This window comes from Microtus pennsylvanicus, chromosome 8 (assembly GCF_037038515.1).
Source record: "Microtus pennsylvanicus isolate mMicPen1 chromosome 8, mMicPen1.hap1, whole genome shotgun sequence".
NCBI lineage: Eukaryota > Metazoa > Chordata > Mammalia > Rodentia > Cricetidae > Microtus > Microtus pennsylvanicus.
Window position 1 is genome coordinate 60,031,075 of NC_134586.1, and position 144,179 is coordinate 60,175,253.

The 144,179-nt window shown below is 48.7% G+C and overlaps 1 protein-coding gene across 2 annotated transcripts; it reads right to left on the minus strand.

Moving 5' to 3' along the window:
• Window positions 1–24,329: 24,329 nt before the first annotated feature.
• Tgfa (transforming growth factor alpha) lies at window positions 24,330–115,195 on the minus strand. 2 transcript variants are annotated; one of them, XM_075983616.1, is made up of 6 exons: window positions 115,009–115,195; window positions 79,674–79,727; window positions 39,941–40,058; window positions 30,388–30,537; window positions 29,005–29,114; window positions 24,330–28,560 (listed from the first exon to the last, which is right to left on the minus strand). In XM_075983616.1, the coding sequence occupies exons 1-6, from the start codon at window positions 115,046–115,048 to the stop codon at window positions 28,553–28,555; spliced, it is 480 nt and encodes a 159-aa protein (XP_075839731.1). In that variant the 5' UTR covers window positions 115,049–115,195; the 3' UTR covers window positions 24,330–28,552. The 2 variants fall into 2 exon arrangements, with proteins under 2 accessions (XP_075839731.1, XP_075839730.1); XM_075983615.1 differs by having other exon boundaries at window positions 39,941–40,061.
• Between the last annotated feature and the right edge of the window lie 28,984 nt (window positions 115,196–144,179).

Consider the following 144,179-nt stretch of genomic DNA (forward strand, 5'->3'; position numbering starts at 1 on the left):
ACCCAGAGCTCACCAAGTAGGTGAGATCGGCCCATTGTCAAGTCCCAGGGGCCCTCCTGGTGATGCCTCCTCAGTGCTCAAGTATAAGCCCTTACTATCGCATCCCACTTTTCCTTTCCTTTTTATTAGTTTTTAAATTTCAGGTGTGTTTAGATGAGTGTATACATGTGACTCCATGGGTGCAGGATCTGCAGGAAGTCAGAACATGTTAGACGCCCTGGAACTGGAGTTACAGATCACAGTAAGTCCTCTTAACCCCGAACCATCTCTCCAGTCCCAGCAGGCCAGGTTTTTGTTTGTTTGTTTGGTTTTACATCAGTTATGGGGATTAAAATCAGATCCTCTCTTCTGTATATATGCCCCAACTCTCCTTTTTCATAATTGTTAAAATCCAGGGCGGTGGAAAGAGCTTGGTAGCTGCTGAGTGGGAGGAGGGATGGGGAAGTGACTGTGGCTCACTTTTAGTCTTGGCAGGAAGGAGTCTCTGGTTCCACAGGGAAAGATCTGCATCAAAATCATCCCTGGTGAAGGGCACTAAGCCAGTGAGGGCCAGTTCGGGTGAGACTCGACTTCTCTCTGCCAAGAGTTGGGCTGAGATACAAGGAGTATTGTGGTGGCAGGGCCGTCCAGCCTGGGAAGCTTCGAGAACGTGTCTGCATGCAGGTGAGGTCATTTGGCTGAGCACCTGTGAAAATGGAAGGTGCGGTTAACCACGGCCTGCTCCTCCACGTCTTGCTCACTGCTGGTGGGCTGTTCTCAAAACACTAGCCCGAGGTTGGGTGATACGGTATTTGTTCCATTAATGCCCCAGAAGCCAGGCTTGACATTGGCACTATTTGTCTAGCTGGTCTGGGAGTCTGGGATGCCTGGACCACCCTGGGACTTTGATTTGGTCTGGGTGGCGATGAAGCATAGTGTGTGTCAAAGCTTCCCAGCTGATTATGATGTACAGTCAGGTCTGAGGACCACAGTTCCTAAAGCAGTATTCCTATTCTGTTCCACTGGGCTCCTCAGGGAGCACTGGGCACAGCCCACCAGTGTCTGGGCTGCTAGAGTTTGGACTTTTAATATCTGCCAAAGGACGAAGCATTAAAGTTTGGCTCTTACTCTACGGTGCTGTTGGGAGGCAATGGTGTTACTTTTCCTGGGGAAACATGAGCAAATGTATATTTGTCACAGATAGTCACTGATGACAGCCCAAAGAAATGATCTGTCCAAGTATAGCCTAGGGAACTGATGACTTTATTGGGGTCACTTATAGGTGCCTTAAGCTATTGTATCATCAAAAACACCCCAGCACGGTGAGGACTCAGAAAGTTACACACTGGAGTTCTCTGCATGACTAGAAGGCCACCTCATGGAAGAACCCCTTTCCCCCAGCAACTATTTACTACTTATAATTACGGAAAAAAGTGAATTCTTTGAGAATTTCATACTTTATATTTTGATTGTATTCACTCCTCTTTCATCTCCTCCGGGGTCCATCTCCACATAAAAATATAAATTCTTACTTATTATCACTGTGTGCGTGTGTGAGTATGTGTGTGTGTGTGTGTGTGTGTGTGTGAGAGAGAGAGAGAGAGAGAGAGAGAGAGAGAGAGAGAGAGAGAGAGAGAGAGAGATATTGAGAGAGAGACTCTCACATGCCACAGGGCATGAAGACTCCTTGTGGGAGTCAGTTCTCTTCCTACACCTCTCGGGTCCTTCGCCTGAGTGGCCAGCACCTTCACGCAGTGAACCTGAATCTGAAATCTCACTGAATCTGGAAGGTGCAGTTTTAATATTCCCCTATCTTCATTCCTCAGCGTGTAAGTATAAAATTTGCCTATCTTCAGATTTTATGTTAAAATGTTTGGATTTTGAAATTGCTGTCTGACAGGGCTGGAGAGATGGCTGGGGGTTCTTGCAGAGGACCTGAATTTGGTTCTCAGTGCTTATACATGGTAGCTCATGGCCTACTATACCTCCAGTTCCAGTGGCCCACACTACCTGTACCTCCAATTCGAGGGCATCCAGTGTCCTCTGTTGGCCTCTACAAGTGCCAGGCAAACATCTGGTGCACATACACAACATCTGGTGCACATACACAACATCTGGTGCACATATACAACATCTGGTGCACATATACAACATCTGGTGCACATACACAACATCTGGTGCACATACACAACATCTGGTGCACATACACAACATCTGGTGCACATATACAACATCTGGTGCACATACACAACATCTGGTGCACATACACAACATCTGGTGCACATATACAACATCTGGTGCACATATACAACATCTGGTGCACATACACATCTGGTGCACATACACAACATCTGGTGCACATACACAACATCTGGTGCACATACACAACATCTGGTGCAAATACACAACATCTGGTGCACATACACACAAGCAGAAAGGAAAGCCCTGCTCTAGCTCCAGGGACATTTGAGAATCCCGTCCTCAGGCATCTTCCCTAGAATGTGGGTCATGGGCGAAGGCCCTTCCTGGCCCTTCCTGCTGGGCCTGGGTTGTTTCAGGTGAGGTCTGTTTTCTCTGGTGGACCCTGCATTATATTATGGGTGCTGATGTCAGCTTAGACAGATGGAAGGAGAGGAAGTACAGGTAACTGAGAGAGTCCTCAGAAGGAAGGTGGAGGAAATGAACTATGTAGGAACAGCCTGGGTGTCAGGCTGTTGAGAAACTCTTAGCAGAATGGATGGAGGGTCACCTAAAACTTGTCCAAAGAGTCCTTTGTAAGGCAAATGATCCTGCTTTCAACCCCCTGCAGTGCCTATGGCTGATGAGAATAATTTGCTTAGCATGCAGCTTGCAAATGCTGCATGGATTCCCAGGCGGTGCAGATGGAGGTGGCTGTCCATGCAGCCTTGCAGCAGGGAGCACAGGAAGCAAGCAGCCTTTGTAGCTGTGTGACTGATCCATGTCACATGAGGGCAGATTGTCTCAGGAGGTTTGCTCTCCCGAAGGCACTTCTGCCTCTGAGAGTAGACTTTACATCCTAGTTCTAGATCCCAGGGGTGGCCCCTGGCATCCAGGCCCAGACGTTAGGTCTCTGTGTTAGTTACTTTTCCTGACACGCCGGCAAAACACCTGGCAAAAGTAATTTAAGGAAGAAGGTCCTGTTTGTTTTCCAGTTTGAGATGTGGTCTGTGATGCTAGAGAAGGCATTGCGGGCAGGTACTCAGTGCTCTCTCTCCCTCTGCTGGTGTGTGCGCATGTGTGTGTTTATGTATAGATGTGTGTATACATACATGTTCATGTAGAGGCCAGAAGTTGACACTGGTGTCTTCCTCAGCCACTCTCTTCCTTTTCTTTTGAGACAGGGTCTGTCATTGAGCCTGGAGCTCCCAGATTTGGCTAGACTGGCTTGTCTAGGGGACAGTCCTTTCTCTACTTTCCCAGGGACAGGATAGGTTGAACTCCCATCTGTTACTTTGTTTTGTTTTCATAGGGGCTCATTTTGTAGCCCTGTTGGCCTGGAGCTCACAGAGATCCGTATGCCAAGTGCTGGGGTTAAAAGAATGTGCCACCATGTTTAGCCTCCTCCTTGTTTTCTTCTCCTTCAATTTCTTTTAGGTCAAGAGCACAGACTGTTCTTCTAGAGGACCCAGGTCTGGGCCACAGTATCAGCACTGGTGAACAAACATGTGGGAAAAATGCCCATAACGTGTAAATTGAATAATAAATTAAAACATTTAAAAAAAGATTTATTTTAGGGGCTGGAGAGATGGCTCAGTGGTTAAGAGTACTGGCTGCTCTTTCAGAAGACTCCTGTTCAATTCTCAGCACCCACACGGTGGTTCACAACTGTTTGTAACTCCAGTCTTAGGTGATCTGTTTTAGATAGGCTGATTATTGCTGTGTTGAAACACCATGACCAAAATCAAGTAGGGTAGAAAAGGATTTATTTGTCTAATACTTCCATATCATTGTGCATCATTGAAGAAAATCAAGACAGGAACTCAGACAGGCAGGAACTGTATGGCAGGAGCGGATGTAGAGGCCATGGAGGGGTGCTGCTTACTGGCTTGCTCAGTCTGCTTGCTTACAGAACCCAGGACAACCAGCCCAGGGATGGTCCACCCACAATGGGCTGGACCTTCCTCCATCAATCACTAATTAAGAAAATGTCTGCCTATAGCCTGATCTTATTTTGAGGCATTCCTTCATCTGTGACTTCCTTCTCTCCAGTGACTGTAGTTTGTGTCCAGTTGACATGAAAGTATAAAAGTAGCCAGCACAGGATCTGATGTTCTCTTCTGGCCTCCATGGGCATGCAGACACAGCACTCCTATACATAAAATTTTAAAAAATGAAAAATTGTTTTATTTGTAAAATTATGTGTGTGTGTGTGTGTGTGTGTGTGTGTGTGTGTGTGTGTGAGAGAGAGAGAGAGAGAGAGAGAGAGAGAGAGAGAGAGAGAGAGAGAGAGAGAGCAAGAGCACTGAGTGCAAGTGTCTTAGAGGCCAGAGTTTTGATTCCACTGAGCTGGAGTGCCATGCATTTGTGAGCTGCTTAGTGTGGAGGCTGGGAATCAAACCGGGGTCGTCTGAACGGGCAGTACTTGCTCCAGCCAAACACCTGACTTTTTTTTTTTAATCTTTTTAAAAAGGGGTTCTGGAGCTTTAACTCAGATCTTTAAGCTTGTAAGGCAAGCTTTTACTGACTGAGTTATCGCTACAGCCCCAATATTAAATTTCAATGTTTTGAAGATCACTGGGTCTACGTGAAGCTAACCTATGAGCTTCAGGTTTATAACCTTGAACAAGTTAAATTACAGATTCCCCAGCTTTGGAGTCAGGGGGGCTCTGCTTCACACCTTGCTGGCATCTCTGTAGAAATGGATATGTTTAAAAAAAATCCATTGCAAGGGAATGAAACAGTTAAGTGCTCAGTATGTTTTTGTTGATTAATAGCTTGATTTTGGGTCAGTCAAAGCCATTGAACACTAAGCCATTGAAACAGCAGGAAAGCCTCATCTAAGAAGCTGGGAACTTCCCAGTCCTTGGCTTCCACCAGACTACAACATGAAAGCGGTTATTTAAGTTGTTTCTGAAGTGGGGCTGGAGGAGGAGGCTGAGGCTTTCCATCCGGGGACTGCTCCAGGCCAACCCACACTCCCTCTAGCTACCCCGTTACCTGTTAGAGATTTTTCCTAGTGTGGCTCTATCGAAGGCTGTGGTAGGCAGTGGGACACAGAGCTTTCCTGTGTGGGCACAGAACTCTCTGTCAGACTGCACACTGGAGAAACCATAGGGCTGATGCCCTCACCCCTGGGAGGAGGAGTAAGGAGGGGGGCAAACCATGGCAGGGAAGACCAATAAGGTACAGAAGCCAGGAGGGCGGCTTTCACTCCAGTGGGCCCTTTGTGTTCTGAGACAGGGTCTTACCTTGGAGTCTGGTCTGGCCTTTAACTTGCCATTCTTCTGCTTCAACATTCTGACGGCTGGGGTTACTAATGTGTGCTTTGTGCCTGACTTCCTCTGTATTTTTCAGCCCGCACACACTGGGGAGCTGCATTCCTGAATGAGGGGTACTGTGTGTTGCTGGGGCCTGCAGGGGGCTGCTTGGTGTCATGCCAGGAGGAGCAGGGTCTGCCAGAGTCCTCAACATTTCTTTCCTTTCATGTCTTCAGGAGTGTTCTGGGGTTCTGTGGGAATGCCTGTCAGATTGTCCCAGCTGATGGCCATGACCATAGTTTAGGACCAAGGGGTGTGTCACAGAGTCATGGCCATGGAAAACTAGGATGTATTTGTCAGAAAGGGAGCATTGGAAACACCAGTCTGTTTAGAAAGCATCTTTTAAGATTCAAAGTTGGGGCTGGACAGACAACTTAGTAGTTAAGAGTGCTTGGGGCCCTGGCAAAGGATCTGGTTGGGCTCCCAGTGCCCATATCAGGCCGTGTGCCACAGCTTTTTAACTCCTGTACCAAGGGGTTTGGCGCCCTCTTCTGGACTCCACAGAAAATCACACTCACTCATGCGTGCATACATACACACAGAGACACACATAAGGTTTAAAAAAGATTAGGAAATGAATCGGATCATCAGCACAGCGTGATCAGGGTGTTTTGTATAGTTAAAATTGTGGAAAGATGTGTCAACATGTTTCAGCTTATGGAGAATTTCTGAATTCTATTTCCTTTTTTTTTTTTTTTGGTAGTTTTGAGTCAGGGTTTTTCTGTGTAGCTTTGGTGCCTATCCTGGATCTCACTCTGTAGAGCTGGCCTTGAACTAACAGAGATCCTCCTGATTCTGCCTCCCAAGTGCAGGGATTAAAGGTGTGTGCCACCACTGCCTGGCTCTATTTCCTTTGCTTGAGATAGAGTTGCCACTCTGCAGCCCAGGCTGGCCTCTAACTTACACTGGTCCTCCTGCCTCGGGGTCCTGAGTCCTGGATTACTGGCATACACCACCACACAGTCTAAATTCTATTCCAATAAGGAGATGCAACAGGAGATCTCCCTCTTAGAAACAAGAAGCTTCACCAGCTCGTCATTTACAGTCTTTGTAATGAGAAGACGGCTGAAGACTGAAAACAGCACTGAGCATCTTTGAGTCCCTCAGAAGCTGCTCTCAGAGGAGCTAACTAACTTCCAGAGGATAAACAGTCCTTCTGAGGACAGTCAGGACGTGGATACAGTTTCATCAGGGCTGACGATGGACCCTGGAAGGATAACTTGGAATTCCTGGGAAGCTCAGTTCAAAGGTGAGACCACAGCCATTGCTCTGCTCTTGAGGTGGTGAGGTCCCAGGGAGCATGGCATATAGTGTGTGGTTCACCTGCTCCCCAGTTCTGCTCTCTCAAAAGACAAAGACGTGCTTTGTGAGGTGTGGGAAAGGTGGGTCTTCCATGCCCCGGTCTTAGGAGAGCACCAGGAGCAGATGTAAGAGTCAGGAGGGGAAGGGAACATGCTTGTTATATACGTGGGAGCACAAAGTGACAGTGGTACTCAGGATGGACTGGGACACACAAGTGTGTAAATCAGACCTTTGAGTGTGTGTCTGTGGGGATTGTCTTGATGATCATTTGGCCCAGCCCACTGTGGGTGTCACTATCCCAGGCAGGGGGTCCTGAGTTACACAAGAGTGAAGGGGCCTGTCTGAGAGCAAGTGGGCAGCTCGGGTGCATTTGTCTCTCTCTGCTCTTGACCATAGGCATGATGCTTTAAGCTCTCATCTTGGTTTCCTCTTAGTAATGGGTGGCAACTTGGAATCACGAGGCAAATAACCCTCCCTTTTCCTCTAAGTCACTTTTTGTCAGGATGTCTTTTTTTTTTTATTCCAGCAACAGAAACGAAACTAGAATACCTAGCTTACAGCCGGAGGAGTGGCCGGATGGGAGCTGAGGCTGCTAGTCACCGTGTGGCCGGTCAGAGAAGCACCCGGGAGAGCAGTCTGTGCAGAGGCCTAGGAGTAACCAGCATAGCTGTGCTGGGGCTCTGTACACACTTCCAGCCTTCCTAGCCCTTACTGTCCTCCAACTTGATCTGGGCAGAGATTATTGCTTCCATTTTGCAGCTGCTGAGGTCGAAGCTCAAGTGCCTGTCAGTTGCCTGGGGGCTTGTACTGGTACAGGGCAAAGCTTAGACAGGACCTTGTTGGTCTAACCTCTCCTCCCATTCTGAGGGGTGAGCAGCCATGGAGAAGGGCACAGGCACCTCTTCCAGGTGTAGCTTCACGTTTTAGCTTTCCCTAATTCTTGACCAGTCTGCTTCACCACCTCCCTCCTCACGGTGTCATGAGGTCAAGGGGCCTAAATCTCTGCCACAGCTTCATCAGACAGACACTTGTCCTCACATGCTGCCGAGAAGCGCGAGAACAGAAACAAGCCGTTTAGAGAGAGACCATCTTTATGCAACTTATATTACATTGTCCTGTAATCTATTCTATTATTGTTTGTTAATTTCTTTTTCAAACAACTTATTTTTAATTATGTCCGAATGTGTGGGAGGGGTACGTGCATACGAGCACAGTGCCCCCAGAAGCTAGAAGAGGGTGTCAGACTTCTGGAGGTAGAGACACGGGGCTTTTGAAGGACTCAGCGTGGGTGCTGGGAACGAACTCTGGTCCTTTGCTCGTAACTGCCGAGCCATCTCTCTAGAGTACTGTTTGCGCATCTCTTATGTAAATTATAAATCCAACTTTGTCATGGAATGCATTTGTTAAAGAATTATACATTTGGCACACACACACACACACACACACACACACACACACTTGTATTTGCCCTTTGGCACTATCCCTGGTTTTAGACAGGCAGCCTGCTGGAATGGTTTCAGATTGGCCTGGACTCCTTTAGAAGGTGTCTAGGAAAAGCAGAGGTAAGGCCTGGGTGGTATGTGATACTGGCTCTGTCTGGGAGGTTCAAGATTTCAAAGAAGGAGAAATACTTCAGATGTCTCTAGAACAGGTTCCTAAACCTAGATACTCATTGAACTTACTCGGAACGGCAAAACAAACAACTCTCAAAGGTCCACAAAGCCATAGAGTCATTCCTAGGCTCTTCTTCAACCCTGCGGAAGGTCTGGCAACAGGGAAGTTCAAATCTACCTGTATGGTTCCCAGTAGCCTTCAGGACTCCAGGTGGAGACTCTCGGAGGGCTTGTGGTCCGGGCCGGGGAGGAGACATAGCTCTACAGGTAGCTGTGAGGCCTTCTGAATGTAAGGCTGAGCGCCTGCCAGCCACTCCCAGCCTGCAACTGAATCCAGAGCCACAGTGCTGGGTTCTGAGCTTGTTTACTGTGTGCTTACAGCGATGACTTCTTTGTCAAAACACACTCCGGGGAGCTGCCGCCCCCGGTCTCTGTGTCATCTCTCTTTTATTGGAACAGAAAAAAAAGCCTGCATTATTGTTCTCTGGATTCTGGTTTGCTCAGGGATCAAGAAAGCAACAAGCACTTTGCGCTAACAGCAAAGCCGGCTTTGTTGTCTGAGGCCAGGGAGGTAAGGCTGCGAGGAGAAAGCCTTTCACAGACCATAAAGAAGACACTGCACACACAGCAGGCTGGAGGCGGAAGACTCGGGAAGGGCCTGAAAACCCTCCTTAGCGTCTCTGCCGGCTCAGTCAAGGTTCGGCGTGTTTCTGTGTGAAAGCCATCTTGTTACAAAGCTGGGCGTGGTATGTCTGCTTGTGACCCTAATCCTGGTGGGCAGCCAGCCTGGTGGGCTCAGTGCCGTCCAGGCCAATGAGAGGACGGCCCCAAAATAAGACGTGGATGATTTCCGAAGAGCAACATACATATGAACAGACAGGCAGGCAGACAGACAGATACACACGAAATATAATTTTTTTTGACAGGTCCCATTGTGTAGCCTTAAAATTACTCTGTAGACCAGGTTGGCCTGGAACTCACAGAGATCCTCTTTTGCCTCTGCCTCCTGAGTACTAAGAATAATGATACCTGGCTAATGTAATTTTTTTAAAGCAACATTTTCATTAATCCTTGAGTATTTCACACAAAGTCATTTTGGCAGACATGTGCCAGGGCCATTTCTAAGGGGCCAGTTGTGTGAGGTGATGTCTCCGAAGGGTGGAAGTGAGTTGGTCTCATTGTGGTGTGCCCTCAGGTGGGCATTAAGACAGAGCCTGCCTTCCTCATGGCTTCAGTGGGCACAGCAGCTGCTGTCACCTGGTGTAGGCAGGTGTGCAAGGCTCAGACAGGGAGTTCTCTCCTCAGTTTCCTCAAGTTCGTGTTCCTGGCTCAGTCCCATGACGGCAGGCATCGCTTGGCATGTAAGTCTCTGCCTGTGGAGACAGTCATGAAACTGAAGGTCTTATAAGCTGGATTTTTCTCCTCTACCCTCTTTTCCCCTTTCTCTTCCCTCCTTGCCCTTCTCTTCCTTCCCCCCTTTCCTTCCCTCATTTTCCTTTCCTTCTTCTCTTCTTCCTGCTTTCTTCTTTTCTTAACTCAGTTTTGCTCCATAGTCCAGTCTGGCCTGGTATTTGCTGTATGAGCCGAGTGGTCTTGAAATCGTGCCAATCTTTCTGCCTCAGTTTCCAGAGTCCTGACATCATAGGCATGTGCTGCCATGCCCTGTTGCATGTAGAATTTTATTCAGGTGAAGCACAAAAGTACTCCATATGTGTATCTATGTCTCCATATGTATAATTAAGTAGATATGAATTATTGCTATGTATGATGTATATGTTTGAGTATAGGTGCCTTTTCTCAGCTGAGCCACCTTTTCAGTCCTAGTCAATGCTCTCACTTTTTTGTTTGTTTTTTTTCGAGACATGGTTTCTCTGTGTAACAGTCCTAGCTGTCCTGGAACTAGCTCTTGTAGACCAGACTGCCCTCGAACTCACAGAGATCCTCCTGCCTCTGCCTCCTGCGTGCTGGGATTAAAGGTGTGCGCCACGTTCTTACTTTTGATAGACATGCTTTGAGAACTGTGTCACTTAAAGCGGCAGAGTGGGGTCCTGACTCACTAGGCCTGCGACAGAGACAGACGGCATTCTAATTAATTTCTAAATTTCTAAAAAGGTGAAGCTGTAGCTGTAGTGGGGACTCTCACTGTGAGAACCACAGTGTCTAGAGGACTGTGTGTGCTCAACCTCTCTCTCCACATATATATTTAAAATATCTGTTTATTATTGTTGTATGGTGTGTGTGCATGTGTATGTGTGTGTGTGCGCACGCACATGCATGCCATGGTGTGCACATGGAGGCAAAAGGAACTCTTCATGGAGTCAGTTTTCCCCATCCACCCATCCACCTTTATGTGCGTTTCAGGCCATCTTTCTCAGACATTGCTCAAAGGATGATCTTTACAGAAACGTTTAGAAATTAAGCAAAGTTTAAAAATTAAATGAAATATATGAGTGGGTTTACTTATTTACCTAACTCTCTCTCTTGCAAACAAAATTGCAGGGTGATTTTATGAGGTGCAGGGCTTAGATCTAAGGGTGAGAGAGGACGGCTCAGAGTGAAACTCAGCATCAGAAGAACTGTGGTTCTGAGTGAGCTTAGTTTAAATGTATGCTCAAGTGAGTGTGTGTGTGTGCATGCGAGTGTGTGTCTATATGTGTGTGTGCATGTGAGTGTGTGTCTATATGTGTGTGTGTGCATGTGAGTGTGTGTCTATGTGTGTGTGTGCATGTGAGTGTGTCTATATGTGTGTGTGTGCATGTGAGTGTGTCTATATGTGTGTGTGTGCATGTGAGTGTGTGTGTGTGTGCATGTGAGTGTGTCTATATGTGTGTGTGTGCATGTGAGTGTGTGTGTGTGCATGTGAGTGTGTCTATATGTGTGTGTGTGCATGTGTCTGCATATACATGTGTGATCTACTTACCTCCATTTCCCAGTGCTGCAATTACAACTATCATACCACACACATTATATATAATTATATATGTATGTATTTGGAGAGATGGCTCCATGGTTAAGCTTCCAGAGGACATAGACTCAGTTACCAGCAGCCACATATCATCCCACAACCATCTTCAGTTCCAAGGGATCGTTTGACCTCTGTGGGTATCAGACACACACATGTGGTGTGCAAACATAACCATGGGCAAAACATTCATACACATAAAATTAAAGTTAGACATACTCAGGAAAAATTGAAATAAAATGTTTCTTTACAAGATTATCTAATTTATTTCTGGAAAATTTAATGCGCATATAATATATTTTGCTCATAGACAACTGTCACTCCTCTCCTCCCATCCAGCTTCATCTCGGATCTCCCAAAATATTTACCTCCCGACTTCATGACCTTCTTTTAAAAAGCAACAAAACAAAAAAGCCAGTGAGCCCAGTGGGTGCTTCCCTATGTGCGTGGGTGTGAGACCACCACTGGGGCACAGACAACCTGCTACTGGTCCCAAAGGAAAACGGCTCTCCCTCCGTCTGCAGCCATTGGCTATCACCAGCTCCTCATCTGGGATGGGCCCCTGTGTATCTCCCCATCCGTGCTGGAATTTTGACGAGTTTGGTTCTGCCCAGGTAACTACAGACCCTGTGAGTTCATGTGTGCAATAGCCACGCCATGTTCAGAAGTCAGCGCCTCGCAGCCTTCCTCCCCATCCTCTAGCTCTCGCTCTTTCTGTCCCCTCTTTCCTTGCTGTTCCCTGAGCTGTGACTGGAGAAGGTTGATATAGATGTCCTGGCGATGGCTGAGCTCTGGCTCTCTCTGATTCTCATCACCTTGGCCAGTGTGAGTCCCTGCATTAACCACTGCCTACTGTCATGGGAAGCTCCTCTGACCAGGGCTGGGAGCAGAAGAATCAATGGCTGAAAACCATACGCCTTTAGAAAGCAGTTTGGCAATGTGATTGTTTAACAGAACAACGCCAGCAAGTTCCCCCAAGGCTTAGGATCCTTACAGCTGTGGGTTGTTGACCAGGTTTACAGTGCCATTCAGGAGTTCCCTTCTGTGGAGCAGGCCTCCAGTTCAATCAGAAGGCAGGTGGTTGCCCCAGTAATGGCCGTGATACCACTGCACCAGTGGGCATGGCTTGCCTGGTGGGTCAGTACTGCAGCGTGCGGGATCCAGTGCTGGCTAAGACCACTGATGTTCTAGTTTGCTTCCTGTTGCTGTGACAGACACTATGACCAAAGCCACTTGAGGGAGGAAAGGGCTATTCCCTCTCACAGCTGTGTCCATTAGAAAGGGACTCAGGGCAGGATCTGAAGGACCATGGGTGTGAGGAGAGGCTGCTAACTGGCTCACTCCCCATGGTTCATTCAACTTGCTAAAACCGCCTACCCCTGGATGGCATCGCCCACAGTCCCCTGGACTCTTCCTCGTCAATGGTTAAAGGAAATGTCATACAGGCTGGCCTACAGGCCAATCTTACTGGGGACTTTCCTCAATCGAGGTTCCTACTTCCTGGATGGTCCTAGTTTGTATCAAGCTGACGAAGCCTAGCTGGCACAGCTGACTGTCGGGAGAGAAGGCCATCTCTGCAGGCAATTCTGTTCTCGTCAGTGTGCTGAGGGGCTGACTCGGGCCAGGGTCTGGAGTGAGCTGCTTCCTTCTCTCACCACCAAACCAAAAAGGTGGATGGTTCCTGAGACAGACCTCTGGTTCCTCTCTCTCTCTCTCTCTCTCTCTCTCTCTCTCTCTCTCTCTCTCTCTCTCTCACACACACACACACACACAAGCATGTACACACACAAGCATGTACACACACAAGCATGTGCACACACATGCACACACGCATGCACATACACAGATACAGACAGACAGACAGACAGACAGACACACACACACACACACACACATTCAGGGCTTTCTCAAACTCACCTTGTACAGACCCTCTCTGCTTCCCTACTGGCTTGAGACCCAGTGCTTTGGGATGCTCATTTGTGGGGATTGACTCTGGGGAGAGCAATTGCAAACCCCTTTCTGTCCACGGGGCTCTTACAGGTAGGAATTTTCAGTGCACTTTGCACCCAGCTTTTACAACAATCTGACTCTAGCTTTGTTACTGGACTCTTTCCTACTTCACAGAGAGTATATTCTTGTACCCCAACATAGAGAGCCCTGTGGTCAGAGTAATGGGTGGCTGAGCCCAGTTCCAGAATCAGAGCTGCAGAGCAAACCATCAAGCTTCCTCAGTGTCCACACATCTGCAGGGGATGGGCTGAGCTAGTCTCTGCTGTCCATCCCTTGTCCTTCCTGCCGTCCCTGCCTCCCTTCCTCACTGCCCCCTACAGCTCACCCAGTTAACTGTCTTTGTTCATTTGTTCATTCTGCTCATTCTCCTGTTTTGGGACCATTTACTTTATCTTTGTGCCAAACCCAATGAAAAACCACCTAAGACAGCCAGACCTCTTGGCTCTGGGGGAAAACGGGCTCCGTAAGCACGGCGCTGACGAGCATGCTCGGGTGACGAGTACTCCGGTCTGTCCTGAAGCGCCCATGCTTCTTTCTTGCTGCTTTGCTACCACTTGTTCATGTGTTCACAGGTGAGTAGCCATGGCTGCCGGCTCTAAGTGCAAAGCAGGGCCATCCCCTGGTAGTGAGTGATTGGCTTAGGCTGCCGGGACCTGAAGGGAAGGGGTGCTGGATACTGGAGGAAGGTTCTGGAAAGGCTGTCCTTTCCCAGGGGAGACACATGGGGAAGAGAGCCTTTCTCATAGATGCTGCTTGCAAGCCGGTGACTTCTGAGATGCAGAAACGAGGGGAGATATTGAAACTCTAGGTGGGCAGGGCTGAAAGCTGGAAGACAGTTGGGTTTTTCAAGGTGTGGTTGGTCAAGCCTGTGAATAAAGTGCCACTGCACAGCACCTGCCTTCAAACTCTTAATGCATACGAATACCTTGATTTGCCTTTATTTTTTTCATGTAAAAAGGAAAATAGTAAGCTCTCAGCTCTCAGCCTCTGAATCAGGAAGATAAGGGGTGAAGTTGGAGGCAGACAGTGAACTGGCCCTGGCCCAGTCTATAGGAAACGGCTACAGATTGACTGACTGATTGCTGTGCAGAATGCTTGGAGCACTCTGCGGGTGACAGGTTTGGCCATCTTACCACAGAAGCCTGCAATCTGGTTAAAACAACTCTCATGGGTGGGATGGCACCTGCTTGTTATCTTAGCATCTGGGAGGTAGAGGCAGGAAGATCAGAAGTTCAAAGTCATTTTTGACTGCACAGTGAGTTTGAGGCCAAACCCGGGCTACTTAATACACAGTCTCAAAACAAACAAGCAAACAAACAATCCCCCAAACACCACAAACAAAACAAAACAAATAAAACAAACAAACAAACAAAGGAACCAGCCCTGGAGAGCTGGATTAGCAGGTTTAAAAGCAAGTGCTGCTCTTGCTGAGGACTGGGGTTTGTTTCCCAACACCCAGATGGAGGCTCCCAATCACCTGGAACTCCAGTTCCAGGGTTCTGACACCTTCTTCTGGATTCTAGCAGCATTGCACACATGTGATACACACACACACACACACACACACACACACACACACACACACACACACGCATACACACACACACACACATGAAAAGATGAAGCACATGGTATGGAAAATGCAAAGAAGAAAATTAAGCTCGTTCCTGATGGACTTCCTTTTCCCTCTCTATCTCATCCCCCTCCCCCACTCATCACAAGCTCCCTGAAAGCTTATATGAATGACAGGCCATATGCCCAGCACCAGGCCATGTCTCCTGCAGCCCAGAACATCCTTATTTTGTCAGAATGATATCTCCTCTGAGGTCTTGGGTGACGGCTCTGTTCTATGTGTCTTATGCAGAACTCTCGCTTGTCATTCTACAGTGTGGCCTCGCCTATACCCCTTGGGTCTAGAAATGTCACAAGGGACAGATCAGTCTGGAGGGAGTGAGGTTAAAACAGGCATCATAGATCTGGAAGTGGACCCTCACTCCAGGTGTGCCCCGAGAGGGAGTCCTTTCAGATGAGAGTAGCTCACTCAGTGTTGAGCCTTCCCAGAGGCAAGCCTTGTGTGTCCCTGGCTCCATGGAATGAGAGGAGCGTCTTTACCCTTGCTTCCCGATTCCTCTCGCCCAGGTGACCTGACTGGTGATGCGAGGGTTGTGTGTCGGGGGAGGGAGGAGCAGGGCGGTGCGGGGCTGGTGCTGAGCTCCTTGAGGACTCTCAGGATGCTAGCTGAGGGGTGGTTCCTGTCGTCAGCAGTCAGCCCCGCTAACTCTGGCTGTGGCTTCAGGGCAGGCACTACGGACTAGCTGGACAGGGTGTCATGAGCAATGCTACAGGAACATCTTGGGAAAAAGGTTGTCACACAGCCTTCTGAGCTCATCACTGTGTTTGTCACACCTCACTGCCCTCTGGCTCACACACTGGGCCTGCTTTGTGTGCACCCCTGTCTCTCTTAGGGCGTTCCTACCCCTTGTGCAATGACTACCAAGTGGCTTGGCACAGGCCTGAATGCACGTTCCAGGCAGGTGGCGTGATGACACCTGCCTGGCACCGCTCTCCTTATGTTCCTTGGCTACCCTTGTCCCCACTGCATTGCCTTCACAGACACGTGTGTCTAGTGGGAACTAGCCCGCGAGCTCATTCACAGTTCACCTGCGATGAGAGACTTCTTTCTTTGTGTGTGTATAACACAGCTTCCGGGGATCAATACAGCTGAAACCAACAAAACAGAGGTACGCTACACATGACGTCACTGAGAATACTCAGGGTAAGCAAGGTTTACTAAGCCTTTGCCTTGCTCCCGTCTTTGAGGTTTTATGTGATAATTCATTCAAGCCGATCAAAACCTCCTCAGTTAGATATGGCCAATATGCTCATTCCACTGTGAGGAGATGGAGGCCAGAGAAGTTAATTTACGTACTCAGGACGCACCGTGTGGAGGCAGGATTTACAGAAGCCCATACACAGGACCAAGATGGATTATATAGAGTGTGTTTTTCGTATCTGCCCCACTGTGGCTTGAGGAAAAGTTCCCTTAATCCCTGTGCTTTTATTTACATCAGTGCAAAAATCTAAACCTTTACCTAGGTCTTTAAATCATCATTTACAATGAGTTTGAGCCGTAGTCTCCTCTCTCTGCCACCTGTGACATCTGAATACTCATGCATGGGATTGATACTTTTTTTTTAAATGACAGTATTTCTTTCTATTTGTGTGTGTGTGTGCCTGTGTGTGTGTGAGTGCATCATGGGCCTGAGTGTGTGTTTGTGTGTGCATTTGTGCATGTGCACATATGTGCACGACTCAGTCAGGAAGCAGACCACAATGAAGAGTGCTCAGATCCCTTTCTCCTTTTAATTTGGTCTAGGACTTCAGCCCAGAGGATGCTGCCAGCCACGTTCAGGGTGAGTTTCCTTCTTCAGTTAAACCTCTCTGGAAACATCCTTACTGACACACCCTGGGTGTCTCAAGATGATTGTAAATGTGGCCAAGCTGACAGTGAAGGCTAACACTATGGTTTTTCCCGTGCTGTTTCTTTGAAGACTCTCATGGCGTAACCTGCAATGGTTTATCCGTTTATACCAACAGCCGTGTTTTAGTCCCCTCGTCATCCACATGGCTGTATCCATCTACGCTCTGACAGCTGGGTGGGGTCCCCTTGCTCTACACACCTGCCAGCATGCTTTCGTGTGTGTGTGTGTGTTCTTTTCCCTGTTAGCCCTTCAGACTGGGTAGGATGTTATGTACCTCACTGTGGCTTTGACTTACAGTTCCCTAACGGTGACGGTGGCTATTTTCTCATGCTCTTCTTGGCTTATGTGTCATCTGAGGAATCTTTTTCCAAATCATTTAGCCATCTTAAAGTTGAATTATTTAGTTTTTTATTGCTGGGTATTTTGAGTTCCTTATAAATTCTGGGCATTAATCCTTTGCCTGGTGGACAAGATGAACCCGGAAGAAGGCGAGGGCAGGAAAGGAGAGTGTCTAGGGAGCTAATGGGGACCTGCTGTCCACTAAAGGGGATTGTGAAAGACACGTGTCTCGGAATTTCCTTAGACACCTAGCCTCCCATTGATTTAAAGTTTCTGCTTGTTGTAGAGTAACTGTTGGTGACTTCTACTTTTAGTGGGGAATTTGCCATTTTGCGGGGATCTAGACATCATGAGCAGAGAAGCTGTGTCTCCTGGGTGACTCCAAATGTGTGCTATCATTTCTGTTCTGAATTTTGGGGATCTTCTTTTCTTTTCCTGTTTGGATTGGGTTTTTATTGTAAGTTTTTCATCTATTTATGTGGTTTTGTGTGTGTGTCCTTGCACAAACATGGTCAAAGGACAACCTGCAGAGTGGATTCTCTTCTTCCATTATATGGGGTCTTGGGGTCAAACACAGGTTGCCAGGCCTGGCAGGAAGAGCCTTCAGCCACCTATCCATCTGGTTGACTCTAGAATTGAAGTCTTTTTTTCTCAAAGAAAGAGTTTTTGAGATATCAGGTCAAATGTTTTTCCATTTTTCCTTACTTCTTTGTTTTGTCTTTATTATTTTTTTCTTTCTTTGGGCGGTTTGTCAGTTCGTTTTATAAATTATTGAGTTGAAAATTTATTTTGTTTTTTTCTTTAGTTAATTTAATTATAGAGAAGATTTTGCCTCTGAGCTTCAGCCAGATACAGTGCTCAAATTTTGATTGTTCCTCTGACTATAGATAGTGATTGTACTGACTGATTTTGTGTCAACCTGACACAGGCTGGAGTCATCAGAGGGGAAGGAGCCTCAGCTGAGGAAATGCCTCCATGAGACCCAGCTGTAAGGCATTTTCTCAAGTAGTGAGCAATGGGGGAGGGCCCAGTCCATGGAGGGTGGTGCCATCCTGAGCTGCCAGTCCTGGGTTCTATAAGAAAGCAGACTGAGCAAATCAAGGGAAGCAAACCATAGCAAGCAGCTTCCCTCTGCGGCCTCTGCATCAGCTCCTGCTCCAGGTCCCTGTCCTGTTTGAGCTCCTGTCCCGACTTCCTTCAGTGATGAACAGCGATGTTGCAAATGGAGACTGTGCTTGCGTTTCCCAGCTGCCCAGACCCAAATAACTAGGTAGCTCTTACATTTTAATTAACCCATTTCTATTATTTTATATATTACCACAAGGCTCGTGGTTTGTTACCTCACATCTTGCTTTCTTGGAGCTACATAGCTTCTGCCTGACTCCACCTTCTTTCTCCCTGCATTCAGTTTAGTTTTCCTACTTAGCTATATTCTGCCCTGCCACAGGCCAGATCAGATTTTTTTTATTAACCAATGGTAATAAAACATATTCATAACATGCGGAGGGGAATCCCACATTACAGTGTGGATGTGTAAGATAAATAAACCCTTTCCTCCCCAGCTTGCTTTATGGTCATGGTATTTTGTTGCAGCAATAGAAACTCTTGCTAAGACAGTGATTATGTATTTTTCCTTGCCTAATTTATTTAACTGTACTTTTTACTAAAATGCTAACTAGAAAAATATGAATGGCCTTCTGACATTGATCTTTTGCTTGACCAAAATTATTTATCTTAAGATTTATTTTTACTTATGTGTACTGTGTTTGTGTGCACATAATGTGCACATGGGTGCAAATGCCCTTGAATTACAGACAGCTGTGGGCCCTACATGGGTGCTGGGAACTAAACTGGCGTCCTTTGGAAGAGCAGCCATTGTTCTTACTCATTGAGTGCTCGTCTGTTTCCCGGTTGCCCAGACCTGAATGATCACACAGAAACTAAATTAATTACAACACTGTTTGGCAAATCATTCAGGCATATTTCTAGCTAGCCCTTACATTTTGAATTTACCCATTTCTATTAATCTGTGTATCACCATGAGTTTGTGGCCTAGCGGTAAGGTTCTGGAATCTGTGTCTTCTAGCAGCTACATGGCATCTTCTCGACTCCACACACTCTCTCTGTATATCTCTGTTTGGATTTCCCACCTGGCTTGACTCTGCTAAACCATTGGCCCAAACAGCTTTAGTCATTAGCCAATAAAGCAACACATATACAGAAGGACGTCCCACATCATTCTTCATCTTTTCTTTTCCTTTTTTCCATTCCACAAATATTTGTTAGGTGGTTTATCTGGTAGATGTTAATTTTACTCCTGGAGACACAGTAGTGAGTGAAGGCCCCAAAGTCTTTGTTCCTATGGGAGAAGCAGTCACAGATTGAATGGATGACTATATGACATACATAAAATAGTTACAGAGTTGATAAAGAACAAAGCAGATGAGAAGGATAGGCCCATGTGGTTAGAGTTAGGTCCAGTCATCCTCAGGTCAGAGTAGGCAGAACCCGAAGAAACTACAGCAGGTGTCTTAGTTTATATTCTAGACATAGTTGGAATAGTAACTAATTGCTAGAAACAACAGAGATCATGTCTTTTACATTATGGGCCAATATATAATTTTTCTGAAAGTATTTTGTATGTGTGTGTGTGCATGAGAAGTGAAGAGACATCAGAAGACAGCCTGTAGGGGTCAGTTTTCTCTTCCACCAAGGGGGTCCTAGGGGTCAAATCCAGGTTGTCACTATCCCATCTCATAGGACTCCTGAATATTCACCTTCTACTCGACTCCACTGAATTATAATTGTAGTCAGTTAAATTCATATGATTAACTTCTAGTTTCAGTTTATCTGTTTTAGAGATTAAATTATGCCAGGGAGAAATACTATCTTTAAAGTTTTTTTTTCACAGTAAATGGGCTAGGCATGGTGGCACACAACTTTAATCTCAGCACTCAGAAGAGAATAGAGGTAAGGAGATCTCTGTAAGCTGAAGGCTAGCCTGGTTGTCATAGTAAGTTCCAGGCCAACCACAACCTAGGGATACTGTCTCAAAAAAGAGTGATTTTTGAGATTTGCCTTTTTCCTACGTCAGAATTTTAAGTAGATGTTCAAGGAAACCTCTAGTTGTGGACCAAATGCTTTTGAGGTGGTTTGTGTCTTCTCAGGAGCCAACTAAAAGCCACAGCATTGAAATGGGAGCTTAACAGCCTCAACCAGAATCCAGTCTTTTCCACATTCCTTCCTAGGATGGAAATCTCCCAGGATGCACCTGAGTCTACACTCAAGTACTTGGGTGCAGCTGTGATGAAGCCCTGCAGTATTTGCTTGATCTTTAAAGCTATAGATCCTTAGAAGAAAATCACAGGATGCTGGGGCGTGTTTCTAATGTACGTGAAGACGCAATTTACCAGAGTAGAGGAAGGAGGCAAAACTAAAGACCCATGCTGGCCATGAGCTTCACACGCCAGGTTCCTGAGCTGCCTGCGTGTGTATGTGTGTGTTTGCATGTATGTATGTACACGTGTGTGTGTGTGTCTGTCTGTCTGTGTGCATGTGTATATCTGGTGTATTTGTGTCCATGTGTATATGTGTGCACATGTGTGTGTGTATGTGAGGTGAGTATGGTCATGCCACCTCGCCTGTGAGCTTCTAGAGTTTCTGCTGGTTCTACCTCCCATCTCATTTAGGAGTAGTGAGGTTATAGGTATAACCAGCTTTATGTAAGTTCTGAGGGTTTGAAATCATGCCTTCACTCCTGTGTGACAAGAGCTTTACCCACTGAGCCATCTCCTCAGCCCCTTAACCACTCTAACGTGTATTGTGGAATATTAGTTTAAGATGTGTTACATTTGTTTACGCTGTGAAACACTTGTATTAATGATGCAAAGGTATGTTGTATTCTTTTATGTTGCATTTGTTTAACTCTGTGAAGCCGTGTTGTTTTGCCTGTCTAAAATAACCCACTGGTCTAATAAAGAGCTGAATGGCCAATAGCTACGCAGGAGAAAGGATAGGTGGGGCTGGCAGGTAGAGAGAATAAGTAGGAGGAGAAATCTGGTAGGAGAAGAAGAACAAGGAGAGGAAGACATCAGGGGCCAGCCATCCAGCACACAGTCAACCATGGAGTAGGGGTGAAAGAAAAAGTATACAGATGTAGAGAAAGGTAAAAGCCCAAAAGATAGATGATGTGGGATTCCCCTCTGTTTGCTGTGAATTCCACTGGTGAATAAAGAAGCTGCTTTGAGCCTATAGCAGAGCAGGGCAGAACAGAAGTGGGCGGGGAAAACTAAACTGAATGCTGGAAGGAAGGAGGAGTAAGGGAGAAGCCATGGAGCTGCCGCCAGAGACAGACATGCTGAAACTTTGTCAGTAGACATTAAATAATGGAGATGGGTTAGTTCTAGATGTAAGAGCTAGCTAGCAATACACTTAAGTAATTGGCCAAGCAGTGATTTAAATAATACAGTTTCTGTGTGATTATTTCAGGGCTGAACTGCCAGGCAGCTGGGGAACAAACAAGCAGCGTCCTTACTACAGATAGATGGGATAATTTAAGATAAGAAAAGCTTGCTAGAAACAAGCCAAGCTAAGGCCAGACATTTATAAGAAATAATAACCTTCTATGTGTGATTTATTTTGGAGCTGGGTGACAAATCCCCCAAAAGAGCTAAGAAGCCAAAATAGTAAAAAGGGAAAACAACAAACACCTGACATGGTGATGCTATCATCTGCTTAGGTGGCCCCTAGGTCCTGGGCTCTATGGATGCTCCTGACACCGCCCCTCTGTGCTTTCTTTTACCTTGAAGGTCTTTGGAGGCTGGGAGCTTGAGTTGGGCCACATACTCAAGGCATTTAGGATCACATTTAGGTTTTTATTCTAAGAACCAGAATGTGCATGCAGGAGACTGCCCTAGCTCAGCTTCCTCAGATGAGTGAGCGGGAACTGAACATACAGTACCGGAGGCAGAAGGACCAGCAAAGCCCCAGAATGGCAAGGTGGGGAGGAACAGGATGCATGCCCAGAACTTGGCTTCTGGGTCCCCTTCCTGACAGGCACCCAGAAGTCTCACACCCTGGTTGGAGGCTGTGCACCCTGCAGGAGAAAGGCCACTCTTTTTTTCCTGTCCTGGTGGGACGTTTCAATGCTGCCATGTCCTCCGGGATGTTTCCATATCCTGCCCTGCCATGTTCCATATGCTGGTGGTGCAGGCTCCTCGGCAGTGCTCCAGCTCCCCTCTCTTCCAGGGGGATCCCTGCAGGACTTGAGGAGGACCTAGCAGCAGGAGCTCTCAGAGTTCCTGGGTGTCTGCATACCTCCGTGTGGAATGTTCAGCAGACCCAGCACTCCTGCAAAGAGGCTGTTTCCCGCCCCTCACATTTCCCTTTCAGCACAAAAACTCGATTTATTTTTATTGCCTAAGAATAAAATTCCTGTAACGCTGTGGTCCACTTTTGCATAACATTGAGCACAAACCAGTGGCCTTGCTTGCAGAAGTTTCCATCTTTCTTCAAGGTTGGTTGACCAAGGTGGACTTCGGGATCACACACATGGATCTTTATAGCTCTGTCTCTCACTGAAAAGCATCCATGCCATTTGGCAACTCTTTGACTCCTGCTCCCTGGCTGTGAGCTTCTAAGCTGTACATGCAAGGCCCATGCACTGGAGAGACACGGGGAGGGCTCACCAAAGACTTATAGGGACTGGGTGGACCGTTCTAGAGGCATTCCCCACTGTTAGAGACCAACAGTGGGTTTCATGATGGGGCCTAAGAGACAGGCAGGCCTGTGTGCACTTTCCTCTAGGCTGTGCAGAGAAGAGCCAAAGAGGTGCAGCCTCGGCATTTGGGTCGCTGTGCTTTGCAGGTCTCTGCTGGTTAGTTCTGCCAGCTTGACACAGCCTAGATTCTCTTGAAGCAAGTCCCAGTGAGGTGTTGTCTAAATCAGGTTGGCCTGTGGCATGTCCATAGGGAATCGTCTTGTTTGTTCCTTAAGATGAGATTTATTCACCCTGAACAATGTGGCACCAGAGAACTGAGAGAAACTGTGTAAGAGCGACAAAAAAAGTCAGCTGGGCAGAAGCACCCCGGGCAAGTGGCACCTGTGTTTCCCCTCTGCTCTTTTGTTTTGGGGTGTGGTGGTGGTGGTTTGAGACAGGGTTTCTCTTTGTTCTGGGACTTGCTCTGTAGATCAGGTTGGCCTTGAACTTACTGAGTTCTTCATGCCTCTGCTCCTGACCATGGATGTGATGTGAAGAGCTGCTCCAAGTTCCTGCTTTGGCATTTCTCACTACTGTGACCTGAAATCTGGGCAAGCCTTTCCTCTCCTACACGGCTTTGAGTCAGGGTGTTTTGGGACAGCAGAAAGGATGCTAGGACAAACCCCACAGGGTAAATGAGTTCCATTGTTCTGCGGGATTCTGCAAAACTTTCCCTAAAACAGCCTCACACAGAAACGGTTCCAGGGTCCTACAGCACAGGCTCTTAATCTGGGTTGTGGCATCAGAGTGACTCAGAAGCAGAGGAGCAGTGGTACCCCTAGAGTTTAGTATACTGCACCCCAAGCTCTACATTCCCGACAGTTCTCAGGAATATTAATCTAGACCACAGAGCCATCTGTATACTCTTCACCTTCAAATCTCATGGTTTCTATGAAGGCTGTCAGGAAATAACCCAGAGGCCTTTTCTGCTGCCATCCTGCCTCAGTTTCTCTCAGTGCAGGATGAAGGGTCACTGTTTTCCCTCCAGGTATTAGGAAGAACTTCATTTCTTTAGGCAGGCAGGGGTCAAGTACAATCAGGTTTAGGATTCCTACAAAGATCATCTAGAATTCAAGAAATGGCTTCACACTTAAGAGAGTTTACTGCTCTTTCAATAGACCTGTGTTGGCATGTCAGGCAGGAACATGTTAGGTGGCCCACAGCTCCTGTAACACTAGATCTAGGGGAATCCAGTGCCCTCTTCTGGCCATTGAGAGCAACTGCACTCATGTGCACATACCCCTGCATAGACACACATGAATAAATACACACAATTAAGAATAAAAGTAGACCTTAATAAAAAGATCACCTACTGTTTTTCCCCTTATTCACACTTGCAGATAAAAATTTTTTCAGCCACATTAAAGGAAAACGCCAGTCTTGATGTTTAGGAAAAAAAGTTCATTCCTTCATCCTTCCAAACAAGGTACAATACAACTGAGTAACAATACACACTTCTGAAAACCACAAGAGTATCTTATATTCCTCACTGCTCTTTAAGTATAATTCAGATATTAAGGAAAAAAGCTTCTAATCACATTAATACATTACAGAAACCAAAATTAACTTACCACATAAAATAAATTAAAACATTACATATCAACCTTCAGTGCATCATATACAGAAGTCAGAATGATGAGTTCTAAGACAGCATCAGGTTCCTTATAATAAAGTTACTACTCTACAGAGAGGAGTTGCTGTTCGGTTCTCTCTGTGTGTAATCATGTGCACGAGTGTGTGCAACACTATGTCTTTGAGACAGATAAATGGCTTCAGGGACTAAATCTTACACCAGAACATTAAAAACAAACGTAAGTCAGGCATGGTGGCATACACCTGTAACCCAGGAGGCTGAGGCAGGGTTTGAGGCTGGCCTGGGCTACAGAGTAAAACCCTGTGTCAAAAACCATATGTGTTGTTTAGTATGGCCTCTCCTTGGTCCTGGGAGGGACAAGCTTAGAACTCACCACAGGACTGGGCCTGTGGGCAGGGTTAGAATGCTGTTGGTTCACCCAGTAACTAACAGTCACTAGGAAAGCTGGCCTGGGGACCCCAGGTGACTTTCTGTACTTGGGAACAACCAACGACTCAAGCCTTAGAGCCACAGCCTCATCCTTCACCAGTGTGCGTGTTTAGGACCAATCTTGCCTCCTGCCCCCTTTTTGGGGGGAGTGGGAGAAAACGCACTTTGGGACTATTGGTCCCACCTTTTTCTAGGACACATGACAAACTGACTCCTGGCTTGGTTCTGTATTTGTCCATCTGGAATCTGTCTTTCAGGCTGGAGTTGCCACTGTATTTTTTCCATGGAGAAAATGTGTCCTATGGTGTGTTCAAGGTTACAACCAGAGGTGTGGCGGCCTTTCTAAAATGCAATTTTTATTTTTAAAAATTAGTGAGTGTGTGTGTGTGTGTTCTCTCTTTCCACCATGTGGGTCCCAGGGATTGAATTCGGGTCCTCAAGGTTGTTGGCAAATACTTTTACTCATGGTGCCATCTTGATGTCCCTGGAATTGATTCCAATTCATTCTGTGGGGCTGTTCATTGTCCCCGAGTCACTGAACAACTGTGCTGTCCTGTGTGGCTGCTGAGGATTACTCCTTGTTTATAGCTGTGTTGAACATCAAGAGAGGGCCAGGAAATACAGTGTGAACTGACAGGAAGGTGCTGTGGGGAGCATGGTGTGAACTGGCAGGAGGGTGCTGTGGGGAGCACAGTGTGAACTGACAGAAGGGCACTGTAGGGGGCATGGTGTGAATTGACAGGAGGGCACTGAGGGGAGCACAGTGTGAACTGACAGGAGGGCACTGTGGGGAGCACAGTGTGAATTGACAGGAGGGCACTGTGGGGAGCACAGTGTGAATTGACAGGAGGGTGCTGTGGGGAGCACAGTGTGAATTGACAGGAGGGTGCTGTGGGGAGCATGGTGTGAACTGGCAGGAGGGTGCTGTGGGGAGCATGGTGTGAACTGGCAGGAGGGTGCTGTGGGGAGCATGGTGTGAACTGTCAGAAGGGTGCTGTGGGGAGCATGGTGTGAACTGTCAGAAGGGTGCTGTGGGGAGAATGGTGTGAACTGGCAGGAGGGTGCTGTGGGGAGCATGGTGTGAACTGGCAGAAATGTGTTGTGAAGAGCATGGTGTGAACTGGCAGGAGAACGCTGGTACAGTTAATCAGCGCTATCTCTGTTGTGAGATGGCCCAGGAAGGAAAATAACATCGGTCTTCCAAAATCAGTCACCAAAAATCAGGGCTGTCATCTGTTGGGGCAGGGACAATGTCCAGCCAGACTCATCACAGCCTAGCCTTAGCTTCTGACTCTTCAGACCCGTTGTTTTACAAAAGACCTGGCTGGGAAGGCACTTCTAGGGGCATTTGAGCTGCTGCATTTGTGTATAGGCACCAGGAGGGCTACTGGCTGCTGTGATTGGCTGGGCCTGAGAACTGGGATGCTCAGACCCCCAAGCTGAGGTCCTCCCCGGGATCCTCCGCCTTCACCATCATATGTCCATCCTAATTTTCCCCACCTTTGCTGAGTCTTCGATGACAATTCCTGGTGACATCTTTAGGATGGACATTAGTGAAGAAGTTCCCATCAATACTTTGATGTCAGTTCAAAATCTTTAAAGAAGTCAGATGTCCAGGACCCTCCAGCAGACCAGGGAAGATCTGTCATCTGAAGGTAATGGTGTGCACTAAATGAAAACAAGCCCTGTGCCTCATTTGTGTAGGTCCCCACGAGTCAGGACTTCAGGCAGGGTCCTACTGAAAATGCTGGGGCCAATAGAGGTATAAAGTCCAGTGCAGTTGATCGGTCTCTGAGCAGCAGGCTACACCCGACCTTGACCCACATGGATGACCCAAGGAAAGCAAACTTAACCTATTTTCTTTAAAAACTGAAAAACTCTGCTGGGCATGGTGGTACACTCCTATAAGCCTAGAACGCAGGAGGCTGGAGCAGAAGCACCTTGAGTTCAAGGCCAACCTGGGCTATACAGCAAGAACTTGTCTCACAAAAAGAAACAACAAAACATCAAACCACAATAATAATAATAACAAAAGTGATGAATTCTGCCGGGAGCTGCGTCAGCTCTGTAGCTAGAGGACAGCTCCGGACAGACCCAGTTTCTTCTTTGGGGGCTTCAGTTGTTGTGAGCAGAGCAGGCCAGGGTTAAGACCTGGGGCAGATCAATGCCTAGATCCTAGGAGAAGAGAAACATCTACAGAAAAAGGTGGGATGGAAGAAGAATGAAGCAAACTTTCTGATAGAAACCAAATCGACTTGGTGTATCGAATGCCCTCCCCGAGGCAGAGTCAGAGGCTCTAGGGGGCTGATGGGGGCAGGCTTTACACTTCTGAGTTAGACAATGTCCTCCTCCCTAAGCAGCGTTATATACTAACTGTCATTCTGTCTCCAGACAGTACCGAGCAGCCCAGGGATGTGGGTGAGCCCAATGGGTCAGAGCACCCTTGGGTGCTCAGGTCTTCTCCAGAGGGGAGTGGAGAGGTTTGGTAGCAATTTTGTTAATAATGCCAACGTTCTGAAAGGGAAGAAAACAAAACAAACAAACAAAATCCAACAGTGGGATATTTATCCTAATGCTTGAAAATAAATAGGAAAGTTAAGTTTCTCCTTCTGAAAATAAAGCAAAAACCAAGGCAAAAGCATGGAAAATAAAGGGCTGGTCCCCTTCATGGATTTGGCCCATAACTTGCTGCTAATGCCGGAGCTCACGAGGAAGTTAATCCACTTAGCCAAGCACTGGCATGTGTGTCCTCCCTAGGTGTCCCCGCAGGCTCTTTTGTGCTCTTGCCCCCGTGGGAGAGGGCTCTGCCACTGGCCTTGCTAACTTTGCGACCATGTGTATCTGGGGGGACTTTTCTGCTTTGTATCTTAGAGGGCATGGCCTCCAAATAGCAGTTCTGTTCCCATCAGAGTCACTTTTGGCCTCTGTCCCTACAGCCCCTGGGAGGCACCCCTCCCTGCAGTCGGGCTTTATCAAAGTGGCTGGACGTTTCTGTTTGGTGTAACGTCACAGTCAGCTGCTCTTGTATCGTTAATGTGGATGCCTGACATTGACTTAAGAGATCAAAGATAAAACCATTATCCATCGAATAAATAAGACACACATCCTGGCAACAGCTTGAGGAGATGTCAAGGGTCCTAGGAGGCCACGCTGTCTTCATATAGTAATAGGCTTCTCCTTTGTCCATTTTGTACATCAACCATGGAGTCTCTGCTGGGACCAGATGGCCCATTGAGAAGAAACAGCCTGGTATCCATGACTGGCAGGAAACACCAACCCAAGTGCATGCCTGGTGTGGGTTAGCAAGAAGGCCAGGGAGCCCTTGGAGGTTCTCGTTCAGTTTGTCTTGAAACATTGTCTACTGGCCTCTTCTCTAGGGTGCACTGAGGAAGCCCGGCAGGCAGAGTTACCACACAGTTTTGAAGGCCTGTAGAGGACAGATGGCCGCACGGGCACTGTGCCCTGCACAGGGAAAGTCTGCCAGCAGGTCCCAGGAACGTGGGTACTGCCAGTGGCATTGTCCCAAGAAGCTTTTCTGGTGTTGGCCTTCCATAGGTCACCTGGCCAAATTCCTCCTCTGGGATCTTCAGACCACTGGCAGAGAAGGAAGACAGAGTGAGTGATGTGGATCCAAGCTGGGGAGACAAGCTGGGGACAGAGACTTTGGGGCAACATCATCCAATGTCACTGATGTCTCTCAGGAACCAGGCCCAGTTCTAGGCCAGCTTCAGGGGCATCAGTTTCTGAAACTATGCCTTCAGCGACAGATAGACTATGAGTTACAGTAGAGGGGATGGGGTTGTAATGGAGAAAGATGAGTTAGGGTAGCGAGGAGTTTGGGGGACATATTTCTGTCAGGAGGGCTGCAGTTCAGCCAAACCCATGACCGGTTTTCCTGTCAGGAGTGTCAGGGAGAAACAGCCCTTCACTTCCCTCCTGTTTGGTCTGAGCATCTCTGTGCCAACTTGGAAAAAGGTGGCCATTTTCTCCACCCAGCGGTACCTTCCCAGGAAGGAAAGGGGAGAAACTGTCTTGTACCTGTCTCAGAGTGGCAGCAAGCGGTCCTTCCCTTCAGAAGGGCGCTGGGCTTCTCGTGTCTGCAGACAAGGGCGCGGCACCACTCACAGTGCTTGCGGATGTGGCAGCAGCTGGTGACAGAAGGGACAGGTTGAGTTGCTCCTGCCTGGCAGGGGAGCCCAGCTGGGCAGCCCTGGGTTCTCACTCTTCAGCCACGCCAGACCCTGAGGACCCGGACAGTTACCCACCAGCCTCAAAGAACCTGTTGGCTGCTGCACAGACAGGGCCATCATTATTGCTGGAGCTCTGCCTAGAACTCCCTGGATCACCTGGCTCCAGACTCCCTAGTTGGCTGAGGGGACAGGCCAGCCACCTAGCTGCTTGCTGACTCCATATTGGGCCAGCTGAGAAGTTCTGCCAGTGTAGCAATGGCTTTATAGCAGACATGAGGACTAAGACCAGCAGACCCTGGGGTTGGAGGCCATCATGCTTCAGGGGTGGCCAAGTCATCCCTGGGCTTGTGTCCCAGATGCCCGATCATCAGCAACTCATCAGGGCAGTGTCTCTTATTGGCCTGTGTGCAACCTGGCCAGCCTTGGAGGACAAAAGTCTGGCCTTGCTTTTATATCCAGCCTCATCAAAATAGCCTTTGTGCTTTCTGCAGTCCCAGCCTTCAGCCAACCTGAACTGTGCTGACAGGCTGCCTTTAACTGAAGAGCGCCTTGGGCCAATTCAAACTAGGTAGGATCCTCTGAGCCCTCTGACTTAGAATAAACCATCCCAGGGATGAAGTCCGGCTTGGTGTCAGCTGCTGGGAATCCAACACTGTGTATCCAGGGCTCTGGTTGTACCAGCCAGGTCAGTGGGCAGCTATGGACAAGCTAATAGGATAAGACACTCCTGCAGTCTCCTTTGACCTCCCTGGAGGATACAGTTTAGAGGACGAGAGGGTGGTGGTGGAGAAAGAGGGAGGGGGCCAAGGGTGAGGACACCAGGGTGCAGCAATAGCACCGGGAGCCCCTGACGTAACTTCAGAATTTATCAAATGCTTTTTGCAGGGAGGAAGAGCTTTGCTGCAGACCAGGGGCGCTGAGCTGTTTCCAGCTCCCTCCAGAGCCCCTGCCCAGCTCACAGGTTTTCAGAAGGCTCTGGGTTCATAGGCAGGGGTAGGGCATGTCTTTGATTTGACATGACTTCTAGAAGAGCCCAGAACCACTGCTATTGCCCACCCGTGTTCCAGGTGTTTGCACGTATTGCCTGACACTGGGTGGAGGGACGTTAACCCTCTTAGCTGACGTCACTCTCACGTCACAACAATGTGGCTCTTCTGTGTGGCCATGTTCTAGTTGCTCCTGGCAAGGCAGGCCGTTGGGGGACATGAACACAGGGGTGGCAAATACTCACTGGATCAGCACACAGGTGACAATCAGGACAGCCAGGGCCACGATAGAGACCACCACCAAGGCAGTGATGGCCTGTTTCTTCTGACTGGCAGCCACCACGGCCAGGAGATCTGCATGCTCGCAGCGAACCCCCACGTACCCAGAGTGGCAGCTGTAGGAGAGAGGAATGTTAGCTTGCCTTTGACAGAGGGGCTTCTTCACCCAAGCAAAGCTGCATGGACCAGGGCTTGTTGGACAAATCCCAAAGGGCCTCCGTCTCCCTTGTGATTGGAGACCCAGGCGTGAGGCCTCTTTCTTGCCATGCTTCTGCCTGCTGAGGGGAGGGGAAACTGATCTCCTTCTTCACCAAGGGAGCATTTGGGATCTCTGCACTGTGTTAACTCTTGAGCACTGAGGACAAGAACTTCATTTTGGTAGGCAATGAAGCTCTGTGTGTGCATACTCATGCGTGTGTGCATGCTGGGGTAGGTATGTGCACATCTGTGGAGGCCAGAAGTCACTGTTTAGTATCTTTCTCCATGACCTTTTGTCTTATTTTGGAGACAAGAGTCGCTTACCCTATCTGGGTAAGTGGTTGTCTGGCCACTGAGTTCCAAAGATCCCCTTGCCTCTGTCTCCTCAGCTATGGGGTTAAATAAGTCGCTACACCATTTTTTCCCCATGGGAGTTAGCAATCTGGACTCAGGTCTTCATAGTCTTGTGGCAAGTATTTTACCAACTGAGCTGTTTCCTCAGCTCCAAATCCAGGTGTTTTTTTTTTTCTGTTTGTTTGTTTGCTTGAGACAGGGTCTCCCTATGTAGTCTTGGCTGTCCCAGAACTCACTATGTAGACCAGGTTGGCTTCAAACTCACAGAGATCTGCCTGCCTCTGCCACCCAAGTGCTGGGATTAAGGGCATGTGTTATCATGCATAGCCCAAATCCAGGTTATTTTAAAACCAAATTTGCTTATTTAGAATTTTGAATGAAAAAAAATACACTAGATGAGTAGTTGGTGCTTGCCTTTTCTGTCTTCTTCACCAAGTTTAATTATCCCCAAGTCTATTTCCTGGGTGGCTCAGTGCATCATCTGGTCCCTCCAGGAAGGGATGAGGGCCTGGCACTGTCACCTGGTCACATCAGGGCTGAGAAGCTTCTGGATTCCTGTGAGATCTTGTGTGTTGGCAGCCAGTGAAACATGCCTGACCTCCACACAGTGAGTGAAGACATTAATGATGTCAGGTGTGAACGTGCATGCTGGTGCGTGCATCGCCAGCCTATTCATTCCTGGTCTGGCTGCACCCGCAGCTTCTTGGGCTCTGTCATGCCAAAGGCAGCCTCCTGTCTGCACAGGGTTGCTTAGTGGACGGTTCTTTATGATGCGCTGGTGATGACGAGACATGGGTCACTTGCTTTCCTGGCATTCCTCCAAGCATGCGACTCTTTTTAACAGAAAAGTGACACCATGGTCCCTTTTTAAAAATCCTCAATGTCATTATTGAGTTCCAGCTCTCTCTGGCAGGAAGCTTCCTTGAGGAGCAACCCCACATCACACATCAAATTTACATTATATTATATACATTTTTAACTATGGCTAAGGTAGCTAACATTCTTAAGTCTATGCTTGAATTACCTTTAACTTGCAGTTGTCAGGTAAAAGGGCTTTAAAGAACACAGGAAGGACAAGGCCCTCCCTGGGGTACCCGGGGCTGTGCCAGGATGGCTCCGCAGCCATCCCAGGTGGGATCCCTGAGTTCAGTCTCCTCAGCCCCCAGGCCCAGCTCTCACGAAGGCTCATGGAGCCACAGGACAAACAGGGCATGTTTTCTCAGATCATGGCTTCTGTCCAGGGCTAAACATCAGCATCTGGATGCTGAAGGGTTGGGCATTGTAGGGGGTTTAAGGCTAACGGCAGCCTGAGATACGGGGTGCACACCCTTCGCTAAATCACCCAAAGGTGGCTATTAGTTGAAGCCCAGATAGTTGAGTTTATTATTGTTTTTGTAGCCTTGGCTAGCTCACACTCATGATCCTCCTGCCTCAGCTTCTGAATGCCTGGATGGCAGTCGTGCACCACCAGGCTTGGCTACTTGTTCTTTGGTTGGGGTTACTTTGTGTTTGGTGTGCTTTCTCGTTTAATCTTGTTATGGAAAAGCCGAGCCACACTTTCCCTGCACCTGTTCTCGGGACTTGACCGACATTTGTACCAAGTCCAAGACTGGGGGCTGGCTCCCTCTCCTTTGCCAGATGGTAGGCTTATGGTTTAGCGTCTTATCTTGAAAAGTAGAAAAGACTGGAGTTTAAGTTAAGCGTGCTGTAAAGAGCTTGTGCCCTTGGTAACTAAGAAAGTTAGGCAGTGCTAACAGGGAAATAGAAGAATGCCCTGAGGACCTAGATAGTCGGGCTGTCTACACGGACTCTCATGTAGATAGACGGGCTGTCTACACGGACTCTCATGGCTCAGTGCAGTGGGATGGAGACAAGATTTTGTCCCATTAAAAAAAAGAAAAGAAAAGAAAACCTGCAGGGAGGCAAAGAGGAGACAATTCACTGGGTAGCCACTGCCTTTCTGGGGGGAGGCAGAGAGGAGACAGCTTACTGAGTAGCCTCTGGCCTTTTCCCTGGTGGTAGATGGGGGAAACAACAGTGACCAGCACTCAGAACTGTTTGGTGATCAGCTGTTGGCTTGGGCCCACCCAATCTGAATTGTCCATGACTAGAGAACATTGGTCAGGTTCTCTCAGCCCAATCTCAAGTTCTAACTCTATTCCCGGATGTCCCTACTTTCCAGAGTCCCCGAGTTAGAGGGGACTTTCTGTGATGTTTGACATCTCCTCCATACAGGGTCTTAATCTCTCCCTCCTAGCATCCTGCGAGGTCAAGCAGCCCACACGGTCCCTCCTAGCCCAGGTGGTCACACACAGGTTCTCGGACACCTGGAATACATCCCTGACTCTCCCACACTGCCTTCCACAGACCACATTCTCCAGAAACCACACGCTTTCTGCACAGATTCATCCACTCGCCAGCCTGTCCATTTTCCCATGGCTCAGCAGCTCCTCCCAAACCCTGTCCGTCTTTGAACGCCTGCAGCCCCACCTGTGCCCACCCTCTTTCCCCAGCCCCTCGCCTTGTCCTACAAAATGCCCTGTGTCTCAGTAGTTCCTTGAGTGGGGAAAAAGACCAGACTTGACAGCTCATCTTCTCTTTAGTTTCTAGTCTTCTAATATTAGACTTCATTATGCTGATTATTTTAAGCACAAGCCACATAAGGAGGGCGGAGTGTCACCTCACCTGGCGACAGATGAGTCACAGCCTCACTCTGCTGCCTTACCTCTGGCAGGCACAGCAGAGTCCCCTGGGAGTTCTAGAAACTTCTGGGTCTAAGGCCATACCCTCACTCTGGCCACCTGGCCACCTGGGTGGCCCTAGCATGCATACAAGTCCGAGGAGCGCAGAGGTAGGACTGGCTTGGATCTGGAACCAAGTTCAAATGCACTGGCTCCTCCTCTAGCTTCCTTCCTTCCCTTTCCTCTTTCAGCACTGTCCCAGAGTGATAGCTGTAAGAAAAGCTCCGTGCCAGCACTGGACACGAGGGATAGAGGGGGCTGCACCTCCCTTTATGAAAAGATTCTGAATGACATAAGTGTGGTGACAATGGGGGGAAGACATGATAGTGGCGCCTTCCTCATGGGACCATGTACACATGCAGAGAGGGTCTGCTGGGCCTGAGATGGTTGCTTGTCAGACACACACGTCTGCAATGCTGTCTGTCTTCTGTAATTCAGTAATTCAGACCCTTCCCAGGCTGCTTCCCATGGCAAGAACAACAATCACAAAGGAAGAGAAGAGAGGGTGCCTGGCTGGGCTGTAGGACTACAGGGCTGCAGATAAGTGTTGAGGACCCCCATTCTCCTGTGCCTCTAGCAGGGGGTGGGGTGGGCCGGGCCTGCTGGTGGTTAAGGCTGCCAGTTACGTTGGAGCTTTTCCTAAGAGTTTTAACTGCAGGCCCCTCTGTTTTAACCATCTATGGCACCTCTCCTTCTCCTCTAAGGATAGCTTTTGGGTCACCCTAAGTTCCTACACCTCCTGGCTCACAGTGCTCTTTAAAAATATTATGAAATATGAAAACTGCAGCTGTCAAATGTTAAGGTTTTCCTTAAGGAAAAATTTCCCCAACTAGGAAAGGAATGATTTAAGCACATTGGGAAGTATAAAAAAAATGTAATAAACATAGAGAAGTTCATACCACACGGCCATGGTGCCGGTGTGTGTGTGTTTGTGTGTGTGTGTCTGTAAGCGACTATAATTCATATAAATGTATGAAACTGTAAAACTGTAGAAGAGAGAGAAAAACAAACAAACAAACAACAACAAAACCCAATAAGAAAAGAAACCTCAAACCCGAATCTCAAGTTCTACCAGACTGAGGATGTAGCTCAGAGCAAGAGTGCTTGCCTAGCATGCACAAAGACACTGGTTCAATTCCCAGCAACACAGGAAAGAAACCAAACCAAACCAAAACAGAAAACAAAATTCCTTTGCAAAGCCACTTTAGATGGAGCACAGTAATTCTCTGCTTTAGTTTCACCAAATTCTTTCCACACAGACAGTGCCAGGTGTGATAAGCAGAAGGCCGGGCATTATCTCTGTACTCAAAGATACTCTGTTTGTATTTCCGATTACATCCTCAGGACAGGAGCTCAAAGGTATACACAACCTGGCACAGGCTCTGTAGCCAAACTGGCCTGGATTCAAAGCCCTTTCTTCACTTCCTGTCTGGGTAACCTGGAGCCAGTAACAGCTCTTTACCACAGACTCCGCATCATGAAGATGAAGTGCCGGTAAGGCCCGCCCCCAGTTGAGAGCACTAAAGGAGCCTTGTCTTTGTGGAGAGCAGTGTGAAGCCCACAGGCTATGTCTCTGGGAAGGATGAAATTAAACAGCAGGGGTGGGGAGGTGGTTCTGTTGGAAAGGGCTTGCTGGCCTTGTAGTTTGAGGACCTGAAATCCATCCCAAGCCAATCAAGGTGCTGAGTGCTTGTAGTCCTAGCAGACAGGCAGATTCCTGGGCTCACTGTCCAGCTGAACTCCAGGTCAGTGAGAGACTCTGTCTCAAAAACTAATGTGGGGGTTGGAGAGTTGGCTTGGGTGGTAGTTTTTGCTAGGCAGTCAGGAGGATCTGTGTTTGGCCCCCCAGAACTCACATGAAGCTGGGCCTTGAGTATGCTTGGGATCCCAGAGCTAGGAAGTATAGACGGGTGTATTATTGGGCCGGCTCGCTGGCCAGCCGAAACAACTTGTTCATTATGAGGCCAGCGAGAGACCTGGTCTCACCAAACAAGGTGGGTCTGGGAAGATTGTTCGGTTGTGAAGATCACTTGCTGCTCTTGTAGAGGACCCAAGTTCATTTCCCAGAAACCACACTGTTCCTCACAATTGCCTGCAACTCTAGTTCTAGGGGATTCAACGTCACCCTCTTCTGGCCATTGAAGGCATACACACACACATCCCACACACAAAGATAATCTTGAAAACCAACAAAAATCCCAACCCAACAAGGTGGACAGAATTTAGGGAACAATGCTGAAATTGACCTCTGACCTCCACACACACATGCACACATGAACTTGATCCTGCCTATTCATGTGCACATGTGTGCACATGCACACACACACACACACACACACACACACACACACACACACTCATAAAGGAGACGTTGTTGGTCTCTGTATGCTGTCCTATGTTCTTTGGCAGGCGGCTGCGGGCCTGGTGACTTGCCCTCAGCACCTGTCTCAAGGCATGCATCGGAGCCTGAGGGTTGAGGGCCAGGGTGACACTGTCTCTGAACTTGTTCCTTATCAACTTGTGCTTAATATGCCGGGCTGGGCTGGGACTGGACTCCTTAGGACTGGTGGGATGAGTTCACCTTTTCTTGCTCTCTGGAGAAATGGATTCAGGGCTGGGTGTGGTTCAGAGGCAGAGCACTTGCTCGGCACACGTGTGTGTGTGTGTGTGTGTGTGTGTGTGTGTGTGTGTGTGTGTGTGTGTGGCGGGGGGGCTGGGTTCCATCCACAGCTCCGAGACAACAAAAAGGACTGGATTTACCTGCTCCTATTTTTTCTTCCATGGGGTTGGGAGGTCAGGGCTTCTTCTGCAGCTCAGAGTCAAGGGTCTCTTGGGACGCCTTCGCTGACCCTGAGCCATGGGAAGGTGACACCTGTGTGAGCCCCTCTGGCAAGCCTTGTAGGCTTATGCTGTGTGGGAGCAGGGCCTGGCAGTCTCCTGGAGGTTTTCAGTGATGACTACAGAATTTGCCTCCTGCCACCTCTAGGTGTTCAGAGCTTAAAAGGCAGTCGTGGGCCAGAAAACTAAGCCCTATTTAATTAAGTCAATGAATGTGAACAGTCGCAAGTGTCCAGAGGCACAGTGGCAATCACCACGGACGTCCTCACTATGCGTCTCTGAGTTACTGGTCCCTGAGGGGAATCTGAGGTTAAATGGGGCCAGGCCACTTAGTGTATGGGACACTTATCTGGATTTTAACTCAGGTCTATCTGACTCCCAGATCCAAAGAGACCCTTACTGTCTGCTTCGGGTGGAGGGGGGCAAGAACGAAATCAAGGCATAGTTTTCTTGTGTCCTGTCATGGGTGTGGTGTGATGTCATGCTACCCTCCCCCCACACGCTGGTGTTCAGATGCTAACAGAGCTGCCTGTGGGGGCTCCTGTGCCACCTCGATCTGGTCTCCTGTGGCTGCAAGGCTGCCTGTCTGTGCTGGAATGCCACTTGTGGTCCGCTCTCTCTAGGTGTCTGGCTATTTAGACCCACTGTCACTCTGGTGACAGAGTGGCCAGGGAAGGCAGAGTGATGGGGAATGTTTTCTTTGACTGACAGAGATGTTTCGCTCTGGGGTCTCTGTCAGGGTTTAGTCACCAGGACAGATGGGAAACTTCAGTCTCCTGTGGTTCCTCACACTATCACCTGTGTGGACTCTGCCGCCACCTGCCCAGGGCACCTTGGGAAAAGGGCGGGCCGCCCCTGACCTTACCTCACCATAGTTTTCTGCTTTTGCATATCGTCCTGCCAGTGAGATTTCCACAATGTTCAGAGGAACAATCTTGGACTCATCTGAAGCAAACACGTTTGAGGATGATTTTCGCAGTGTCTGACTAGTGGTATTTTTATTGTTTGGTTTTAGAGTATGAAATGTCACTTTGGGATTTCTGATGACTTTTTTCTTCTGGGAGAACATGCTAGGAAGCAGTGTCTGCCTCTGCACTACACTCTCAACTTGCTGGACTTCTTTACGAGGCCCTGACAGATGGGGCCCTACCTCAAGCTCTGTCAGTTTTATTGACCAGAATGTTGAGTGTGTCAACTCCTCAAAGGCGGAAGGTTCTTTAGAGCGGGGACAGAATGTTCTGACTTTCTCAGTAGAGACTCAGAGTTTCTGGTCTGGTGGGAATTAGGTAGCTAGAACATTCTTCTGGTTACTATAAATATTAAAAAGGAGCAAGGTGTGGTCCTGTCTCCTAGAGATGATGCACCAGAAGGGATAGAGAAGCAAACCTCACCAGGTCTCCAGGCCCTACAACTTGCCTTATCCAGACATGCTAGCTCTGTGCACCCGGAGTGCTGTGCTGAGGGCTGGGCACGGCCCTCATGCATCCCACAGTCTCTGTTGCTAAACGGACCTTCTGAGGATTAAAGGCCAATCATTCACAGCACTCAGGGGCCATGTGAATGTCTGGAGAGATCCAGTGGGTGACTGTAAGCAGATAGAGGTCGTGGCAGGCTATGGACATCAAAACTCAACACTCTGCTTTGGTGTCAGGCAACACTGGGGAAAGGTGGGAACCAGAGACCTGGAGAGGACAGCCATGGCTGGGTGAGGAAGTGTGACTGGGTGATGTGTGGGCAGCCGTGGCTGGGTGATGTGTGGGCAGCCGTGGCTGGGTGATGTGTGGGCAGCTGTGGCTGGGTGATGTGTGGGCAGCTGTGGCTGGGCGATACATGGGCAGCCGTGGCTGGGTGATGTGTGGGCAGCCGTGGCTGGGCGATACGTGGGCAGCCGTGGCTGGGTGATGTGTGGGCAGCCGTGGCTGGGTGATGTGTGGGCAGCCGTGGCTGGGTGATGCGTGGGCAGCCGTGGCTGGGTGATGTGTGGGCAGCCGTGGCTGGGTGATGTGTGGGCAGCCGTGGCTGGGTGATGTGTGTGTGGGTAGCCGTGGCTGGGTGATGTGTAGGCAGCCATGGCTGGGTGATACGTGGGCAGCCGTGGCTGGGTGATACGTGGGCAGCCGTGGCTGGGTGATGCGTGGGTAGCCGTGGCTGGGCTATGCATAGGCAGTTGTGATCTGTGGGAGGTCAGGCCAGCACTGTGTCTCCTGTTAAGGCAAGGAAAGCTGAGCACCAGCTGGAAAGTGTGAAGCCCAACTTCTAAAATGCACATAAAGACTTAGAGCCACCAGAGAAGAACACACAGTGTCACCTGTCATATTAACATGTCTGCCGACTGGATACTGCCCCTGGGCCACCAAGATCCAGTAGGGAAACTGAGAGAAGAGGGTGGTCACTGTTTTCCATGGCCTCAGCTTTCCAAGGTTGGCAGAGCATCCGAATCTCGGCCCTTGGCCCTGAAGAAGGCTTGTGAGAGTGGGTAGGACCAGCCCTGACCTTTCTCTGGAGTAGGGCTCACCTGCCAGAGGAAAATGCTCGGTCCTTTCTTGGAAATAGGAGAGCTTGATGACTTGAGGTGAGTTCTGTGACAGACCCACCTATGACCATCTTGTCACAGTTGCCACAGACAGATGAACACCTGCAAATATCCCTTTCTGAACCTAACAAGGCTCCCGCTGCCCAGAGGGTAAGGGATTTCTCCCAACAGGCCCTGGCCTCCAACTGCATCTGCTGCCTCCCTGCTGTGCACTCTGATCTGCAGTAGCCCCTGGAACCCTGGGTCTGGACACCTTGCTGCTTGTCCTGGTCAGCCCCACATCTGCTAAGTGGCTTTCCTCCACGGCCTTTCTCTCTGATTCCACTGTCCATGGCAGTTACCAGTGGCTGTGTGTGTGTGTCCTTGTGAGACATGCACCCTACTGCATCTGGCTTTTATGTGGGTTCTGGGGATCTGAACTCATCAGCATAAGTGACAAGCGCCTTGCCCTCTGAACCATCTCTCCAGTCCTCATTGTGTGTTGAGAAGGCTCAGCACTTGGCCATACTTTGTGAGGCTCCAGGGAAACGGGAGCCACCCAGGTGTGCATGCGGACTGACCCTTTGCATCCCTTCCAGCTATTTCCCAGGCTGAATACAAAGTGTCGGCTGAATGGGAACTTCATTACAGAGGTGCAGGTACCCAGGTCAGTGCCTTCCCTCAGGAACTCCAGTCAGAGATTCTGTTAAAAACAGACCCCAGCTCTGGCCTCTGGGGCTCCTCCTCTACCCTGGGCTGGCAGCTCTCACCCTCAGCTTCCGTCCTCTGGGTCTCAGATTCCTGGCCAGCTTCATAGAAGTAAACGCTCTATTCATCGGGTACCTGACCGCCCTCTGGAGACTAGGGGATACTTACACACACGCTGGCTTCTCCTCCTGCACCAGAAACCTGCAGGTTCCATGGAAGCAGAACTGAGTGTGGGAATCTGGGCAGTCGTTGAAGTGAGACACCACTGCAGCTGCCACGGGGGAGTCTGCTGGGGCGAAGAGACGGAGGTCAGACCTGGCACAGCCCATACCCGGGAGGGACTTCTGTCCCCACCCAACACCCCCTGCAGAACTCTCAACTGTCTAATGCCCAGATAGGGCCCAGAGTCTTCATCAAGAAGTCTGATTATTATTCTAAGATTATAAAAGAATTTCTCCAAAGGCTTTGGTATAATTCAAAGACAGCTAGTTAGAGTCATTTTTTGCAAAGAAGTTCTTTTTTGTTTTAAATAATAGCCCTAATGATAATTTGTTGATAGTTGGGTGTGGCAGCACACAGCTATAACCCCAAAACTCAGAAGGTAGAGGAAGAAGGGTCAGGGGTTCAAGGCCAACCTAATCCATAAACTGAGTTTGAGGCCAGTTGGATCCCATTGTCTTAAAAATCAAAAGGGGGCTAGAGAAACAGCTCAGTGTGGGTAAAGTGCTTGCTGTATAACACGGGTACCCGAGTTTCAGCTCTGGTACCCACACAAAAAGGCATAACAATGAGGACTGTGATTTCATCACTGGTGTCGGGGCAGCGCTCTGTGCCTCGTGGCAGAATGAACAAGGATGCTCATCGGACATAAATATACAGACACATAGGCAGGCTGGGTTCAACTTTCCCGCTTCTGTGTCCAGAGAGCTATTGAAGAAGACATAGTGAACAATGGCAGATAACCTCCTCAACAATGTCCCAGAGATCCCCGCGGAAGCGCCTGCCAGTGTCCCCTCCCCCGGGCATCTCATGGAGTCCACACCATAAAGAAATTCCAGTAGCAGGCACAGTGAGGGTGGCTGACACCGGCTCTCAGTCCTCTGAGCACAGGGTGAGAACAAGAAACCCGCTGTAAGCAGAGTGTGCACTTCTGGTTCTTCCTCACGTAGCCCGGGCTGGCCTTGAACTCACTGTGTAAGTGGGCTGTCTTTGAACTCTTCCTGCCTCCACTTCCCAAGTGCTGGGATTATAGGAGTGTGACACCACACCTGGTTTATGTTATGCTGGGGACGAAACCAGGCCAGCACTCTACAGTTTGGCTTCATTCCCAGCCCACTGTGGTCCTTCATACAGACGCCTACCTGCCCTGCTGCTTAGAATGCATGCTTCCAGTTCTTTCCAATGCCCTCTTGTCCTCTTCAGGACAAAGGTATCAGAAAGGATGAAGCCCATGTTACAACTAAACAGCAGTTTATTTAAAAACATTTTTTTGTCTTAATTACAGTGATACATTTGCTCTTGAAACTTTACTAGAAACTTCACAGATTTCTGGATTATGAAAGTAGTTCACCGAAACCATCGATGTACCATAAAAGCCACCCCAGAGACGAACATGCACGCATCCTTAATCCTCAACCCATCGGGAGTCATAAAAATACACACCACTGAGCGACACGCTGTGGGCTTACATTCCTGTTCTAAAGTCAAGTGTGAAGCCCATGGTGACCAGGAAACCGTCCTTGTCTGGGACCCACAGAAGTGTGTGTGGCCACCCACAACACCTCAGTGTGCGCTCAGATTCACAGGCAAGCACATTCCTACTGATGTTCAAGGTGGGAAGGCTGGGGAGGGCTCGTTTGTGTCAAGGGCAAAGACCAAAGATGGGCTTGCCAGGGTACCATCTCCGCTTCGGGTTGGGGGGGACATTGCCTCTAGTTTATCTAAGAAAGTTTATGAGGAGACCCCAAGTTACCAATATCTTCCCCCAAGGTTTGGTCTCTCAGCTTTTTATTTCTCCTTTTAAATGAAAAGGTATGTGTGGGTGTCTGTGTATGTGTGTCTGCTGTGTGTGTGAGTGTGTGTGTGTGTCTGTGTGTGTGCATGTCTGTGTGTGTGCGTCTGCTGTGTGTGTCTGTGTGTGTGTGTCTCATGTCTGTGTGTGTGTGAGTGTGTGCATGTGCCTGTGTGTGTCTGTTGTGTGTGTGTGCATGTCTGTGTGTGTGAGTGTGTGCATATATCTGTGTGCGTGTGTGTATGTGTGTAAGTGAATGCCAGTACTGGCAACTGAGCTTGAGTTCTCTGGCCGAGCATTACTACATCTTAACCACTGACTCACATCTCCAGCTCTTTCTCTTTCTTTCTCGGGTTATGTAGCCCAGGCTGGCCCCAAACTTATGCTAATCTTCCTCCATTAGTTGAGGGCTAGGGTTCCAGGTGTGTACCAGCACACCTGTCACTCTTCCCCTTGTCCCCTCCTCTCTCTTCTCTGTCTAAAATCTCAATACACTATCAAGAGATGAAGGAAAGCTTAAGAACACGCTCAGGTAGAAAAGGTGGGGTGATGGCTACTGGGCAGCATACAAAGGAGGGCTGTCCTTCTAGTGCACACAAAGGGCAGGGCAGGCTGGCCCAGTTCCCTGCCCTGGGCCATCTCGGCCAGGCACCAAGTCTGATTAGTTCTGGGGCTGATAGCAAAAGCAAATGTTCTGCTTGGGGAGCAGCTCAGCACCTGCACTAGCAGCTGGAGTTTCAAAACTGCTCAGTTCCTGTTGTCGTGAAGTTGACGAGAGAGGCCCCTACATCCTGGAGACCCGACGCTCATCTTGCAGACATCACTGTCCTCTGGGGAAGCCGGGAAAGAGAGACCACAGACTCACTAATAGGGCCTAGAGCCCGGCCCAGCTCACAGAAAGAGTCTGGAATAGTCATCAGGGGATGAGGAAATCCCTGCTTCAACCCCCAGGGGTTTCAGAAGTCTGGGCAGACACCATCTGCAGTGTCTTTGGGAGCTGGAGTGGGGGTGCACCAGGGTTGCTGCAGCCACACCCCTGAGTGTTCCCGAGAAGCAGCCCTAATTGGCCAGTGTGTCTAGCTAGTTGGGGGCTTGCGAGGCTGTGGTGCTTCACTTTCCCCAGATGTGGTATTTGCCTGCTGTAAAGCTGACATCACTTAGAGCTCTTTCATCACTTCCTCCAGGAGGCCAAGTAACTTTCCGACAGTTTCGACGTGACATCTACAGGATCATCTGCCGAGGCTAGCAGTCAGAGGCAACAATAGCAGGGCTGACTACTGCTTCTTGGATGTCTGGGAGGAAAGCTAAATTAATGAATATGAGAGTCCCCAGCAGCCCCCCCCCCCCACGCAAAGCCAGGGAAAAGCAGACGCCAGAAGGGTGCCCCCTGCAGGGCTAGATGAGTATTTCACCTTGTGGCCAGGCTAGAGGCCTCATGGTCAGGGAGGATGGGTTCAGGGCAGCAGGCCTGGCTACAGGGCTGGGACTCCTTGCTCAGGACAGATGTGCCACAAGTAAAGGAACAGTAGAGGCCTTCCCAAGAGGAAAGAAATGCCACACTGGGGTTAGGGGTGAATGGCCCAGGTCACAGGCCCCAGCCTACGTGTCCCCATTGGTGAGTGGGGCACTTGGGGGTGGGGGAGAACAAGCCTTTGTTTTTTTGAGACAGGATCTCATTCTAGCCCAGGCAGACTTCAACCTCACGACAATCCTCCTGCCTCAGTCCTTTGAGTTCTGGGTTATAGGCCATGAGTCACCATGCCCAGCTCAGTGGAACTCTACAAATAATTCTGAAGAGGAAGGATGCCATCTGCACTGTGTGGTCATTCACTGACTGTCACCAGACAGAGGAGCACCCCTTCCAGGAAGACAGCCAGCGAGGGCCACTCCTGCAAGATGGAGCTCAAGGGAGCTAAAGCTAAGAGTCATCTGAGGATATAAAAGCAATCATGTCTCTTCTGTTGCTGAAGTTAGTAATGTCTCATTCTCAGGCTCTGTCAGCTGGTAAGGGGGAGTCCCGGGTTCTCAGAATGCTCGCTGACAGACTCCTTTACTTGAACGAGAAAACGGGCCAGTCAGTGAGAGGGCTCAGCTGGTAAAAGGGCTTGTTGCCAAACCCAGAGAACTGAGTTGGATCCCCAGGACCCACATGAGGGGAGGGGAGCCCTCTGACCTCCACACGTGTGCTATGGTACACTCCCTATACACCCATGTAATAAATACATGTAAAGGTAAACATGTTTCCTATGACTGAGCCCCAGGACACAGACGTGCTAGATCCTTCAGCAGTCTTTCCTGTACTGGCTGACTCCAACCCTGCTTGGCTCCGTCAGTTCCCCGCCTGTAAACTGACTTTAGGACCCCTGAAGGGCGCCCTCCTAGACTCCCATTTAAGAGAAGGGGCTCTTCATTATGTTGGCCAGCCTCGCACCACTGTACAGCTAGAGGCTTTCAGACGCAGAAACCAGCATTCAGATAAACTTTCAGATGGCTAGACGGTGCTAGAACTAGACACTTGGGTTGTTTTTCTCTGACTTGGAGCAAATGAAAGGCTTAGGGAGTCAGGATGCTGCCCAAGTCTGGGGAGGCAAGTGCCGAGAGGCGCATGATCAGAACCGACAAGTCCCCGTGAGCAGCAGGGAAGGGCAGTACCAACAGATGCGGCTCTGAGCAGAAGAGACGCCTTTAGGAAACGAGAAAATTCTGCCATTCTCAAGAGGAGGAAACTGAAGATGGTGGTTTCTCATTCCCCCAAAGGAGCAGCGGCCAGAGCCATACACAGGTGCACAGAGATTTCTAGATTCATGAGTGACCGTTCACTGAGGAGTACCTGGGGTGTGCTGAGGGCCCCAGCCATGATCACTGAACCTCTGTGCAGCATGGCATTCATGCCCAAGAGACCGGGAACTTCTGGTTCAGGGCAGGCATGGGTGAAGCCAGAATAGTTTCTACAGCTTAAAGTAAGACCCCGGGGGACAACACAGGAACAACTGGTCCAATTTGATTTCAGTTGCTCATTTCTAGCTCCAGGCAAAACCAAGCTATATGAATGAACCAAGTTCAAAGATAAGTGCATCTTCTACCGTCCTACAAAGATACTGGCTACTTTGGTCCATTGTCAGCTTTAGGGTGTCACTGGTGATACCACACCTGGGAGGGAGGGGCTCTCCTGCTGTGCTTACTTTAAGTCAGAGGCAGAGGTGGCATCACATTGAAGCATTTTTCCATCTTAAGAAGGAAGCTGGAGTACAGACATGCCAAGGCCCTGTTGTCGCTGAGGGACGCAAGTTTACAGTTTTAGTCCAGTTGGGTTTTCTGAGGCTGAGCTATGATGGTGACAGCTAATGTCACTAACAGTAGCCGCTGGTGGATTGTCTATCTACAGGCACCACACTCAACACGATGAGAGTCCATTGCTATCCCTTCTGCAACAGGAGGGAATTTAAACAGAGGGTGGAAACAGTGGTTCAAGGCTGCTCACTCAGTAAAGGGCAGAGCTGAGACCTGAATTTAGGGGTGGTCACTCTGGCTTCTTCCTCTGACACCTGACTGTCACTTCAGGGTGTGGCTATGTATGAAGAGAGGCAAGAAGTCCTTAGTGGGCACTATCACACACAGACGACTCGTTCGGAGAATAAACGATCCTGGGGCTACCAAGACATTCCAGGAGGGTTTTAGGATAAAGGGGCTGAGATTCCCAAAGCAAATGGTTTTAATTAGCAAAGAAAAATTTGAAGCCTAAAATAAAATGTCAGTGAGCTAACATGAAGTGTAAGATGGTACCTGCCTCCATGTGTCCCACCAAAGTCACAATATGCAGATTTCAGCAGACCGCCTAACTGTACACCCGGTGTTGCTGGGGACACTACATCCCTTGGAGAAGGGAAAGCCAGTCCTATTCTAACCTGCATTCTAGATCATGGACTAAGGACAGATGGCTCCCTTCCCACAGCTGTTATTGTTCCATGAGACCCTGGGCTGAGCCTACAGTCTTTCTTTTTGTCTATACCAAAGCCTTGGTAATTTTAAAGGAAAAAAAGGCAGGTTTTGCTTTGAAGACAGATGCCAAATGTCCTCCACCTCAGCATTTTGAACATTTGATTTCAGACAGAAGGACGGCTTCTTTCACATCTTTAAAGCAGAAAGTCCCTTATTCTAGTTTCATGTTCTTGGGTGTCAGTCAGCGTTCTGAATACACTTCACCTCTGATTTCCATTCATGCAGCCAACAAGGGTATACCTGTACTGAGCTCTCCGAATCAGAGTAGGAGGGGCTCCTGGAGACAGGTGAGCCCTGCCAGCCGGGGAATTCTGCCCCAGCTTTGTGGAAGGAAGAGTCCCGTTAGAGCCCAGGGCTACCTGCCTTTGCCAGCTCTGTGAGTCTCTATTCTCTTTATAAATACCAAAATTGTTAGGTAGCGTGGCTGGCAGGAAACCCTCACTCAGCCCTGGGGGAAAATGCTCCTTCCTGCTAAATCTTTGAACCCTAATCCCTTCAAACCCCCTGCATCTAGGGTTATAAACACTGCGAAGATGGCGGTTTTTCTACAACATTTTGTGTCCTCAGAACTTTTGGGGGTGGTACCCAAGGCCTTGCACATCTGAGACTAACGTTCTACTGCCAAGCCACACCTCCTATCCTCAGACCCTCCCACAGGTGTCTTATGCAATCTGAACACAAAGTTTCCATTGGCAGGTGATGCGCCGAAGTTTGAGTGAGGGGACTGGGGTACTAAGAGGTGGGCTAGAGACCAAGCTCAGAAGCCTTTAAAATCCCCGGAGTAGGAGCTGCGGAGATGGTTGGTGAGGAAAGGGACTTGTTACCAAGACTGACGGCCGGAGTTCAATCCATGGATCCACATAGTGGGAGGAGACGAGATGGCCTCTGACCTTCCCCGATGTCCCACAGCACGTGTATATGCACACCCAGACGTGGGCATAATATAAATAAAATGTAGTCATAATAATGACAATAAAAACTATAAAAGTAAGATCAGTCATGGTGATGTGAGCATATAATAACCCCAGCAGCATGCAGGAGGCTGAGGCGGGGTGGGCCGTGGGTTTGAGGCTCGCCTGGGATTCAGAGTAAGTCCCTTTCGAGTGTGCCACTGGCGTCAAGGAGCTGCCTGAGACGAAAGACCTTCTGTCAAGATCAAGTTCCAAGGGGAAGGGTCGAGATTTTGGGAGGGCATTATGGGTAATTTTCTTCTTTTGTAGTTTTTTTTTTCTTTTTGCTTTCTTGAGACAGGGTTTCTCTGTGGCTTTTTTTGTAGTTTTTTTATATTTCACAAGATGATCACTTTAAGAGTCTGAAACAACACCCGAAGCTTCAGACTTCATGGGACTGGGGCACAAAGCCTGGCTTTATTTTTACTGTCTTAACCACGGGCTGTATGTAGGGCTAGAGAAACTGGGCTGTAGGAGTCTGGGTTTGAATTTGAACAACAGCAACAACAACAACAAAACCATGGAAGTCCCTCAGGCTCTGTCACTGGCAGGGAAAGCTGGAGAATGGTGCTGTCTCCTCCTGCAGTCTCAGGAATCTTAAAAATGGCAAGACCCATGAGTGTGATGCTCAAGTCCCTTATGCGTTCTGCGGAATTGACTATTACCCCCAGAAGTCCTCCCAGACCACGCACAGTGCCCAGTGCGGTGGAAATGAGGCACAATTGGGTTGCTGCTGTACCACATCCGTTAGGGGGTAGTGACAGGAAGTCTTATGAGTGTAGCACACGTACAATTTTCTTTCAAGTGTCTTTAAGTGGAGGTTGGCTGAATCTGTGGTACACAATCCATGGATGTAGAGTGCCTATAATTGCTTAGTGGAGTCAGAACATGTTCAGACGAGAGACGTTTGGCCATGGGACTAGATACATGGCTCTGTCGTTAAGAGGACTTAGTGTTCTTGCAGCAGCCATAATCAACAGCTCACACATGTAATTCCAGCTCCAGGGAGTCTGATGCCCTCTTCTGGCCTCCAGGGCATCTGCACTCATGTGGCACACTCATGCACACACACACACACACACACACACACACACACACACAGACAAAATCTTAAAAAAAGTACAAACTCTGAAGGCCATGGCACCTATGTGATTCCATCTCTAATGACACTTGTGTCTTGTGTGTGAGTGTGCATGTGGGGTGTATGTGGGTTCATGTACATACGTGTCCATTTGTGTGTGAAGCCAGGGGACAACCTTGAGTATTGTTACTCAGGAGCCCACCGTTTCGGATGGACTACTGGTCAGTCAGGCCCAGTACCCTCCCATGGCCGTCCTTCATGCAGCCCTGGTTACAGTCATGCGTCACTAAGCCTGGCTTTGACCAGGTCCTCATGTTCGTACACTGAGCACTTTACCTACTGAGCCATCTCTCTAAGTCCAGAACTTTGCTCTTAAGGATTAAAATGTTGGGAGGTCCCAGCCACAGCAGGGACTTGTAACTTCTTAATCATTTCCCAGCCATGCTGGGTTTCAGACAAAGGCTGCATATTTCAGTGAAGAAATTTTCCACTCAAAGTCAAGGAACCAAAGCCAGGACGAGTCTTAGATTCACTTGGGAATATCAAGTTTTCTTATCTATACGTTAAAGAATCTTGGGGCATTTTTATGGATTTAAACTCAGAAACAGAGCAATCATTTCTACTGGCTACTTCTTAAAGATCACCAGCAAAACCGGGCGATGGTGGTGCACGCCTTTAATCCCAGCACTCTGGAGGCAGAGGCAGGTGGATCTCTGTGAGTTCGAGACCAGCCTGGTCTACAGAGCTAGTTCCAGGACAGGCTCCAAAGCCACAGAGAAATTCTGTCTCAAAAAAAAAACCAAAAAAAAAAAAAGATCACCAGCAAAGACGGAAAGTTCTTGGAAGTTCCCCTAGGACGTCGTGGCGAAGCTCGTCTGGGCTCCTGATGAGCAAATTCTCTTCTGACTCTGGGTGATTTCTCACCATAACCTGTGCACAGACTTCTACGTCTTTACCCTCTGTCTCAACAGAACATATGAAAGCAAAAGCATACGCAGAGGCAGCAGCCTTTTCCCAGCCTTGCACTAACTTTATCCCACGTGCTCTAAAAAATGAATTTACTCTCCTTCCGTGTGTGTGTGTGTGTATACACATGTGCATGCATGTGTGTGTGTGTACATGTGTGCATACTGATGTTGCTGTCTTCCTCTATCACAATCCACCTTACGTTTTGAGACAGGGTCTCTCACTGAAGCACCGATCCAGCTTGGCTGGCTGGACAATGAATTCCAGCGATCTTCCTGTCTTTCCTCCCCACTCCCCAAACACTGGGATTAAAGACCTTGACTCCTATACACTGCTATTTTTTTAAAATTATTATTATTATTTTTAGTGTGGGTGCTGGGAATCTCAGGTGTGCACAGCAAGCCCTTTATCCACAGAGCCATCTCTTCAGCCCTTGATTTTTAAACTCATAGATCAGATATCCATGCCTCCGCCACAGATCCGACATCCATGTCTCCATCATAGATCAGACATCCATCTCTCCATTATAGATCCGACACCCATGTCTTTGTCATAGATCAGACATCCATGCCTCCATCACAGATCAGACATCCATGTCTCTGCCACAGATCCGACATCCATGCCTCCATCATAGATCAGATATGCATGTCTCCATAATAGATCAGACATCCATGCCTCTGTCATAGACCCGACATCCATGTCTCTGACACAGATCAGATATCCATGTCTCCACCACAGATCATACATCCATGTCTCCGCCATAGATATGACATCCATGCCTCCCTCATAGATCAGACATCCATGCCTCTGTCATAGATCCGACATCCATGTCTCCATCATAGATCAGACACCCATGTCTCCATCATAGATCAGACACCCATGTCTCTGTCCATCAACATTTGTCTGTCTGGGGCTTCCCAGCAGAAAGCCCCCCGGTTTCCTAACAGCACCGGATTTCCCTTTAGTGAATCGCTTCCGCTCTACAGGTTTACGTTGGTTACATGTAGCCACATGCCCTCTCTCCTGTACAGCAGATCTTGAGAAGAAAGTCATGCAGCAGATGACGCTGTGCCTGGCAGGCTGGCATGTCGAGCACTGTGTTCTAGAATGGAGTCTGTAATTCCCGATCTCGGCTCCAGGAACCTCCTGGATTATCACTCGTTTCAAGCACAGCTCCTCAGCCTTGTGACTATGTGGCTCCCACAGCCTTCCTGTGAGCCTGTGTTGGTTCAAGGTGGCAGACTGATTGCTGTAACCAAAAGAACCCTCGCAAGAAGGTATGGCTTTCGAATTCTTCTCACCAAATCTCCACAGCCACAGGCTAGGACATGACCTGTTCAATTCACTGGGATGATTTATTTCAAATTTTCAAAGACATCCCCATACCATGTCCATAGTGCAGAAGCTGGGCTAAAATTTCAAGTTGAATCTTTGTTCCTCAGCAGCTCCTTTCTGGTGGCTTTGCATGGTCACATTTCAGATGGACTATTGAGAGAGACTAGATAATCACGCACTCCAGGCAGCACCATCCTCTCCCACAGGAGGTCACGTGCCACAACCATACTGTCAGCTTTTGACCTTGAAGCCAGGACCACCTGTGCTCTCAGGTTCAAGGTGGCAGTATCTGACAGCTCTCACAGAGAAAACCTGAACGTGTCCTAAAGTTCTTTCCCCAGACTTCTGAGTAAGGAAGTTCTTGTTTTTGTTTGCCTGTGGAGTGGATCAGTCCTTCATGGCTCTATTTGTGAGACATTTCCTGCCTGAGGAGAAGAGTCTGTGCCCAGCCAATCCTGCCTGTGCACCCTCTGTGTCAAGCCAATCCTGCCTGTGTACCCTCCCTCTGTGCCCAGCCAATCCTGCCTGTGCACCCTCTGTGCCCAGCCAATCCTGCCTGTGTACCCTCTGTGCCCAGCCAATCCTGCCTGTGCACCCTCTGTGCCCAGCCAATCCTGCCTGTGTACCCTCCCTCTGTGCCCAGCCAATCCTGCCTGTGCACCCTCTGTGCCCAGCCAATCCTGCCTGTGTGCCCTCCCTCTGTGCCCAGCCAATCCTGCCTGTGCACCCTCTGTGCCCAGCCAATCCTGCCTATGCGCCCTCTGTGCCCAGCCAGTCCTGCTTGTGCACCCTCTGTGCCCAGCCAATCCTGCCTGTGCACCCTCTGTGCCCAGCCAATCCTGCCTGTGTACCCTCCCTCTGTGCCCAGCCAATCCTGCCTGTGCACCCTCTTGCCCAGCCAATCCTGCCTATGTGCCCTCTGTGCCCAGCCATTCCTGCCTGTGCACCCTCTGTGCCCAGCCAATCCTGCCTGTGCGCCCTCCGTGCCCAGCCAATCCTGCCTATGTGCCCTCTGTGCCCAGCCAATCCTGCCTATGTGCCCTCTGTGCCCAGCCAATCCTGCCTGTGCACCGTCTGTAGCCTGGCTGGTGACACAGCAAATGCGCTGGCTTGTTCTGTGGTGGCCTTCAGGGAAGGGAAGCGCAGGGACAGAGGACAGAGTGGCCTGCTTCCTTTGATCCTTGTCTACATGCCACTCAGTAGCATCAGACCCTGACCGCAGCCACCCAGCTCTTCCGAGAGCATCTGAGAAAATCTCCCTTGTGCTCTTATCACTGCACCTCCCGCCCTTGTTTTTCATTTTAAGCAACTCAAAAGTTCCAAGGCAACATTCAGTTCAAAGCAGCACACTCAAGAGAGAAAGCACAGAGAAGAAAGAGCCATGGTCACCCGAAAGCCCCTGGTTCACAGAGAGCCACAGGGAACACCGAGGAAGCTAACCATCCACTCTACTCTGTGTACTGAGCCGCTGGCAGGAAGCTGGCAGAAATGACCGGCCTTGCCAACTCACGCTCTCTGTCACTGTGCTGAGACGCCTGCCCGAAGCAACTGTAAAGGAGGAAAGCCTACTAGGGCTCATGGTTTTGGTCATCATGGTGGTGCTGGGAGCATGTGGTACAGTCTGTTCACATCATGGCTGATCAGGAAGCAGCTGGTGCTCCAGAACCAGGCAGGGCTGTTCCAAAATCTTCCAAGGCTCACTCTTAGTGACCTACTTCCTCCAGCTAGGCAACTCCCAAAGATTCTACAGCTTCCCAAATTACTGCCATCACCTGGGGAACAGGCACTCAGAGTGCGAGCTTGTGAGGGGTGTCTTAGATCCAAACCCTAGTAACCTCCATTCAACTCAAGTGTTAGAAGGAAACTTGATCAGTGACTGATGTCTCCTTTGGCATACCTGCTTCTTTGGGTCCCATGGACCCTCCACAGTACACACACACACACACACACACACACACACACACACACACACACTTTAGAGAGGGTCTTACTGAGTAGTTCCAGCTGGCATGGAACACCCTGTGTAGATCAAGCAGCCTGGAACTCACAATGATCCGCCTGCCTTTGTGCCTTTGCCTCCCAGTGCTGGGATTAAAGCAAACACCTGGCATTTGCTATACATCTTTGTTTGTGTGCACTAATGGTTATCTTCCTGCGAGAAGAACCAGTGTGACAAGGGATCCTCCCTTCTAAGACTTCCGAGGTCTTTGGTCAAGCTGCAGCCACTGCAGTGACCACCTCAAAGGATGGGGTTGTTTCCTCAGGCTCCTGTCAACGTTGCCGTCACCCTTTTGGCCAAGGTCTTTTTTAACAATAAATAAATCAAACGTGTGTATACATACGAATCTGTGTGTGGGTCTTTGCACATGTATGTGTGTGCCCTTGGAGACCAGAAGGAGATGTCAGACCCCTGGAGTTACAGGAAGCTGTGACATTCATGACATAGGTGCTGGGAACTGAACTCAGTTCCTCAGGAAGTGTGGTCTTAACCAGAGAGCCATCTCTCTGGCCCCTCCACTGAGCCATCTCTCTGGCCCCTCGATTGAGCCATCTCTCCAGCTCCTCCACTGAGCCATCTCTCCGGCCCCTCCACTGAGCCATCTCTCCGGCCCTTCCACTGAGCCATCTCTCCGGCCCCTCCACTGAGCCATCTCTCTGGCCCCTCCACTGAGCCATCTCTCCGGCCCCTCCACTGAGCCATCTCTCCGGCCCCTCCACTGAGCCATCTCTCCGGCCCCTCGACTGAGCCATCTCTCCGGCCCCTCCACTGAGCCATCTCTCCGGCCCCTCGACTGAGCCTGTATGGGAATCTTTACAACACCATCTCTGTAACTTCTGATGCAGATTTTTTCTCAAGATTTTCAGCTTCTCCATTTTTGACTTTAATTAGCCAGCTCTATCTATTGCCTGTTTTTCTGTGGACAAACCCGTTCTTGTTTATTGAATAAGCTCTCTTTAAGCTACTAAGAATAACAATTCTGCATCCTGTTATGTATACTACAAATAATTTGTGGTTTGAGTCTTCATTTTGTTGATGCAGAAGACACCTTGACCTTGTAATTAGAGACCTTCCCTTCCCTGAAATTATATAAATATTTACCTGCGTTTCTACCACTGGGTTGTTTATACAAATGCAGGCCATCTGTAATTTATTTTAGTGTTCAAAGTGTGCTTTATTATTTTCTAAGTGGCCCACCAATCACTCCCAACCATTTATTGAATAGCTCCTCGTTTCCTTGCTGATTTAGACTGCTACCTTTGTCTCCAGTCAGGACTCACTTTCCGGTTCTGTCCAGTTCCACTGAGATTCTGGTTCTAGCCTGGTAATATGATCTGTCGTTGTCCCCTGACCTCACTTCTTCCGGTTTTGGAAAAGAGTTACGTATTTTACATATTCTAATGTGTGTGGCTGTCTTGCCGGCATGCATGACTGTGCACCATGTGCATGCAATGCTCACAGAGCCAGCAGAGGACCTCAGATCCCCTGGAACTGGAGTTACAGATGGCCTGTGACCGCCATGTGGATGCTGGGAACCAAACCCGGGTCCTCAGAAAGAGCAGCCAGTGCTGCTGACTGCCGAGTCGTCTCTCAGCCGCTGTCTCCTCACTTTTTTTTTTTTTAAAAAAACAGTTTGAACATTTTCACCTATATATTTTTTCTACATCAACTTTAGGATTCTCCCGATTTTCCAAATCTTTTTAGGGAACTGAGACCACACATTAGGGACAACTGGCCCAGTTAGAACTTTGTTTTCTACTTAGAGACACAAGGGGTTTTCCCCCTTGGCCATGGTTCAGCTGTGATCTACAATGAAGCTCCACCACATGGAGTTGTTACTTCCAGGTCATGGCCTTGGAGTCCTTGTTAACCATTTGCTCAGACTCTGCAGAGGCCTCCGGGCATCATGGCCACTGCAGAGCTGAGAACCAGAGACTGGCAGGGTGAACCAGGGCTGCAGGAACAACAACCAAAGGCCTAGCTTGGTGACTGCTTTGCCAAGCTCATCCTGAGGATGTTGGTCAAGTCACTGGTTTCCCTGGCTCTGTTTCTTTGTAACAATAAAGTATTAGGTCTGCACAGAGGAGGTTCTCTACGGATGCTAAGGCTGTTGGTGGGGCTCAGTTGGTAGAGGTCTCACCCTGCACGAAGACCTGGGTTCCCTTACCAGCACTGCATGGCATAAGTCTAGTGGGGTGGTACACGCTCGTAATCCCGGCACTTGGGAGGCTGAGGCAAGGGGATCAGAAGCTCAAAGTCAGCCTCAGCTACAGAGTGAGTTTGAGGCCAGCTTGGGCTACGGCTACATGGCACCATGTTCAAACTTACTACGGTCAAAAGTAACTTGGGAAAGAAAGGGCTTATTTGGTGTATATATCCCATGTCTCAGTTCACTGGGGGAAGTCAAGGCAAGCACTCCAGACAGGAACTGAAGCAGAGACCATGGAGGAGTGCTGCTTACTGATCTGTTTGCCATGGATGGTTCAGCCTGATTCCCTATACAATCCAGGGGTGCCGTCACTAGAGTGGGTGGGGCCTTCCCAGATCAATCACTAATCAAACAGATGCCCCCACAGACTTGCCCACAGGCCATCTGATGGAGGCAATTCCTTAACTGGGGTTCCCCTTTCCCAGAAGACTCTAGTTTGTATCAAGTTGACAAGGGCAGCTAACCAGTGTAGACCCTGTTTCAAAACCAACAGAAAGGTCAACTCTCTGAGGGAAGGCAAAGCCCCACAGGCACGTATGTCTTAGTGAATTCTAGGTGGATTTTACAATGGTGGGCACTTCAGAGACAGGTGGGGGTGTGAATGTGGCTCTTGAGGCACAGAAAATGTGGCCTCTCTCTCTCTCTCCTCTCTCCCTTTCTCTGTAGGAAGAGTGTAGGGCTGAGAAGTAAGACAATGAGGAAAATGAGAGCCGGTGGGACTGAACAACACAAACTCCGGATGACTTTTTACTAGAGAGTCAGTGTGGGAAGGCCAAGTTGGAATAAGTCTTCACAGCCAGTTCCTTCCTTCCTTCCTTCCTTCCTTCCTTCCTTCCTTCCTTCCTTCCTTCCTTCCTCCTTTCTTTCTTCCTCCCTCCCTCCCTCTCTCCCTCCATCCCTTCTTCCTTTCCTCCTTTTGCTGAGTCAGTGTCTCCTGTATTGCAGGCTGGCCTTGAACTCACTCTGTAGCCCCAGTTTGGCCCTGACTTCGTTTTGTAACCCCAGGGTGGCCTCAAGCTTGTGCAATGCTTTCTGCCTCCGCCCCACGGAGTGCGGGGTTACAGGTGTGCTCCCCTACACCGGTTCCTAGTCTGTTCCTTTTAGCAACTTCTTTGGCTGCGCATCAACAGTTTCCGCCCCCTCAGAGTGGTTGAGGGCCTAAAGCAGACAGCCCTGGCTGGTCCTCAGGTTTCCTGGGCTCATTAACGCAGGGACCTTGGTCTTGATTTCTGTCTAGGAGATGGGAGGGCCAAAGAAACGCAGAGGAGATGGACTTTCCCATTCCGGGAGACAGACCAGGGCATGAACCCTCTGTAAAGAGGCGAGTGTGGGGGACATAGGTGCTGCCTGCCCCGCCCTTACAGGGCCCAGAGGGAAGCCTGGATGGGCCGTGCAGAGCTATACCAGGAGGCAGGTAGACTCCTGTGCCCATACTGCCTGCCTGACCTCGGGAGATGGGACCTGGCTTCCCAGACTCGGGCAGAGCTGCCCCGGCAGGTGAGTGTCTACTCCCACCAGCTGCTGGAGAGAGGTGGGTGTTGGAATGTCGCTCCTAGCCACCCTGGCCTCACTCAGCCTGGCATTTCACACACCCATTCCTTAACCTCATTCTCTGTCTATTTCATTCCTCTTCCCACGCAGTGTTTACTAAAATCCCTCCTCCACCACGAGAAGCACGGGACTTCGGTTCCCTGGGCCTCCTGGGAAAGTTCCCACAACCTGGCAGTCACCAAGCACAGAAACACTGTTTGGCCAGCCCATACCACCCACTGCAAGCCAGAAAGCCCCAGCTTCCACCTTGGAGGGCACAGACTTTGTCAGGGATAGGAAAACCACCAGGTAATGTCAGAGGAAAACCGACCTTCTTTCTGAGGCTTCCAAACACCTCATAGTAAAAGAAAGGGAAGACACAGGTCCTGGTGGCTTTGCTATTTATCAGAACTGGAGAAAGCAGTCAAAGGACCAAGGAGAGACTGTGAGGTATCTGCTTATGGCTGTCTAAGGCCTCGTCTCTGGCTCTGTACTCTCAAGTACAGTGTGGGATCTTGCAGCTTAGAGACTTGCCAGAAAGTGTCAGGCTTTCCCCTCAGCCCAGAGCTGTGTCCTAACCACCCCAGAAACAGTGCCGTGCATGCGGCAAGCAGGGACGAGATGCGCAGGCACACTCAGCCTTAGCTATGTGCAGGTTGGAGTCTGGGTACACCCCCGTACCCGGAATAATGACCTAATTGTTCTGAGGTACAGCCAGGACAATAGCTGGTTCCTTGGGGTGACTACTATGTAGAAAAGTTCGAGAGGCAATGGTTTAGGGTGCATATAAAAAGATTAAAACAAACAAACAAGCAAACAACAAGAAGAAAAACTAAAAGGAGACCTTCCTTTCCAGGCTCTAAATGGAATCACAGAAAGATGTGTAAATCATCACAGCCGACCTCACTGGGAACCAGACGGTATAAGAACAGCTCATCGGATGTGACTTTACCATATGGTGTCAGTAAACTTACGAAGAGGAAAATAAAATCACTGAAACCTGTTCTTCAGCGCAGCTCAGAGACAACATTGCCTCCCACCCGCCCGCATCCTTTCCTTGTGAATACGTTTTGAAAAACGGCTTTTCCACACAGCAATTTTCTGACTCGGTGAACTGGACCATTTTGGTATCCTTAGCTCGGTTTTCTTTTCACACGGTGGATTTTAGTCTGATAACGTGCGGTGCACTAGAGTTCCTTGGGCAGGGTGGAAGGCCTAGTGTTCACTCACACTACACAGACTTTCCTTTGACGCACAACCTCCTCTGCTGTAGCTGGACATCAATCCTTCAGGCTTAGAAAGGAGGTTTTATTTCTGTGCCAAGGGGCAGAACTTCCAAAAAACACAAATGCCTTTCAGCATCGTGTAGAGTAAATAAGGGTCTGTGAATCGATCGCCCTCTCTACCTTCAGTTCATCAGCGAGCAGTGGAAGGACACCCCGTCAGCCCCCCCCCCCCCAACTGTGACTCCTCCTGGGCTTCCCAAGACTCAGCTTTATCTGCTTCTGGGATTTTCCAACAAAGGGTACATATATGCAGATGAGTTAGCACTTTGCCTTTGAATCCAAGCCATTCAGAAACCCCGGGGAAGCACAAGGGCATCCAGTGGTATTGAGTTTTATATAATCGTTAGAATCCCATTGGTGGTATTGAGTTTTATGTAATTGTTAGAATCCCATTGGCCTGCATTTGCAGGCTGCAGGAGGTCATACCCTACCGGACCTCTTACCCCCAAAGGAAGCCCTGGGAGCTCCCAGGGCCCCACCAGAACTCAGCAAGTTGGTGGGGAATGGGAAGAGGAAAGTAATAAAAGCCTGGGTTGCAAGCGCAGGGCTCCAACAACCCAACACACTTCCCGGAATGACACAACCCAGAAGTCACTCCAAATGTACATATGCAAAAGCAGCCACTCTGTTCAAGATGGCACGACCAGTGCCCACCAGGTCCCTTTGGGTTGCTTGTAGGAAACTCTTTCTCGTGTGTGTGTAGGCCAAAAACCAACCCCAGTGTGGTTCCTCATGTGCCACTCTCTTTCCTGGGGCCGAAGAGAGAAAGGGCCTGCCAGTGGCCTGGTACTATCTAAGTAGGTCAGGCTGGCTGGACTGTGAGCCCCAGGGACCCACCTGACTTTGCCTCCTCAGCATTTGGATGACAAGTGTGGGCCACCATGTCTGAGTTTGGAAAATTGAGTTTAAAAATGTGTTCATAGCAGAAGAGAGGGGGAGAAGGATTACAGGGCCTGAAGAACAGGAAGTTTGCTGCGAGATTTTTGTTTCCTAGAAATGTCAGAGAAGCTACACTCATGAAGTCTCATCCCTGTGACGTTGTACACATGACCCGTAAAGGACACCGCCAGCAGACATGCTAACACTGAAGGGAAACTCATGGGCCCCTAACCCTAGATAAAGAACTACAGGCAACTAAAGAATGCGGAGAGAGGGAGAAATAGTCTTCCCCGGGGAAGGGCCCCCAAACCAGCTACCTATGATCAAGTGGCCAGTGCTGAAATCATATACATACAAGTAACAGTGTATGTACTGAGCAGGTTGTAGTTGTATGTTTAGGAATATCTATATCAACAATTGAAGAAATAAAGGCCATGAGTTTGAGAAAGAACAAAGGAGGTTCATGGGAAGAGTTGGAGGGAAATTGATGCAATTATACTTTAATTTCAAAAATTAAAAAAATTTTCATTTCCTTTATTTTCTTAAAAATCAAAAGACACAAGTATAAGTTGAGACAAGATTGCCTCACCCTCTCCACTGGCCAGTCCCCTTCCCTGTTGGCTCTGCCTTCATTTTGGAAGGGCTCATTTTACTGGGTGAAGGGCCCTCTCCACATGCAGAGACTTTCAAGACTATCCCCACCCCCAAGTCTGGCTCAATGCTGTAGAAGAGAAATGTGTAGAAGCAAGTTTTAGCCTGGGGACGTGGGTACCTGCTCTCCTGCGGATGCCTGGGGATCTGGGGACCTGTTCTCCTGCTGATGCCTGGGGCCATGGGTGCCTGCACTCCTGCTGACGCCTGGGGACCTGGGGACCTGCACTCCTGCTGATGCCCAGGGATATGGGTTCCTGCACTCCTGCTGATGCCCAGGGATATGGGTTCCTGCACTCCTGCCGATGCCCAGGGAATTCAGGTGCCTGTACTCCTGCTGATGCCTGGGGAAGTGGGTGCCTGCACTCCTTCTGATTCCCGGAGGACGTGGGTGCCTGCACTCCTGCTGATGCCCGGGGACGTGGGTGCCTGCACTCCTGCTGATGCCCGGGGACGTGGGTGCCTGCACTCCTGCTGATGCCCGGGGACCTGGGGTCCTGCACTCCTGCTGATGGATGGAGAGTTGAGGAAGAGGAAAACAAAGGGATCGAGAGTGGGAGGGAGGGACACAAGACTAGAGACCCAACACAAGGATTTGGGAGAGAGGAACAGAGGGTGAGCTGGTGTCACATTGATCCTAGGTGCTCCACGATCCTATGGGGCAAGTGAACAGGACACTTCCTTCTGCACACCTGGCCCAGGTGGGGCAGGGGAGAGGATGGATGGGATGAATGGGCTCTGTGTCGGAGCATGGTCAGTTAAGGATGGCCCTGGCATCTCTGCAGCTGGACGGCATGTCCTCTGAGGTCAGGCGAGGATGAGATGAGGTGGCTACTGCGTCAGTCTCTGCCCTACTTCTTACCATCACTAGACAAGCAGGTATTATCTTCCCATCTCACAGACAAGGAAACGGTGAGGTCGGGCGACTTGTCTAAGGTCGCTCTGCTGGTTGGCACGGGAGCTGGTCAGAGCCCAGGGCCCTATGTATGCAAGCCCTTGCTGCCCCTGTTTCTTTGTGAAGCTGCTGCAGGCTTCATTTATCTTGTTGCTCTTTAGCTTAGGAACCACACTCATAGAAAGTGGGGGATTTTCACATCCCTAACTGATTTCACACCCTTTCCGCACTCTGGACTAACAAGCTATCTCTGCATCCCCTCACACGCTTCTCAATCACCGTTTGTGCTACAAATATGCTCAAAAGACAAAGGTGCCTTTCACGTCATCCCCTCATCAAAACACTCGGCTTCTGTGTGAAGCCTTCAGCCGTTTGTTCACAGTGGGTCTAAGGCTGATTCAGTCTGTTGTTAAGGACAATCCTGGTTCCTTGCAGACACAAAGTTAAGAATGGTGTGTGTATATTTATGTTTAACAGATTCAAGCTCCAATTGTAATGAATACTGATTATTATGGTGGCTGTGCTTATGTATCCAGGAAAGATGTAAATATACATTTTTTTTAATTTTCTGAAATTCAAATATTATTGTAGAAACCACCAACAGCTCCATACTGTTACCTAGCACTGAATGGGAACTTTCCTTCCCTGCAATGTTTCCTGTGGGCCAGGGAGGACACAGAGCAGGGAGGACACGGAGCAGTGCCCACTCTCTCTTCTGGGCAAGTGGCTTTTACAAACCTGGAATGTCTGTCCTATGGTGATGCTAGAGTTTCAAACTCCTTTTTAAAAATTTTTGTTATTATTTTCTGTGTGTGTGTGTGTAAGTGCTGGTGCGAGAGGAGCCAGAGGCATCAGATATCCCAGAGCTGGGGCCACAGCAAGTGTGAGCCACCCCACATGGGTACTGGGAATGGAGCTCGGGTCCTTTGTAAGAGCAACAGTCGTTTCTCCAGCCCTGAATCTCAAACGTCTGCTCTTATATGAACTGTAGTGACCTGGGGTATGAATTTGAGCAGGAAGGCTCTTCTAGGAAACAGTTCTAGAAAGATCTAGGACCACTATGGGTAACCTGAAGAGTACATGCCCAGAATCAGACGTACCATGGTCTCCGTCTGTCATGGTTCTGATGGCTTTTAACCCTCTTTGTCTGCACAGCATTCGCTGAAGAGGAGTTCCAGGATCCTCCACGGAGAAATATGCCACTCATCTGAGCACACACCCCAAAAAGGAAAATGCCTCCCAGATAAATCAGCTAAATTTCCTCCACAGCCTCACCCACATTGTCAGTGTCACAACAGCCAGGCACCCAGTGGGGTAAACAGAGCTCTAGGCAAGGAGGGAGCCTGAGAGATGAAGACGGAGACCAGAGAGGGCACTCTGTCCATTTGGGAGGGCTCTAGGTCCTTTAGCCTCTTACCAGGACACCTAAAACACACGGAAGGCTCAAATTCAGTCTGTGCTCTCTGTTTCCAAATGCCTTGTTAATATTATTGCCACTAGGACAAAGTTTACAAAGTAAGTGACTTAGAAATCACACATATGAAATAAAAGCAGCTGGGCAGTGGTGGCACACGCCTTTAATCCTAGCACTTGGGAGACAGAGGCAGGTGGATCTCTGTGAGTTCGAGTCCAGCCTGGTCTGCAAGAGCTAGTTCCAGGACAGGCTCCAAAGCTACAGAGAAACCCTGTCTCGAAAAACCAAAAAGAGAAAAGAAAAGAGAGAAAAGAAAAAAAGAAAAGAAAGAAAGCACACATATGTACTGTTTTACAGTCCTGGAAGCCACAGGCTGACACGAATGTCAAGAGGCTGGGCCCAGGTAGGCGTGACCAGCCGCTTCAGCTAGTTCTCTGAGTTCTTCCGCTTGGGAAGCAATTCTGCTCCTGTCGCCTCATCTTCCACTGAGCTTCTGCCCTCATTTTCCCATTTTAAGGGTCCTCGAGACTAGAATCAGTTTATCTAACGGGGATAATCCCACTTCCAAGGTCCTGCAGACAATCTGCAAAGTCCCGTTGGCCACAGAGGTAGCATAGTCATAGTTTCTGGGGACCAGTGGTAGACATCTTTGGATGTCTGTCACACCATAAAAAAGTGTTCCCCTCTGCTGTCTGTACCAATACTTACTCTACTGTGATGACCCTTCTTTAAAAATATAAAATATTTTTATTTTATGTGTATGAGTGTTTTGCCTGCTTGTATTTCTGGGCACCACGTATGGGTTTGGTGCCTGTGGAGATCTGAAGAGGGCCTTGGATCCCCTGAAACTGGAGTTAGGGATGGTTGAACTGCTATGTGGATGCTGGGAACTGAACTCCGACCCTCTGCAAGAGTGGTCAGTACTCTTTTTCGCTGAGCCCTCTCTCTAGCCCTGAGACAACCTTTTAAAAAGGCAAAGCAGCAAGAAGTGAATAGAGACTTAAGTTCTTGTGTGCAGATGATCGCAGTCCACCCCCAGCAAAACCCAGAAATTCAAACACGTGACTGTCTGCTGAGACCACAGAAGTCTAAGCTGTAATGGGAAAACCAGATCCCAGAAATCGGACCCCAAACTCAACGTTATTTGAAAGGTAAGAACCTGAGAAGTTTGCGTGAAGACTGAGGAAAGCCTCCAAACCATAAATCCCCAAAGGCCTCAGTGCTACTCACACACAGCTGCTCTCAGCCTCCATCAGGGTCTCCAGCACACAGGCCCCCATGCCCGTCCACTCTGGTATCCCATGGAGACCCCAGTCCTTCCCCAGCAGCCGTTATTGCCCCAGCACTTCGAGTTTTTCTTTAAAATTACTGTTATCATATTATCGTTTTTGTGTGTGCAGGGTGCACATGTGTTGTGGTGGCAGAAGACACTTGGGGGAGTCTGGTCTCTCCTCCTGCCATGTCGGTCCTTGGGGACTGAGTTTAGGTTGCTAGCCTTGGCTGCAGCACTTACACCTGCTGAGCCATCTTGTCAGCCCCCAGCTAGGTCAGCATAAAGCCTCACAATGCTTATTTCCTTAGGGTAAATTCTTACAGGTGAGCCAGTGGGTGAGAAGGGCTTCCCTTCGAGCCTGTGATGAATGCTGCCAACCTGCAATATATCATAAGTTGTCAGAGCTTACGCACCCACAATGCCTGTCTCCAACTCTATCCACTGTGTGCACCAACACTACTTCACAAAGATTTACCTATCTCTGACGGCTTCAAGCCTGGACATCTGTTGTATGCTTCTTGGCCCGGGGAGTTGTTCTTTTATATAGTGCCCGTTCAGATAGTCTGATCATCCTCTTAGGGGGATGTCAAGACTTTCCCATTGCTTTGAGCGAGTATTTCATATTTTAAAGTATGGAATCCTTTTGGGGGTCAAGTATCGACAGATAGTTACTATGGATTCTTTCTGTAGTGGCTTCTTCAATGGTGTTCAGAAAACTATAATTTTCATGCTTATGTTCTTCAATCTTCTATTACTCTTTTTGTCACATAAATATTCTCTTTTCCTCTGGCCCTGGGGATTAAACTCAAGGCCTCACAAATGTTATGCAAAGGTCCTACTTCCCAATCCCTAATATATACTGTATATAATATATAACAAATAAACATATAATATATAATGTATATAATATTTAACAAACATAATACAACAAAATAAATGTAAGAAAAACATCTTTGCAATAGGTTCTCAAATGATCCAGGGTGGTATAAAATTTACAATCTGGCACAGGATGACCTTGAACTTCCACCTCCCAAGTGCAGAGGTCACAGCCGTGTGAGGGTGAGTTGGAGGAGGGTGAGCTTGGGGAGGGTGAGCTGAGGGAGGGTGAATTGGGAGAGGGTGAGTTTCTGCTCCTGGCATGAAGCTCTATTGTGTAACATGAAAAGAGGCCATGCGCTATGGTAAGACTTTAGGCTTGTATTTCCTGAAACTGCTGAGCTGGAGAGATTGCTCAACAGTTGAGAGTGTTTGCTGCTCTTGCCAAGAACCCAAGTTTGGTTCCCAGCACCCATGTGGGGACTCATAACCACCTGTGACTCCGGCCCCAGGGGTCTGATGCCCTTTCCTGGCCTCTGGATACCTGCATTCACACACACGATACGTAACATAACATAGCATACACATGCACGCACACTTCAAAATTTATCATCTTTGAAGATGATAATTCACCATGTTGTGCTGTATACATAAAAATTTAAGAAGGTAAAAAGTTCCCAAAATATCCTGGGAAAAACGGCCTTCAAAGATTTGAAATATAGATTCTGTAGAACACTTGGAAAGAATCTTTAAAAGGTGTTCTCAGGATCTATTTGTGGAATTCCATGGATCTTTCCTTTTAAGGTAAATTTATTTAGCAGAAATTCTGCCTTGATGAGGAAGCACGATGCTATAAAATTATTCTCATTAGCACATTTGCCATCAAGGGAAGACTCAGTTACTCTTCCAAAACCTCCAGGATAAGGGAGAACTTGACAAAATGACACTAAGTTCACCTTTAAGGGTAAGATAAAATATTTTAAAAGACACAATGTTCCTTTAAACGTGGAGAGATCTGAACCACCAAATTTTATAATAGACACAATGAAACTGAGGGAATTAAAGCATTTTAGCACTTGCACAAGGAAAGTTACATCAGTAAACCGGCATGGAAAGCCCCAGAAGAGACCTAGTTGCTCCCAATAAGCTGATGTGGGATAAAGTGGGGTTTCATGTCTTTTGGGAAAAAGCTGGTCGTGCCCCAGTGACTCTGAGATGGGAGGTAAGTGCTGAGAGAGCTCAGCATTTGCCATGGCAGCATCTCCCCTGCCCTATTAACTACAGAGTAGCTGGCGTAGAAGCTCCCTCCAGAGCACAGGCCAGGCAAAGCCAGGGAACATGAATCTGTAATCCCTGAGTTTCTACAGCAAGATGGGAGGCAGAACCAGGAGAATCCCCGAGTCTTGTGGGCCAGCCAGCAGGGCATTTGCAGCATCAATAGAAAGAGATCCTGTCTCTAACAAGGTTAAGAAAAGGACTGACCACCAAGGTTGTCCTCTGACCTCCACGTGTGACTGTTGTAACACACACACACACACACACACACACACACGCACGCACGCGCGCGCACACACACACACACACACACACACACACACACACACACACACACACAGGCACTCTGGAGATCTGAGCTCAGGTCCTCATGGTTACAAGGTAAGCACATTACCCGTTGAGCCATTTCCTCTGCTCTCCATATCTTTAAAAGACTTTTTGGGGTTAAGGGTGTTTTCCTGGCGTGTGATTGTTTAATTTGTGAAAATGGTAATTGAACTCCTTTCCAGCCAGGGTAAAGTGAGCATGGACCCGGCCGGCCAGCTATCACCCTGGTCTCAGCACTTCTGCAGAGCTCCCTGAACCACAATGTGGACACTGAGGTGCTGGGCAGACCCTCATCACTGCTGTTTGGTACCTGCTTGTGCCGTCTGATCACGGCTGGCACGCTTTGATTGTTTTGTAAAAACCAGACTAAAAGTTTTACGATGTGTCTGACCTTTTGATTCTGGAAAACGATTAGCTGTCTATAAAGTCCATGCTGGAGAACTGTACAGTTAGATCACGAAACTCTCAAAATCACAAAATTACCATAATGGTCCAAGTAAGTTTACAGTTTTATATTGGGTGGTGCTCCTAGCTGCCCTTGTCCACGTGGAGCGCAGGCCCAGTGGTGAACATGCGTGCATTACTTCTCCAGCGGGAATCGCTGTGATCCTGTTCAAGCAAACCTCTAGAGCTCCCTCCAAAATAAACTCCTGCTGGAACCTTCCTTGTTACTTCTGAGTTCTTCTGCAGAAAACAATGAGAAAGAACCCATCTCAGAGGCAGCAGATAGAAAGCTGTGTGCTACGGGAACCCCTTCAACTGCTCTTCAAGGAAAGCCCACCAAAATACTCCCTACCCACGGACCTATCAAGACAGCGTCATACCCTATCTATCACAGACCTGAGCATGCTAGGCCTGAGGGCAAATCTCCACACACTCAGAGAGCATGGGGGTGTGACTGCACACATGGTCGTCCATCCCGTTTGCAATAAAGTGAGCCACAGAGATCTGACCCAAAGCTCCCTGCAAAGCTCCAGAAAAGCCTTAAGACGCCTGTCACTCAGGAGGAACGGTGCCTGGGAATATGGCACCCAGAAATAGGGCCCCACTGCCTCCTGCCTTCCAGAGGCCGATCCCCTCGGGTGTGCCCACTCCAATCCTGACCAACCAAGCAAGGGAGGTCCAGGTAAGAGGGCAGGGTGACAGAGTCACCACCTTTCAGGAAGGACACGGATTCCTCTGCAGTTTGAGTCGTCAGCATGGCCATTAGCAGTCGCCAGGAAGGCAGTGCCAGCTGTCCAGGCTGAGCAACTCCTTCCACCATATTTGTTCATAGCGAGTGCACAAAGTCCTTCATAAATGCTGTTGCATTTACTCACAGTGAGCGTAATTATTAGGCACAAGAAGGAAAATAATTAAAACCAGCTTATTTTAGTATTAATGATTAGCTCTGCCAATGCTTTTTTTTTTTTTTAAATAATCAAAACTGGCTTTAGGGGCCATTTCCAGTTTACAGGACAGTAGCATTCCTGGAACCTGTGGGTGGCTTAGTTTGAGCCACACAGGAAGCAGAATGTCACAGAGAGGGTGTGAGGATATGGTTGGTCACTGCTTCTGGGAACCGGAGTTCCCCACCACATACTATGCTGGAAGAGATGGCAGGGCGGAGCCTATTGCTGGGGTCAGTGCACTAGGCACAGAGTTCTGATATCACATGCTAGTCTTTGTAAACTTGATGCAAATTAGGGTCACTCAGGAAGAGACAGCCTCTAGAGGACTTGCCGCCACCAGACTGGACCAGGGCATGTCTGCGAGGCACTTTCCCGGTTAATCATTGATATGAGAAGGCCTGACTTACTGTGGTTAATGCCATCCTGAGCAGGTTCTGGGTTGTACAAAAAAGGCAGCCTGGGCAAACCACAGGGAACAAGCCACTGAGCATCTTCCGCCATGGTTCCTGCCCTGACTTCCTCCAAGGATGGACTGTGATGGAGACTCAGAAGCCATCTTCCTGGTGGTGTTTTGAATGGAAACAAACCCCATAAGCTCATATATTTGAGTGCTTGGTCCCTAGTTGATGAAGTATTTGGGGAAGATTAGGAGGTGCGGCCTTGTTGGATGTGTGTCTGTCTCATCTCTCTCTGCCAGCTACTGCTTCAGCACCAGGGAGGTCTGTTTCCCGCCATGAGGACCATGGACTAACCCTCTAAAACTGTAAGCAAGTCCTCATTTGATGCTTTCTTTTTACAGAGTTGCCTTGGTCATGGTGTCTCTTCACAGCAATAGATCAGTAACCAGGACACCCGCCCAAGGTACTTTTGGTCATGGTGTTTATCGTAGCAGCAAATAGCAAACTAGAACACTCTATAGCATTCTAGTTTCTGTGCAGACAGAATCTCCAGAAAGATGGCATGGGGTTCCCCAGCGGTGTGTGGCTGTCATATGGGACTGTCTGGAACCTTTCAGCAATGTCTCCTATTTAGGAAGACTCACACGTATGACCTGGGCAATGAGGGGTGGGGTGGGTAAGGGGGAGACACTCTTACTTAAAAAGAAAGCATTGACTGAGCTATATTCTTCTTCTTCTTTGAGACAGAACAAACTGAGCTATTTTCTTGTTTTTCTTTGAGTTCTCTGTGACTTCGACGGGCTTGGAACTTGCTGTGTAGACCAGGATGGCTCAGATCCTCAGGCCTGCTTCTGCCTCTTGAGTGCTGGGATTAAAGCCTGGCCTGAGCCAGATTGTAAATAATGCCCATCTTTGAAAAAGGAGAAGGGAGCGGCTTGGGGGTGGGGTTGTAATTCCCTAGCTCAGCAGTAGAGAGCTTGGCTGCAGTGCCCAAGGCCTGGGATTTGGTCCCCAGCACTACACACACACACACACACACACACACAAATGACTCTATCTTAAAACGCAGCGATTGTCAAGGCTCACCCACTTTGCACAAGTATCCTGACACGACTGTCACACTCACAGGAAGAGACCCCCACAGGACCTGTGCTGGTCTAGGCTGAACGGCAGACAGACAGACAGGGGAAGACATACGGGTTCTGGGGATGGTCACTCATTAAAGCTGTACCACTTAGGCCTTTAAAAAGTCATTTACGAGGCAGGCCTGCAGGCTCCAGGTTCTACGCACAGTGCTGTCAAATGTGAGTGATTTCCCCACTCAGACATCTTTTCGACGAGTCAGCGGGAGACGATGAGGAGGTTTGATTTTCTATCCTGCTGACCTAGAAACTTCCTGGACTGTGGCCACCCGAGGTGACCAGCAGACAGGGATATTGCACACATTAAAGCAGAGCCAAGAGAACACTGCTTTTATCCCTGACAACTGACTGTGCCATCTCCAGGGTTACCAATGTTTATAGGTCCCCTGCCAGTGTCTCATCAGGACCTTCAAGGAGATTCTGCCAAGGAGCACTTGTGTTATGATGAATAATTTTAATTTTTATTATATTTTTAGATGCATTTATTGTGTGTGTGTTTGTGTGTGCAAGCAGAGGTAGGGTACTCAGAACCCTGTATTCCATTATCCTCTGGGTTTGAATTCCACATCTCCCACTTTCCAGTGACCTTGGGAAGGGCTTTATAACTTTCTGTGCCTCAGTTTTACCAAGTGTAAGATGCGGCTGCTAAAATTACCTCCTTTGAGTTACAGAAATTAAATGGTCTAGACAGACCAGTACCTAGCTCGTAGCAAATACGGTCTGTCAGTTCACATTGGGACTACATGAGTTTAACACAAACAAGAAACACAAGTTCATTGTGACATGTTGAACTCTCATGGTAGCTTGGGCAATTATGTATATTGATTCAATGAGATGTAATTAATAAAGACCAAGTTACTATCTGTAGGGTTCATGCTTTTGATATTAAAATTAGATTTTTGCTGAGGGAGGAGGATTGCTACAAATTCAAAGTCAGCCTAGGCTACATATGGGTTTCAGGCCATTCTGAGCTACGGAGTGAAACCCTGTTGAGAAAGAGAAAGAGAGAGGGAGAGAGAGAGAGAGAGAGAGAGAGAGAGAGAGAGAGAGAGAATATGAAGTACTGACCCAGGGTTGAGACAGAAACTGCCCACAGTGGCCCCTATGGTCAGGCCTCAGAATTCTGCCTTCTCTGGCTGGCTTTTATTTAACTGGGTGTTGGTTGCAAAGTGTGCTGAAAACCGACTTTAATAGAAGATACCGGACTTTTATAGAGGCATGTCATAGCCTGTTACAGTATCGGAAAGATTCGTTGGTGGCAGATTTCGGAGTGACATGTGACGCCTTCCCTTTCTGAGACCTCAAACGTCTTTCTAGATCTATGGGGCAAGGTGCGGAGGGGTTCTTGCCACAACCCAAGCCCCTCGGGTAGAGATGAGAGAAGGACCGTAGAAAGGGCTGCTATGAGCAGCTAGGTGACAAAGGGGAAGGAAAAGATGTCCCTTCTGGCTAGGGTTGCAAGGATGCTGTCCAGGGCCTCCGCTCTGCTCCATCTCACCCCCTTTCTCCTAGGCTCACGAATTCAAGAAACACTTTAGCCAAAGGAACTGGTCACAAAAGGGTCAGACGCACGAAACATCTGGGAGCTGGGCTATGACTTTCAAGAGAAGACCCTAGATTCAGGATGAATCTATGAACTGCACCTTCCGAGGCTCCACAGCTTAGAAGTGGGGACTCCAGCTTGAGACCCCAGGAAACAAAGCTACCATCCTGCCTCCAAACCACTGTGTACTTCCCACCATCCCCAAGAGGCCAACGGAGAGAGGGGACTTTGAGGTGAGAGCTCTAGTTCACTTCAGACTCAGACCTGCCTCATTCCAGAATTCAGCTGAAGAGAAGCAAGGGCTCTAGGGATGGGGTACTGTCACTCAAAGGTGGGGCCATCTTAGCTTTTAAGAGCAAGCGCTGCTCAGCCCCACCAAGCTCTAGCAAAATGTGACTGAAGCCTGAGAACCCAGATGCACAGGCCCCGTGCTGTGGGAACTCAGTGAGACGTCTGTCAAAGCACTGAAGGGGCAGATCCACAGCCTCAGCGCTCAACGACAAGGGACAAAATAGCCTCATAAAGACGGTCTTGCTTCATAGGACCTGCTTCTCCAGCAACGACACAAAGCATGGAGAACAGTAGTGGGTGGCAAGGGACAATGTGGGAGGAACCCTTCCAGTGCACATACACAGCAAAAGCCTCATCCTTACAGCCCAGGAGAACTCCACCAAGGAAGAAGCTGGCACAGGGAGGCCACACCACCCTCAGCTTCTCCCAGTTGTCCTCAGTCTGTCTTCACGGATGAGAGATGTCCCTAGGGTTGGGGACGTCTTCCACTTTTCTGTTAAAAGGGAGAAGTTTCCAATGTATGACTCCTCCCCTTGCAATGAGGTGACCTCCAGGTGGACGGCACACACAGGAAAGAGAAGTTGAAAATGCATTTTAATGGACCACGCTGCCAACTGCTTGAGCTTGAATGTACCCCGACCTCTTGCCTTCATTAGCCCAGCGCTAGGAAAGTCATCTAACACAGGGCCCACCTGATAACACTGTGCCGAGGACCTGGGGGTGGGTGAAATGGCTCAGCTGCTAAGGAGCTTGCCGGGCAAGCCTGAGGACTGGAGTTTGTGCCCTGGGTCCTGTGCGGATGTAATCATTGAGAACAAATTCTACAAAGTTGTCCTTGAACATCTACTTGATAAGCCAAATTCTTAAGAAGTGCTAAGTGTCCTGTGCAACTCAATCACCGCTACCGAGCACAAGACGTTGTAAAGCAAAAAATTCAAGCTGAGGCGTCAGGACCTAGGAACCCCCACATTTGGGTTCTAAAAGAGGACTGTGATGTGGGATCCACAGGGCCATGAAGGTGAACTGGTGAGGAGTCACTCAGCTGGATGCCAAGGCCACCGGGAGGGCTGTATGGGACTGGAACCTGGGGGTTAGGTAGGGTTCAGGGCACAGGGCAGAGGCTCTTGACCAATGCTAGTGGGGGGTGTGCTTGGAGACAGCACAGCTGGACCAGGCTTGTAATCACTGAAGCTGCTAGACACCCAGGACAAAGGGAGTGACAAGCTCATCAACTGGACATGACCGCTGTAAACTTGCTCGCCCTTGACTTTCGCTTCTGGGCCTATCATTTGTAAATTTGAGGTAGATCTTTCAATTTCATTTTTTTTTCTACATGAACATCATGCGTATCTTCCATTTTCATTGCTTCATCAGAAGAATTTTTAAAAGCATATTTGTAACCCTGGAATTTGGGAGGTGGAGGCAGGAAAACCAGAAGGTCAAGGTCATCCTTAACTACGTAAGTGAGTTCGAGGCTAGCCTAGGATACACAAGACTTCGCCTAATTTCTTTTTGTGACAGGGTTTCTTTTGTAGCCCAGGCTGACCTCAAAGTCTTGCCTCAGCTTCCCAAGTGCTGGAATCGCAGGCATGAATCACCATGCCTGACTCATTAACACAATTAAAAATTTAAAAATGAATGTGTACAGGTGTTTTGCGGGCATGTATGTGCACCGCAAGCATGCAGTACCCTCAGAGGTGAGAGAAGGGTAAACCTCGGACTAAAGTTACTGGGGTTTGTGAGCTGCCGCATGGGTACTAGAATTGAACTCAGATTCTCTGAAGAGCAGTGCTCTCGACCAGAATCATCTCTCCATCCCCCTCGCCTGGACAGCTTTGAGGGACCACCTGCCTACCTGTGCTGGAACTGCTTCCCTTTCTGGACATTCAAAGACTCCTTTTGCTCCAGTGAGGAACAACCTAACTTCTCATTGTTTTTATATAGAAGAGCCACAGTGAGGTTGTAGGGTATGAACAATGTTAAAGTTATTACTTACGGGCTAACACTGAGCTGCTCTCAAGGCACAGCCTAGGCTATATAGGAAGACACTATCACAATCTGCCAATATCATAAAGGTCACACTGGCTTGCACACCTATTGGCAATCGATGCTGCCATCCTGTAACATATACAGGAGATGTCCCAAACTCTACTATCATTCTCGAAAATGTCTCATCTCAGCAGTAATCCATGATGTCTGTCTCCAGTGGAGCAGAAGGTCTTGAAGAAAGAAAGGGCTTACTCAGTCATGGACTTCCAGATCACAAGCCATCATTGGGGGAAGTCAGGGCGGGAAGGCGAACAGGAACAGGAAGCTGAGGCCATGGAGGAACCCTGCTTGCTGACTGGCTCAGAGTCACGCTTAGCTAGCCTTCTTCTATACCCCAGGACCACTGGCCTGGTACAGTGCTGTCTGCAGCAGTCTGGGCCCTCCTACGTCAATTAACAGTCAAACCAAGCCCTCACAAACATGCCCACAGACCAGCCTAATAAAGACAATTGCCCATTGAAGTTAGTTTCAGGCAATTCTAGTTTGTGTCCAATTGACATCAGGGCCTGGAAGGCAGTAAATTGCTCAGCAAACCTATGTTTTGTATAATAGTTCCCAGGGCGTTTTGGACCTGGGATGCCAGGCTCCTCTCTTCCAGGTCTAACTAGGAAATCTGCCTTCTTCCTCAGGTCTCACTGCCTTCTGGCCCTTTCATCCTTTCCTGCTTCTAAAGCTCCAAAGTATCAGGGCAATCAGGTTCTTCTTCGGCCTTCACTAAGGCAGACACAGGAGGGCTGGCCTTAGGATGTTCTTCATCTAAGACAGAGTAATGGCCCAGTCCATGTGTGACCTCTGGATCTCTGCATGTGTCTTGGTATCTGTGTTCCTTGGGCCAACTGGGTATCCAGTATTTTCCCAACAGAACTCTGGGGCCAACTCTTCTACGTAGCCATGTTTTGCACAGGAGGACGGAGGGAAGGTGATGTTTTTGTAGGACCTGGGCTCTATTTTTGGCAGGACTGCTGCGTGAGAGAGAGAGAGACAAACATGCTCTCCTTGGCTGTGTCACAGCCACTACTGGGAAGAGATGCCAATCAGAGGGAAGCCAGCTGGGCACCCAGTTTAGCAATGTGTAGCTGACTGCAATGGGTGATAACTATTCCCGTGGGAACCTAGGTTAAGAACATGGAGTCTCCGGAGTTTACAAGTGTGGCTTTCTTCAGAGAAGTCTATCATGGCGTGTCCCGGCTTTGTCTGTGTTTGGGATGCCACAATCACCATCAGCCAGGCATGAGGGCACATCCCTACAATCCCAGCTCTGGGGAGGTGGAGGTGGAAGGATCAAGAGTTCAAGACCACTCTCAAATACACAGCAAATCAAAGGTCAAGGCCAATTGTCTCTAAAAACCAGATCAGACCAGACCAGACCAATCATCCTCTCGACCTGGCTGATCAGATGCCCTTCTCTGGTAGGACATACACTTAGTTCTCTTCAGGGCTGCATACAACGCCTGGTCCACAGAATGTTCTCAACAGTGTGTGGGAAATAAATGTTAAACACTAAAAACAACAACATAGTAAGGCTTCTGCAGGCCCAGATTCTAAAATTCTATGCATCTTATCGCTTGCTTTGCTTCCTCCAAAGATGATGGCTGTCCTTCCCAGCTCTACTAAAACACGCCCTTAGCACACCCAGTGCCAAGCATTCCCCTTCGTCTCCTGGCACCACTGGATCAAGGCCCTCAGCCAGCACCAGCTCAGGTAGGCGGCTTCCATAGTTGACAGCCTATTTCTGTTCTTACCAGCTAGATTATATGTTTACCACTGGCCATTGTGTTTGTGCTCCAACCTGTTCATGTCAGTTGTACTCATTATTGTATTTGCGTAAGTTAATTATATATTATGGAAATTAATGAAATATCTGCACGGAAGGAGAGCTACTGTTCTTGTAGGTACAGGGTTTTGGAAAGGCCTGATGAAGGTGAGCATGTCGTAAGTGATCTGCTGTCCTGCTCCCGCGTGGGGCAAATGGGAGGCGGAGACAGGAGAATCCTTGAAAGCGCACAGGCCTCTTAGCCTGGCACACAGCAGGAAAAAAAGCAAAGAGTCCCTGTCTCAGACGAGGATTGACACCCGAGTCCTTCCCCTGCATCCTGATGCCTCTAGGGAGTCCATGAATGCCTTTCAAGTGTTGTTCATGCCCCTACTAAAGCTATTCTGTGACTTGTGGTTTGAAAGTCACCGATGTGATTCCATTCCTTTAGTTTGCTGATAGCAAATCAAGGTGCAGGGAGAGTTTAGGGCTCTGTAAGTGTCTCTGAGACAGCGAGTCTGGGGAACAACCCTTCTCCATGGTTTTTTGTTTTTTTTTGTTTTTGTTTTCTCCCAGAGAAGCCTGTTTGAAAACCAACAGGCATAGCACAATTTCCTTTGCAAAAAGTAACAGGGAGGGCCGGGAGATGGCTCAGCTGGTAAAGTGTTTGCTGTGAAAAAATGGTGACCCGAGTCCCGATCTCAGCACCCTTGCGAAAAGTCAGGTGTAGAGGCACAAACCTGCGATCCCAGCACTGGGGAGGCAGGGACAGGAAGGGCCCTGGTACTTGTCCGCCAGCCAGTCTAGCTGTATCCACAAGCTCTCGGCTCAGTGAGAGACTCTCTTTCAAAAATAAGGTGGATGGCTTAGCGGTTAAGAATGCTTACAGTCTTGTAGAGGACTGGGGTTAAAGTTGGGGTTCAGTGCCCAGCACCCACATGGTGGCTTCATGATCACATGTAACTCCAGATCCAGGGGACTGACACCTTTTCTGCCTTCTGAAAACTCCTATGCCCACCCAGTAAACAAACACAGGCAGGCACATACCCGTGACTGTAAATTGAGAGAAAAATCTAAGAAGCGGCAGTGGGGAAAGGGTGGTAAGCAATTGAGGTTATGTCAGTCAGCCCCCAGTCTCAGTGTGTACAAGCACACACCTGTACAGGCATGTCCGCCACACATAGACACACAAGTCGCAGGTAAAACGAGGAAGTAGATGACATCAAGGCCACACCCTGGGAGGCAGGAAGACTCTCATTCCATCCCGCTGCTCCTCTATGCAAGCACTAGGCAACCACTCACAGGTGTGTGCGGTTTCCTCCCGAACCCGGCACAGCAAACCTCTTGTGTGAGACGCAGGTTTGAAACAGGTGAACCATGTACCTGGCTCGAACACGTGAGCCTTCTAATTTTAGAATGGCTTCAGCTTCACATGTGGGAAAACCGTAGACAATGGAACGGGGAAGCAGTTTGAAGTTCTGAAAAGCTTTTGTTAAAGGAGGTGAGCCGTGAGGGGAGCCCTGGCTGGCTGGCTGTGTAAACAAGCAAAGCCTTCAAAGGCTTTCCCCTCTAATCCGACATGCCCTCCTTCTGTCCAGCCCAGCCGGGACTCTCATCTCAACAGACTGGAGTCTACAGTCCCCAGTGATGCCTGACCTGGTCACTATCTCCCCATGCTAGTGGCAATGGTGGCATGCTCTATGAAGAACTCCACGGTGAAGCATCTGTGTTTATCATATTTGAATAGTCTTCCCGATACTAAATTGAACAAACCGACAAACACGCTGAGAGGCCAGGTGTGTGTCCACAGACACTGGCCAAAGGTGAAAGAGGAGGAATCCGAGGCGCAGACAGTCACTCTGGAGAGCGTGCAAGCAGGCAGGAACCCAGAGGGGCCCCCACCACACCTTCTTGGTCATTACAGTGAGTCTCACGAGAAAAGAACCAGATGAGCGGCCTGAGAAAGTGTAGCATTGCTGAGGGTGAGGCAAGCAGCTGCCTGATAGCTTTGTGTCTGGGTGCATTCTGTCCCTTTTAAAGGGGGCACTGAAGAGCGAGTGCCTTTTGAATATAGGTGGGAGCTTTTCCTGAGGAGGGCGTAGCCCGTGTTCTAGGATGTGAATGCCGACGCCCTCATCTGCCTCCAGACGATGTTTTATAAACAGACAACCGACGAGGATAAAAGTTTATGCTCCACATTTCAGAACATTGATTTCACTCGTGTGGCAGTTTATGGCCTAGGTGACACACTGAGCAGCCAGTGACACTCCCAAGAAAGGCCACAGACTGTGTTGTCACCCGTTGTGTGGGCTCCTGGAGGGCCAGACAGAGATCTTCGATTCTTTGTAGGATTTTAACAACCAGACGGTTAGAATCTGAAGGTACAAGAGCATCCTTGAGATGCAGCATCCTAAGAGAATCAAATGCAGCTGTCCCTCTGTACCCAGGAAGGACCAGTCCGTACTGAAACCACAGATGCTCAAGTCCTTCCAGGAAATAGTGTAGGGTGTACACTGAAACTACACTCATGTTCCCACACAGTTTTTAGATTTGTTTTTTCTGTGCGCACGTGTGTGTGTGTGTGTGTGTGTGTGTGTGTGTGTGTGTGTGTGCGCAGGCCTAAAGTTGACATCAGGTGTCTTCCTGGACTGTTCTTCACTGTATTTATTGGGGCAGGGTCTCTCACTGTTTCAGCTAGTCTAGCTAGCTTGCCCCAGGAATCAGCTGTCTTCCCCTACTAAGTGCTGAGGTTACAGGGAACCACCATTTTATATGTGGGTTCTGAGGATTTGAACTCTGATCTTCACATTTCCATCAAGCCATTTCCCTAGCCCCACCTGTGCATTTAAAATTACCTCTGCATTACTATAATATGCAAAATAATGTATAAATAGCAGCCATATTGTTGCTGTTTTTGTAAACACCTTGGGGAAGCAAGTCTATACATATTCAGTATTTTGCCATTTTTCCAGGTATTTTGAGCCATTTATCCTTTGGCTTTTAAGATGCATAACTTTTGGGGAATATCATTTTAATATTATTTTATATTATTTTTGGAACATTTGTTTAATGATGTAAAGATGTATTGCTTTTGTTTATGCTGCATTTGTTTAACGCTGTGAAGCTGTGATTCTTTGCCTGTCTAAAACACCTGATGGTCTAATAAAGAGCTGAACAGCCAAGAGCAAGGCAGAAGCAAGGATGGGTGGGGCTGGCAGTCAGAGAGAATGAATAGACAGAGAAACAACGAGGAGGAGAAGGAGCTAAAGAACAAGGAGAGGAGTACACTAGGGGCCAGGCCAGCCGCGGAGTAAGAGTGAAAGCAAGACACACAGAAGGAAGAAAAGGCAAAAGCCCAGAGGCAAAAGGTAGTCACGATAATTTAAGAAAAGCTGGCAAGAAACAAGTCAAGTTAAGGTCGGTTATTCCTAAGAATAGGCCCCGTGTGTGATTTATTTGGCAGCTGAATGGTGGGCCCCTTAAAGAGCCCAAAGAATAAAACATTGAACAACACAGAACCTGTGGACATGGAGGGTGAATCTGCTAGGCAATCACAGTGCCACTTCTCAGGGCAGGCCTTACGACATGATCACTGACTGCAATGCTCCCTAGAGCCTGAAGGCATCCTCAGGAGCCCTCCAAGGCCTTTCCGTGTCCACCAGGACAGCCATGTGGAGATTCTCAGGCCATCACTCAGCATGGTCCCACAGATGTGAAACTAATCTAAGCAAACACTTGAGGACTAACCTGCTCAGGAATTTGGAAAGTCTAAAACCAAGTGGGCCCCACACAGGATCCTGGCCTCCTCTCCAAGGTCCCATATTCTCCACTGTTTCACTCAAAGTAAATGCCAGTGAAGCCTTTACTGATGAAACTCAGTTTCCCAGACCTCTGCCACCCTCTGTCCTTCATAACTGGTGATCTAAGAGAAAGTAACAAAATGAGATCTTACCAAGAAAGCCAAGGGCAACTGCTCTAATGGCATGGATGCTTCCGCCAAAAAAAAAAAAAAAAAAAAGAAGAAGAAGAAGAAAAGAAAAAGGACAAACCCTGTGTTCTGCCAAACTGGGGTCCCACCCTTGATGGCACTTGGAGCCTGCAATTTTCTCTCTCCACAATTCTCTGTAATACTGGGGCTTCGCCCTAGGTCTGCCAGAGGCCCTTGTGGCATGCTTGTCCCTCAGGGATGTATTAAACCAAATGTAGGTCCATTGGCTTCTGGTCCCGATCAACAAAGTGGAGAGCTGGGCCCATTTGCTACCATCCTGAAATTCCTCATCCTAACACCTAACAGATGCTTGTGGAATTCAGTATATGAGCCCACTAATACCCAGGGAGGAAAACTTAGATATTGAAGTCACTTAGCATATAAACAAATAAAATTTCTAAAACAGAGTTCACCTGAAAAAAAATATACCTGAATCGGGTAATGTAAGAAAGCACTAACATAATCACTAAAGAAAAAAAAAACACACGTATCAGGCAATATAAGAAAACACCAAAATAATCCCAAATTAACACTGAGGGCTGGGGAGACGGCTCAGCCAATGAGTGCCTACGTCTAATCATGAGGATCTGAGTTCAATCCCTGGAACCCATGCTAAAAAGAAGGAGGCTGCTGAGTGCTTTTAATCCAGTGCTCAGGGGCAGAGGCAGAAGGATCACTGGGGCTCTCTGGCCAGCCAGTCTAGCCTAACTGGGATGCTCCTAACCACTGAGAGACCCTATCTCAGAAAAGACGGATGATGTTTCAAAGGATGAGGTCCAATGCTGCCGTCTGGTCTCCATGAGTATATGAACAAATGCACGCCTATGCAAACATGTACCTGAACGTGCACAGGCACATACCTATGCACACATGTACCTGAATGTGCACAGGCACATTTGAGCCACCCCCACCGTGGAATTTCAGCCCTGGGGATGGCGGAAAGGGGTGGGACAAACCAAGCAGTCCTATAGATGAGGTCACCGCAAAGAAGAGAGAGGGAGGCAGCCCTACTCAGTCACCCAACCTCGGCCTTTGCAGAGGTGACCATGACATAGTCACCACTGTTTGAAATTGACTCCTGGCCTCTTCTCCCGAGTCCCAGGACCCAGGCTCTAGACTGTATAAAACTAAAGAGAGCCAGTCCCACATCTAATCATTCAGCCAACTGAGAGCAGCCAGCGGTCAGACAGGTAGCCACCTCCCTTGTCCCCAGAGGGGATGTTGTTTGGGGCCTTCTGTACAATGCAGTGTGGCCTCTGTTCTGGCCTGCCATCCTGAGCCTCCATGGGTGCTCAGCCATTATAGAGTCCGGGCAGCATAGCAGGGGGTTCACTTGCTTTGGGGGCCTCTGTGTGAGAAGGGTTGGGCACATTCCCTCAGAAGGAAATCCAGAAGGGAAAGTGGGAACTGGGGCATCAGAGGGGGGATAGTCTGTCATTCTCTGGCTGAATGATCAGGTCTGCCAAGGGAGCCTACAGCGCCTCGAAGAGGCTCAGCAGGAGCCACTCCAGGGCTCAGAGGGAGCAGACTCATGTCACCAGACTCTCTTTGTCTGTGTAAATAGACTCGAAGAGGTAACACAGTCAAGAGCATCCTTCCCACTGACCCACCTCAGCATTCTCCACCATCCCAACCTGTCTCAACCGAGTGGCCCAGTAGCTGGCGGGGCTGACCCAGCCCCGAAGCCTGCATGCTTCAGGTGCACAGTTTGCTTTAGAAGAGTGCGAGGCAGGGCCACATGCCAGCATCTTAGCCTCATGGAACGGCCTGGAGGCACCGCCTGGCCTCACGTCCAAGTTCCCTCAAGGCCAGGCTGTGAATGTTGCTATGGCATCTGGTACTTGCCAGATGGCTTAGTGAGTAAATGCCTGTCACACAAACAAGAGTACCTAATAAATGCACACTCCTGTGTCCCAACATACAGGAAAAGCAGGAATCAAAATCATGAAGACAACCATTACCACATACAAACAGAAGCGACTAGCTAGGAGCCCATGAAACAGAAGGGGCTTCTCTTGGATATTGAGATGGTGAGGGCTTTGTCTCCTAACTCTCAGAAGTACTGAGAGAGACAGAGGAGATAGGCGGGAGGTTGGGGGGGTGTTGGAGAATAAATAAGCAACGATCATTGGGCAGGAATGGAGAGGAGCTTCGGAAACCCAATCATCACATGGTTGGTAAAGTATGGACAGCTTCAAGCTCTGGGGTCCTGCATGCCCATTTCACATGCCACACTGGCTGTCTAGCAGGTGAAGGGTTCTGTGAATGGGCTGCCCCTGAGGGGATTGCACAGCACCCTTGGGCCATGGTGAAGCCTTCTAGTAGGCTCCCCTCTTCCTGCCTGGAGGAGATGCAGAAGGTTCAAGGACAGGCGAGTGTCCCAGGGAGAGGGTTCTCCAGAAGTGAGGCAGGATCCACACCCCATGCACACCCAGGGAGGATGGACTCACCGCTCAAGGGGTATGTGCTGTTCTCCAGAGCCTGGCACACAGCTAACACGAAACCTGTGGGGGAAGCAGAGAGGGCAGGTAAGTGTCACCTCAGAAAAGAACTTCTTTGGGGATCAGGCAAAGACTTCAGAATTTTACTAAGGGGCCGACAAGTGTGTCTGGCTACCTTCTTTGAGGGGCTCAGTGCAAAATGGAAGCAGGGCCCCTTGTGCCAAGACCAGGGGAAATACGTTCACGGTTGGAGGTGCACAGGGGGCTAGCAATAGTGTTCTCCTCTGGCTGCAGTTTCTCCCCACTTGCTGCAGAGTTTTCTGTCTGCTGGGTGTGAGGGTACTCACAGATTGGGTTCAGCCCCCCCCATATTCACACAGGGGCAGATAGGCTTCCCTCTAAGCAGTAACTGAAGCAATGCACTGAGACATAGCTGGGGTCTAGTAAGGAACTCTGCTTCCCCAGGACCGGCTGCCCCCAGCCAAGGAGGATGGTGACCCCAAGAGCATTGCACCACCGCAGTCGGGATGTGTGAGGAGCCTGGCTGAGGACAGTGGGGAGAACTGTCACTGCACTCTTCTTTGATAGGTCACGGGTGCGTTCAGGTATGTCAAGGCCTCAATAGGTGCTGAGCATGGGAGGGCCAAAGACCCATGGACGGAAACCCCATGATGGCAGCACGCAGGACCCTGGGAGCCAAGACTCCCTTTGACTTCCCTCACAAGACACAGACGCCAAGACTACACAGCAAGGCACACGTGCAGGGCCTCTCTGTGATCTGTAAAGCTACCTCTGCCATAGGTGATCCCCATGAGCCCTCATGTTATGGTGGTGGACGTTTCTAGAAACAGAGCAGTGAGTTCTTGTAAAGAAGAAAGCTCTTGTGAGTTTTGCCATCATCATGAATTAACTTCCCTGATCTGAAAGGCAAAGAGATGGCTCAGGCAGCCCTCCAGAGGAGGCTGGGCCTCAGTCAGACTATTTTAGAAGACTGATTCCCTAAGCCACTGCAGAAATCAAGTTAGATCTTTTCTGCCCTTCTAACATAGCACAGGACCCACGTGACCTCTGAGGTCCAAGAGTGGGCCCCCGTTTCTCAGAGGAGGTGTTCCCTTTCTACACATGTTCATAGGATTCCCTAGACACATTTCAAAGGGACATCTGCCACGTTCACACCCAGGGTTCCATTCCTGCCAGAGCCATAAAAAGCTAGGGGTTGTACCCTCAAACTGTGGGACAGTCACGTCCTGATGCTGTGGCCACTGCCACAAACCACTCTGGGCTGAAGTCAGTCAGTGACCCGTAATCAGTCAAGGCTGACACGGAGGTGCCTGGCATACCTCAGGACAGGGAGCATGACCAGCCTGTCAGCAACTGTCCCCAAACCACTGAGTGATCCTTATGTCTCCTCCCTGCCTGAACCCTGCCTGTCAGGGCGAATAGCACAAGCCCAGCACTGAGTCTGGCCCTGCCAGCCTCTGGAGGAAAGACAGGAGATGGGGTGTGCTCTGGGGCCCGTCCCTCACCTGGCACAAAGCCCCTTCTCCTTCTCACCTGCCAGCTGCCAATTGCCAAACTCATGAAGGCATTTCAGGAAGTAATTAATGGCCACAAAGTACGCGTGTTCCTCTGAGGAACTAACAACATGTTGTTTCTCTTCATGATTCTAGAACGGTGAGAATCCTAGCCACCTTCTGTCCCCCATTTCTCATGATGCCTTGACATTCCTCTAGCCGCTATGGGCCTGGGCCAGGCAGAAGAGGCTCAGCCTCTCTTCTCAGGTGCGGTGCCATGGTTCCACAACCTGCGCAGGTTTCTGCAGACATTCTCATCTCATTCTTATTGTGACCCTAGACGCAAGTTCCTGCCAGTCCCCCTGCCTGTGGGGATGCCCAGAACACAGAGGCTTAAAGATTCAGAAATCTGCCCAAACTTCTGTGCTGCATTGAAACTTGAGTCTTCCTACTTGCAATGTTCAGACACTGCTGAGTGAATGCCCTGGCTGGTCACGGCACACCAGCTGGGATGTTTCCACCTGTACGACCCTCTTGGTTTAACCCACAGACTTGGCAGGCCTGCAGAGCCTACAGCCTCATCTCCTGGGACTTTTCTCCTTGCCCTCAGTTTCCCCACAAGCCAGACCCGAGCTGTTTCATCTGCGTACCCTGGGGAGCCAGAAGCCCCCGTACATATGGCCTGGTGTCTGAAGGCCTTCTAAGAACGTGTGGCCTTGACAGACACGAGGCTCTGAGAAGCCAAGGGGCCACCACAGAGCTGGCTGTCACCGCCAGAGCTCAGAAAGATACAGTCCAGGCTGAGGCTCAGCAGCAGGCGGGAGCCCTAAGTTCCTCTAGGCTGAGTATCAAAGCCACCTGGCACCGGTCCTGGGGATGGGAAGGCTGGCTGTAGGGCCACCCAGCCAGCTCTCCTCCCTCAGGGACAGGAATCCTTTCAAGGCTGTTCTGTCAGGTTCTCGTTCTCAGTCTGTCTAACTAGCTCCAGAGTGGGAAACCCCGACCGCAGTCTTCAAAAAGAAAAGGAGGGCAGAGGATGGTATTGAGAGAAAAGCCACACATAACGGAAGTGTTTCCTCAGGGAAGCCTGGTCTCTGTTCCCAGCACAGACCTGGGACCCAGGGCTTGCCCTCAAGGAAGGGTGAACTCACCATGCTTGTAATTCTGTTGTCTGCCACTCAGAAACTTGTGACAGAGACAAGGTGGTCAACAAAGCTAACCCATGCTTTGGGAGTTTGCAGAATTGTAGCTCTCACCCTCAAGCCTAGCCATGATGGAAAAGTGGGAAATGCCATTGAGAGAGGCGGGGCATTCCTGTTCCCCTGGGTCCCAGAACAGGGGCATCCATGCTTCAGCCCCACTCCTGAGATAGACAGTCTGGACAGGAACCCAAGCTGGGCTTTCTGTCTGAGACAGGACCCTCTGTCTTCAACTGCCATCACTTGGCAATCACCTCTTATGGAAGCATTTGGCTGTAGTACTCAGGCCTGAGAGGGGCATCTTCTGGCTCCTGGCCGCACCAGTTGAGGTGAGTGTGTCCTGCCCTGGCCTCTGTTGTAGCCCGTGTTTGCTCCTAGCTCCTGTCTCTTGCACTGATTGCTCGGGGAGAACCTAGCAAGAGCTCCACATCTTGTGTTTGGAACTCTATGCCTGGGTTTAGAGGAAGGACAAGATTGGGCCAAGTTCTGCATCAAGGAAAGATGGGGAGGTGGATCATGGTCACGGCAGGTGCTTTTGGGAGCTGATGCCGTGGGTTCAACAACAGCACAGGGGAGGGGTGGGCAGGAGCTGCCCTAGGGTGGGACAGAGGGATGCATGAGCACTTGGGGGGCACTGTTAGTCTCCCCTTCTTACTCTCTATCTCACTGGAGGTGGAAAACCATGAGGAAAAGATGAGGAACCAAGGAGGAAGGTGAGTAGCCTCCTCTGGGACCCTGCAGCTTGGCACCAGGTCTGTAGGGCTCCCGGTGGCACAAGAATACCTGTGAATGGGTAACCAGGATCCTAGGCCCTGTTGGCACAGACCCACAAATTCCCCAGGAGAGACGAACTTCCCTGTCTCCCCTGGGAAGAGGTGTCAGCTTACACTTGGCTCTGCTCCCAGAGGTGCTATGCACAAGCTCCCGAGGACACCAGGCAAAGCTGCAGAGGAACCTTGGAGGAACTGGCCAGACAGGACAGGGAGAAGTCTGGGGACAGTGAGGTAAGGTGTTTGGAAAGACAAGAGACCCAGGAATGAGTCACTAGACAGATGGCCCCATGGGACACAAGGCTCTTCCCGCAGCCACCCTAGCTCCAGAGTAATCTTTCAGAATCAGGCTGGGCCTTGATATCCGGGAAGAGAATTTGGTGGGGAACTCACTGGCAAAGGTCAGTGCTGTGTCAGGCGATGGGTCCTGATGCAGAATGCAACTGGAGTTATGGATGGCTGTGAGCTCCCATGTGGGTCCCAGGGCTGAAAGCCTGATCTTCCGGAAGAGCAACAAGTGCTCTCTCTGTACGGCCTGGTTTTGTGTCAACCTGACACAGGCTGGAGTCCTCAGAGAGGAAGGAACCTCAGTTGAGGAAGTGCCTCCATGAGATCCAGCTGTGAGGCGTTTTCTCAAGTGCTCAATGGGGCGGGGGTGGGGGAAGCACTGGTGAGTGGGGCCATTTCTAGGCTGGAGGTCCTGGGTTCCATAAGAAAGCAGGCAGAGCAAGCCAGGGGAAGCAACCCAGTAGTAAGCAGCTTCCTTCTGTGGCCCTCCATCAGCTTCTGCCTCCGGGTTCCTGCCCTGTTTGAGTTCCTGTCCTGACTTTCTTTAGTGGTGAACAGCAATGTGGAAGTGGAAGCTGAATAAACCCATACACCCCCCCCCCCAACTTGCTTTTGGGTCCTGGTGTTTTGTCAGAGCAGTAGAAACCCTGACTGAGACACCCTCGTCTTTCCAGTCCCTTATTAATTTGTATGAACACAGGGCCTTTTCCTGGCCTGGAGCTCCAGTGAGTCCCTTGGAGCCTGACTCCACCTTCCTATGCTAGGATTACAAGCACAGGTCATCAGATCTGGCTTTGTTCTAGGGGTTGAACTCAGGGCCTTATACTTGCAGGGCAACCATTTTAATGATCAAGCAATCTCCCCAGCCCAATATATATAGATTTTTTTTTTAATTTTGGAATTTTATTTGGGAATATTTGTATGTAAACTCTGAGATATTTTGGAAACAGGATCAAAGTCTAAACAAAAAATTAATTTGTTTCATATATATACATGAAATACATACATATATATATATATATATATTCATAGGATATGAATATATATCCTATGAATAGACTCAGTGTCTTGGGGCTCAGTAATTTTAGGGTACCTGCCTGATGATTGTGACCCACTCCAGAAGGTCAGATGTGGAATCTTCTGCTTGAAGCCTCATGTGGGCACTTAAAACACTGTGGATTTTGGATTGTAGGTTTACAGCCTGTATGATGCTCCTATTTTGGAGGTAAGAAGACATGCCAGCAGAACACCAGCCTGTGGGCTCCACCCCAAACACTACATAAAACCAGGTATGTAGCCCCCAAACTCAGGAAGTTGAGGTGAGAGCATTAGAAGTTCAAGGCCATCTTCAGTTACATGGAGAATTCTAGCACAGATGGGCCACTTGAGACTGTAACTCAAAAGAAAAACCAAAAAATAAAAACATCACCCCCCAAAACACCAATACCCCTTTCCCTTTCAGCTAAAGTCAGGCACGCTCAGAATGGGGAATACAGGCAGACAGGAGACCAGAGTCTAGGTTTGTTTAGGACCTTGTTTTCTTCAGCAAGTCCTTCTCCTCTCCCTCTCCTCCCTTTCTCCCTCTTCCTTCTTTTCTACCTCATATTTCAGGCAGGTCTTGAATTCACAGCAATCTTCCTGTCTCAGCCTCCTGAGAGCTGGGATTACAAGCTTGTACCACCATGCCTGGGCCAGTTACATCTTTTTCAATCTTGGACTGTCTCTTTAGGGGGCACAGCTGGTTGAGATTGGCCGAGTCTGCAGTTTACAGGCAGCTACGAAGACAGAGGGCCGTCTACCTTCAAAGTTGGCTAGCTGGGGACAACTGACCATGTTTTGACTCCTTCTGAGTAAGTCCACAGCCTGGAATTGGGGACCAGGCATAATGACTACCTGTACACAGCCTCAGCAAGGGGTGCTTTAATAGAAATTATCGGGCTTTGGAGGAGATATCAGGTCGGTGTACTTCCCACTTCTGTATCTTCAGTACAGACTCGATGGCTTGAGAATCTATCCAGCGGTCTCAAGAGAGTCAGCGACCTTGGGTCCCTCGGCTGCCTGTTCTACTCTCCTCTGGGGTCCCTCGAGCAGCTAATTGCGCATTGGCAAGTCTAAGGCACTACCTTCTGGTGACCTGGTGACAGTATGGCATTGGAGTCACAGTTCATCCTCCAGTGTCACTGAAAGTTCACAGCAATTTTCTACATCCTTCTGGATGGAAGGGACCCTTAGGAACAGGGAGATGAAGGACAGCAGAGGGGTTGGGCACAATAGCTCTGCCCCTTCTGAATTCTGACTCATGTGTGCCTTGACTTTGCCACAGAACTGTGTTTGTGCCCAGGAGACTTTGACACACTCTAAGCTCGCTAAGCCTTGAAATCCCTCTGTCAAACAGGAACAGAATCTCCTCACGGGACTATGGCGAAGGTGAAGTGCAGTGGGCATGTCGCTTCCGTACAGCACAATGTGCCTACTGACCTGCTTTGCCAGATTACTGCCTCTTCACCCCACAGAACTCCCCAGGATTCAGAGGAGGAGCAACAGTCCACCCCCCCCCCCCCGCTCTCTCTCAGGATGTCCAGAAAGGACTTCAACAAGGGACTACTTGAGAGCCAGGGTCACTTGGCTAAAGCCCAAGGGTGTTAGGGCACCAATCTTGCTTTTGAGGATTTAAAAGGTCACAGTCTACTTATATTAATGAGTCAAATATTGAGCAAACAACTACATAACAACAACAAGAAGAAGAGGGTCAGATTGGGAGGGAAAGAGAAAGAGAAAAAAGTGCAGGAGGAACTGATGTGGGTGGAAATGGCACAGCAGTTAAGAGCAGGCACTGCCTTCGGAGGCACTGAGTTTGGTTCCCATCACCCAAGTCAGGCGGCTCACAATCTCCTGTAAGTCCAGCTCCAGGGGAACCAATGGTACCTGGGTACCTGCACTCAGGTTTACTCACGCACATAATTTAAGATGTAAGGAAGGAAGGAAGGAAAGAAGGAAGGAAGGAAGGAAGGGAGGGAGGGAGGGAGGGAGGGAGGGAGGAAGGAAGGGAGGGAGGGAGGGAGGAAGGAAGGAAATCTGAGATCTGAGACACACGGGGCAGCGGCGGTGTCTCCACTATCACACTGCAGCAGAGGCCTGTGGTTTGAGCTGCTGAAGTCACCGAGACCATCTCAACACAGCTCTAGCCCCACCCTCCACCAGGGCCTGCTCTCCAAGTCACAAGGTCAAAATTAAACTCCTGTACTCCTCCGCCTCCTCCTGTTCTAAGCTGGACTGAAGACCAGGTCGGCCCCTCCCTCTATTTTGCAATCCAGCCCAAGCCCTTCAACACAATCATCCCCCACACAGACACTTCATCCATCCCTGCATCCCTGGGCTCCCCAGTCCAGGCCTCAGCACCTCTGTAGACAGCACAGCAGATGCCATACTGGTTCTTCTGACAAGGCCTTCCCACCTTCGCTCTGGATGCTGCTACTTGAGAGAGGGCAGAGGAGGCCACAGGCGCACCAGCTCCTTCCCCAACTCACAGCCCAGGCTGGAGCCCTGAGCCAGATTTAAAATACACAGCCTGAAAAGCCAGGCGTGGTGGCGCATGACTGGAGGTCGAAGGAGGATGAAGGTAGTCCTTGGTGACTATGTTGTGAGTTTAAGGCTAGTCTCCTTCACCGCCCCCCGTCACCAGGCCCCATTGGTACTGCACCCGAACACCCGTACCTCCTCTGTTTAGTTTCCACTGACTATCCTAGTGACTACCATGCGTGGGGGTCCTTGCAGCTCTGACCTCTGTGGAGCTGTGGAAGCCTCTTTTCCTTCACTGTAAAAGGCCACAGATTCTGTCTCCTGGACAAAGTCATTGTGACGCAAGAATTAATGGATTTTCCAGAAACCTGGAGGGCACTGAGTGAGAATTTCTTCCCATTTATTTTATTTTAGAGACAGGGTGGGTTTTAATAGTTAAGGTAGCCCAGACCGACCTTCAACTTACTATGTACCAAGGAAGACCATGCATTCCTGATACTCCTGTCTCCATCTCCCTGGTGCTGGGATCTCGGGCTTGCCCCACCACACTCGACTGCTTTTATCGATGGTGCTTAGGCCAGTGGATTGCCAATCACCAGGGTCACAGCTGATACAAGCTTCAGAACAGCACGCTGTGCCCTGAACTACACGTGACTCGTATGTGCACTGTCTTTAACGTGCTGCTCTCTCATCTTGGCTCACCTCACCGCTGTGGAAATCATGTCTGCCTCTCAAAGACCGGCTCACCTGTGGCAAACAATCATGTCTTTTCCGGTTCACTCTTCCTATTCCCTTGTGGCTTTGAGATTGTCCCACTTACCCGTCTGTCCCAGTGGTGTGGTGTTCCCTGTGCCCACTGTCCCCATACTTGGCCTAACGTCTGGCGCCCACTTTGGTTGGACCGAGTTTCTCTAAGAGGTCTGTCTCCCTATTGGGAAGGAAGCTGGAGGTGATGATGGGGAACATGCCAGGGGAGAGGGGTCCAGAAAACTGCCCTTCCCCAGAATTCTCTGCTTAGACTCCTTTCTTCTTACGTTTCTAGATTTTCTTTCTTATTCAGATTTCAGGGGAAATGGAGCACGCTTAGATCCTGACCATTTATTCATTCAAGTGGTGACTGAGCATCTATTACGGTGGCCAATTAGGGGCTGGAGAGATGGGGGACAAAGAGGCCCATTGCTCACAGCCTACAGTCCCTTTCCTGCAGGAAGCCACCCTTCCAGTTTTCAAAGCCATCACAGTGAACTCTAGAAGTGGTTTCTGAAGAAAGAGCTCAAGGGGGAGTAAGGAGATCGACCTGCCCCAGAGAGCTGTGCCTGTCAGCTCTTCCCACCATGTCCCATCTGTCCGTCTGTGCCTGTCTATCTGTCTGTGCCTGTCTGTCTCACTCTTTGCCCCAGCTCAGAGCACTGGGGTTGCAAGCACAGAGCCTGCCTGTCGAATGCCTAGGCTGACCAGCCACAGACAAAACCCATAGTTGGGTTGAAATTCAAATGAATGCACCTGCTACTCAATGGTGTTAGCTTGTCTCATAGCAAGTCATGATGCAGAGGTTCTCCTCTCTCCCCGGGGACCCCCGATCTTCCCAGGGAAGTTTCTCAGCTCAGTTGGACGCCTTTAAGGAGTCCTGAGCATAGCCCATGGAAGCCAGTGGGACCAGTGTGTGCCCAGGGACCCCCACAGAGGGGAGCCACATTGAAGCATCAGTGGAGTTCCTGCCAGGTCCATGAGGCTCTCACTCTTCCTGTTCTTTCTTCCCGATGGCACCCAGCTGGTCCAGGTTGCCTAAACACGCTAGCTCATTTGCTCTCCGTGTTATCCCATCCAGTTTTCCAAGCCCAGCTCAATGCCTGCTTCTTACTCATGCCTGATACTAGGTCCTTTGACCTCCCCAAGCTACCGGCTGCTCTTGACCAGGACCAGCAATGAATCCCACTTGGATCTTACACACGGACCATCTGGGATTCCCAGTTTTTCTCTCCCAGTTTCTCACAGCCCAGACCTCATAGTCTTAGATTTATAAAAGCTACTTAGTAATTTTCTTTCCCTGTGTCAAAGGTCAAGCATGAATGTTTGCCGAGTACTTTGAGATGTTTCCAGTTTAGGTCCTAATTAATAAATGCCTAAAAGTGACATCACAGACATGAGCTGGGCAGAGAGTCGACCCAGTTGCAGGAGGAGGTGGTGAATCCTGACGTGCTGGAAAGCGGCCAGGGTAAATAAACAGTGAGAATCGGCTAACAAGAGAGCCGAAGAGGTGCTTGCAGGAGACCCACCCTGTCCTACTGAGACACTTCCATTCCTAAGGCCACATGTGTGAGCCGAGACATATTGCACTGCCACAGAGACCCCTCCCTCCTTGTTCTGACCCCTCACCCACTCACAAGCACAACTCACTATGCTGCTCACTGGTGCTGGCTGAGGAGAACACACACCTGACAACACAGCTCTGGCTCCATCGGTTACTTGCCAGGATTCAGAGCTGTGTGTGTGTCCTGGGGCAAGGAAGGCCCTTGGCAAGGCCTATCTGCAAGATCTGTGCCATGCCCTTCTCTGCCAGGAGGGAGCCCATCTCTGGATCTGGGATGGGTCCTGAGTCAAGTTTCCTCTTCCTCAGGGGCTCCTCCAGCCACCCCCATCTGAGTTCCTGGAATGGCGAGGTATCAGGGCTGGCTGGGGTCCCCAAATCTTGAGTCACCAACAGACGCTACCAGGGCCGAATGGCAAAGACACTGTGCCAGGCCGAGTGCTCTGAAAGCCCATGCCAGCTGACTGCCATTGAGTCAGACCTCAAGGCGTCTCTGGAAAAAGTCCTAGAAGGATGAGAAAAAGCCTGGGGGAGTGGGCAGACACAGGGTTGGGGCTCAAGTGGTCGAGGTTATAGTACCAACTATGGGGCCCAGGGCCTTGGAGCCTGAAACAGGCAGAGAATGGGGCAGCCTAGAAAGACAGGGAAAGGAGCCCTTCACTCCAGCGTCTAAAGCCCCTCGCCAGGTAAGAAGCAAGTATTCCAGCACAGTGTACACCTGCTGGGAGGCTTTAAGACATCAGTGAGCAGAACAGTGAGCCAGGCTTATGGCCTGAACACGTAGGACTTTGGGCAGGGCCATACTGCTCTTCCATTTTCTGGGAATCTCTAACTAGTCTGTTTGTTTACAGTGGCAATAGCCTACCTTCCCGTAGCTCTATGATCTAGACTTTTCCTGGCGATAGCCTACCTTCCCGTAGCTCTATGATCTAGACTTTTCCTTTATCAAGTGTGATCTTGTCCTCAGCAACCATGTGTGACCTCACTCTGGTTCCTTAGCCACCCTTTGATGATAACAACTTCAAAAACACCCAAATCCTGCATATGGCTATTGTAAAAGCTACGAAAGGGACTCTCTCAGAGAAGCCCACCCCCCACGCTCAGATGTATCTTTTTGTGAGCTTCCTAAAAAATTCTATATTTGAAAATAACTTAAAGCCTCAGTTCTGCTTCATCCTGGCTCACCCTGAAAATCTTTACTATGTCAAAGCCAAGGATCTGGCTTCACCTGCGTGGGAAAATGAAGGGACCTCTTGGGTTGCAAAGAGTGGAACTGTTCTGTGCCCCTGCCGCTACAGACAGAGCACACTTGCTGCCAGCAAATGCGGAAGCTATTTCCAGTCTTCGAGGTCCAACATGGATGGTATGAGTTCCTTCCCCATCTGTGAGGTCCACATCTCAGACTCCCTGGCATGTGGTGGTTCAAACCATCCTTCAATCCTGACACCACCCAACATAACTAGCCTGATGATCGCTTTGAGCCAGCCGGGCATATTTTCTTTTCAGAGGCTATCCCGTGTGTAGCTATCCCACCTGGCCAGGGGCACAGAAGTCCTCAAGGACTGTTTACAATCCTTTTCCCCAAGTAAGCAGCAAACACATTTCTCACCACCGCTGTCCGAGACTCAGAACACCCTGGCACCACCCTGCGGAAGTTTTCGGCCAATACACATGCAAGTATAACTTGGCAGGATTAAGATCAATGCAGTATTAGCCTGGGTATGAAGGCAGCTGGGAGGAAGGGACGATGAGTGAAGTGGCTGACTAGGAAGCATGGTCACAGAGAAGAAGAAGCAGTCCCTAGAAGGTCACCAACTTGTGGGGAGCGCCCTGAAGCTCTGCTGGTTCCACTTTATACTGCACACTGGCAGGGTCCCAGAAGTGAGGAACAGGAACGACCCAGAAGGGAAAGAAAAGGACAGGAGAGAAAAGCTCACGCTGAAAGGAAGAGGGGGGTGGGAGTATATCTGGCTTACTGCCTTTTGCTAGAAGACTCTGACTACCAACCCCCTCCCCTTCCGGCCAGGGCTTCTTCCCGCTAGTGGCAATACCCCCCTCCAGGGTCTTCTGAACCTCACAGGGGGTGGGTTTCATTACTGTGGCAATGACAAGGGCCACTCTTGGTATTTAGTGGGTGGGCCAAGAGTACCAAATTTCTGTAGTGCATGGGACTTTGTTCCTCTTAGGATGCAATTGGTCCTTCTAGACATTCTCAACCCCAAAGGGGAGGATGCCTTCACTTCAGGTCATTCAGCCAGAGCCGTGCCTGAGCAGAAGGAGCCAGCACATAGTAGAAAGGAGCTAGGGACAGTCACATGAGTTGACGAGTACCTACTTCATCAGAGCCTGGCAAATGGTCTCCCAGGGGTTATACTGGGACTATGGGGTTCCCGCCTAGGAGAGCATGGGGCACCTCTGGTCTTCCCAGCATTGACTCTATCCCCTGTCCATCTGTCTGCGCCTGTCTGTCTCACTTTTTTTTTCATGAACCCAAAGCATTTGGGTTTAAGGGCACAAAGCCTGCCCGTGTAGTATTGAGGCTGGCTAGCCACAAACAAAGGCCATTCCAGAGACTATCGGATTCTCAAGGCACATAACATTCTGCTCTGCTGGTCCACGGCCCAGCCTGGGGACCCTGGTGTATTGTCCTCAGGCCACTTGGGTTGTCATGGCCACATGTGGCAACGCCGTTTGGTGCCTTACATGCTCTGACTCACGCTCCCCAAGTCTCACTGTGGACCCTGGAGAGACTGGCAAGGAACTGGGCACACTGCCCACTCAGTTTGGGGACAGACGATGCCGTGTGCCTTTTGTTAATGGTAGTTTAGAACACTGCAAAGGAAACCAGAGTCACAGCTGGAACCCTTCAGGTTATGGAAGACACAGTGGAGGGTGAGGCAGGAACTCCCTGACGCACCACCTCCTTCAGCTTCTGTTGGGAAAGAACAGGGAGAGAAGAAGGAATAGGAACATAGGGTGTTTGCTGAGGAAGATTCAAATCTCATGACAACAGGGAGTTCATGGGGAAAAGGAGGGAAGGAGATAGGATTCCATGTTGAAGCCCAGAGGAGCATGCACAGGCCAAGGGTCTTGGATCATCCCTGTTCGGAGTGCCCTCAAGTTCAGCCTAACAGACAGACCCATCTCAGAGAAGCTGAGGCGATGAGGCCACTCCAGACGACAGCCTGGGCACCTGAGTCCTGCCATGGGGCCAAGCCATAGAGTTGAAAATGAGCCTTCAGCAGAGTGTCTGAGAAGCTGTCCATTAACTGCTAGAACTTAGATACTGCTGCAAAGCCCCTCACAGATGAGAGGTAAATCGTGGTGTGGTCAGAGTGGGGGTATTCTATAGCAGTGAAACAAACAGGTCACGATGCTCTCAAGAGACGGGAGTCTGAATACCATAAGGGTCCAGAAGTAAAAGAAGCTGGGCTGGAAATGGCTGGGAATCCCTACGTGAACCAAGAAAGGCGAGTGTAGGGGTCTGAAATGATCCACGGTGGCTAAGAGGTCAGGAAGGGGAGCAGGAGGCAGGGGACTTGTGAAGCCTTGAACCCACACTGAATGGTGCTTCAGTGGCAGACGGCAATCATCGTTATAAATCTTTCCAAGCTCATGTAACATACAATACCACATGTGAATCTTAACGTCAACTAGGGACTTGTAACTTAAATTTAATTGTAGTTAAACTGACAGTGGAGAGGAGGCTTAGTGCATACTGATCTTACAGAGGACCCGGGTTTGTTTCTTAGCACCCCAGCAGGCAGCTCACAACGGTCTGTAATTCCTTCTCCCTGGGAACCAATGCCTTTTTCTGGTCTCTGAGGGCACTGCGTCCACATGAACATGCGCATGCACACACACAGACACAAGCACAATTAAAAATAAAATAGATCTTTAAAGCAGTTTTAGCTAGACACTACTAACTTGGTAATAATGTGTCGGCATTGGCGTGTCACACACACCAGAAAATGGAAGGAGCAGGAGACACAAGCAAGTGTATGGGAGACCTGGATTCTTGCTCCGTTTTTTTTTACACCTGAAACGCCTCTAAACAATAGCCTGTTAATTTATAAAGCAGACCAAGCAGAAACATCCATTGGCAATGACAGCATGATGGGGGGGTTCCCTCCCTTCTAACTGTCTAGTGGCTCACGTTCAGGCAGAAGGCCCCCCTTTCCAGAAGGCTACAGGCTGAAGAGCTGGGTGGGCTTTTCCAAACGTGCAGAGCCTCTACTGTGCTTCGGGGGGGGGGGGGGCACGAGCATCTTGCACCCCTGGCTCCCTGACTGTGGAGGTGGAGACAGGCCAGCCTATCTATGCCTACATTCTATCTGGCATCCGACAATGAACAAGGCTCGGCCACCTGCTGTCAGTCCTGGGCCACTGAGGCTGTGTTAACAAGCTGCTGCTGTGGGGGAGCCTGGCAACACGCAATGGTAGCTTCAGCTGGTGACTCAGTTCCATTGTCGGGACCACCCATCCTCACACCACGCTTAATCACAGAACATGTCAGCAAGGGGGGAGCAGAGGAAAGCTCCAATCCCTGGGGACAGCGGGCTCAGAAAAGGCATCAGGGATGATAGGGCAGATGTGTGTGCAAGGAGCCTTCCAGAGAAGCCTTCTAGAGGAGAGGCTGATGGACACAGACAGGTACGCTAGAAGCCTTGGATACACCAAGGGAATCCAGCGTCCTGGTCCAGGGTAACAAACCTTGTTCCTGGGGACTCTCATACACATTCCTTTTCAGGGCCTGGCCAGCACTTTTATATCTGTTGTCATTGCCATGTGGTTGAGTGGCCAGTCAACCTCTTGGTCTTCCCGCTACGTGAGAAGGGCTCCTGAGTGGGCACCTTACACGGCCTCTGTCATAATATGAACTATAGCCACGGAAGCATCTGCCACCTTCTCTGCCCTGTGAGATCCCCAGGGACAACCAGGCCAGGTTCCCATTGAACGATGATGCCAACCCAAAGCCTTTTTGGAGGCTCACTCCGAATATCTCCCTGCTTGGTGGTGACCTCATCACCACCATGGGCTGGCATTTGAGACTCAGAGGGAGGACATAGCAAACAGGCCCAGGGCTAACCTGAGGCCCGAGTTCAGTCAGCAGCAAACACACAAGACTCAGAGATGATGCTCTGCCTTGCGTGTCCCTGTGCTAAAGACACAGGCTCTGAAGCAGCCCCCAGGACCATGGGTACCAGTACAGTCTCAAGTTCCTTTTGTACCTTGTGAAATATGCTTGTGGAGAGAAACAGACAGACAGCTGTCCCTACTGATGAAGTGCTAATGTCCTCAAGGGAAAGGAGTCCTTCCCTATAGAGACGGTAGAGTCCGGAGTTCCTTCTGGTAGGAGGCCATCAGAACATTCCTGCTGGTATCACAGGAAGACCTGAGGTCTTATCAATCCAGTCTTGGTACCCAGCATTCTGCCCTTTCCTGCTTCTGACTTTGATGACAGCAAGTACCTGAGAGCATCATGAAGGTGAGAGGTGAGGCCATGCCCTCACAGGCTCTGTGCCCTGTTGGGATACTAGTCTTGTATAGGCAGGAGTACCTCTAAATGGCTCAAGTATTAATTTGGAAACCACCTTTTAAAATATCCAAGTACTGATCAAAAAATAGTAACAAGGCAGGTGTCGTAGTATATTTTTGTCAACTTGACACAAACCTCCACATGTGTGGTAAGAGGTAATTTCAACTGAGGAATTGCTTCCATCAGACTGGCCCGTAGGAATGTCTGGGGAGAATTTTCTTGATTGCTGGTTGATGTGGGAGGGCCCAGCTCACTGTGGGCTGTGTCATCCCTGGACAGGTAGGCCTGGGCTATAGAAGAAGGTATTTGAGCAATATTTGAGGAGCAAGCCAATAAGAAGATTTCCTTCGTCAGCTATGATTGTTTCGGTCTTGAGTTCCTGCCTTGACTTCTCTCAGTGATAGACTATGATCAGGAAGTGTAGGTCAAATAAACCTCTTCCTCCCCAAGTTTTTGTCAGTGTTTCATCATAGCAGCAAAGAAATAAGGAAAACATGAAAAATAAGAAGCATAAATAACAACACTTTCAGTTCTAGAAAATCCATCTTTTTCTCATGCTAGTAAAAATGGACCATAATCTTGAGCAGTAATAGAAATAGGTTGCATGCTTAGAGCCACCTCTATGCTGGATCCCCAGCAGACATTACTAATCAATCCTAGAATTACCACTGAATTCAACTACAGCTCTCAGAGTCATCTAAACAGTTGCTTCTAAGAAACTATTTCCCAGGTGTGCTAAGACAAAACAAAACAAAACAAACAAAACAAAAAATACCCCCATCTGCTGCTATGCTAGTGGTATGAGGGTCAGAGATGGTGGGGTGGGAAGAAGAGGAAGATGAAGAGAGTCTCTGGAGGTAAATGCTGGCCAATAGTGAAATATTACCATGGAAGTTGAGACTAGAAGCAGAAGCAAAGCCACCTGTCCCTCCCATTCTCAGACAGACGTGGTCACCCAGATACCTGTCCGTGTAACTAACTGGAAGAGGATTCTTCTAACCCCGCCCCAACACAGGGGGTTGTTGGGCTGAATATCGATAACCATTCATGCTGACTCCCTGATCTCCCCAAAACAAAGATTTTGAGATAGGAACAAAGCTCTAGAGATCTCTGAAAATAGCTCCTCGGGTGACAATCTGCAGAGATGGAGCAGCACCTGAACGATTTATGCACAAAATGGAAGCGGAGAAAGCAGACTCCGAGCGAGTGAGCAGAACCACTGCTCTGTGCTTTGAAACGACCTTCTTGGAGTCTAAGCATGGCTTTACACAGCAAATGACTCTATCTTCAAGGCCAAGGGGAAGGCCACTGTCCACTTCTGGTCTACCCTCAGCCGAGGCAGAGGTCATCATGGCTCTAGAAAGCATCCTTGGCTAGGCCAGCCCCAGTCCCTGGGGTGGGGGTTGATTGACAACCCCAGGGAAGAAGACTAGACCGGTCAGGATGGGGTGAACTGCCAGTTAGACACCAGGCACACACTGTGCCTTCCTCGTGTAACGAAGTACACACAAGGGAAGGCTTGCATCACATCACATTCGAGGGATAAGAAACGAACCCCACGTGACTGCAATCTAGTTCTCAAGGCTGAGGGTTCAGATAAAAAGGTCTGTCCTTGGACATCCCGTCTCTATCCTTGGCCTGCTCAGGGTGTCTGACTGCAGGCTGCTCTCTGACCTTGGGCATTCCCCCCAGAGGACAGGAGCCAGCAGGAAAGTCGTGTTCTTGATCTTTCGAACTGCACAGCTACGAAGCCAGTGGCTTTCCTTCCTATTGGAAAGTGAGGCTTATTTCCCCAGGCCTTCTCTCCTTCGTACTCAGCAGCCCTGTGCTATGCGGACTCAAAAGTCCCAGCTGAGATGATGAAAGGCTTCAACTCATCAGAGTGGCTCTAGTCCAAATAGTCGAATCTCCCTCCAGGAAGATGTATCAGTCAGGTCAGGGACAAGTGACAGGGTGTGGGTCACTGAGAAATGCATAGACCCAGATGAAGAGCATGGATGTTGGCAGTCATGGGGCAAACCCGCCGAGATGGAGATCCCTGCTCTGGCAGAGTGGCATCTGAGAAGGATGTGTGCTCAGGCTAGACCAGCAGAGTGGGCTCTGTCCACAAGATACCTCTGCAGTAGACCTGGCCTACCTTAACTAAGTGGATAACTTAAAGAGAGATGGTTCTGGAAAATGATGCTCTGATAAGGCCACTTAAGGCCACACTATACAGATCCTTTCTAGTACGAGATGGAAGGTCTTACTACGTAGCCCAGGTTAGCCTTAAACTGATAATGGTCCTTTTTCAGCCTTCCCGCGCTAGGATGACAGGCACGTACAGTACTAGAATCTTAAAGATTGATTGATTGATTGATTTAATGTGTGTCCCAGCCAGTCTGGTGTCAACCTGACACAAGAGTCATCAGAGAGGAAGGAGACTCAGTTGTGGAAATGCATCTATAATGAAATCCAGCTATAAGGCATTTTCTCAATGAGTGATCAATGGGGGAGGGCCCAACCCATGATGGGTGATGCCATCCCTGGGCTGATGGTCCTGGGTTCTATAAGAAGGCAGGCTTAACAAGCCACGGGAAGTAAGCCAGTAAGCAGCACTCCTCCACGGCCTCTGCATCAGCTCCTGCCTCCAGGTTCCTGCCATGTGTGAGTTCCTGTCCCGACTTCCTCCAGTCGTGAACAGTGATGTAGAAGTATAAGCCAAATAAACCCTTTTCTCTCCAACTTGCTTTTTGGTCGTGGTGTTTCGTTGAAGCAATAGAAACCCTGAGACAATGTGCAGGTATGAGATTCATTACTGGCAGGTCCTAATACTTTTCTATGGCTAAGTCTCCAGAAATGGATTACTAGGTCCAAAGATCAATACTTTAAGAAAAATGATTTATTTTTAAATGTGTGTGCGTGCGTGTGTGTGTGCATGCGAGTGCACTGTCTGTGGAAGCCAGAAGAGGGTTTCAGATCCCTCTGGAACTGGAGTTAAGGCCATTATAAGCCACCTGGTGTTGGTGCTCAGAAATCTAAACATCGGCATGTACTCTTGACTGCTGAGCCAGCTCTCTTGTCCCAAGATTCAGATTTTTAAAAACCTTTTAGTTTTTTTCAGACACTTGCTCATTGTGAAGGGGTCCATCCCACCAGTATAATCAATGTGCCAATGTGTACTTAAAAGAAAAAAAAAACAAAGGAAAAACCAAAACCCTAACCACTTTTGAGAAACATTTGTAGAATGCCTTCACGGGGCCCTAACCTGAATCAGATACCGTGGTGTCTGTCTATTCTGATACGCAAAGCCTGTCAAAAAAGGAAAAAGAAAAAAAAATGCACCAGCTGGACCAGGCTCCCGTGTAGGCGTGAGCAGCAAATGTTCCTTTGTTCTCATCGGCTGCTCAAGGCATCAGCAGCGCCTGTGCTTTCAGGGAGTGCAGCATCCCGGGGCTGGGGGTGCAGAGTTTGAAAGGAAGGGCGGCTATTAACACACCTGCTAGGGCAGGTTCTATCTTTAGCTGGGCTGTGAAGGACCGCAGGTGTTCACGTGAAGGTGTTAAAGCTGCTTGGGGGCTTCCAGGATGATTTGAGGAAGCACTGACTAAAGTTCTAGGGGTTGGGGGAGGAGAGGGGAGGCCAGGCCTGCAGCACAAGGCCTGCACGTCACGCCCTGCGAATTTTGTTGCCATTCATGGGTGACAGATTGTACAAACCAGTGGAAGAGAACACCCTTTCAGACAAACACCTTTTGAAAAATTCAGGGTAGAACTGCAAACAGGATCCCACTAACAATTTGACTCTAAGTTCCTGGGCACAATACACACATCCAATGGCACCTCAGGTGAGCCTGCGCCATCTGAACCTGAACTAGCTTGTTTATAGTACTCTGCGGTCTAGAGCTGTGGCAGCTCGCTATCCTTCGGAGCTAGCATGCTGACCTGCAGAGAGGTTGGTCTGACTGGGTGCAAAGGTGGGAATGGCAGCCTGAAAGAAAATCTGACAGCACAGACCAAGGTCAGCCAAACAACGGCCCCTCACACAGGACACACCTCACATATGACCTGGGCTTTGACTGCCACAGCCCTCTATGACAGTCCCCAGCCCCCACAGCCTACAGCGCCCAGCACCTCAGCTTCCACAGCCTTCAACACCCAGTAACTCAGCCTGCACAGCCTACAGTGCCCAGCACCTCAGCCTCCACAGCCTTCAACACCCAGTAACTCAGCCTGCACAGCCTTCAGTGCCCAGTGCCTCAGCCTCCACAGCCTTCAACACCTAGTAACTCAGCCTGCACAGCCTTCAGTGCCCAGTGCCTCAGCCTCCACAGCCTTCAACACCCAGTAACTCAGCCTGCACAGCCTACAGTGCCCAGCACCTCAGCCTCCACAGCCTTCAACACCTAGTAACTCAGACTGCACAGCCTACAGTGCCCAGCACCTCAGCCTCCACAGCCTTCAACACCTAGTAACTCAGCCTGCACAGCCTTCAGTGCCCAGTGCCTCAGCCTGCGTGGCGTCTGGGACTTGATGCAGAGAACTGGAAGTAGATTAGGAGGCAGAACAGCAGATAAGGGTTCTTGATCCAAACCCTGGTTCTGGGTCTGGCACTTGCTGGTTGCAGGAGTTTGAGCAAGTCATCTAACATTTTTGCACCTCGGTCCCCTCATCTATGAAACTGGGGGTCCCACCATGTCTCACAGTACTGCTAGGTGGGGTCATAGGGTTCTGTATGACAGCTAAGGTACTTTGGGGACTTCAGAGGGCAGGTGTTGTCTCCTTAGGTACTCTTGTGACACTCTTCTGAGCCCAAGGTCCATCCTATACCTTATGCTCATTTGTAAAAAGCCCCCATGTCCACTTATGTCGCTTTCTGCAAGACATTTCATGGCTGGGGGCCAGGGCTAGGTCATGGTTCCCTTTGCAACATCACCAAGTCCAGCTCAACACAGTTATATGCCAACTGCACTGATAACCCGTGAGATAACCTGAAGACATGCTTCCCTTGCATCATGGCTGACTGACTGTGTGTTCCTTGTTACCTCACTAGCTCTGTAATATCCCATGGATGAAACAGCTCTGTTGGGTAAATTAAATACCCAGTGGCACATTAGAGTTGGGCCACGACAATCACCAGGGCTGCTTGATCATGTAGATGACCCCACCTGGGGGGGGGGGGAGCAGTGCGAGCCCATTGCTTCCCTTTAATCTGAAGTCCAGAAAAAAAAGGCGATTTAGTTGAAAGGGCTGTTTTGTTTATTTTCCCGGGTTGCACACTATGGGAAAGGGGCCGTTCCCAGGAAGCCACGCTCACGTTACATAACCGGTTGATGTTGTTTTCCTAAGGGTGCGTCTCTCTCTGCTTTCAAGTGGCTCACTGGTGCAGAACTGCTCCGTTATCCCTCTACCTTAACCTGAATAGAGCCTTAGTCCAGGAAGTCGGAATCAAGCCTTTTGTTCTTTTTTTCTTTCTCCACAATAAACATAAAAATATAATAGAGGAGGGAACTCGACTCACTGGAATTCCCAGCCCCTCAATCATCTGAAGGATAAAGTCACACAATCCCTAGTATTGCTGTGCAGAATCTGTGTAGCAAAATTCATGGACTGAAAGAGGGTATAGACGTTACCGTTGGCTGTTGGACACTTCAAAAATCTAGACCAGAAACCAACAAAGACAGTGTTTATCTAAAGACCATCCTCAGTCAGGTTGGAGATGCAGCTCTGTTGACAGAGGGCTTGCCTAACATGGATGAAGTCTTTGCTTGTGTTCCCAGCTCTGAACAAGCCTGCTGTGGAGGTGCTTGCTGTAATCTCAGCATTTGAGAGGGAGGTGGAGGCAGGAGCATCAGAAGTTCAAGCCCACACTCAGCTACGTAACAAATTCAGTGCTAGCCTGGGCTACATGAAATTTTGTCTCAAAAAAAGTTACCATCCATCAATGGATAGAATGAGCATCTTTAGATGCTGCCATATACACAGTATCTTCTCAGCTCATGTGGAACATTCGCCAAGATGGACCACATTCTGAGCCATTAAACACAACCAACGGAAAGGAATGGAAATCATAGTGTGTGCTTTAGACCACACCAAGTGGAACTAGAAGTCAGCAACAGAAACCAGCTAGAGGCTGGAGAGATGGCTCAGTGGTTAAGAGTGCCTGCCGCTCTCGGGGAGGACCCAAGTTCAGCTCCGGGCGCCTGTAACTCCAGCGCCAGGAGATCCTACACTCTAACCTCTGTGGGCATAACACTCATGTGTACACACTCCCATATATTCATAATTAAAAATGATAAAAATAATTTTTAAATAGCTGGAAATCTCCAAATTCCTGGAGCTTGAACAACACGTTCCGAAACAAAGCCTGGGTCAAAGAAGGGCTATGGAGAGGAACGAAGTCGCTTCTGAAGCAAATGGGAACTCGGCTCACTGAAGTCTGTAGGACACAGTGAACGCGGTGCTCAGAGGGAAGGGTGCCTGCAGACCCCACAAAGGAAGGTGTGGGGCTGCCCTCCGGGCTTGCATCTCATAAGAAGAAGGGGGAGGGAGAGAGAGAAAGAAGAATTATTACCTCGTTTTGGTTAGTGTTCCCCTCTGAGTTCCTGAAAATTAGTCACTCATGTAGGATGAGAAGTCTTCTAAGTTTCCACCAACTCTCCCCAAATTGCAAAGAGTCCTGTAACTAACTGGCTAGGGAGGGAGACGACAATCTTTCTGAAGTCTTGTTTTAATTCAGGACAAGTGGAAACACTGAAAACCTAGTCTTGCTTTCCGTTCACTAACGTACCTGAGGTTTTGGTTTTTAATAATTTTCAAATTTATTTTATCTTATTCTACTTATTTATTTCTTTTGTTTTCGAGACAGGCTTTCTCCGTGTAGCCCTGATTATGTTGGAACTTGCTTTGTAGACTAGGCTGGCCTTGAACTCACAGAGATCCGCCTGCCTCTGCCTCCTGAGTCCTGGCATTAGTGGTGTGCCCAGCTACCACCCTGTCGGAGGTTGTTTTAGTGGAGAATCAGTGTCATGACTTAAGTCTTTTGAGTTCCCTTTGAATGCCCGATCTATCCATGTCCCAACAAGATGTACCAGGTTGGGGTTGGGGTCCCAAGTGGGCCAGGGCAGACACCATATGCTCTCAGCTGAGGGGGAAATGAGAAGGAAGACAGTTTCAGTTCTCCAGAATGTTCCATGGAGGATGGCAAGCCTGCCACATGGCTGCCAATTCCCAGAAAGCCCAAAGTTGAGAAAGATTATCAGGGATCCAACCAGGTTTGTGGGGTCTCTCAGGGCAATGAGACCCAATGTCCACCAGCCTCTAGCTAAGTAACAGGGTGGAGCGACCCTCCGCTCTCAGGGAGGAGAATGGAAGCAGCTCTCCAGCTCCACAGAGGTGTCAGGAGATGAAACTCTTGTCACCAGCGTGAGAAAAGAAGGACATCCTCTGACCTTCCAGTTCTCAGCCCTGTCCCAGTCCCCGGGAGCAATCGTCCACTCTAGTCCCTACAAGGGTGGTGCATTATAGCCCCAGTCCTTAGAACTGTGGGACAGAACAAACACCGCAGACAGACCCACATCTCCTATGAATGAACTGGCAAGGTGGAATTTGAAACCAATAAATGCAGAAGAAATTATCCAGCAACCAAAGAACAGCTGAGACAGTATTTGACAAAAACGAAAAAAATTAGACTTTGACCTCAGATCCAAGCACACTCTCCAAAAGAATGTAAATGAACATCATAAAAGTCCAAGAGAAAATGACACACGAAACAGCCATAGAACATCCCTTTCCCCTTAGCTCTAGGCTTCGCCGAAGCAGAAGCACCCAGAAATTATGAGCTGATTCCACGTCTCCATACACCAAAAATGAAGCCGCGTATTTGTAAATCTAAGGACAACACAGGTCTAAAAGGGGAAACGCAAACAACACTTGATGCATGGTTTAGAGAACTGTTCACAGGTCAACAAGGAAGCAACTAACCAACTGCACCATGGACACAAGAAAATCACCTCGGCCGCGCTAACACCCAGTGGCGTGTGAATGACAACAGTATGGTGGCCTCTCACGTTTGAAACGATAGTGCTCACCAAGGCGCGTTTGCTGAGCGGCGGCACTCGCTCGTGGGGACGGAAAAGTGGCTTTGCTCAGCGTCTCAGGAAGCCAGGTGTCAAATCATATTAAGAGGAGAACGTGTGAAGCTTGGGGGCTGGAGAGATGGCTGAACAGTTAGAAACCTTTTTGGCTTCCCAGTGCCCGTCTTGGAGGGCTCACAACTTAACTGCAAGAACTTTCGGGTCTGCATATTTAAAAGTTTCAAAAAAACCAAACCAAACCAAACCAAAAGCCAACCCATGCCCATCAATAGGGACAGATAATTAAATGACGGATGTGGTAGAATACCTGTTGCCCATCAAATGGACGTATAGAGGTATTTATACATCTGCAGCAGTATTGTCCTCGTGCCTTGTGAGTGACAGATTTTTAAAATAGAATCTCCCAGGTGCCATTTTTGGTGGAAGATGAAATTATAAATCTCTATATTCATGTCCAGCAGAAGGGCATGCAGTGAAGAGCAGGAAACTGGGGGTCTCTGGAGAGCCATGTTGGGGTGTTTTTAGATCCCCTTGTTTGTGGATTTTTGTTTCTGTTTCCTTTTGGAAAAAGACTCAGCAGACTTAATGAGGACGGCAGAGGAGAGGTCCTGGCCAGCCCACCTGGGAGGTGACAGCCACAGGGACATGAGGACCAGAGATCGGAAGTGGCCTACACACAGATAGCACCAGGGGTGTGTGTGTTTGAGGGGTTTCCTTTAGAGGGCATTGAAGTGGAGGCTGAGGCACAGAGAGTCCAAACCCAGAAGGAGTCTCCATCTGTATGATCTATGAGTTGACCTCACATCCCTGAGAAATACTCAGGCTCCAGGCCGGCTTTCATCCCAGTGTAGGGACCCATGACTCATCCCCTTAAACCTTAATTATAACACCCGAGTCTGCAATGTGCCAAAAAACATCTGTCATTGTTTAAATCTGCTGCATGGAGTAAGTATAGCTCACCAACAGGCCTGTGGATGTCATTCCCCAGCGCAAAACCAGCACTAGCAAGAAGGCTTCAAACCGAAGCTTCCAGTCAAGCTTGGTGGCAAGTCAGTGGACCAGTCCTGTGCCGCTATCAGTGCTGTGGAGATGCAGGACTAAAGCTCTCTCTTTAAACTCAACCAAAGTCCCCTAACTCTGAATGTTCCCTATTGGTTGTCAAAGCCCAGCAGTGGGAAAGGAGGGGTGTTCCTCTGCCAACCCCTCATTCATCAGTGATGGTAGGTCCCGCGTCACTGTGTTATTTAGCTGGTTAATCCTTGGGACCTTTTATAGGCACATTAATGAGACAGAAAATGCTTTACTTTGGACATGATGGCTGGTAGCCGATGAAGACAGTTATCCTCTTGGTGCCTAGACAACTGCTGATTTACGTCATTCAGACTTGGGTTAAAGCACCCAGAGAACCCAAACTGAAGACAGGCTCTTGCTTCAAGAACCAAATATTTGTGTCTGGAGGTACTGATGAGAAAAATAAAAGAAATTAAACAAACAAACAAGCAACAAGTCCACACCCCAGCCCTGTCTGTGTAATAGTGGCATCTAACAGATGCAGCAGCATTTGGGGAGGGTACCAAGCTTTTTAAAGCTTACGGTGGGACTGAGAAGATGGCTTAGTTGGCAAAGTGCCTGCCTTGCAGTCATGAAGACTCAAGTTCAATCCAAAACACCCACTGAAAAACAGTCAGGCATGGTAATGCACTCTTGTGATTCCAGTGATGGAGAGGTAAAGGCAGAAAGATCCTTGGAGTTTATTGGCTAGTCAGCCCAGTGCAATCAGTGAGCATCAGGACAGCGACAGAGACCCTGTCTCAAATTATAGGATAAGGGCTAGAGAGACAGTTCAGTAATTAAGAATATTCATTTTCTTCCAGAGGACTCAGATCACAACACCAAAATGACAGCTCATAACCATCTATAAATCCAGTTCCAGGGGATATAATGCCCTCTTCTGGCCTTGGCAGGTACTGCACACATATGATATACATACATTCAGGTAGGCACACACTCATACATAAAAGATAAAAATAAAATCTTTAAAAAAAGAACTTAAAAAAAGGGTAGATGGCACCTAAGAAATGACACCAAAGGTGACCTCTGATTTCCACATAGGCTTCTAAAAGCCTCTGGAAATCATTACATCAGACACTCCCCAAATCAGAAAGAGTGTCTGATAACAAACCCACTAAGTACTTTCTACAAACAAAATCATTTTCCTGGACTTATGGGAACAGCATCAACTATGAAAATTTTTTCTTGAATTTTATTTAATAATTTAAAAGATTTTTCTCCTCAATATCATCAAGAGAAACAAATTTTAAAATCTATTTTATTTGGGGGCCCTGGTGCTCACTTGTTATTTACTCTGCTAAAGGGTAGCTTCTAAGGGAAACATTTAAAATAAAAAAAACTATTTCTAAATCTACCCTAAAGTTTGAAAACCTGAGCTGAATAGATTCTAAGAAAAAGTCATAATTATCAAAACTGACTTAGGAAAAAATGTCTTTGTCACTGTTCTATTGCTGTGGAGAGACACCACGACCAAGGCAACTCTTATCAAAGAAAGCATTTAACTGGGGCTTGCTTACAGTTTCAGAGGCTTAGTCCATTATCATCTTAGTGGGAAAGATGGTGAGACTCATGGTGTTGGAGCAGTAACTAAGAGCTGCTTCCTGTCGTGGGGTGGCATGGTGGGAGGGGAAGGGAGAAGGAGAAGTAAGGAGGGAGGGAAGGAGGAAGGGAGGGAGGGAGGGAAGGAGAGAGAGAGACACTAGGCCTGGCATGGGTTTTAGAAACTCCACCCCCCCCATACACACATTGACACACTTCCTCTAACAAGGCTGTACCTTCTAATCCTTGTAGTCCTTTCAAACAGCTCCACGCCCAGGTGACTAAGCATTCAAATATATGAACTTATGGTGGCCATTCCTATTCTAGCTCCCACCAATCGGAACCTGGAACCAATCACTAAAAAAGGCCCAGAGCCACACCTGGCATTCACATCCCTCTTTCATGAGATTGTGATTTCTACGTTATTTCAACCGTCAACATAAAATCATGGAATCGTTAAAACATTGTTTTATGAAGCTCACTTAAAGCTAGTGCCAAAACCTAAGAAAAGAAAGGGTGTTAAGGGTGCTGTAAGCCCAGGGTCAGGGTGTCTGACTCCCTTGTCTGGTCTCTATGGGTACTGCATATATGGCACGCACACACACATACACACTAATAAAAACACAAAAAAAGTCAAGTGTCCTAAAGGCACTTGAACTTCACCTCAAATTATCTCCTCTTGCTTTGGAAATCAAGGGAAAAAATGCTGACTCTCAGTGAGTTATAAAGTGTATTTTAAATGTACACATAAGCATACATGAAACAAAAAGCTAACCCCATAAATACTTTTAGTAAATCCGTGGAAAATATACCCAAGAACATCTACTGCTTAAAAAAAAAGACATTGCTTTTTCAGGGTTGGAGAGATGGCTCAGTGGGCAAAGGTCCTTGCTACCAAGCCTGGAAAGTTAAGTTTGATCTGCAGAAGCCATGCAGTGGAGAGAGCTGACTCCCACAAGCTGTCCTCTGACCTCCACACTTGCATCTGCCAGGTGAGCATAAATAAATCAACTAAATACGTGTAAATAAAAAAATTAAATTTCTTAAAATTCTAGTTGGCACCATGTAAAAAAGGGGACAGACAAAACACAAAGAATGCTGAAGGCTTTGTTCAGGAACACAGTCTCCTCTCTTGAAACACTAAGGGAATCAACTGAAGGCAGCTTAGAGTTGGCAGAGCGCATTGAAACAGAAATATGGAGGTACCGAAAGCCCTCACGTGTCGGAGTCAGCAGCAGGGAGATAGATGCCTCGCTGCTAACTCAGGAATGGGAAGATGGAGCCTGCCTTTCTCATGGCTGACCTTGGGCCCCATCAGAATCCACGCTGGGAAACAGAAAATGTTTGCAGTTAGGGCAAGAATGCACAATTATGGAGTCAAACTGAAATTCCAGCTTGATGCGTGTGCTTGAAAGCACTTAGCAAATGGTTTAAATAATGATCTTTCAAGGGGGATTACGGTACAAAGGATAAACCAAAACAACTGCTAGGCTGTCTGTAAAGGGAAAATTTGAAATCAGGTGTGGTGGTGGGCAGAGGTAATCCCAGACCCTTGGGAGGTGGAGGTTGGAGGGTCAGGAGTTCAAGGTCATCCTTGGTGGAATATGAAATCAGGTGTGGTGGTGGGCAGAGGTAATCCCAGACCCTTGGGAGGTGGAGATTGGAGGGTCAGGAGTTCAAGGTCATCCTTGGTGGAATATGAAATCAGGTGTGGTGGTGGGCAGAGGTAATCCCAGACCCTTGGGAGGTGGAGGTTGGAGGGTCAGGAGTTCAAGGTCATCCTTGGTGGAATATGAAATCAGGTGTGGTGGTGGGCAGAGGTAATCCCAGGCCCTTGGGAGGTGGAGATTGGAGGGTCAGGAGTTATCCTTGGCTACATACTGAGTTTGAAGCTAGCCTGGGCTACATGAGAGCTTGTCTCAACAACTAACAAAAACCAACCAAACAAATAAATGGAAGATGAGTCACACTCTTACGCCATATTCTCTACCATAGAATAAGTTCTATATCAAATATCTCAACTAAATGTATGATTTTACTACAGACCTGGAAGGGAAAAGTAAGAAAATACTTGTTTTATCTTAGAATTCAGGAAGGTTTTTTTCCTAAATATTTAACCCAAACATCACAGGGAAAGCTGAGACTATAGATTCACAAAGATGCCCTGGTCAGCACAGTACGGGATACATGACTAATACGTGACTGGGAAAGGCTGTGGAGAGACATGATTTCTCCTAGAGCCCCCAAGAAAGGGTTATGGATCAACTCAAAGACACTTTAAAAGTGTTAAGATGTGGATCCTGAGGCAGCAAATGGGCGGTGTATGAATGCATGAACTTACCCCACTAAAGGGCCAAGCTGAGAATTTGGCTGAGATCTTTTCCTTCCAACAAACCTGTCAGATGTGAGATCTAAGGTGTGGTGTTGTAGAAGACTGGAGGCATGCGGGAATGAGGTGGAAGCAAGGCCAGTTTCTGGGAACTTATCTTAAATAATCAAAGAGGAATCCAGCATTTCTGTATAAATATGTCTGTTGTAAGGTGAGTTTCTTGACTCTGATTATTATTTGCTTATGCAATGTGTGTATTTCTGTGTGGCTATGTGCATAGAGGTCAGGAGAGGATGCTGGAGCCCCTTGAGCTGGGTCTGTAGGAGCTGGAGTTGTAGGTGGCTGTGAGCTGTGTGACGTGTGTGCTGGGAACGGCACTCTGGTCCTCTGGAAGAGCCACGAATGATCTTAACCACCTAGTCACCTCTGTGGCTCTGACTCTGCAGATTGTAGACATTGTCAGTTTAGTAACTTTAGTATATGATTGTTACAAAAGAAGGTGAACCAGTGCTTGAGGAAGCATGCATGAGGCCCTGGGTCCAACCCTCACTACCACAAAAAATTTAAAAGACTGTTTGAAACCAAAGCACTGCGCAGCACGTTCAGCCCAGGAACTCACCTTTCAAGTTTGAGTGTATTATGAAAACTCTCATCAAATAGTTGCCTAGTGAATCACCGTGGTGATGACAGGGAGAACTCACTCACTCAAATAACTCCAGCATCAAGACAGTTCAGCAAGCAGCATCGTTCGCTTTTCTTTGCCTGCATCTCTACAAGCATTTCTGTAGCACAGGTGGGAACGTGGGCCGGGTGCATTACCAAGCTAGGCCCGCTGGTAACTGATCAGACGCTATGGCTACAGTGACTTCCGGAAGGTGTTGTATCAATTGATATTCCCAAGACAAAACATGTGGATTCTTTGTTAGCAGAGTGATTGGAGGCAAGCCACGAGGTCAAAGCCCTTGAAAGCTGGCTATGTTGTACTATGAATGTATGTGTGCGTACATGCATAGATGTGTGTGTGTTTTGTGTGTGTGTGTGTGTGTGTGTGTGTGAAAAAGAGAAAGAAATTCTCAGCCACTAGACATTGGTATATATTACTCAGGAGTCATATAAAAGTGTTTATTATAAATGATTGAGCTACTCAAACTAATAAACACATCATGAACCCATTGGGATTCATATCCATCTTAACACTGACCCACACTCCCCCACTGGCTCTAATGCAGTGTTAATTGTAGTTATGTTGTGTGGTTACCCAAACACTGCTCATCTTCCTATAATATTCCAAATATTCCAGAAGAGTAAAATAGGTTTTTGCTATCATAAAGACACGTCAGAATTTGTTTTTATGCAATGTGAGTGCATGAGTGTGTGTATGTGTGAGTGTGTGTGTGCGTGTGGATGTGGATGTGAATGAGCATGTGGATGCCAGAGGGCAGCCTTAAGCGTTATCTCCAGGATACCACACATCTCCATCAGACAGGGTCTCTCATTGGCCTGGCATTTACCCAGTTAGCAAGGGTGGCTGGCCACGGAGCCCACAGGAACCACCTAGTTCAGCCTCACCTAGTTCAGCTTCACCAGACTACAGTTACGAGTTTATTCTGCTCATGCTACATAAGATGTGGGGACTGAACCCAACTGGGCTCTCAGAAGACAAGAACTTTTCTTACTGACTGAGCCATCCCCCTAGTTTCAAATCTACTTTTCATATTTTTTAAAAAAATTATTTATTACTGCATGTGTGCATGCATGCATGCAAACCAAAAAGAAAACTTTCAAAAGTCGGTTCTCTCCTTCCATTTTTGTGTGGGTTTGGGGAATTGAACTCAGTTCATCAAGCTTTTGCAGCAATCACTTTGACCTATTGATCCATCTCACTGGCCCCATAATCCATTTTTTGAAAACAACAAGAAACATCCAAAGAAGAGCGACATTGGTGACATGGGAATTTGCCTGCAACCACCCTACCCTTGATTATCAAAGAGCTGTCTGGGATGGATGCTGACAGCCCTGGCTGGTGTTTGGCAGCCGAGGCATATTTAGAGTGTCCCAGGTAGACACTCCACGAGGTCATGCTGACAGGTTCCCAAGGCAGGGATGAAGAACACGGAACCTGAAACCTGTAGAGAAGAGAAATGAGCTGGCTGACGTGAGCCAGACTCTGAGGCTGAGGCGCTGCCGTTTGTTTCCCAGGCAGAAAAGGTGAGCGCTGGAAGATTAAACCAGCAGCCAAACGCCAGCAAGCTGAAGGAGCGCCATGTCAGAGTCCTTCCCGGGGCAGCCTCCTCCGCCTTTGTGAAACTGAAAAGCCAAAGGCTCAAGTGAGGAAAGTAGTTCTTTCAGGCAGCGTGCGTTTGTAATTCTGGCCCCCAAGAGGCAGAGGCAGGAGGATGGTGCATTCCTGGGCTATGTGGAAAAATCCTGCCTCAGTCTACTGCTCCAAAAATAAATAGATACAGCAACACACAGAATTCAGTAGACTAGGAGATGACTCCGTGCTGGTATTTTGTTTTGTTTTTTAGAAAAAGCTTCCTCAGGCTTAAGACCAACCAGTATTAGATGGAGCACAATTAGGTTCCCATAAGCTTCTGGCTTTTCGTAATCCCAGGTAACAGTCTTTATTTCTTAGGTCATATTCATGATGCTTCAAAAGAATTAGCCTAGCCATGGTGGTGGTACATGCCTTTAAACGAGCAGATCTCTGTGAGTTCAAGGCCAGCCATGTCTACTCAGTGAGTTCCATCCTGGAGAGAGGGGTGCCTAGACCTGAGCATGTGGGTTAAAGAAGCACACCCCTTTGCGTTTGAGCTGACACTCAGAGGTGGATCTGCCAGCTAGATTTCTGGCTTTCCTGACTTTAGGGAAGATTTTTGTATTTGCCATTTGCCCTAGGAGACATTATAAAACTAACCAAGGGGCTGGAGAGATGGCTTAGCAGTTAAGGGAGCCCACTGCTCTTAAAGGGCACGCTAGTTTAGTTTCTAGTAACCACATGAGTGGCCCACAACCACCTGTGACTCCAGCTCAGGGGATTTGATACTGTGTTCTGGCCTCCATGGGCATTTTACCCATGTGCACTAATCTACACACACACGCACAAACACACACACAGACACAATTTTAAAAAATCTTAACAAAAATATAATGCAAACCAAAGTCAGCAGAAAAGTCTCCCAAGCCCTCTCTATCTAGAAATATATATATTTAAGTTTATATCTTAAAATTATATGATTAGAATATTTGAAAAAGCTATACGTCAAGTCACTTTTGCAATTAGCAACCAGGCGTGGCATGGGGCTGAAAAGATGGCTCAGAGATTAAGAGCACTGACTGCTCTTGCAGAGGATATCGGTTCAGTTCCCGGCACCTATATGGTGGCACACAGTCCTCTGTAACTCCAGTCCCAAGGCACCTGACACCCTTGAGGCCTCCTTGGGACTGTGTGCATGCGGTGCTCAGGCGTCCACACAGGCAAGACACTCATACGCTAAAAATAAGTCAAAATTTAAAAAGAGAAAGCACGAAATGGTTAGTGTTGCAAGCTGATGTCCAGTAACATAGGCCATAGGCAAAGCAGAACTGTGAACTCTCAGCAAGGTTCCAACTCTGTCCTGGCCAGCAGCACAGGCGGAAGCAGCTTTAATGACAGCTCGTGAGCTGCCAACCACACCTACAATCGTGAGGATGGCTTTGACGCACAGGGCAGTGGGTGAAGGCAGAAGGTCCCCACAGCATCTGTCTGAGGATCCGGGCACACAGATCATACATGAGGTGGTGCGGAGCTTGCAAACCCCTCCACCTGTGCTCCCCAGGCCTCCAGATGGTTCTGACCGAAGCATATTGCTATAGAAGATGCTAGAAAGGTTTTTTAGTGTGGGATGACCTGATGCCTGCCTGCTTTAGAGGGCAGCGTGGTGACGGGGGCCTTGTTCCAAACACATATTGCAAAGATCCTTGGAGATCCATCCCATGGAAAAGTCATCTGTTTGTCATGGGTTACCATAGTAACAAGAGTGCAAAGCATCATTTACTCCTATAAGAAAAGTCTCCCTTGCAAGACACATTACTTAAAAGATCACCTTGTCCCGAGGAAACCAAATGCTGGGAGAGCAAATAGGGTCCGCAACCTTACCAGCATCTATCTACCCCTCTCCAGGCCTCGCTGCCAGCGAGCACACCCTAACTGCCCGGTATGGAAGGCATGAATCTTTCAGGACTCGTGAAGGTGGACAGTGGAGGCCTGAAAGACGACATTTTCCTGATGAACCCTTTGCATGAATCCAAAACAAGGTCACAGCCCTGCTCACCTCCACGACCGCCTTCTCTGCAGTCCAATCTTCACCTAGGGAAAGCGCCGCAGAAACAGGCTTTATCTCTGAGTTGGAAAGCCCCTCGCTGTCACAGAATTAGGTTGGTTACCAGTGCAGCGTTTACTTAGCGCCTTTGCGGTGGCAGAGGCGGAGCCTGGGGCTCTGGGCCGCCAGGTCCCGGTTTTATTATTCCCGCTTCACAGAAGGGAAACGACTGTTGGTTGAGCACTAAGGAGCAGGCACAGACCCTGACCAGGAAAACTTGTTGCTTTGTAACGAACGGAAGAACGCCGAGGCTTACTTGAGTGTGTCGCCTGCCAGGTGGCACCAACTAGAAATCACGCGGGCAGGTTTTCTGGCAGAGACAGGGTGAGGAGCTTGAGGCAAGTTCAGGTGGTGACCTGTGGGTCATAGAACCCACGTAACCTGCCCCGACATCTAGAATTCTCGGGTGCTCTGAGTACCAACAACAAGGGGATGGGTGGCATTGAGATTAATTAAGCTCTTACTGCATACCAGACATTAGTCTGCAGGCATCAAGTCTATCCAGTAGCCCATTTCACAGAGAGGAAAAACAAGGCACAGAAAGGCTATGTAATGCTCACAACTTAACCTCTTGTTCCCTGGACACAAGGGAGGTGCCATGTTTCTAAAGTTGCGATTTGGTCCACACTGCCCACACTCTGCCCCCCCCCCCCCAGAACATGGATAAGTGTCGGGATATAAGCCTGAGCCTCTACTAACATCCAGGCCTCTCTCAGGACAATCGAGGGTTTTCTAGACCGTGTTTATGGATGAAATACTGCCTGATTTGCCTGGAGCTGTCTAAGAAAAATCAGAGAAAGCACAGCTTCAGAGGAAATACCACAAATTAAAGACACGTGGGAGGCAGCCGTTTGAATAAAGGCACAGACCTAAGGGCTGTGATTTTTTTTTCTTTTAAAGAGTATTAAATAAAAAGAAACCCTCACTGGTGTAAATTACTCCCTTTCACACGCATTTTTTTAAACTACTCATTCTGGAACCGTACAAGCTGGCTTTTATAGATTGGTCAATCTCAGGTTTATAATTGTTTTTCTCTCTCTCAGAGAAGCAGAGAGGGCACTGAACAGAACACACAGGCAAGGAGAAAATCACAGTGTGAGTGCGGCTCCATGGAGTGCTAGGGCTGGGGAGCTGTCACCGGCTCCTGGGGGCGCCTCTGCCTCAGTTCTCCCTGAATAAAAACAGCCTTGCCACCCTAGAGCTCAACCACAAAGACACCAAACAGTGAGTTCTAGAGTTTTCTACACCATCTCTCAAAGCCACATCAAAATCCCTGAGATGGGACTGGTCTGCTGACCACAGTGAGGTGATGTTCCACTTCTTGGTCCACCTAGGACAGCGGCTCTTTGCCCTGTCCTTCCTTCCTCTATAAAATGGGAACAAGGATGGCCCCTTCTTTCATCAGATGGATGCAGAAGCCAAATGAGTGAAGGAATCAGAACTGCTTGGTACCACCAGGCAAACACTCATGGTGTTCTAGCTAGTAAATACTATTGGGCAGGGTGGGAGGGGGATGGGAAACACCTACCAGCTTCCCAACACCCCCACTTTCATAGCTTTAAAAAGATGTATTTGAAGGGAAAACCGGTGTTGGCATACAACCGAAAAAGTGAAGAAATCTGCCCTTATCTGTCGCTTCAAGTGAGGGAGCACCTAGAAACTTCTCGATGTGTTCCCTCCTGCCCTAGAGCAGGACTAGACTTCCCAGGGCAGGATTGAGGGGGGACTTGTGAGCCGTTCCTCTCCTTGGCTGGGACAGGCTGCAACTCTGCGCATATTTTGGGGAGGGGAGTTCCAAGCTTCCCTTTGGGCTCTATTGACCCAGGAGCGAGTATCTCACTTTACAGGGCTTTAATTATTAATAATTAGAACCGGATTCTCACGAGCTCAGGCGATCTCAAACTTGCTATGTAGATAAGAATGGTATTGAACTTATGATCCCACTGCCTCTCCCTTCGGAGCGCTGGGGTTCCAAAGCTGGCTTTACATGGTGCTGGGGATCCTTCCCAAGGCCCACTGCCCTACAGCCTCAGCCACTTTACATGGTTTTTAAATGCTGAAGATACCAGAAAATATTCACAAGGCGGCAGCAATGACCGGGACACCTGGGTGCCTCTGTCCACCCTGTCAAACATCACAGACCCTGCACCAGACAGATGAAAGTGCACACTGCGCTTGGGGAACACACATGTCAAGGACAGACCGGTTACCAAAGCACACACCTGCGAGCTTCGCAGCGGGAAAGCTCTCCCGCCTCCCAGACACGCCGGGACGCGTGTCCCCTCCCCCACCCCCGTTTATGTCCAAGAACCAACTCTGAGGAAACTGGTCACGCTCAGGTGTCACTTCGGCCTCTTCTGACAGGGACACTATGGCTTCCAGGGAAGCTCATTAACAGAACAATTAATCCTCACAAAAAGCCCAAACCCACCCCAACGCCTAGGAGAGCTTGAAGTCGAAGGCGGAGGGCGCCCCGGAACGTGGACTCCCACCCCGGGGAAAAGAAAGGGGCTCAAGCCAGGGCCACCCAGAGGGTCGCACTCAAACACCCCGCTCTCAGGCGGCTCCGGAGAAGCCCGGCTCCGTGACAAGCAGGTAGGCAGGAGGGCGTGGGCACCGGCGAGCCGACGTCGCGTAGAGTAAAGTTCAAGCCGGATCTCACCGCCCGGTGGCCACCTCGCCAGGACTGTCCCCCGTTTCACAGTTCACAGTGACTCCCGGTCGCTCGCACGCTCCCACCCACTTCAAACATCCCCCTATCCCAAGCGGACTCCGGAGCACCACAGAGAGCAGTCTGGAGTGGGCCCGGGAACACCGGGTGTCATCTACGTACCCAGCGCTAGCAGAGCGAGCTGTCCGGCCGCGGGGACCATCTTCCGAGCGCAGGGCGCTGCAGCCACCGCGCTCCCTGCGGTTGGCTAGTGACCGCGCGCCGCCGCGGTGAGCGCGGGGAAAAAGGCGCAGGCGGCAGGGCCGGCCCCCGGCGCGCGGGCGGAGGGACGACCGCGCCTCCCGGTGGCACTGGCCGGCACGCTGCCCGCGGCGGAAACGGGAAGGAGGTTCCCGCCACCTCTCCGCCCCTAGGCGACCGGGGCGCGGCGGACCACCCTCCCGCGATGGGGCGCCCCGGAGGGCGCAGGGGTGGGGACTGGGAGCCGGGGGCGGGGACCCGCGCCCCGTTCGCGACAGCCAGTCACCACCCTGGGCCAAGGGCCAGGCAGGAAGCGCCGGGCTTCAGACACCTCCCCGCGGTGCTCGTGCCCAGGGTCGCCGCCCGAGTACCCTGCGCAGTAGCTGCGTCTAGGCTGTAGGCGGCGGAGCGGAGTCGCCCAGGATCTAGTCACCTGCGCCTGAGGTTGCTCCAAGACAACTCCTGAACAGGGCCAGTCACCCTACAGGGACTGACCCAAGAAAAGCGCTCTCTTCATAGGCAGCCGAACACTAATTAAACGTGAATTCCCACCTGCGCCTCCATCCTTGCTGGCTCTGGGACGTCTGCACACACCAGGGGCAAAACCACCCTTCACTCCCAGATACATTGTGAAGATCAGGGACTCAGTCTACCACGAACTTAATCACGTTTCAACCCTACTGTCTCAGGGGTGCGGGAGCCGGAACACGGCAGGCTAGCATGCAGTTCAGTGCAGGACAATGTGGGAGTGGGTGGTGGGGGTCAGCTAGCTGACCCTTTCAAGGTTTATATAACTTTGACCTGGCCCTCGATACTGGACTAGGAGAGGGGAACACAGGAAGGGAAGACTTTCTGGGTGGAGAAAGGATGGCTCATGTGTGTTCGGGGGACCATCCATGGGGGACAATAGCCCCAAAGAGACTAGCCACAGTTGTCAGACTGACCCCCTCTGTTTCCTGCGCCTCGCTGCCCCAGAGAGGCCCCACGCTCCTTGGGGGTGGAACATTGGTGCTAGGGCATGTTTGTCTTGGGATTCGCTTGCTGTCTGCTTAGCTGGATGCTCAAAGGTCTCGGGGTTAAAAATTCCAGTTTATTGTAAGGACAGAGAGACCACTATTCCAAAAGGAGGCCCAAGCCATTGGACCTAACGTGTGGCTATTGCGTTAACCATCCTTCAGTTAAGGAACGTAAAATGAAGAGTTGGGCTTCTGTTCTAGTTCATCGTCACTTGCCCTATAGGTTTGGGCCTGTCAAGAGGAATAACGTCACAATGGGGAGCACTATTCGGCAGCCCCCAAACAAGGAAGGGGGTCTCAATATCCCCTTCAAGGATACTCTCATTGATCTAACTTCCTCAATAGGGCCCCACCCACTGGAGTTTCCTCTATCTCTCACTAGCGCCGCCCACTGGTGGGTCCAAGTGAGCAACAAACAAGCTTTTTATGAGAAAGGGTGTTAAATCCAAGCATCTCTTTTGTTTTAATTAATTGATTGATTGGTTGTTTGATTGATTTTTTCTTTTGGAGGCTGGGTCTCATTGAACTCACAGAGATCTACCTGCTTCTACCTCCAAAGTACTGAGATTATAAGGCCTGCACGGCCAGACCCAGCTCCAAGCGCCTCTTTTGAAAAAAAAAGATTTGTTAATACTGTTTGTATAAGGGTTCTCACTGTACGTGTGTATCTGGCCAGCGTCTGATCCCTGGAACTGGAATTACAGACGGTGAAGCATAGCATGTGTGTGGGGGGGGAACTGAACCCATAATCTCTGCAAGAGGAACAAGCGCTCTTAACCACTGAGCCAGCTTTCCAGTCATAAAAGGTTTCAGAGGCAGGCGGGCATTTAAGATCTGAACCATAAGATACAGACTATTCTATTATAAAAAGGTACTTTGAAAGGGATGTGAACTTGCTGGGCGGTGGTGGTGCACACCTTTAATTCCAGCACTCGGGAGGCAGAGACAGGCAGATCTCTGTGAGTTTGATGTCAGCCTGATCGACAGAGTAAGTTCCAGGACAGGCTCCAAAGCTACACAAAGAAGTCTTGTCTTGAAAAATCAAAAAAGAAAAGAAAAGAAAAAAAAGGACGTGAACTCACATAGAAAACCATCCCTTCCCTACGTTGACAGACAATATTGTGCTGCTTCCGTCACCGCTTTATGCTGTGACTGCTGAGGGTCCGCCTGTCAGTCAATCCCTCCACCCATTGCATAGCTCCTTCCTGAGGTCTTCAGCATAGAGGCTCGCTTTCTTCGGCTTGACCTGAACCTGCCCTCGAGCTTGCCTGGTGTTTTTGGCCACAAGAGGCAAGGAAAGAATCAGGGCTGGGGACTGGTTGTCTCCTCCCTGAAGCATGTGCAGAGCAGAGGAGGCTGTGGTTGGCTGTGGCTGTCTGGGAATCGGTCTATCCTGGTCCTCTGCCCACTGCCTACACAATGCTGGGGCTGGCAGAACCAAGCAAGTGGGCTGGGCCCCTGAAGGGCTGGAAAGTGTTTTTAATCAAAAGATAATTTGTAGGGATGTAGATATGGCTCAGAGGGTAAGAACGCTTGTTACTCTTGCAGAGGACCAGAGTTCAGTATCCAGCACCCACATGGTGGCTCAAAACCATCCATACTCCAGTTTCAGGGGATCTAATACCCTCTTCTGACCTCTGTGGGCATTAAGCATGCACATGGTACATATGCATAAATGCGGCAAAGCACACATACAATAAAATGAATAAATATAATTTGAAAAGTTCTTTAACAAAAAAAAAAGATAATTTGCTAGCTTGCAAACTCAAAAGTACACAATGCCAGGCATATTCTTTCTGTTTTTACTCCTTCTCTCCCTTCCTTCCTTCCTTCCTTCCTTCCTTCCTTCCTTCCTTCCTTCCTTCCCTCCTTCCCTCCTTCCTTCCTTCCTTCCTTCCTTCTTTCTGTCCTTCCATCCCTCTGTCCCTCCCTTCCTTCTTCCAACTCTCCCTTCTTCCCTTTCCCTCTCTGTCTTTCTCTTCTGGGTCTGGATCTTGTTACACAGCCAGGAATTTTCAGTTCTCCTGCCCCAGCCTCTGAGGTGCTGGGACAACAGAAGCGTGTCACGGTGCCTGGCTTAGAGTGTGCTCCAATACATGAAAATCACTCCTTATCCCCCAAGATTTTCTTGAGCTGGTGCAATGAGGTTTTAGAACATTCAGGTTTATTTTTCATTCTTGCGCGCGTGTGTGTGTGCGTGGTGTGCTTTTGTGTGTATTGTGTGTGCATGTGTGTGGGTGTCTGTGCACATTTGTGCGTGTATGTGGAGGCCAGAGGCGAAATCATCATCCACTGTCCTTCTAATTCATTTGTTCACTGAGGTAAGGTGTCTTAATCAAACCCAGAGCTCAGTGTTTGGGCTGGCCTGTAGCTAGCTTGCTCTTGAGATACCTCTTTGCCTCCCAAGGTTGGAATTTCAGGTAGGCTATTACATCACCCAGTGTTTATGTGGATTCTGGGGCTCTGAACTCCAGCCCTTATGCTTGAGTGACAAGTCCTTTAAACAATGACTCCTTCCAGTTTATTTTTATGACGAGATAATGAGGTTTGGAAAGCAAAGGACAAGAGTGATGTTGGAAACAAAATTTGTTCCAAGGTTTCTCTGCTCCATTGCCTCGGTTTCCCACATTTTTATTAAATTAACGTATTGGGTGGGAGAATTAGGTGCCAGAGTTTGCTTAACAGTCTTTCGTATCAGCAAAGTCTCCCTCTGTTGACTCGCCTTCCCCTTCCGTGTTCCCTACTCTTTCCTGGCTCAATCATTCCATGCCAATTTCCTTGTTTACAAATTCACATACACGCACACACACACCTATGCACGTGTGCACATATACATACTCATGTTTCAGTTATACAGAATTCATGGCTCTCTGAGCAGAGTGAATCCCAGTGTGTCCTTAAGACTGGAGAAAGACTGGGTGCCCTTCCGCTGCAGACCCTGCATCTGTTCTCTGCATCCCCGAGGCTCCATTCCTGCATGCACGCAGAGCCCCCTTTATAGGAGTATACTCTGGATCGAGCAAAGGTGATTCACTCTGCAGAACCAATTGTGCCTGTCCAGGGCAAACAAGAGAACTCTGGTGGGGCTGGGGCTGAGGTCACCAAGTCACAGCCCAGGTGCCTGCCATCCAAATTCCGAGAGTGTGTGTAGGGGTCCTTTCCCCCTCTTCCTCAGCCTCCCCTCATTCCTGGTTATGGGGCAGTCACAGGCCCTGGCGCTGTCACCTAGCAGTCAGCCAGCTGGCCTGGTCTTGAGTAAACAGCCCCCTATACTTCTAGACAGTCTCAAGAAGGAAATACAGCTATGGGTGTGAGAGGAAAGATAGCTCCCATGTGCCAGTCTCAGAGCCAGTGACCTGCCGCCTTCAGCATGTACAGGACCTTCCCTCAGGAAGCGATACAAGGCAAGGGGAGCGGGGGTGGCAGAGGTATCCACCAGATGGTAAAGTTCAGAAGCCATTGGTCACGGGGGTCCTTTTTGGAAGACTCTTAGAACTGAGTTTTGGTGGAGTGAGGATATTCTAATACAAGGGATTTAGGGAGAGAAAGGGATGCAAAGTGATGAATTGTCTAAGTTTCAGCCCCATGGCCTCAGCGATCAGTGTGTCTCCAGCTCTAGGGGAGGACAAAGCAGGGGGATTTATGCTGGGTTCATTGTGCATCTTCCTTGCCTGGGTGAGGAGGCCTCCGCCCTTAGGCACCTGGGTGATTTTCATTCCCAGTGCTGTTCAGAATGGAAGTGGCTCCTGCTTCCTGCCTCACTCCTGGTGCTCAGGCTGACCTCAGATGTGGACCCTGGACATATGAATTACCTCAAATCCTTCCATCCTAGACCGCAATGTCCCCAAAGCGTGGGTTGGAAGCTTGGGTGTTAATGAACCCATAGGTGGTGCCTGCTGGTCGAGGCACTGGCTTAGCTGCCCTAGAGCTCTGAAACATCAACTGCTGCTACAGCAGAGGCACGGCCATGCAGCACAGCTTGGGAACTTCAGGTACCTGGGTGCAGTGCAGACAAACCCACTCTGGACTCAGCACTCATGTGGAAGACAGCACCTCTCGCCAAGCGTGCTCAGAGGTAGAGAGTAGTCACTGGACATCCAGGCATGGGTCTGTTCTCTTTGCTGCTGCCCCTAGTGGTCTTCAATACACCATCACATCTTCCTGGAGATTGAGAAGATGGCCTCTGGAAACCTTAGCAGTTTTTAATCCAGTGTCCAGAAACCCTTAGGCCAGCTCAGCTGAGGATGCTGACAGAAACAGTGATGCCCAGAAGTAAGAAGGGAGGACAGAGAAAATATGAAAAGGACGGGGGAGAAGGCTCAGTTGGCAAAGCACTTGCTATGCAAGCAAAATCCATTTCTAGAACACACACACTTTACGTATGTACACACACATATTTTACAAGTCCCATTTGCCTTGATTTCTTTTTCCTTTATTCTTTAGGTGTGTGTGTCATGCACGCACACACACACATGCACACGTGGTATGTCCATGCACATAACTGTGTGAGGTGACACAGGACAACCTTGATTCCGGAGGTGCTGGACACCTGCTAATTTAGACAGCAGGGTCTCTCGTTGGCCTGAAGTTTGACAGCTAGTCAGAGAATGGCTGTCCAGAGAGTCCTGGGGACCCAGTTCTCCCTCCTTCCCCAGTGCTGGAGTAACAGGTGCATGTTACCACGCCTGGCTTTACACACACACACTCACACACACACACACTCACATACACACTCTCTCTCTCTCTCACACACACACACTCACACACACACACACACTCACACACACACTCACACACCTAAAGAATAAGGAAAAAGAAATCAAGGCAAATGGGACATATTCACTTACTTTTCAGTGATGGCTCCAGCTGCCTGATAAACTCAGTAAATTCTCCCCAAGGTCAGAGGAAAGGGGAAGCGAAAAGCAGGAAAGATAAGACAGAAGTCAGAGAAAGACAAGGGTAGTCAAAATATTTTTAATAGGATGCTCAGGAAGACAGCAGAGGTTGACAGAGGAGAATCTGGTCTCTGTCCCATCCCAAGAGGGCAGGAAGGAGGGGAGTGTCATACCCCACAGCTCTCTGGGAGATGGGGATTTTGTTCAAGGAGATTCTACAAACACAAGAACGCGTCTACACCCTGTGACAGGCAAGTGTGATCTCACAGTCAGCTTCCAAACTCCATGAGGAATGTGAGGGCAGCAATGACGGAGTGGAGCCTGTGGCATGGACCAAAGCTGAGAGAGACACTAGCCTATGATCACGTCTCTCGAGTCTTCTAAAGAGCCTTGAAAGAAATGTGCTTGTATTGATGGAAGAGAAAGGTTTGACTTGTGTTTCTTAAGTCAATGGAATCAGATTATTCAGCCTGGTATCTTTACCATTTCCATCCTTCTGAGGGGCCGCTGATAGTGAGGAACCTGGAACTTCAGCAGGTCCCTCGTTTGTGGCTGCGTGTAAGCCACACTGAGAATCAGGACTTTGACATTTTACAGTTTCTCACTGGTCTGAGGTTGGCAGGTTTGATCCCACAGCACACAGACACTAGTACAATCAAGGCAGCTGGAGAGAAGGCATTCACGGCGAAAGTGTGCTGCAGGGAACCCAGGAGTGTTGGGAGCCACGTGCAGGTGACAAACCCTTCACTGTGCTCCTGCCTCTTAGCAACAGCTTTAGCTGGGAGCCTCTTGTGTCCCAGGCACCTGACATTGGACAAGCCCTTCTGCTCTGTGGGGGACCATGGAGAAGAAGAATGAGGGCATTTCCAAATGAAACTTATTATACTGATGTCTGTCAGATAAATGCCAAAGACCACAAAGCCATTGCCATGGAATTTTGAGAGGAAATGGCTGTTACGCAAAATTCAGTTTCTTATCAAGATAGTTCAGATAAGACACTATAAAACTGTCAACCACCTGTGCATCACCCTGACTGAAAAATATTCCGTAGAAGATACCCCAGCCAAGTAAACAAAACGGACTGAATAACGTGGAAGAAACGAGCAAAAAAGCTGATGAATGATGGCAGGCGTGAACGTCATGAGGAACTTACGTTTTTAATGTCGGCAGTGCCTGATGTTGTTGCCTGTAGCATGGACGGTTCCTTTCCCACAAGACTGGCAGCAAGTCTTAGACATCCCTTGATGGCTGCTGCTGCTGGTTGGCTTAGCGGAGGGCACAAGAATAAGCCTGGCCAGCGAAACATCAGGGGGTCTCGTGAAACTTCAAGGGAAGGGATGTTCGCTTTTGATAAGGAGAATACGGAGGCAGGCTTTTCTCCTGTCCTGCTTGTGGATTAGATCTAGGTAGTTTCCGCATCCATTTGTGGCCATGAGGAGGAGAGTGCTGGAGTTTGGGCGGAAGATGGTTTCAAGAGGATACCGAGCTTGGTTGCGGGGAAGTGTGGAGTTCATTAGAAGAATTAGTGACATTGTAAACAGGCAACAGTGTAGCAGGGCTATGAGAAGAGTTCAGGCCATATCACCAAGACAGAGACAGACAGTGTGGCAGGGACTCTGAAGAAAGAGATCAGAGCCCAGGTGGTGGTGGAAGTCTGTTCTTACAGCTTTCCAAGGACCAGGGATGGCGTGGGGGAGGGGTGGGGGTAGGATGGGAGTCTTATACACAGGACCTCTGATTCCCAGGCTGGAGGAAGGGAAGCAGCAGTGAGCAGGAAGAGTGGCCTCTGATTCCCCTTTGGGGTAAAGTCATCTCCCCAGGTGAGAGATGCTGACCTCTGTTAGCTGAGAGCTCACACACGGTGTCTCAGTAAGGTACCGGTGAGAAGGGAAAGGACCCTAGATTCTAACATTATGTTTTTAAGTCTAGGAGCATCTGAGAGCCTTCCAGTCAGCACCGGGCATTGAATTGCTATTGAACCATTGCTGCATCATCTTCTCTTGGCTGTGTGTGTGTGTTTTGATGTGTTCGTGTAGAGGGCAGCATGCATGTGTGTCCATACATGTGGAGGCCACCTTGTGTGTCTTCCTCAATGTTTCTTCACCTTAATTTTGAAGCCAAGGTCTCCCATTATAGCTGGACCTTATCGATTCTGCTAGACTAACTGGCTGGCCAGTGAGCGCCAAGTGCCTCTCGTTCCTCTTCCCAGTGCTGGGATGTTAGGCCGATAGACGCCACCATGCCTGAATTTCTATGCTGGCATTGGAGATCAAACTCAGGCCCCATGCTTTCAAGATGAGCCCACTAGGCCATCTCCCCAGCCCAGTTTTGCCACTGTTTTTGTGTGGTATAATTGTATAATTAAATGCCCTTAGAGTCTGAGGTGGTGAATAAAACTCTCTAAAGAAAATATACAATAAGCCATGTGTGGCGGCATATACCTGGCTTCCCAGGACATATAAGCTATCATGAGTCTGAGGTCAGCACAGCCTGTGGTGTTGGGATTAAATCTAGGGTCTCATGCATGCTAGGTAAGGACTCTACCAACTGAGCCACATCCCCAGGCCTTGTTTTTTAAATTTGGTTTCATAGTATTGTGTCCATGCGTGCATCGATGACCGTGGAGTTCAGGGAGCAACTTTGTGGAGTTGACTCTCCTTCCACCTTTATGTGGGCTAGGGTCATCCTTGGGTCATCAGGCTTTTACAGCAAGCACTTTGAGTCACTGAGCCATCTCCCAAGCCCCAGCTCTCTCTTTTTTTAAAATTTTTTTTAAAATTTATTTATTTATTAAGGATTTCTGCCTCCTCCCTGCCACCGCCTCCCATTTCCCTCCCCCTCCCCCGATCAAGTTACCCTCCCTCATCTGCTCGATGAGCAATCAGGGTTCCCTGACCTGTGGGAAGCCCAAGGACCGCCCACCTCTATCCAGGTCTCGTAAGGTGAGCATCCAAACTGCCTAGGCTCCCCCAAAGCCAGTACGTGCAGTAGGATCAAAAACCCACTGCGATTGTTCTTGAGTTCCCATTCTTCCTCATTGTCCGCTATGTTCAGCTAGTCCAAATTTATCCCATGCTTTTTCAGACCCAGGCCAGCTGGCCTTGGTGAGTTCCTGATAGAACATCCCCATTGTCTCAAGAGAGGACCTATCATACAACAAAAGTATATGCTCAACTATGTTCATAGCAACATTGTTTGTAATAGCCAGAACCTGGAAACAACCTAGATGCCCTTCAACGGAAGAATGGATGAAGAAAGTATGGGATATATACATATTAGAGTATTACTCAGCAATAAAAAACAAGGACTTCTTGAATTTTGCATACAAATGGATGGAAATAGAAAACACTATTCTGAGTGAGGTAAGCCAGACCCAAAAAGAGGAACATGGGATGTACTCACTCATATTTGGTTTCTAGCCATAAATAAAGGACATTGAGCTTATAATTCACGTTCCTAGAGAAGCTAAATAAGAAGGTGAATCCAAAGACAAACACATAGGCATCCTCCTGAATATTAACCTTCATCAGGCGATGAAAGGAGACAGAGACAGAGACCCACATTGGAGCACCGGACAGAAATCTCAAGGTCCAAATCAGGAGCAGAAGGAGACGAAGCACGAGCAAGGAACTCAGGACTGCGAGGGGTGCACCCAGCTCTCCTTTTAAGACACAGAATCTCATCTGAAGATTTTAATAAATGTACCTAGGGAAAATCATAACAGGCAAAACCAGATGCTAATAAACTCATCATGGGGGACATGGGGATCAGAGACAAGTCCCCTCACTGCTGAACTTAGTACCCAATCTACCCATGGAATTGTGCTGTAGGATCAAACCTGCCAACCTCAGACCAGTGAGAAACTGTAAAATGTCAAAGTCCTGATTCTCAGTGTGGCTTACACGCAGCCACAAACGAGGGACAGGCTGAAGTTCCAGGTTCCTCACTATCAGCGGCCCCTCAGAAGGATGGAAATGGTAAAGATACTAAGTTGAATAATCTGATTCCATTGACTTAGTAAACACAAGTCAAACCTTTCTCTTCCATCAATACAAGCACATTTCTTTCAAGGCTCTTTAGAAGACTCAAGAGACGTGATCATGGGCCATTGAGTAAAGATGCTTGCTGCTCAATCTGCTGACATGAGTTCAATTCCTGGAGCCCACAGCTGGAAGAAGGGTTTTCTGCTGACTCCCGTTTGTCCATAGGCATCTAAGCATGCAGCACATGCACACTGCGCACACAGACTTAGAAATAAATAAATAAATAAATAAATAAATAATACAATCAAAGACTAAACATGAAGCTATCTCTAGAAGCACTGACAGGTTCTTAGTTAATGAGATGTCAGATGCGTCACTGGGGACTTGTTCTTCATATTAAATGTGGGAGCAGTTGTTGTAGAGGTCAGGGAGGATGCTGCCTTAGCCACTGTTGCACGACATTTTCCAAATAATTTGATTTGCTGATGATGCCCTTTCTCTGAATCTATCTTTCTCCTTCCCTTTCCCCGCCGATTTGGAATAACACCTTTACCCACACCGCCACCCCTCCTTTGACACGTTATTTTACTTTACTTTTTTATTTTTTAAATCCACCCCAGGCTCCCAGGGTTTTAGCTTAATAATTTGGTTACAGTTATCTTTTTCTTACAGAAGACGTTTCCTAATTAGCATTCCAAGAGTGGTCCATATACATATAAGTTGTTACTTCTTTGGGTTGTGCACATTGTGATAGTCTTAATTGTCAATTAGCAGAAGCTGGAATCAGCTGAGAAGGGAGTCTCAGTGAGGGAATGTCTAGATGAGGTTGGTCTCTGGGCTTGTCTGTAGGGGACTGGCTTGATTACATTGAGATACAGACCCAACCCTGTGGGTGGCACCATCCCCTAGGTAGGGGATCCTGGGTTGTGTAAGCGCAGAGAAAGTGAGCTGAGTACCAGCTTGCATGCATGTGTTGCTCTTTTCTCCGACTGCCAATGTCATGCGAGCAGCTGCTCCTAGAGCTTGGCTTGGTTGCCACAGTGGACATCGTCCTCTCTCCCTTAGGTTGCTTTTGTTACATTGTTTTATCACAGTAGTAGAAGAGAAACCGAGACACACGTCCTGGAGAATATGGAAAAGACTGGGGACAGTCTCCCTTGGGTAGGGACCCTGGATTTGCATTTATACACGAGTCTCCATCTCTTCACTAATACAGATTCTTTCACCCGTGCTAGAAGTCTCTTTGATGCCCATAGCGACAATTCTTAAAATAAGTGACTATCCATGTCTACCCCAGAACCTTTCTTTTCTTTTGGAAGCTGGAGGAAAAAGTCTCACTCTGTGGCCCAGGCTGGCCTTGAACTCATCCTGTAGCCCAGGCTGGCCTCAGTCCTCTGACATCACCTCCTGGGTGTGGGGGTATTTTATTATTTAATGTGATTGTTTATGACACATGTCTGACAAGTGTACCTTGTAGCATGTTCTGTCTCTTCCTGTGAGTGTGTTAATGTATGTACATGGACAAACAGAAGGTTGTAAATATGCCAAAATGTCGACAGATTGCATGTCTGCATTCTTCATTTTGATTCTTCTTGTTTAATTTTCTGTAGTAAGCATTTCTTGCTTCTGCAAGGATTTTCAGTTCAGAAGGAAGAGTGGCGAGAGTCGGGTGGGTTTAGGTTTCAGGGAGTGGCAGGGAGAGGGTTTCTTCTTTTGTGGACTTACAGACGGTCCTAAATTCAGGGACAAGTTAAGCTTGGGTGTCAGCTGTTGGCAATGCAGCCCCAGCAGGGCAGAAATCCGAGGCCGCCGAGGCCACCTCTCTCGCGCACACAGGCGCCTCAGTGTGAGCCGGGGCTGGGATGGCTGGTCATGCTCAAAGTGGGAACAAGAGCCCTGTGTCTGCCAGTGTCCGGCACAAAGGACAGAGGTCTCTTGTTTACTTTGGATTAGAAATGGTAAAACGAAAGACAGAAAAAACATTTGAGTTTCCCCTCTTTTTGGTTTCCTACAAAACAAATTGTCACGAGTAGGGGATGTTTTTGGCGTCTTCTGCAAATAAGAATCAATCAAACCCGATGGCCAACGGAGCCTTAAAGCGCCTCCTTTGTTTACAGTTTGCTTTAGATTTAAGGCTTAAAGGTTAAGAAGTAAAAAGGACTGAAGAGGCCCCTGAATTGTTCATTCATTTCCCAGGAAGTGGGGCATTCCCAGGCCATTGGTCAGCTGGGCCAAGTGACCTTTGACCTTTTGCAATAAGCTCCCTGTAGGCTGAAGCAACACATTATCATGGTCACCCACCCGTCATGCTCCCTCCCTGTCTCCAGTCCAGCCTCCCACACACTGCGATACACGTTGTCAACCCCACCCCCTTAGACAACTGGCCCAACCATGGGATATAGGTTCCCCTAGACACAGTAGTCCTAAACCAGGAAGGTCAAGGTGGTCCTGGGTTGAATGACTGCCTGAGACTCAGGGGAGTGAGTCCTTGAAGACTTCTGTATCACGCACTTCTGTATCTTGTGTGGATGGGAATCTGGAAGGTGACCATAGGTCTGCGCCCATGGCCAGGGCAATGTGTGAACCCTTCTGACTGGCAGTTCGCTTTACCTGTAAAATGGGGGGCGCTGTGAAGATTATACAAGACGGTGGCGCCAAAGGCTCTAAGTGTCACAGCAAATGGTGCATGGTGGCTGGTGAGCGCCATCTGTCATCACCATGGAAAGCTTATTGGGAAGATGGACTAGCTCAGTGAACACACAGGCCTGGGTCTCAGAGAGCTCACTGGGCAGAGCCCTCTGTCTCGTGCGGGTTTGATCTTGAGTTCTCTTGTGACATCAGAGGTATCCTTGGGGGTTAGAACGAAAGTGTTGGGGATGGGGCTTAGTACCCCATGCCTGATGCTGTCCAGCCTGTGGTACTCCTAGAGTGTCTAGTGAGGTGTGGCTCCCTGTGTTGAGAGACGGATGCCCTTGGCGGCGGCACGATGTGCTCATCAATGGGCATTAAGAGGGAGATCTGAGACAGTAATGTAGAGCCATTGTGTTCTTTCCCACAGCCCTAGCTGATGCTGACCTCATCACAGACAATATGCTGAGGGGCAGGATTCTCAGGGTGAAAGGTAGCTCCATGTGTGCACTTGGCTTGAGTGGAGGGATGTCCAGAGAGCTCCTGGGATGCTCAGTCTTGCCTGCTGGACGAATCTGTAATCACTTGGGGAGATGCGGAATTGACTTGTGTTACCACCTGTGGGTGGGACCTGGAGGGATCCTGGGCTATACAGATAGAGAGAAGGAGGTGGGCAGCAGCAGGCATTCATCACTCTCTGCTTCCTGAGTATGGATGCCACATGACCAGCCACTACCGGTTCCTGCTGCGTTGACTTCCCCACATGACAGATTGTACTCTTGTATTGGGAGCTGATTCAAACCCCTCCTTCCTTAAGATGCCTTTGTCAAAGTATTTTATCAGAACAACATAGGAAGAACCTAAGGTAGCTGGTAAAGCAGCTGAGGAACAACTGTGTGTGGGTACTGGGAGGGTGTGTCTGGAAGAGTAGAACTTGTGAATGGGGGAACGTGAGTTAAGATTATCCTTAGCAGTGTGGGTGAAGTTAATCTAATTCATCAATTGGATAGGGTAAAACTAGTAAAAGAGGCTGGGGCATAGCTTGGGGCAGTGCTTACCTAGCATGCCGGAAGCCCACAGTTAATTCCCAGCACCACATAAACCAGGCGTGGAGCTGCACACCTGTGATTTTAGCACTGGGTAGGTAGAGGCAGGAGGATCAGAAGTTCCAGGTTACCCTTGACTATTCAGTGAGTTTAAAGCCAGCATGGACTGCATAAGATCTTGTCTCAAAAACAAAGACAACTATCTGAAGAGATGTCTCAGAGGTTAAGAGTGCTTGCTGCTCTTGCAAAGGACCCAAGTTCATTTCCCAGCACCCATGTGGAGCATGCACCTGTAACTCTTCTTCTAGCCTCTGAGGGCACCCACAGACATGGGCACATGCATACACATATACACATAAATAAAAATAATCCTTAAAACAGCGAAAATAGGAGCTGGAGAGATGGTTCAGAGGTTAAGAGAATTTGCTGCTCTGGGAGAGGACCTGGGTTTGGGTCCCTGCACCCTCATGGCAGCTAGTGACCATCTGGAACTCCAGTTCTGGGCTACCTAGTGCCCTTTTCTGGTCTCCATGGACACTGTGTCATGTGGTGTGCTGACATATATGCAAGAAAAACACTCATACACAACTTTTTAAACAAGCAAATAAAGAACAGAAGGTAAAAGGATTGCTTCCCCGTGAGCCAGAGCCCTCATCATTCACCCTTGACATTGCTGGTCCTGGTCCACAGGTCTTCCAGCTGGAGGAGGGAGTCCACCCCAGTCCCAGGACTTTGGGCCAGACCAGAACTCAGTATTTTTCATGGCCTCTCAGTTTCACTCAGATGACACCACTGGCTGGCTCTGCTGGCCTCCACCTGCAGATGCCAAGACTGGTATTTCTCTGCTTCCGTAGTGTGATATGTACAATTAATTGGGTACAACTACAGTGACCCTTTGAATTCTTCTCCTTTTTCTTCTTCTTCCTCCTCCTCTTCTTCCTCCTCCTCCTCCTCCTCCTCCTCTTCCTCCTCCTCCTCCTCCTCCTCCTCCTCCTCCTCCCCCTCTTCTTCTTCTTCTTCTTCTTCTTCTTCTTCTTCTTCTTCTTCTTCTTCTTCTTCTTCTTCTTCTTCTTCTTCTTCTTCTTCCTCTTCCTTCCCCTCTCCTTCTTCTATGAAAAGACTATTCTAACTGTATATATGTAATGTGTGTATGTGTGCATGTATGTACATGTCAGTGCCCTGTCCAAGGAGGCCAGAAAGAGGGCATCAAATTCCATGGGTGCTGGGTACCAAACTCAGGTCCTATGGAAGAACAGTACATCTTCTTAACCAGTGACTCATCTCTCCAGTCACTTGAGCTCTTTTTTGTATGTGTGTGTGTGTGTGTGTGTGTGTGTGTGTGTGTGTGTGTAGACCAGCTGTTACTCAGGAGCTGTTCACCACGTGTTTTGAGACAGGCCTGTTCCTGGGGTTTGGTGCTCTAAGATCCATGTGTCCCCTGCTCCCCAGTGCTGGCATTAGACTCATGCCACTCCACCAAGCTCTACAGAGCGGGTCCTGGCGATGGAACCATGGTCCCCCAGCCAGCCCTTCGACCTCTTGATTGTTCTGGAGATATCTCAAGCTGCCTTTCTTGTCTCATCTTCAGATGCCTGGATTTAGGGCTGTTAGGATCTTTTCCTTGTGGACATTTGTACAAACGTGGTTGGGCCTGTTGGAAAATCTATTAGGAAGCTACTCAGCAGAATCCAGTTCCTGTCATGACACAACATTTACCAGTGGCCTGGAACTGCACCTGAGAGTTGGGAAAAATGTGTCTGCCCAGCCTCCATTTAAATGTCACCAGAATATTTAAACATTCTCTGGCATTGGTGGTCACAGCCATGTGCCCATGCCAACCTCTATCAGTTAAGTAACCTGTTTCTCCAGTTGGACAGGATGGAATGCTGGAATTCCCCCCCGGATGAAACAAGTCCCTCAGGTGACCGCTGGATCACACTAAGTGAGATAACCCAAGTTCCCCTCCCGTGCTGACAAAGAGCTTCCGAAACTGGCCCATGAGATCTCATATCAGTGCAGGGGGGAGGCCACTGTGATCCCCGGCTTACAGATGTGAGACCTGGAGCAAACAGGTGAGCTGTCTGGAAAGTGTCAGTGCGAGGATTGTAAACCCAGGACTACAGAGAGTCGTGCAGCGTGGGTTCAGGAAACATCTGATCCCCATGGCATACCTGCCTCAAGCTCACCAAAAGGCATCTGCTCAGGGGAAGGAATCTCCACCAGGATGAGAAGAAGCAGATACAGCCTGTGGTGTTTCATCTCAGAGCCTCCCGGGCTCGGCACAGCCCCCAGTTTGTGCAGCAGCAGAGAAGCCTGCTGTGTTATATTCTCTCTGCAAAGGAAGAGAACTCCCACCTCTCACAGAGGATAGTGGGCAGGAGGTACGACCACAGCTTAATGGAAATGCTAGGAAACAGGTGAGCGAGACACCAAGGCTCCTACTTATAATCCAGGCATCCAGGAGCCAGGGCAAAGGAGCGGAACTGGCACAGGGGGATGGAGCTTGAGACAAATTATAAAGACAACACATGAAGGTTGTAAATCAAGTCAAGTGTGTTGTCCTGTTTATGAGACTCAGCTTGTGGTATACTGTAAGCTTCCCATTGTAAAAAGTGTGCATGTACGCCTGTGTGCATGCTCTTGTACACGCATGCTCTTGTATACACCTGTGTCTATGTGTGCGTGTATGCACGTGTGCAGGAGGCATGCAAGTCTTTGTGCTCACAGGTAAGCCCGAGTGAAACCTGGAATGTCAAGCACACAGGGCTGTTCCTCCAAGGGGAGGAATGCAATACCTGTTATCCACTCAGAATGCTGGGAGTGGCCTTCCTTCTGGCATGGTGACCTTTGCAATATTTTTGTGACCAGAGACTTTTCCTGTACTGAACCCTTCCCCAGACTCTTACCATAAGCTTGGTATTCTCCATCAGTCTACAGAACCTATCTTTACAGATTTACAAAGAATTTCGATGTAGTCACATCTGACCTGTATTTAATTTACTTTTTTCTTCAAGGAAATTTATGTATGCTTTATTGTGCACACAAGAATAATTAATTATCACCAGGAAAGTTTTCGCCAAATTCTGCTGTGCTTAAATGTGTCTAAAATAAACTATTTGGAGTCAGATTCCTGAAGTTTGAAGCAACACCCGCTGCTAAGTCTTGTTGAACTGAACTACCTTCTTGCCTCCTACAGATCATCTCTACCTGTAGGACTGTGTGTGCATGTACGTGTGTGCAAGTGTGTGTGCATACTTGTACACCTGTTTGCACTTGTGAAGGCCAAGGCGTAACCCTGGTTGTTGGGCCTCAGGAGCCTCTCACCTTGAGTTTCCAGTCAGGATCTTTTCCTGTAGCCTGGGGCTCACCAAGTGGGCTAGACTGACTGGCAAGCCCCAGGAGTTCTGGGATGCCAAGGGCACCTGATGTTAATGTGGGCTCTGCCCCCTTCTGAACATTTTGCCAGTTTAACCATCTTTTCTGCCCCAAGCTTTCCGTTTGTTTTGTATTTTTATTGTGAGAAGAAATCTGTTTTCACCCAAATCTTATTTTAAACACTTGGAGGAGGAGGGAGAGAAGTGTGGGAGGGGGTAAGGGAGTGGTCAGGATGGTTTTCCTGTAAACACGACAAGGGGGAGAGGCAAGAGCTGTGCTGGGTAGCGCCCATGACTAAGGGATGAGGAATGGGGAGAATCCTGGAAGGTACTGAGTGTGCTCACCAAAGGATGGCAACACTGGGCATGTTCTTGCACGTTCAGCGTTGGTGACTGATTTAAAAAAATTTAATACATTACATTCTGGAACATACATAATGATTTTCTCTTGGTTTCAGTCTGAACAACACAAGAGTTTTATCTGACACCACAATGTTGGTGGGGGTGTCCACTGACATCAGGATCTCTTGTTAGGTCCTTTCGGCCTTCCCAAGCATCCTGAGCTATTAGGAAAAGAATCCCTTGAGACCTTGGAGGTTGTGGGCTTCCTAAGCAGAAGAGAACTGTTGCTGGAATCACAGAGAAAGTTGCTCATCCTGGGGTCTCATCTGCACAGCACCGTTCTCTCTGTAGTGACAAGACCCAGGTGTACAGCAGCAGATGCTCTGCAGAGTTTAGCATGAAGTCTGCAAGCCTGGTCCGTCAGTGGGGGTCTCTGTGGCTAAGCCTGGAATAAGGAGAGGACCTCCTGAAGCACAGGCAGCAGGGATAAAGGCATAAGGACCAAAATGAAAGACACACAGCCAAAGAAAAATGTCCTGCTCCACAGTGTGGACCACATTAACCCAAGGATAACACCGACCACCCAAGAGAACTTTATCACATACATGAAGACACAACATTGAAAACATAAAACAGGGAGAAAGGCACTTTTGTTTTATCCCAATCTCCAACTGTTGTGGTTCTGTGTCTTGGAAGCTCAGCCCCATCCCTGGTGTCCTGCTAGAGTTATGAGACTTTCTGATCAAGTGACATTACAATACTATACCCAGGAACGAGCTCAAGTCCTGCTGATGGAATGAATAGGAGCTATGTTCTGAGATCTAAAGAAACATGACTCTGAGACCAGAGATGGGGGAGGTCACCCCGCACACTTGTTCCTGAGCACTGAAGTCAATGTGGGGGCCTCTGGTGTACAGAGAGAAGCAGTAGCTCAGCTACAACACCCGCTGTGCCTATAAGGGCTTTCTCAGGTGTTTGGACTTCTTTATGTCATCTCGTCAGACTCAGGTTTCCAACATGTTACCTCTCCTCATGCCAGATCTGAACACCTATCTAGACATGGCTTGTCAGCGAGGTGGGAGGGGTTCAGAGAGCTTGCTGCACAATCATGACGACCAGAGTGTGGATCCATGCACCCAAGTAACAGGCTGGGCATCCTGGAAATCCCTATAACTCTAGCTCTAAGGGATCCATAGCCCTCCTCTGGTCTCTTAGCACACCCAGGCAAGTAAGCACACACACACACACACACACACACACACACACACACACACTCACTCACACACATACACACACTCACACACACACACACACACACACCCCACATTCAACTCACATAAATAAATGACTGAATAAATAAAAAATTAGGCCATCACAAACACCTTCTGTTCTCAAAGGTCATTTACCTAGGAGTCTCTCAGACATTATGATAGATCCTCATGACAGTTATGAAAACAAAGACGAGAAGAAGCCAAGCATGGTCCTCATGCCTGTAGCCCCAGCACCCTCAAGGTTGAGGCAGGAGGCCTGGGAGCGGAAACTTACGTTCAGTGTGACACAGGGGACATTGTGTCAAACAATAAAGAACTCAGCAAACGCTAGAAACTTGGGCCTTGGGGGTGGCCTAACTGAAGCCTCACGAGCATATTTACAGGGACAGATGGGACGCATCAGACTGGCACAAACCTGTCCTGTTCGTGCCTCCTATAAGAGAGGTCAGTGGAAAGCCAGGTGCTCCTGATGTCACTACAGATCCAGGGATGCAAGGTGCAGACAAGCCGGAACACCAGGAGGGAACAGCATCTTCGTCAGTCCTGCCTTTCACAGGAACGAACACTACATCTGATTGGTAGCAGAATCGCCAGGAAATAACTGGCCAGAAAGTGTGTGTATAGTGGGGAGGAAAGGAAGGAGGAGAACCAGCAATTTTGTGCTGTATCCTAGGATGGATGATATTTACAAGCTAACCACCACAGGCCAGGGTGGGGATGGGAAGATCCCAGTGGTAACACAAATGAGCCATGGGTCAGAGGAACAGAGAACCAGGCAGGGAATGTGTCACCTCAGTGGAGTTCCCATTCTACTGTGTTACTACTGTTGGTTACAAAATTGGTCTGCATCCATGCGTGCCTGCTTAGACAGTGACAACTCAGACAGTTGGAAAATGGGATGGAGAAAATTCAACCAGTTGTAGAAACAATTAGAAATAATAAGGGATTTTAGTGAGGCTAAATTATTTTGTAAAAGGTTTATTCTAGTGTGTATGTGTGTGTCTGTGTGCGCGCGTGCACACACGCACGCGCATGTGCACATGCAACAAATGGCGACTGTTGCAGTGAAATGCCTGCCACACAGGCACAAGGACATGAGTTTGGATATCCAGAAACCACGTCAAGAGTCAAGTATGGTGGTGTGTGCCTGTAATCGCCCCATTGGGGAGGTAGACACAAGAGGATCCTTAAGGTCTTCAGCCAGGAAGCCTAGCCAAATCAGCAAGTTTCAGGGTTAGTGAGAGACCCAGACTCAAAAAGTGGAATGGGCCAGACGGTGGTGGAGCACGCTTCTAATCCCAGCACTTGGGAGGCAGAGGCAGGTGGATATCTGGGCTAGAGGCTAGCCTGGTCCACAGAGAAACTCTGTCTTGAAAAACAAAACAAAACAAAACAAAACAAAACAAAACAAAGCAAAACAAACAAAAATGTGGAATAGAGAAAGACAGGGGAAGAAACTCAAAAGTTGAACTCCTACTTGTGCGCGCGCACACACACAGAGGTAAATGATAGTGACGTAGTTCTACTGACCATATAAAGTGCATGTCCATCTGTAAAGTCAAACCATTGTCAGGCAGACACTCTCTGTCTTATAAATGGAACATTGGTTGGCAATAAGAAGCGCAGCCTACTGACCTCACACAGAAATATGGACGGAGATCTCAAGCAGCATGGGGCAGAGAAAACTGGACAGAGGAGAAGGCAAACCATATGTTTCCATTCACATAAGTTCAAGAGCAACTGATGTCTGAGGACAGCAGCCCCAGCAGTTGTTACCTCAGGGCAGGGACCTGTGAACCAAGGACGCCAGCAGTTCTCTGTCTCAGTGTGGACACTGGTTCCTAGAAAAAAATATATAGTCACTAAGCTGCACATTGAGGATTAGTGTTTCTGCTTACGGTACTGCTCATGTCTTACACCCCCAGTAGACGACAGGAGAGAAAAACTTGCAAAGACAATGAGCATGGCCAGGATGTCTGAGAAAAACTGAGCAGAACCAGTTCCCCAATTTTAAGCAAAAGGAGCAAGAAGGGTGTCAGGATATTTTTAGTGGAAATTAAAATGTAAGTATGTTACTCTGGTATTTACTTAAAAAAATTGGTGCTGAATAAAGTTGATACTTGTGTAAACAATGAAAAAGAAAGGAAATTTGACTCAGTTCATAGGAAAGGGGCGAATTATTACCATGGAAAGAGGGGTGATTGGTACAGACAGGGAGTAACTAAGGGAGCAAACCAAAGATGCAACAGAAGAAAGCATTCGAATGCCACAGGGTAACAGGAGAACCATCTGCCTCTTGCTCTGAGTTCATGAATAGAATCCAGTTCAGGGCAGTATCAACAGCAGCTCCTGTTCAGCCTCATGAGGGACAGAGCTGTGGGTGGCAGCTAGCTTCCCTGCCGGGGACCACATCTGCCAGTGTCTCCTGTTTCTTAGACAGGCACCAATTCTCCTTATTGATGTTCCTTGTTGTGAGTGAGTGTGTGTGTGTGTGTGTGTGAGTGTGTGTGTGCGTGCGCATGCGAGCACGTATGAGCCATAGCACTTGTGTGAAGGACAGAGGGCAACTGTGCAGAAGCCCGTTCTCTCCTTCCATCAGGTTCAAACTCAGGTGGTCAGGCTTGGCAGAAAACACCACTACCTGCTAGCCATCTCTCTGCTCCCGCTCACTATTGAGATCCCTTGTAGTTTCCCGGCTATTGTAGTTGAAAAGTCATTGTACCTTCTCCCTATCCATCAGTCTGGATATTGATGTTCAAGGTGAACTTAGAAGCCACACAGGTTCCATCTGCCTTGTTGTCTCAATGACTGTGCACTTCCCTGAGTCCTACTATAAACCAGGATCACCACATTTAGCCCGTGGCTTTGTGCATAGCTCCTGGAGTTTGGGGATTTGTTCATTTTAGGGAAGATGGGGCAGAGGGAATGCTCACAGACAAGACTAGGGAGGCTCAGCTATGCTGCAAAACTGCCATGGTTACCCAACAAAGTTGAACACGAGGTTTTATGAGCCATCAGTCCCGCTTCTGCTACACAGCCTATGTGCAGTGAGTGTTTGTCACAGCACCCTTCACAGGGCTAAAGCACCAAGCTTTCCCTGGAGGGAGGGGGTGAGTTAAAGCATATTCATAGACTAAGCAACCCACAGCGAAAAACAAACCGATTAGAACCACAAACAGCAATGTGTGTGGATATCAAAAGCCGAATATTGATCCTAGGAGGTTCTAGGGGAGCAAATGCAGTCTTCTGGCTTCTTTGGGCACCTGAATGCGTGTGTACATACAAACACACATACACATATATAAATTTTTAAAAATGATTAAAAACCCAAAGCAGATATATAGTTTTGATTAATTAATCTGACAAATGGGGAGTAAGGGTTTCTTTATTTATATAATGGGCTATATTCCAACAAAACCAGCTGCTAATGTTGTTTGAATGATGAACCAACTGTTGATGTAATTCTCAATGGTGGGTGTCCCATCCAAACCAGGCCCTTGTGTTCAGTCCTCAAACTTCCCTGAGTGTTTTAACTAATGTGCTATTTAAAAAATTAGACACGTAGGTTGAAAAGACAGAGGAAAAATTATCAATTTAAAATATGTGATCAGCCGGTCCTGGTGGCGCCCACCTTTAATCCTGGCACTAGGGAGGCAGAGGCAGGTAGACGTCTGTGAGTTTGAGGACAGTCTAGTCCACATAGTGAGTTCTAGGCCAGCCTGGGTCACATAGTGATAGCCTGCTCCAAAACAAAACCACAGAAAACAAAACGTAACAAAACACCAAAGCAACAACAAGGAGAAACGGGGGTCAGCTTTTCTCCCGAGACAAGTGCCAGTGCATGGGCTGGGGATGACCTTATATAGACACTAAGCTGAATGGTTGCTGTGTAGACTTTTCACTGAATAAAAATCCATTGTCATCTTAAAAACTGATCTTTTTAAAAATGTATTTCCTTAATATCTTAAATTCTTTTTGAGACAGTCTTGTGTAGTCTAACCCAGCTTGATTTTAACTCACAACCCTCCTGCCTCTGCTTCCCTAACCACGGGGCCACTGGAGTGAAACTGCCCGCTATGCCTGATACCTTCTACATAAGTGAATGAGCAAGCAAGCAAACAACCAAAATGAAAACAAAGTACAACCCAAACCAGGGTTTCCATGTGTAACCCAGGCTGGCCTAGAATTCCTGGTTCTCCTGTCTCAGCCTCCTGACTGGAATGACAGGCATGGCCGCCACCTGGGCTCCGTTGATTTTTAATTATGACTTTCATCAACAGTTCCGAATGACATCAGCGATAAAATATTCTTCTCTGAAAACAAAACAAGAATAGAAACAAAAACATTTTGTCTAACTCCTAAGCCATTGCTACCATTAAGATCGCCTTTTTGTCTGTATAAACATCAAATCGGCGTTGTTTCTCTTGACTTTTGTTCAACACGCGTTGTATCCTACACAGAAGTGGGGGCAGGGTGTCAGAGGCAGGGGGCTTGCGTAGCATGCCAGAGGCCCTGGGTTCCTCACCAGCACCATGTGGATAAATAATGAACAGATAAGTAGACACAATGAGTAGGTCACAGGGACTGAAACTGACCCTTGCGAGGACCTGAAGGGACCAGGCTGGATGCCTGTCATTTCATCAAGACCTAGGCTAGTTTTCATCTAGCTCTATGACTTTTTTAAAAAGATTAAGTTTTAATTATGTGAACGTGTGTGTGTGTGGGGGGGGTGTGTGTGCACATAAGTCAGTGCCCACAGAGGTCAGAAGAGGGCATCAGGTCTCCTAGAGCTGTAGTTAAGTCATTGTGGCCGGCTTAATGGGAGTGGTCACAGGCACAGACAAAAATAAGCAAGCACACACATACACGTGTGCACATATATGCATACAGGTATACATGCACCGGTATACACACATACACACTCATAACTGTGCACACAAACACACACATTAGAACACACCCGTACACACATCTTGCTGTGACTTAATGCATTGCCCGGCTCACATTCACATAACTGAAGCTGAAAAGCACCCCGAAGTCGGCATGTTCTGGGGCCACTTAGAGGCTCTAGCCCTTGCTACAGGATGTGGACTCATCAGGGAAACAAGGCATGAAGTTTTTAATAGAATCCTCCTATTCTAGGACTTTGTTTTGCTTTCCTTTTTAAGGAAAACCAATCACAAGGGCCACGGTCAGGGCCAGGACCCTCCCTCAGCCTGTGGTGGCAGTGATGGATGAGCGAGTGGGGCACTCAGCCTCAGCCTCAGCCTTGAGCTCTCTGGCTTGGAGAGCCTGCAGCGGGAGCGAAGGCGGAGACTGGGTTTCCAGAACACAACAGTAGCTTGCAATTAAGAGCGACCCAGATGGCAGCTTGGCAGTCCAGGGAGTGAAATGACCACCTGAGGCTCAGGAATGCAACCACTTCCCACATTCCTACCAGGGCTCTTCGCGGCCAGCTTTAACTGCTGGGGGTGGGGAGGGCAAAACCAAAACCAAATAACATGATTAAGAAACAGAGCCCCTCAGAGTACCCACTGGGCGGTCTAGTTTTTTCTTTTCGTCCTGGTCCGTACCGGCTTCTCAGGAGGCTTAGGCAGCTGATTTTATCTCTGTAGGCGTGTGCCTTGGGTTCGTTACTCTGTGAGGGCTTCACTTTGTTCTGGCCCATTTCTTGCTTTTGTTTTTGATGAGAAAGGGTCTTACTTTATAACCCAAGCTGGTTTCAAACTTGAGGCAATCCTGCTGCCTCGGTCTCGCAAGTACTGAGACAACAAACCACTGCCTGGCTGTTGTGCCCGACTCCAAACTGCCTGTGAACACCCCCTTTTTATTCTCTTCTGAGCATTTTATTGTCTCCCTAGTGGTTATGTTCTGGCACACTCTGAGTGACCCGTTGGTGCCAATGAAGAAGGTAGCAAAAGAAACAAGTTAGCCTAGGCTGGTATGAGCATAGCAAGTGGCAAGATACCACAGACCTCTAAGCCGTGGCTGTGTGTTCAGCTGGGATGGTTGTGAAAGCAACATGGCTACCGCCACACCCCCACAGGCCACAGGACAGGGAGGGTCATGCTACATCTGTCTTGCTGTGCCCATCTTGGGTTACTGCAACTCCTTTGATGTGTGAAAGCATCGATACTAGCTAAGGGCACCTGACACCCCAGGGAAGGTGGCACCATAGAGGAATCAAACAATGAACGGAACATTCTTCTTTTGTTTTGTTCTTGAGACAGCTTGGGTACTGGAGTTCGGGGATAAAATCTTGCAACAAGCTAGAAAAACTGTATGAGGCCAGAAACATCGGTTTTGACGCAATTATTTTGTAGAGTGACAATTTCAAGCCAGAAGCAGACGACATGTGAGGGGCAGATGTGAGAAGGTAAGAGTGGCTGACAATGGATTTGCTGGGTGACATTGACTGGAAACGTATGAGTCTGGAAACAAGATGAGCCGGCTGGATTCATAAAAGCCACCTGACTAGTGAGCATGCTACATATGTGTTTTCAATGTTTAAAGTCCTGTCCTTAGAGACATACTGTGAAATCAGGCCTCAGGTTTCTCCTCATCTGCCTGCATAGCTCCTGCTTCCTTTATTCTTTCAGCTGTCTGCCCCAAGGGAGCAACTTGCATGTATTGGCCAGGGCACCAGGGTACATTTCCTCATTTCCAGAACTCAGTCCAGAGGCTGTGTCTCTGTAGACGGACTCTTCCTGCCTCAGTGAATCTCCAGACATCGTGGACATGAACTTGGGAAGATTTCCCTAGACTCCGAATACTGCACTTCAGACTTCTGTCAGCCACACAGATGCCTCCTGGCTCCATGTAACCTGGACCGAAAGTCCTACCGAGCTATTGAGTCATCATCTCTGATTACAGTGGTAGAAGCATAGGCAGGGGTTCATTAAAACCAACCAGCCAACCAACCAACTAACCAACCAATCAACCAACTAACCAACAAACAACAAAACCCCCAAACTATCAGCAGTGTTCAAAGATGGGTTCTGGGTCCTGACCTCCCCCGGGTTTTGATGACCCCTGGGGAATTGAATAAATCACTCGTGGGACACTGTGCTCAAAAGTCTCTTGTAAAGGTGTCGAGGGTCCAGGCCCAGCGCAGTGGCTTTTAGCTGTGGGATGGTGTGGCGGTCGCCTGGCCTTCAACCTCTTTCTGACGCTATACCCAGGGGCTTCAGGATTTGACCTGATGGAAGGGGGAGGAACCGAGACAACAGCGAAAGCTATGGTAAAAATAGTCACAAGGGCCAGCAAGACAGTTCAGTCTTAGTAAAGGGCATGGGGTGCAAGCATGAGGACCCGAGTTCAACTCCTCAGAACCCACGTGGGAAAAACTAAAACCAAAACAAAGGAACCGGGGCACAGTGGGTGTGCACGTATCACCTCAGTTCTGGGGAAGCAGGGACACCAGGATTCAGGTTTACTGAGAGATTCTGACTCAACAAGCAAAGTGGATTGTGACACCAGTGACTCTGGCTTCCACATGAATTTTCACATGTGAGCTTGTATATCTACACACACACACACACACACACACACACACACACACGTACATTCCCTCCACAAACACATTTTCTCTGTCTCTCTTCTTCTCTCTTTCTGAGAGAGTCTTGCCTGTGGGCCTACAGGAAAAAGGAATCAAAGTTGGGGAGGGAAGGGACAGACACCTACAGTAGTGGAAGGATACTTTGGGGGTGACGAGAACATTTTAAATTAAATTACGTTTATGGTTTGTAGCTCTATTGAAATAATTAATAATCATGCTGTCAGGTAAATTACATGACAATAAAGCTGTTAATTTGGTGGTGGTGGTGGTGGTGGTGGGAGCAGTTGGCTGCCATCACAGACACAGGGTCCACCTCTGGCCGGCCTGGCTGGGTTTGGAGCCTGTTAGGAAGGAGGAAATCTCGCTCTTTCTCATCAGATTTCAGGCAGGAATCCCACACAAACTGACTTTTGCATTCTGGTGACAGTGGCCCAGGGTGTAGGCGGCTCCCTGTGCTCCCTGCCTGGCTTCCAGCTGTGTGATCCACCAGGAACACTGCCCAGGTCTCTACACTGAGCAGGGGGCCAGGCCTCCAGAGGTGACTGTGCCCATTTCACAGTTTCTGCCTTCAGGATGTGGCAAGTTCCTGGCCCCATCCAGAAACCCCGGTGGCCCTGCCGCATTCCAGGATGGGGATGTTCGCAGGACTCTGAGATCTGCTGATCAAAAGGCCGGAGCCCAGGCTGCCAAAGACCCTGGCAGAAGAATAACAGGAACTCAGCGGCAGACTACAATTGCTCCTCCGTGATAACAGTAATTAATACGAGCATAATTGCCTCTCACTGTATTTCCTATTGCCACTTCACAGACCCAACAGGAAAAGATTCGAGACATTCTGGGCTGCAGTGTTACGGTAGTGTTTTAAGGTTTGTTTGTTTAGCATCTATGATGTTGTTTTTATTATATGTCTTGTTGCCTGTTTGGAACGTAAAAAAGGCATAAAGCAACAAAAGACAATACAAACGAAACGTGCCACACAGACCAGAGACAGTCAATGTCAGTACAAAGCTCCTACAGTGTGTATTGTACTTGATTGCTGTAAATCTCTATGGTCTTCTTTTGCAGTCACATTGAAATGTATTGTTTTAGGAAAGGAAATAAAACTTTGAATCTGGTTCATTACGATGTGTGCTGTCTTCTCTTTGCAAATTCATTATCCTAAAGTTGTAATTTTTCCTAAGAAATTATAAGGAAAGAAAAGCGTTGACCCTAATTTGTAATTTGGCGATAATCCAAGTCACTAAGCATACTTTGAAAACGTGTCTATCACAGTCAGGTAGGACTGCAGTGTACAAAATTAACATATTATCTCAACTGATTGAGAGGGCTAGCTAGTACATCATACATTAGCATACATGATTAATATACTATACATCAATATGCAAGTTCATAGTAATAGTTAATCACTTCCTATTGTAGATTTAGGTTGTTTCTGTTTATCTATTTGGTAGTTCTGGGACTTGAGCCCAGACATGCTTGCTCAGTGAACACTATCACAGACCACGCTCCCGGTCTGTAGGTTGCTTCTAGCTCCTATTGACAACGAAATTGTTGAGACCAGCATTTTCTACATTCTTAAAGTAGAAATGTCCCATCCTAGACATGGGATCTCTGTTTCAAAATACGCAAACATTGTTTGTTTTGCTTTTTATTTTCTTTTGGCTTTTTGAGACAGGATCTCACTCTGTGGATGCTTCCGTGGTTCAGCCTTATAGCGCAGTGTGATTCTAAGAGCTGCCCTCAGAAGTATGGTGTGCGTTGCGTGTTCATGTGTGTGTGCGTGCATCTGCATGTGTGTTCCCCACAGCACGCACATAGAGATCAGAGGCAACTTGGTTTTCTCCTTCCACCATGTGGGTCCTAGGAATCAGATTCCCATTGACAGCTTTGGTGGGGAGCGCCATCTCGCCAGGTTTTCAGCTCAGTTTCCACATTTTTGGTCCTTTGGTCTTGACATTGGCTTATTATGAGGTAGGATCTTCATTTTTTCAGGTGGTTATCCATTGGGCCAGATATTGAAAGTTAATCTATTTTCGTTGTTGTTTGTTTGTTCTGAGGCAGGTTCTCAAGTAGCCTACGCTGGTTTTGAACTGAATATGCCAATCAGGCTGACCTCGAATTCCTGATCCTCCAGCCTTCACCTCCCAAGCCAATTACAGGCGTGCACCACCACACCTGGCTTGTGAGGTGCTGGGGATTAAATTCGGGGCTTTAATGCACACTACACAAGCACTCTATAAATCAAACCACACCCCCCATCTGAAATTTAATTTTTCCTGTAACTAGTTTGAAGGGCTACCTTTATATGTAGTAAAATCTTATGTTATTTTTAATTTGTCTTGCGCTTCCATTTCTTTTTCCCCTGTCTGAGAGCCTTAGTCTATGCTGCCCCTGAATTATTTCAACTAATGCCATGCATAATCATATGAGCAATTGTATGAAATCGTCTCAGCTTGCCTCTCTGTTGCCGTGATAAATATCATGACCCGGAGCAAATTATGTAAGAGAGTTTGTTTGGTTATGGCTCCAGAGTCCCTCATGGCGGGGAACTGTGGCAGCAGCCAGGTGTGACCACCAGAGCAGAAAGTGAGAGTTCACCTCTTCATCCGCAAGCATCAAGCAGAGACAGGGCACTGTAAATGTGACGAGGGTCTACACTCTCCAGGCCACTTCCAGTGACGGACTTCCTCCAGCAAGGATGCACTGTATGAACCCCCTAAACAGTGCCACCTGCTGGGGACCAAGTGTTCATATGCCTGAGCCTGTGGGGACATTTGTCATTCAAACCATCATTTAGAGCACTAATATCTGATAGAACAACTGGACTCCATTCAGTGAAGTTTATAAACACATGACTATTTCTGTAGCGGTAACCAGATTTATTTATTTATTTACATGTATTCATGTGTGCCTGCACGCACATAGGTGTCCAAAGAGGCCAGATTAGGGTGTCTGCTCCCTTGAAACTCCAACTACAGGC

Bases quoted from the DNA above. Each gene is read 5' to 3' on its own strand.
- Tgfa (XM_075983615.1), bottom strand. From the start codon at position 115,048: ATGGTCCCCGCGGCCGGACAGCTCGCTCTGCTAGCGCTGG. The intron at 30,538-39,940 runs GTAAGTATCCCC...TCTCTCCTACAG, and splicing joins GAGGAGAAGCCAGCGTGTGT to CTGCCACTCTGGGTACGTGG. The intron at 29,115-30,387 runs GTGAGTATTTGC...TTCTGTCACCAG, and splicing joins GTCACCTGTGTGCTGATCCA to CTGCTGCCACATCCGCAAGC.